The sequence below is a fragment of the Notolepis coatsorum genome (genome assembly GCF_963971535.1).
Source record: "Notolepis coatsorum genome assembly, chromosome: 13".
Lineage (NCBI taxonomy): Eukaryota > Metazoa > Chordata > Actinopteri > Aulopiformes > Paralepididae > Notolepis > Notolepis coatsorum.
This window is the reverse complement of record NC_140177.1, coordinates 128,491,217-128,635,395: the sequence shown is the minus strand read 5'-3', so window position 1 is coordinate 128,635,395 and position 144,179 is coordinate 128,491,217. Positions and strand designations below refer to the sequence as shown.

General features: G+C 43.3%; 2 protein-coding genes across 2 annotated transcripts in view; one reads left to right on the top strand and one right to left on the bottom strand.

The window, feature by feature from the left end:
- The window catches only part of larp4b (La ribonucleoprotein 4B), a 196,304-nt gene extending 157,583 nt beyond the window's left edge, over positions 1-38,721 (bottom strand). The window contains exon 1 of the mRNA XM_084327427.1: positions 38,598-38,721. Coding sequence (XP_084183553.1) covers positions 38,598-38,678 — 81 coding nt within the window. The 5' untranslated portion in view covers positions 38,679-38,721. The remainder of the gene's footprint in view (positions 1-38,597) is intronic.
- Positions 38,722-67,734: 29,013 nt separating this feature from the next.
- Positions 67,735-136,530, top strand: gtpbp4 (GTP binding protein 4). The gene is made up of 17 exons (XM_084326787.1): positions 67,735-67,826; positions 68,958-69,128; positions 69,677-69,780; positions 70,371-70,507; positions 77,185-77,285; positions 79,773-79,865; positions 104,634-104,825; positions 111,241-111,306; positions 112,106-112,195; positions 118,204-118,314; positions 118,807-118,884; positions 119,025-119,076; positions 121,385-121,485; positions 122,900-123,097; positions 126,326-126,391; positions 132,783-132,926; positions 136,012-136,530. Exons 1-17 carry the CDS (start codon positions 67,779-67,781, stop codon positions 136,162-136,164), a joined length of 1,905 nt encoding a protein of 634 aa, XP_084182913.1. The 5' UTR covers positions 67,735-67,778; the 3' UTR covers positions 136,165-136,530.
- The last annotated feature ends 7,649 nt before the right edge of the window (positions 136,531-144,179 follow it).

Sequence of the window (144,179 nt, the reverse complement as noted above, 5' to 3'; positions counted from 1 at the left end):
GAGAGAGAGAGAGAGAGAGAGAGAGAGAGAGAGAGAGAGAGAGAGAGAGAGAGAGAGAGAGAGAGAGAGAAGAGAGAGAGAGGAGAGAGAGAGAGAGAGAGAGAGAGAGAGAAGAGAGAGAGAGAGAGAGAGAGAGAGAGAGAGAGAGAGAGAGAGAGAGAGAGAGAGAGGAGAGAGAGAGAGAGAGAGAGAGAGAGAGAGGGAGAGAGAGAGAGAGAGAGAGAGAGAGAGAGAGAGAGAGAGGAGAGAGAGAGAGAGAGAGAGAGAGAGAGAGAGAGAGAGAGAGAGAGAGAGAGAGAGAGAGAGAGAGAGAGAGAGAGAGAGAGAGAGAGAGAGAGAGAGAGAGAGAGAAGAGATTTTTCGATATCACATTTAATGCCGATATCGGCCGATAATATCGGACATCCCTACTTCTATGGATCAAAACCTCAATATTATTATGGTGTAGTTAATACTTCATGTATCCTTAATCCCTAGGCTAATGATCTCGAGGCACTAAGATGTTAGTAAAAAAAACATATGCCAATGACGGGAAGTAACGGTATATGTATGTGTGTGTCTGTGTGTGCACTGTGCATGAGTGCACATCTAGTGGCGGTTGTTGAGATTTGGTCTCCCTGATGTTGACTCCTTAGCCACAGCCTTGGGTTGTTTAATACTGGACAAGTGTTTCATAACGCCCGTTGTGTGGGCCGGTTTCGGGGCCGGTGCGTGGGCAGGTGCATGGGCCGGTGTGTGGGCTGGTGCGTCTGAATGTCCCGGCTGAATTTGTGTCCCAGTCCGCCACTGTCTATGAGCCATATCGGCCGATACCGAACGTTTTTGGTTTTATAAAAAAATATATATATAAAAAATATATATATATATATATATATACTTGTAGTTGTATTATCTGTGAGACATCGCCACCACGCAACAAGTCAAATGCTTGCTATCTGCAAACAGCTCCACTGTCTGTGTGTATACTAGGGATGCACCGATATGAAAATGTGCCACCGATACAGATTGTTCAACTAACACAATCGGCCGATACCGATTCCGATATTTGTGGCAAAAATTTTTTTTTAATATTTTTAAAAATACTTTTTTTTGCGTGTAATATATATATTTATTTTTATGAAAGTACTTACAAATTGTGCTCACCGATATGAACATAGGCCTCTTTACTTACTTAAAAAAGGAAACATCAAGAAATAGCACTATCTCTCTACCAGTATGTTCTGCAGGGCTGCATCTAGATACTAGTTCTCCCAGCATGGTCTACCCTGCTGGGCTGCAGCGAGATACTATTGTCTCAACCAATGAAATTTTGATTGACAGTCGATTCTGCCAATTACATCACACACCGCTTGCACCCGCCTCTGCTGTTACCACCAATCGGCAAGCCGTATACATTTTTTACTTCGGCTTTTGTCCGCCATTGATTTTGAGTTGGCGTCTTGACGAGAGCTTTTCTACAATGACAACAATGGCGGCGCGGCTGACGTTTAGCTTTTAGCTCCGCAGCATGACTTAAATGAGGCATAATGATTTTACTGCAACTAATGTTAAAATAAAACAAAGCCTTTCTATACATGTGTCTGATTGAAAACGTTAACAGATTGCAGAATGGGTAAAACTCAGGGCTCTGTGAGCAACGGAAGGAACTGAGCTAGTATGAACGCTTGCTACGTTCGGGTAAATAATATGCTGATATTATTGAACGTGTAACACTAACTATATAACGTTAATGCCACAAAACTAATGTTTGTGTCATTTTAACAGCAGATACTTTCTTAAATGCCATCTTCCCGAGAGAGGGGTGTTGACGGGTGTGATGGGTTCGCTTGATTGTGTTATTAATAGCATTGAACAGCTAACCGAAAGCTAGCGTTAACTAACGTTAAAGGTTTAGCCATAACGTTACGTTGGCTAAAGTTGGGGCTATTCATAATCCAGCAATAATGGCTGCAGACCTGCAAGCAAAGTACAGCAAGTTGGCAAAGGAGTATTCCAACGTAAATCACATTTTCACCAGTAACGTTAGTCTTCTGCCTCCCGGTAGCTCATGCTAGCTAACCTAGCTCATGTTAGCGTAGTCACTGAGCGACCACCTCGCGTACACAATTAATGACATGTTGCAGACAGCCATATCGGTGACAATGTTTAGCTTTTAGTGCCAAATGATAAGAGTCTGAAGCAGAGTCTCAAAAGAGAATGTTGAATATTTAGTAGTAACTTTGATGCAGTAGCTTGTGTGTGTGTGGGGGACAGTGGACTGGAGGCGGAGCCGTTGGCAGGACGGGACTGAATTTATCGGCTACTGCCATCGGCACATTCGAGCTTATCGGCCGATAGGCCGATTGCAGTCAACAAGGCACTTATCGGCCGATACCGATACCCGACCGATACATCGGTGCACCCCTAGTGTATACTCTGCTTTGGTCAAATCACATTCAGCATGCCCTCAGCTAGCCCCTTTCGTGACTGCGAGGCAAGCCAGGGGCTCGAATACGCATCGAATCAATGTTATAAGACATTGATATCAGGAGCTATCTGTAGCTACTGCTAGCCGGCTAGATAACGTTAAGACAACGTCTCAGTGAACTATTTAGTTTATTGGGACATTTCATATAAACAGTTAGCTAACGTGAACTAACGTTAGCCAATAGCTACCTAGCTAACGGAGGTATCATGCACTACTAGACTATTGCTGGAGCATTTGTTGATATCAGGAGCTATCAGTAGCTAGCCAGCTAGATACCGTTAGACAATGCCTCATGTATTAAACTAAAAGTAAATAGTTGACTGGGTCTTTTTGTTTAAACCAGGGGTGGGCAATTATTTTTCCCAGGGGGCCGAATGAGCAACTGAAAATATGTTGGGGGGCCGGGCCAAAATTCCAAACTCAATTATGCATAATATACATTTTATTTCTATATAAAAAGCAGTAAATGGCGGGAGGGGCGGAGCTAGGCGATTATGGAGTAGACGTGTTTCACGTGAGCTCCCTTCTACCGTGCGGAATATACGTTTCTCCCCATTAGTCTTTATTTTATTTTTATTTGTTTTTTGTCTGCTTGTTAAGTCGTCGAGTTTCAACTACTGTCGTCGACTTTTTTCGACTTTCTGCGATGTCGGTGGTGGAAACCAGATCCATGAGCGCTCCAGCCAGCAAACTGCCACCGGGCCTGGTCGCGCCATCGCCCGGTGTCGGTGAGATAAGCGAAGCTGTGCTCTCGGTCATGACCAAGCTCCATGCAGAATCTGAGACACGCTTCGCTGAAACAAAGAAAAGTGCTGGCGGATTTTTGTGATAACCTTCATCGAGAGATATCAGAGGAAATAAGGTTGGTGGTCGTCCCGTTGAAAGACAAGATGGAGTCGCTGCACGTTATCTCCTCGGCTAATGCTAACGAACTAGCCGCGCTAACGACGGAGGTCTCTTTACAGGGCGAGAAGATGGTGGATCTGGAGTCCTCCCTGCTGGCTAGGCAGGCTGAAGTTGCCAAACTACAGTCGGTAATTGTGGAAATACAGTCCCGGGAGAGACGCTACAACATCAGGATTGTTGGAGTACCGGAGGGCAACGGGGAAGGCCGTCTCTCCGAGACCATGCCGGAATTGCTGCAAGAAATACTGGGGAATGATGTCCTCCCCACCCCTCCCGTATCCGAGTCGGCCTACAGAGCGGGCAGGACCACTCCTGGAGTGAACAAGGAGCCGAGGCCCATCATTGTCAAGCTGAACAGGCTTCAGCAGAGGCAACTCATCATGCGGTCGGCTCGTGCCAGAAGGGGTAATCTAAGGCTTGGCGATCACAAAGTGGCCATTTTCGAAGACTTTACGCCGGAGGTTCAAGCACAGAGAGGCGAATACAAAGTGGTCTTGTCCAGGCTATGGAAACTAGGCCTGAGGCCCACGCTATTCGCTCCCGCGAAATTATCTGTGTTGGATAAGGACGATGGTCGGCGTTCATTTTGGTCGTTGGCTAAAGCGAAGGAATATCTCGAGGGGATACCCGAGACTGTAGCTTGATATCTATGTCGGGTGAGTGACTTGGCGATGTGGGCCTGAATACATTGATAGGGCCGACTATTCACAAATACTTGCCGTCATGCCCAGACATGCTAACTGTCCACTGCCCATCCAACTAGCGGGGCTTCCCAATGACTTCTGTTACTTGCTAATGCTGACCTCATGGTCGTACTTGTGTATCGCCTCTATGAAAGCTAGCGAGCTAGCTGAACAATGTACATAGACTCTAACGTGCTATCCGGATTCATCACTAGCTTACGCGCTAGCCTCGGGCTAGCTAGCGGGCTGCGTATATCGTCTGCGCCGAGACATTCGAGACCCGTTAATATTTACGTACTTTGGTTGTTGTTGCTGTTTAAGTGTCATCGGTTCACACAATTCAACGGTGATCGGGTCCTTAACTAACTTCTTGTATGCTTCTATTTTTATATCCAGGCTGTTTTGAGCTTTGGGCTCCGGTAGAAGAAGATCGGTTGAATATATATATATATACAATATATGATAACAGGTTGTGTCAGGTATTGCTCATTACCATCCCCGGGTTAATGAATGTGTTTAATTCTATTCTTACATAGGTTATGTCATTCCAGCCGTTGTGCCTGATCAGAGGGGCTGTTACAGGTGTGCACTTTGACCATAACCCCCTTTTTTCCCTTTCTTATTATTGTCGTTGTTTAAATGACATCTGTTTGCGCAATTTACCTGTGATCCGATCCTGCCTTAGACTATCTGCTGGTATGCTTTAATTTAATTTTGTTTTGAATTTTCCTTTATCCATTTGTGCTATAACATTGCGCCATTGATGCGCAGACTCGGAAGTAGATGGTTGCAGGGTTGATGTTGAGTTATTATATAATAATGGCTATTTTTTCCATTATAGTTATCTCATGTTAGGGCCAAGGCTCAGGGTGGTTTTCGACCGATATCTTTATTGAATTTAATTTGTATTATTATTTGTGTTTATTGGACTAGTGGGGGTTTAATCAGGGGTTTATCTAGAGGGGGGTCGGAGTGGAGAGCGTCTTATTGGATCCATGACTCCAGTGGGAAATGATAGGAAGATGACCATCCTTAGTGGATGGGGCATAGGGAGGGGATTGGAGAGTGGGTCTAGGAGGGTTTATAATAGGACGGGTGGGTTAGGGCAGGGGTCGGCAATTAGTTTTTGCCGCGGGCCAGATTTTCCCCAAGCCGTTGCTTGGCGGGCCAGGATCAAAAACAATGGCTAATTTAATATACTGATATTGAAAAAAGACAAACGTTTTTCTCTGGTCTGCATCCCCCCAACAACCGTGTGCACTGCGCCGCACTGCACTGCACCCACTCTGCAATCCGCCAAACAAAGTTCTCACTCATCCATTCATTCATGAACAGCTCTCAGCTGTTGCAGATCAGCTTAACAATTGTGTGTATTGCGCCGTACTGTATTGTACCCATTCTGCAATCTGTTAAATAAAGTTTTCATTCATTCATTCATGAACAGCAGATCAGCTGTTGCAGATCACAGCGGCGGGTGATGAACAGATCAGAAGACAGAATGCATGAAAACACGACTCACCATACCTTGTTTGTTGTTCAGTCCTCCAAAATCCCTGCTAATGTTTGAAACATGTCACATATCCACTCGCCGCCCTCCAATTCCAGATTGGCGTTGAATGCAGCTACTTTATCTGCCAACTTGAACACAGTTGTAATAACAACCATTTCCTCGTTGTTGTTGTCGCCACATATTATGCAGAGAGGACGTCGGCTCGGCACGCAAGAATCACCGACCTGTTGCAATAAACCTGTATTTTAAGTATGGCTCCTGTTTATTAAAAGAAGCGTTATATTTCCCTGTTGCATTTCCCTATCCAAAGATGTTCGTTTTGTTTTTTAACACATTTTGTTACTCGCTCCATCTCGAACGCGGAAGTGAAAGTTCGTTAGGGACTATTCCATTGGTTCTCCCAGTCCACGTGACCATTTCTAGCATTTCAATTGGCTATAGTGCTATTGATGACTACCGGTAGATAGATACAGCTTCACAATAAAAGACACCCTGGCGTCCCGAGTGAATATTTCCTGCGCGTAAAATAAATATCATATTCTCAAAATAATCTGACGGGCCAGAAATGATTGCTGGCGGGCCAATGTCGGCCCGCGGGCCGCCTATTGCCGATCCCTGGGTTAGGGTTTAGAGTAGAAGGAGGGGGGGTTGTAACTGGGGTGGTATTTTTATGTGTTTTATGTACTGTTGTCTTAGATGTGTGTAATTGTTCCTCCTCTGAACTCCTGGGATTGACCGTCTGGGCCCGCCTGGATCAGCGCCTCTGTACTCAGCCTGGCTGCACTGGTATGTTCTCTACGCATTTAGACAAACTCGACCATGGCTAAATTGAATATTTTAATTTGGAACGCGGGGGGTCTTAACACCCCACACAAGCGTGCCAGTGTCCTTTGGTTATTGAAGAGAAGAAATATTGACATTGCTCTCCTTAGTGAGACGCATTTATTGGTGGGTGATGTGTCAAGGCTAGCAAATCGACAATATCACGTTATCTCCTCATCCTCAGCCGATAAGACGAAAGGAGTCGTCATAGTTACAAGACGTAACCTTGATATCAAAGTCCTGGATGTGTGGTCGGACACGGAGGGAAGGATTACTATAGCAAAAGTTTGAGTTCTCTCATAGGAAGATGGCAATAATAGCATTGTATGCCCCTAACACATTTGATTCAGCGTTCTATAATACAATCACGAAGAATATGTTGGAACTTACTGGATACGCTCTCATTGTGGGTGGCGATTTTAATGCGTGCTGGGATGCGGAGATGGATAGGTCCGGGTCCTCTGAAACAAGCGACCAAAAACGGTCCTCTAAGGCCCTCAGGATGTGGGCCCAGGACACTGGGCTCGCAGACCTATGGCGCTTATCCAATCCCACCCTCAAGGATTACTCTCACCTGTCTGCCAGACACAAAACCTTCTCTTGAATAGACTATGCATTCGCATCCCCTAATTTGTTTGATAGTTTCGACGTCTCATTGGTTCCCCTGGCTCTCTCGGACAACAAGGGGATTTTCCTTGTGGCAACCTTTGGCAGGCTCTCCACGAGAGCTCCCAGGTGGCGTTTTAACTCAACCTCATTAAAGAACGATGATTTCTGCTCTGAGTTCAGGAGTAAACTAGCTGAATTCTTGCAGATCAATGTTGGCACGGTCGATGACCCCAGGGTCCTATGGAACGCATTGAAAGGATTTATCAGGGGTCATGTCACACTTTTCGCCTCCAACTTACGTAAATCCTGGTAAAAAAAAACTAGAAGGACTGGAAACATTATATGCGGATCTATACGCATCTTTGCAAACTAACTATAGTGAACGACTAAACACACAACGTAAGATAGTCAAGAAGGAAATAAACTCTATACTTAAACAACAGTCTGAGTTCTTGATACATAGGACAAGGCAAAATTACTACTTTCACGGCTCCAGGCCTAGCCATCTATTGGCAATGAAAATACGCTCGAATGATCATTTCTCGGATATCCCCTCGATCAAGACGCGACAGGGTACAATCACTACTACTGATTGGAAAAAGATCAACGACACTTTTAAAGAGTTTTACTCACAGTTATATAGCTCAGAGGTTAATCTCGACGACTCTAAATTTGAATCGTTCATTGGCAGGCTTGATACCCCACATTTCTGAGGAAGAGGCTAAGGAACTGGGGAAACCGATCACCCTTATGGAACTAAGGGAGACGATTGCTGAAATGCAGAGGGGTAAGGCACCAGGCTGGGATGGTATTCCACCCGAGGTGTATTTAGCTTTCTGGGACCAACTGGGCGCTGATTTCTTTACTTCTCAAGAAGGACAAAGATCCCAATGATTGTGGTAGCTATAGGCCCTTGAGTATTCTCGGGGCCGATTTAAAAGTGTTTGCCAAGGTGCTGGCCCGCCGCCTGCAGAGATTTATGACGGTATTGGTACACTGCGATCAAACTGGTTTTATCCCGGGGCGCCTGGCTGCAGATAATCTTAGGAGGCTGTTGCATGTAGTCGATAACAGTAAAGACAATACAGCTCCGTCCACTGTTCTGTCTTTGGAATCCAAAATTGCTCTCTATGCGGATGACCTACTGATTTTTATGGATGACCCTTCCCGGTCGGCCACAAAATTATTGGGAATAATCGAAGACTTTGGTAAATTGTCAGGCTTTAAGATTAACTGGAACAAATCAGCCTGCCTACCTCTTAATGAGCTGGCCAAGGCGGTGCGACTACCAGCTGATATCCCCATAGTGGAACATTTTAAATACTTAGGTATAGAGATATTCCCCACGCTGAGTCAAACTACTAAGTACAACTTCACGGGTACTTATGATAAAATACGCCAGGATCTAGACAGGTGGTCGTCCCTTCCTAACTCCTTACAAGCCCGAGCTTCCATAATCAAAATGAACGTTCTGCCTAGGATACATTTTGTTAGCTCAATGCTCCCCCTGCCCCCTCCAATAGACCACTGGCGCAAGGTACAATCGATGGTATCTAAGTTTATCTGGAATAACAAACGCCCGAGAATCAAAAGAGCTACTACTCAATGTAGGAAACAAGATGGGGGCCTCGCAATCCCTGATTTTTAAGCTTTATTTCTGGTCCTTCTCACTGAGACCTCTGATGTGCTGGCTAGACCCTGTAGATGCTGTATCTTGGCGCTCCTTAGAAGCGGCGGCGGTCTCACCGCTAAGATTGCAGGATGTGGTGTACTCCACTGTCTCTATTTCGAAATGCCGGCTGAGGTATGGACCGATCATAACTCACGTGATCCAAACGTGGCGTAATGTACAGAGGTCGTGTGGGGTTAAATGCCCATGGCACCTGGACTCTCCAATTTTTAATAACCAGCAATTACTTGTTGGGCACAAGCCGGTTAATATTCCTCAATGGCAAAGGAGGGGAGTTCATACTCTGGAGGATATTTATGATAAGAATGGCCTCCGTGCGTTTCAGGACTTAAGAGAATTTTATGATCTTCCCGGCAAGTCCTTCTTTCTTTACCTTCAACTAAGGTCAGCGCTGAGGGCGCATGGCGTGCCGTGGGCTCAAGCTTTGCACCCACACCCCTTCCTCAGGCTCATAGTGGACAGGACGACCTCCAGAGGTTGTGTCTCAGACTTTTATACGCTCTTAATTCAATCCACATATAAAAATGTATCATTGGATACAATCTGGCATGTGGATATCCCGGAGTTGGACCCCGAGTTTGAATGGGATGATGTTTGGGCAAATGTGGCATTATCTTCCCGCAACCCCAATCACCAGCAAATTAATTTTAATTATATTCATAAGACCTATCTTACACCTAGGAAGCCATTTGCTATGGGACTGATAACCGACTCTCGGTGCACTTTGTGCTCTCAAAAGGCCACTGGCACTTATATGCATATGTATTGGGATTGCCCACCAGTGGCCCGCTTCTGGAGGTCAATAGCGGACAAACTTTCTGATCTGTGTGGCTTAACTATCCCATTCACATACGCTACTCCTGAACGATATGACAACACTACCCGCGTCCGTACAACTGAAAAGGGTTGTCCTAGCGGGCGTCACAGCGGCAAAGAAGCTAATAGCAATGAGATGGAAGGAGCCGGAGAAGCTCACAGTGATTAACTGGTCCCTAACACTGTTGGATGTGATTTATCTTGAGATATTCACGGCGCGGGTGATTGGGGTAGGGCAGGCTGGGATTGACCTGTGGTTCGCAGCAGCTGAGAAGGTCAGGACTGCCGTGTGCGGCTGAGCGGGGTTGGGTGCTTGTTCGGGGGAGTCCGGCGGTCTCATGGGAGGGGGAGGAGGAAATGTCTCGTCTGTCTTGTCTTTTGTTATGTCCTGAATTTAACTGGGGATTTATTGGGGGGCAGCTATTTAGCTATTTCTTCACTATTTGGTCATTTATTAGATAGCCCCCCTTGAAACCTTGAAGTTTTGAAATTTTGAAATTTAAAAAGGTTGAACTCTATTTTCTTTTCTTTTCGTCTTTATAATTTATAAATTGTTATTCTGTATTATTGTTTGTTATTTTCCTGTGAAGTTCTGTGTATTGTGATTGTGGGTCTTGTTTCATGTGATTAACAATAAAAAGAAAAATATCAAAAAAAAAAATCAGTAAATGGCATTGTTTTGACCCCTGGTAAGAGTGTGTGTTATTATTTTGCAATTAAAAGGTGAGGTTAGCTTTCAAAAATATCATTTATTCAAATAGAATTTATTTCCAAAATGATAAACAAAATGTGAAACATTAATAACAAAGGGCATTTTGAGTTTCATATACTATTGAAACAATGATTTTCTTAGCTTTCTAAAGACATCACATCATCTTATAGCAAAAATAAACAAGACATGTCACTGAACTGTGTAAAGAAAAGTGTCCCAGTTTTGTAGCCTTTTTTACTTTACATGCCTATATTAAGGCGAGACACTACAGGTGAATAGGGTAAAACATTTAACTAATAGATATCACAATGAAACTTCCCCAGTTGATTACTTATATTAAGACAAGACTTTTTTGTATTACAAGTTTTCTGAAATTGTATGTTTAAATATGCAAATGAGGCATGATCTACTTAAATATGCAATAATTTGCATATAATTCCAGGACAGAAATCTGAACATTGGATAAAGCCATTTTCAAAATTATAGTTTCATTTTGTTGACATATTAGAGCCAAAGGTTATTACAGAGGGGATTTTGGATATCTCTTTTTATCACTCCATAAATCAGAAAATACTCCATTCAGTCAATTTTTATGGTAAAATTCCATATTTCGCCATGTTTTTAGGAATAAAATGTGATATAAATCAGGGTATGAATGCGATATCAACAAACCCTTCTGTAAATACCTTCAGAACATAGATATGAATAGAACTGGAAGGTTTGGTGTATGCGAGTGTTACTGAAGTGGAGATTTCTGGCTCATAGTATGAGGAAAAACTCTTAAAACTCATTTTTGGGAAAACGCCTTCAAAGTTCTGTATTGTAAAATGCCATTTTTTTTTTTGAAACAGATATTTACAAACACAATACCTAATCAAACCATTAGTAATAGACAACCTAAACACATGCCTGATAACTGAATAATAATAATAATGTTATTGAACTGAACAGAACTACACACAGGCGACAAACAGTGTAGTACAGTGTAGTACCCCCTAATAGGCAAAAAATATTTGAATAGATATCACTATGAAACTTTCCCAGTTTGTTATGTACATATAAACTAAGAAAAAATATATTGCAAGTTTTCAGAATTGTATGTTTATATATGCAAATGAGGCACTTCCCCATTAAATATGTGCACATTTATGGATGCAATAAGGCAAAATTAAGTAAAATAAACAACTAAATGTGTGTTATTGACATTTTATTGTCACTAGTTTCATAGAAGACATGTTTAGGAAGCAAAATATAACAAAATCTCAAAAAACTAAAAAAGTATATTTGCCTATTCACCTGCAGTGTCTCCCCTTAAACATTTAATGTTTTCAGAACTGTGCAAAAAAAAGAGAAATCCAGTCTCTGTTGAGCTTTAACAAGTCCATCAAAGTCAGGTTGCATGTCTGAGGTGGAGATGCGAAGCACAGCTGCCAGATGTTTATCAGTGAGAGGGGATCTGTACCTGGACTTGGTAAACGTCATGACTGAGAATGTCTGTTCACATATGTAGGTGGATCCAAAGAGAACCAACATCTTCTGAGCATGTCTCCTAAGCGTATATTGTGCGTGTGAACGTTGACATGAAAAGAAAAAAGTAAAAAAAAAAAAAAAAAAAAAAAAAAAAAAATTATTATGTAATCTTTCGCGGGCCGGTCAGAATCATCCCGCGGGCCGTACAATGCCCAGGTCTGGTTTAAACAGTATTAGCTAGGTAGCTAACGTTAGCTCACAGAGGTCGCATGCACTAGACTAGAGCAGACTATTGCCGGAGGCAATAGGAGCCTCTGTTGACACGGGTCTGGGAGGAGGAGGAGGAGGCAGTGCGCTGCAGCTCTGTGTGCCTGAGAGAGAAGTCAGCGAGTGACTTCTCGGTTTTCACGATCGGCGAAAATAAAGCATTATCAGAATTAGTATTGAAACTGTTTTAAATATTCAGAATCGATATGTATCGAAAAATCGATATTTTTGACAACACTAGTTAAAAGTGAGAAATTATTTCATGATGTGCAACGTTGAAGCATTGTGGGTACAAGTTAATTTACCACACCTAAAACCCATCTTAATTGGTTGTTGTTAGAGGCCGTCTGGAGTTAATGGGTGAATGTGAGGAACAAAATTGTAAAGCGCTTTGGATAAAACTAAAAGAGCTATATAAATGGACCATTTACCATTTAAGAACAAGGAACACTAATAATGTATTAGGCAGGGTTTCCGTTAGAAAAAATTGTTGCCGGTCTCCGTGACCTGCAAGATTTCAATCTACCGGACAAATGAGATTAATTCCGGTCATAGTTTATTGAGCTTTAAAACAATTGAATAAAGAATGTCATCCTCAAGGCATGTAGATTTATAATATTATTACTTAAAACTATAGGCTACTTTTGCGTATACAGTCATTAATATATTCCAAATAAAATAAGTCCCTCGATACTCCGTGCTGCTGCTGACTTGAAATAAAATAGACCGCGTATGTGGGCAGTCGGTCCGACACTAAACAGCAGTCTGTTATAATCACATTTTTATGAGCTAACGAATTCCGTTATATTGGACATTTGTATTAATTATATCAAGCGAAGAACTGAGAAATTTTGCAGAGAGACTGCAACATTATCGTGGGTTTGCGTGATGTATATCTCCACCTCCGAGTCCCAACGACTTGGTGCTGGTCATAATGTCCGGTGAAAACAACTCCCTCCAAGCACAACTTGACCACCCGAACCGTACCAAAACAGGCCAAAATTAAATAGCCCATGCGACGAACGATTCATTACATTCGTTTCATCGTTGCTCCAAGCAGCCGGTCCAACAATGAAAGCTGTTATCAGCGCGAGCCGGTCGCAGTTAGTTTGCAAGAAGCATCCAGCTGCAGACCCGCAGAGCAGCTTTCCAGGTCTGGGGACCGCACTGTGCCAGCAAAGCTGGTGGGTTCTGTGGGTCTGCAGCTGCATACCTTCCGCAAATCCAGCAGCAAGCTCTCGCTGAGCGAAGCAACGACAACAAACGCAATGATTGTTTCGTTCATCGCATAGGCCACCCAACTCCAGCCCATCCAAATACAATTCAAATAATCAAACTGTGCCCAGAGGGAACTATTTTCACCGGACACTATGACCGGAGAGATTAAATATGTCGGACTTCAACAGATTTTGCCGGTCAAAAACCGGTAATTACCGGCTAACGGAAACGCTGGTATTAGGAGCAGGTAGCACATAGTTTAAGGGCTTATCTGTACTTGGAGGTTAATTCTATGTTTATTTAGAACAACAGGAGTCTAATGAGAATTACATAGTTATTCTAGCTTGTTTAGGGGGAGGGGTGATCCTCCACTAAGCCGATTTAACCATCCTACCCTTTATTGGAAAACAAAGTCACTAGCTGGAATTAGCCGCTGAGTCACACTTACGCTTACCCTAATCACTTACCCTTTTTTCCATCAATGTCATCTTAAGCCCAATTGGCCCAGTACCAGATTTATTTCACATCACAAATAGATCAATATAACGCGCGTTATAGGCCCCAACGCGTGTATCCTTTCGGCAACTAACGTTTCCTTCCGCGTTGCTCTGATTGGCCAGCGATCTACGCTCGTTTCGCCCCAACGCCGATAGCGCGGCAATGCGCATTTTGTTTTTACGCTCACACATGCAGGTTTTAATAATAATAATGCAGGTTTTGCCGCCACGCCGGTAGATAATAATAATAATACTTAGAATAATAATACTTACACAAACGCATGCAATTGGCACAAGTGTAAATTATGCATTCGTCACTCAGCTTGCTGTGGAGCCTATGGTCACATGTTCGAATCACTTAGTTCAATTTTTTTTTTTTACGTTTAATTAAAGGGGAACTATTTTACTATTTCTTTCACTATTTGGGCACTTTTACACAATTCCTGTGAGTCTATGGAACACCTCTGTAATATTTTTTTATTTTTTTATTTTTTTATTCATTGTTTTGTATTTCTAATCAAGTCCTCAAAAACAGCATTTTTCTACCTCAAGATCTCGAGCCGTTTTGAGCCTGGGCTCCAACCACTGTGTGCAGCTCATCATGTACCTCGCCATTATCATGCAGCGGTGTCTCTCTGACATCACAAATCATCACATTTTCAGATGACTCAGTTCAGTGAGGGTGAATATTGTGAGAGGAGAATTGGAAGAATGCGCCAATGGCCTTTTTGAGTGTTTAGCATTGTTTCCTAGCTATGTGAACTTATATTAATATGATCTATGTCTCTAATTCTCATATTGGCGCATTCTTCCAATTCTCCTCTCACAATATTCACCCTCACTGAACTGAGTAATTTGAAAATGTGATGATTTGTGATGTCAGAAAGACACCGCTGCATGATAATGTGGCTGTGTGGCATCAGGTACAAGATGAGCTGCACACAGTGGCTGGAGCCCAGGCTCAAAACGGCTTAAGATCTTGAGGTAGAAAAATGCTGTTTTTGAGGACTTGATTAGAAATACAAAAAAATATATATATTACAGAGGTGTTCCATAGACTCACAGGAATTGTGTAAAAGTGCCCAAATAGTGTAAGAAATAGTAAAATAGTTCCCCTTTAAAGAAAAAATATCCTTGAATAGGTTGTCATTTTATAGCGCCGTGAATATAAGCTTTATCGCAGATTTCATCTCATATTTTCTGGAAAGCTACTTATAGAGCTAAAGGCTACTAACGTTATATTTAACAGCATTTCTGTTGTATATATGCTAATGAAATAACACAAACTGCTTATGATCCGGACTATCCCATAGCATCTATGGATGAAAGGGGGGCGGCAGGGAACGTCGATTAGTATTATTGATTACCAATAGAGTGTCCGTGTAAGTAGCCACATTCACTGATCGAATGCTTGCGTCTCACAACAATGTCTAATCCGGCTGTAATTTAGGTGAATAAGGTCTTACCGTCAGCCCGTGGGATACCCTACAGCAGCGGTTCTCAACAGGGGTTCCGCGGCACTGCCAGGGGTGCCGCGAGATGCCTGGGAATGTTCTTTAAAAATATAGAATGACAACAGTCTTATTTTGAAAATCCTGTAGCGGGTCTCCTTTCTGCCCTAGCGCAGCTCCAGCTATAATAACTAGGCTCCGAAAGCTAGCAACATTCAGGTCATTATGATACTCTTATTTTGAAAATCTGTGGTGTCGTGACTCATATCCGCTCTACAGCACACAGCCGGATGCATCTCCACACAGCAGTACTAGTAGCGTCTCAGGCAGCAGTAGAGTCTTGAGGGATTTGGGGTGCTTTTTCAATGTATGTGATGTATAGATTGGGGAAAGATGGTAGAATCTAACGGTGCCAGGTCAGAGAGGGCAGAAATGTGTTTGGGTTAGCAGAGGTTGGTTCAGAACGGTGACCAGTGGATTGAATACACTGCCAGAAAGGGTGTTTGTTGACATTCCTTGGAAGAACATCTGAGATAAGACGGAGTGTCTCCCAGAGCGAGGGAGAGCGGTTCACAGTAGAGAAACGTTTTGAAGTGTGTGTAAAGGTTAAACGCGGTTGTCATGACAGCGCGTCGCCTGACAACCGGAAGAGGGGCGGGGCTATCGTTTCCATGACGAAGATCCTATAAAGCTGACAGTGGTTCCGGGTAGGGCAGACCAAAATCTGGCTGAGACTAAGAGGGAAGAAACCAGGAGAGACTCTCTCTCTCCTCTTATGAACAGAGGGGGGGGGGGGGGGGGGGGGAATGCCACATCATCAGTAGCTTCGGCTACCATGAGGTTGGTCTTGGCTAACGAACAGGCCTGACCACTGTTGGACTGAGAGACAGAGGGACAATAGACTGGACTGAAAGGTCATTAGATAGACGAACACACCGAAAGATCATTAGAATAGACTCTTCAAGGACGATACAATTTGATAACATTTGATAACATCTGATTATGAGGTTCTGTTTATAGCAATAAAACAACGCTTTTCCTCAGAAGGTATTTCACGGTGTCGAAGTGTCGAATTCTTACGGAGGTGGAGAATTATTATGGTTTATGGATTGCACTAACGGGGGAGATAAGGATCTTATCTGCCAGTATCGGAGACGTCAGGACCATTAAAATGACACAACGCAGAGGAATTGGATGGAGGGCCAAACAGACGAAGACGTGATACTGGCCAGTTTGATCAGGATCTTACAGTTGGTGCCGTGACCCGGATTATTGCTTGCTTTGAAGTTGCTTGAAAGGAAGAGACTGTGTGCAGTGCCGAGGCGTGAAGGGGTAGCCATGGACGCGAGCCAACCCAGCGAGCGAGCCAAGCAAGGCCGGAGAGATAAACAGCGCCATGGACCCAGCCATGGACCAGAACAACTGACGGTGAAAAGATAAAGTGAGTCTCAACAACTTCACAAGCCAATAAGAAAACGAACAATAGTGTATCCGTAAACGTAATTAGTTTGACACAGAGAATGCCAGCTGTAATAGTGTGGTTGAATAACAGCAGAGCGGCACCGGTTTTTGTTTTGAAAATCGAGAGTCTTATCTACAGAGCACAGAAGCCACTGTATAGGAGATGGGAAGGGAGGCAAAGGGGAGATGTTCATTCAGTTAAAGGGGCAACATCGTATTTAGTTTGATTACTGTTCAAAACGCAGAAAGCGGGAAGCGGGACTGTGACGTGAAGGGAGCAGTGAACAACCGTTACGGGTGTGGTCGGTAGCGAGAGAATGTTTGAGACATTAAAGGGAGGGTGGGAAAAAAATAAAATAAAATTGAGCAGACAAAAATGGCCGCAGCCACGAGGGGTTTAGAATCAGGAAGTGACACGTCACCTACAATCCTCTAGACTGAGTTTTGGCCGCCATCTAGGGGGGCAGTGGGATAATACAGGCAAATGGAGGAGGAGTAGGTCGCCACCTAGTGGCGGAGGGGGGGGGGGGTAGTGCTGGGTAGTTTCCATTACCCATAGGGGAATATTTAGAGTTTAAGTTAATTAAGGAGTTACATTTTTTTCAAGATTACCAACTGCTTGTGTGTATACACGGTGGTGTATGTGAGAACTTTGTAAAGGAACTCAAAGTGTGGTATAGAGCGACGTGACAGCTCCAGGGCAACGGTAGACAGCCCCGTAGGGTATAGAGCGACGGGACAGCTCCAGGGCGACGGTAGACAGCCCCGTAGGGTATATAGAGCGACGTGACAGCTCCAGGGCGACGGTAGACAGCCCCGTAGGGCAGGGCTATTCAACTAAATTGTTCAGGGGGCCACATTGTCAGAAACCCAAGGGGCCAGGGGCCGGACTGCCACGGCGCCTCCCTGTGCTATGAATATATGTACACTTGACACAACACGCAACCACATTTTCACAACTTTTATTTAACTACATTGCAAAAGTAGTATACTTTTCAAAAAAAGTGCTTCATTTATGTGCCACATCTGCAACATCTCCTGCAGAAAGTGCTTCATTTATGACTGTGCAACAACTGCAACATCTCCTCTTCAACATTTCAATATAAAAATAAAATAAAAAACAAACAAGTGCATGATGTGCATCTGAACATTCTAACATCAACACTTGAACAAAAAAACACATTTATAGTGCAGCTGAGCTTATGAAAAAGTGCTTCATGTCTGTGCAACAACAGCAAATCACAGCATCTTATTAGCACTTATTGTCCACTCTTAACTCTCAAACATCAGGGGGGTGGGGGGCAGACAGGCCTAGCCTACATACACGCATCTAATGAGAGCGATTGCACTTCTTTGACTGGGCAATGGCAGATAAAGAGGGTTCATAGGAAGTGAGGGCTACCCGCAAACAGTGATGCAAATGCTCATTTGTCAAGGAGGCACGTTGCTTGTTTTAATGGCATTCATGTGAGAGAAACTGGATTCACAGGTGTATGTTGAGCCAAACATTGTTAGCACAGATATTGCCAGCGTTTTTATTTTGGGGAATGTCTTGACATGAATACACTTTATCCAAAATGTTGTGGTGCCTGCTTCAGAGCAGATGATGCTTGCATGTCAATTATTTCAAGTTGCAGGAGACCTTCATCAATGTGAAGTGATGCAAGGAACTCTTGTCCTTTTGTGGAAATAGCAGCTACATTGGCAAATGGGTTGCTCACAAAATGCATCAATTCTCTGGACATGTCAAATTCATCAAATCGACTTGCAAAGTTTTCCCTCAATTTATCAATGAAATCTGTCATTAATTGAGTGACTTTTGGCTCAATTGTGCGTGTTAACGTTGACATGAAAAGAAAAAAGTTAAAAAAAAAATTATTATCATCATGTAATCTTTGGCGGGCCGGTCAGAATCATCCCGCGGGCCGGATCTGGCCCGCGGGCCGCCAGTTGAATAGCCCTGCCGTAGGGTATAGAGCGACGGGACAGCTCCAGGGCGACGGTAGACAGCCCCGTAGGGTATAGAGCGACGGGACAGCTCCAGGGCGACGGTAGACAGCACCGTAGGGTATAGAGCGACGTGACAGCTCCAGGGCGACGGTAGACAGCCCCGTAGGGTATAGAGCGACGGACAGCTCTGTTGTATGTTAGATGATAGTACGAGTACGTATGTGAGTTAGGAGCAGGGAACCAACCTGCTCTGTTGTATGTTAGAGCGATGCTCGGTTGTATGTTATTATCATAATAATAAGATCGATATACAGGTTAATTAAATAAGTTTAATTATGAAATAAGAGGGAGTTCGATCTCCAGTGGGGCCTTCTCACACCTAATAAATAGGCAGAGTCTTGAGGGGACACGTCACCAGAAAGAACTGGCGCGCGCTGGGGGTCACCCGTGGGACAAACGTAGAGCGCCGAGTGGGTATCGTTTAGCTGCTGGTGTCACGCCGGAAGACAACAAAACAGGGAACAGCCCTGTAGGATTAGATATGGGTGTTGAGAAGGTGGGGGACTAATGGAGAACAAATAGCGCCATGGGCTGTAGGACACTCACACCGTCCAACAGTCTGAAAGGGCGTGGCCATGGCAGGGGCTTGCAGAGGAAAAAATATATAGAGAACAAGCTGCAGGCCCAACGCCACGGTAGACTAATAGAAAACACAGGGTCGAGTGTACAGAAAAACTGCCGGCGTGGTGTTTCTGCTTTCAGAGTCTGGAGAGGGCCGACGGCGGTGGAGATGAGCCTCAACCAAGATGACCGACAGGGCGGAGATGACTGACGGGGCGGAGACGGCCAACGGGGCGGAGACGGCCGACGAGGCGGAGTCCAGCGGTCGCAGGCGTTGTTTGCCCAGGGGAGAACGAGGCGGACATCGGAGGGGGTTTCCCCGCGGAGATGCTGTTTAGAGAGCGTTTTGAAACAACAGAGCACGGGCGGTGAATCATGGACAAACAGGGACTTCCTTTCAGAGTCAATCAGGAGATCGAGAGACGAGACAAGAGCGAGAAGTCCGGTGTTCATTGATTAGGAGTATGAGATATAAATGGAGGATTCATATAGAAGATATATGTACAGAAGGATATATATATATATAGAAGGTTGATAAGAGGGAAAACAGTAAAACAACAGGATAGAATTATTGGGAGCAGACAGAGGAGCTCCAATTGTGATGAGTCGTTGGATGTTGTTGGTTTTGGTGGTCGGTTTCGGTTCCCTTTGTGCACGAAGGGGGGCGCAAACAGACATCAGGCAGCAAGATCACTGGGTTGACCGTGGGACATCTTCGTTTCTTGTGCACGAGAGATGGGGTTGGTTTGCACAGGCTATTTTTGGCATAATTAATTAAAAAACCCAAATAATGATTTATGATTCTGAAGGTTGATTAAGAATCAAAGGGGGGAATGAGGGATTTGGGGTGCTTTTTCAATGTATGTGATGTATAGATTGGGGAAAGATGGTAGCATCTAACGGTGCCAGGTCAGAGAGGGCAGAAATGTGTTTGGCTTAGCAGAGGTTGGTTCAGAACGGTGACCAGTGGATTGAATACACTGCCAGCAAGAGTGTTTGTTGACATTCCTTGGAAGAACATCTGAGATAAGACGGAGTGTCTCCCAGAGCGAGGGAGAGCGGTTCACAGTAGAGAAACGTTTTTAAGTGTGTGTAAAGGTTAAACGCGGTTGTCATGACAGCGCGTCGCCTGACAACCGGAAGAGGGGCGGGGCTATCGTTTCTATGACGAAGATCCTATAAAGCTGACAGTGGTTCCGGGTAGGGCAGACCAAAATCTGGCTGAGACTAAGAGGGAAGAAACCAGGAGAGACTCTCTCTCTCCTCTTATGAACAGAGGGGGGGGGGGGGGGGGGGGGGGGATGCCACATCATCAGTAGCTTCGGCTACCACGAGGTTGGTCTTGGCTAACGAACAGGCCTGACCACTGTTGGACTGAGAGACAATAGACTGGACTGAAAGGTCATTAGATAGACGAACACACCGAAAGATCATTAGAATAGACTCTTCAAGGACGATACAATTTGATAACATTTGATAACATCTGATTATGAGGTTCTGTTTATAGCAATAAAACAACGCTTTTTCACGGTGTCGAAGTGTCGAATTCTTACGGAGGTGGAGAATTATTATGGTTTATGGATTGCACTAACGGGGGAGATAAGGATCTTATCTGCCAGTATCGGAGACGTCAGGACCATTAAAATGACACAACGCAGAGGAATTGGATGGAGGGCCAAACAGACGAAGACGTGATACTGGCCAGTTTGATCAGGATCTTACAGTCTGGAACAGTGAACACGCACATTGCAACAACAAGGATAGTGTTTTCGCGAACCAAAACAAATCCCTGCCGTTTTATTCTGCAACGGGTCAAATGCATACAACATGCTTTGCAATCCTTGACATTCCTTTATGACCGGAATTAACGCGACGTTAGCATAAGCTAACAACAAGCTAAAGCCCTGTTCAGAGCGACAGAACAGCAGAGTGGGGACTTGGAAGGAGGACTGGGGAGAAGGGGGGGCATTCTCCCTCTGTGTGTGTGCGTTTGAAAAGATCAGATGAAGTCAGACGAGAATATTATATTGATAGTAAATGTACTGAGGGTGAACAGACAGATGATGTTGATATTTAAACATAAAAAATACAATACATAATAAATGTATCCATGATCATCATGCAACATAAAACAATTGCAGGAACGGTTTGGGAGAGGAAGGGGTTGCGTGTTCCAAAAAATTTACTTAAAGTTTAAAGCTCAATATATCAAAACGTGGCACTTTATAGTGAACAGGAGGTCTATTTGTATTAAAAACAATAAATAGTTTTTCATTTAAATGTCTGGAAGAGCTAAACATTTTTTGTAATGTTTGTAATGTAATTCCTTACACGTAACGTGTCTGGCTGTGTGACGTCAACTCGTCAGCATGAAAATGACAGCCAAACATGGCACTGCAACTAAATAACACAAATACAATAGGCACATTTGTGACCGTTACAAATATAACACGTTTTATACTTGTGCTACAAGATTTTGGCCTGTGCTACAAAACTATCAACCTCTGTAGCACCAGTGCTATGTGCAAAAAAAGTTTACGTACAGCCCTGCAACTATTTAACTAAACAAATAGTCTATCTAGTGCTTCATGTGTATACAATAATTGCCTAATCTAATAACATGAACTAAAAAAGAAATCGATCACACGTTTCGTAAAGTTATTATAGAAACTTCACCAACTTAACGTCCGCGGCAGGCATCATTACTTTTACCAACAGATTTTCCAACGCATTTCCAGAGCAGTCCTATGTCCGTTATCAAGGAAATGCAAAGCGGCTATCGCAATCGTCGTTGTGATAATAAGCACTAAATGCATTCAGTGCTGGATCTAATCAAATGGATTTATCGAGACACGTTATGGAAAGTTCAAGACCGGACCACACAGCTTCTGAAAAGTGCCAATTACACGCTTCCGACGGCGATGGTCTACTCGCAGAACGAGTGTATCAGCCGCTGTGTTATGATTATTATCAGGGAGCGAAATTAACTTTTTGACTCACCGGCCAGTGGCGGGTAGATGGGAAGAGTCTACCCGCCAAGCATATTTCTTACCTGCCAAAATGTTTTTGATTAAAAAAATATATATATATATTTTATATAAAAAAATTATTTTTAAATAAAATATATATTATATAATCATACTTGTAGTTGTATTATCTGCGAGACATCGCCACCACGCAATAAGTCAAAATGCTTGCTATCTGCAAACAGCTCCACTGTCTGTGTGTATACTTGAGTAGCCTCCAGCTCCAGCAAGGATTCTCCGGCCCTGCAGCTAGACCCTATATTCAGCTAGACCCTACATTCAGCATGCAAGGATTCTCCGGCGATGCAGCTGGACCTATTTATAACGTTACCGTTCTTTTGTCAAATCACATTCAACATGCCCTCAGCTAGAATACGCATTCAATCAATGTTATAAGACATTGATATCAGGAGCTATCTGTAGCTACTGCTAGCCCGGTAGATAACGTTAAGACAATTTAGTTTACTGGGACAGATGGATCAACGTAAGCTAGCTAAGCTAGCTAACGAGGGACCGGAGGTATTATGCACTCGAGTAGACTATTGCTGGAGCATTTGTTGATATCAGCAGCTATCAGTAGCTAGCCAGCTAGATACCGTTAGACAATGCCTCGTCATGTATTAAACTAAAAGTGAATAGTTGACTGGGTCATTGTTTAAACAGTAACGTTAGATGGAGGTCCGATATAGACTAGAGCAGATGGAAGTAAACAAGCCAAATGATAGCTTCCGATTGGTCATTTGCTTTTTTTCCTCATGAAACCAGTCACGTCACTCTACTGTGATTGGACCTAGTGCGATGTGGGACTTGTAGTTTTTTAACGATCTCGCGGCGGAGAAAAAAAAGACGAGCGGCTATAATCTGTACTCGCACAAGAGTATCGTTATGAAGTTATGAACTACACGTCTACACGCCACACGGCGGGCAGCCCTCTAAGTGTCATGCGCCAAAGGTAAAAACAGCCCGCCCCTGGCGGGCGGCGGGCTTTAGTTTCGGTCCCTGATTATTATGATACAAAATGTAAATGAATGAATGAATGAATGAAAACTGTATTTAACAGATAAACAGTAAAAGGCACTCTGCAGGGATGTGATGTCATAATCAATCGTCACCTCACTAGAATAATATTTCCAACGTGAACCGCAAAGCTGAATTTTCACACAAAATGGACACGTTTATAACTCGTCCATCGAAACAGGTTACAGTTACCAATACCAATTCAGTACCTTCCAGTACCAATTCGACCGCTGAGATTGCCCCAGTAAAACAGTGCAGCTGCAATGTTGTGTTCTCATGCTAAACCAGACTGGTATCATGTTGTGTGATCCTTTTCTGTATTTAAAAAAAAAATACATGATTTTCTGTTTGAGAAATGGTCACACTATTGCTATATTTATTTATACATTTAGACCTGAAACGCCTGCTAATAATGCATTATATAGCCTGCATATACACACAAATGTGTTTCCCGGTTTCAATGGGTTAAATAAACGTTATTTTGAAAGCAAGCACTTTTGTCATCATTGTAGAAAAAAAGACAGGACCGGAAAAGTCTTTATCGTATGTATCGTATGTAGGGCTGCAACTAATGACTAATTTGGTAGTCGACTAATCTGCCGATTATTTTTTCGATTAGTCGACTAATCGAAAACCAATGTAAACAACAACAACAACAACAAAAAACCAAAAAAAAAGGTTTTTTTTTTTTTTTTTTTAATTACCTATCTTTGTGAAAGTGGCTTCTCAGCTCTGGTCCAGCTGAAGACAGAGCAGAGGAACAGATTGGACATTGAGCATGACCTCAGAGTTGCTTGTCTACCATCACCCCAGACTTTGAGACTCTTGTCAGGACCAAACAACAACATCATAACATGATGATCCCATAGCAAATTAAAATAATGACTCATGAAACATTTGAATTTGGATCTTTAAGCCACTTTAAATGAAAATGTATTTGAAGAACAATACAGCAATCACTCATAACAAGATAAATAAATTAAATAATACAAATTAAAGTGGAAGTGTACTTTAAATAACTTTTGTTTGCTGTGTGTGAGAGGAGTCCGTGTGTGTGTATGTGTGTGTGTCTTACTCTGATCGCTGTGTGAGTGAGAGGAGTGTGTGTACTGTGTAATTTGTGTGTGTCTTACTCTGATCGCTGTGTGAGTGAGAGGTGTGTACTGTGTAATTTGTGTATGTGTGTGTGTCTTACTCTGATCGCTGTGTGTGAGTGAGAGGAGTGTGAATGTGTGTGTGTCTTACTCTGATCGCTGTGTGTGAGAGAGAGGAGTGTGAATGTGTGTGTGTCTTACTCTGATCGCTGTGTGTGAGTGAGAGGAGTGTGTATGTGTGTGTGTCTTACTCTGATCGCTGTGTGTGAGTGAGAGGAGTGTGTATGTGTGTGTCTTACTCTGATCGCTGTGTGTGAGTGAGAGGAGTGCGTGTGTAATGTATTGTGTGTCTAGTCTGATCATCATCTCCTGCAGGGGAACAATGTTTTCAATGTCCAAAATTTGCTATGGGATCATCATGTTATGATGTTGTCTGGAACCCTGAGAAGCCACTCTCACAAAGATAGGTAGTGCACAAAAAAAAAGAAAAAAAAAAAAAGAGAGTGAACAGTTTCAAGTACCTCAGAGCCCACATATCCGAGGACTTGACATGGACCACACACATTGACAGTGTTGTGAAGAAGGCACGACAACGCCTCTACTTCCTCAGGCGCCTAAGGAAGTTCCAAGTCAGTCAGAAGATCCTTAGGAACTTCTACTCATGTAAAATAGAGAGCATCCTGACCGGCAACATCACCTCCTGGTTTGGGAATAGCACTGCACAAGACCGTAGCAGACTACAAATGTGACACGTTCAGCCGAACGCACAATTGGAGGGGGGCTTCCCACCCTCCAGAACATTTACAACAAGCGGTGCAAGGGGAAGGCTAAGAGAATTATTAAGGACTCGAGCCACCCGAACAACTGCCTCTTTGAACTACTGCGGTCAGGCAAGCGATACCGGAGTCTTAAGGCGAGCACAGAAAGACTCAGAAGAAGCTTCTATCCCCAGGCCATCAGGCTGCTAAACGAACAATAAACACTATGCAACAACCATCAAATGCACACAGCACACACCCACACGCACACACTCACTCAAACAAACAACACACTGCAGCACCCACTCTCCACACTTTAGATCACACAAACACACTTTACACTTTATATTTATTGATAAAGGATTTGCACTACAACTCGTACACCTACTGTAAATTGTACCTAAATTGCACCTCATCCCATTTCTGCCTTGCACTATATAGTATTGTATATTAGTACACTGCACAGTATTGTATATTATATGGTAACTCAGTTACGTCTATGCTGCATCGAACATTGTACATATGTCTAAACTGAACACTGTGACCTCATTTTTTTTACTTCTACTTTACATGCTATACTATGTTATTTTATTTCATACTTATCTTGTCTTGCACAGTCTCTGGAGCGTAACAGTAAGAAGCATTTTGTATAAAAGTATTCTGTACTTCTGTATGACAACTATTAAAGAAACTTAGGGGTGCCCTGGAATGTTTTATTGGACACAGGGGTGCCTTGGCAGCAGAAAGGTTGAGAACCCCTGCCCTACAGCATTTCCCCGTTATCGATCGCCATCTGGTAGATCGATATGTCCATTGGTTGATGATAAATCCCCTTATTCCATGGTGAGATCTCCATTGGAGGCAAACAATTATAATAATTCCATTCGCCCACAATGATACTGCAGTGGAGCGATGGAGTTTCGCTTTTCCAGGTCGCAACGTAGTGGCAGCCGAGTTAGACATTCGTTTTGCAACCTGAGCACAGTGATGTAGTACAATTAGGGCTGGGCGATATGGAAAAAAATCATATCGCGATAACGATATAATTTTATTTTATTTCTCGATATCGATAATTATCGAATTGTTATAAGTATAAAAGAAAATTAAATTTTTTTTTTTTTTTTTAAACAGATGTATGTTTATTTTGCAGCAATTCTTTGTCATTGCCGCCATCTTTAGTGTTACATCCCCTCACACTCCAGTTCTCAGGCTGCAGCTGGTTTAAAAGCTAAAGTAAACCGGCTTCTCTGCTGGCTGTGGCTCCAGAGGAGTTGAACAGTTCTGGCTCTGCTAGTTTATTTTCGATCTTTTGGCGCTTTTTTGGTGGACAAACCACCGCACATGTGCACTGTGACTCGTGACTGGAGTCTAGTTCTGCTAGCACACATAGCCTACTGTGTACAGACGGTTTCAAAATGTATTTTAAACAGTGGTGCAGTGCTGGTATAACTCGGTATAACGGCGTTATACCTCGGTCACTGAGGCTGAAGTACGCGCAATCGCTTTTTACATGGCATTATCCAACCGGACTCCCGGAGAAGCATGCAGCTGCAGAGCCGCAGAGCCAGCGGCGCTCTCTGGGCCGCGCGCTGACGGCCGCGCTGTGAGGCAATAGTATCCAGCTGCAGGACGAGAGCAGCCAAAAAAAACTGTGCATGCGCGCGCACGCGCGTGGAGCGTTTGACCTACTGTCAATTTGCCACTGCACCACTGATTTTAAATTAGAAAGCAAACAAAATAAATGGACAAGAGAAAAAGAAATCTGAATTTGGTCAGTATTGTCATTTGGACAAGCAAAGCCATTACTTTAAGTTGCAGGCAATAAAGACAAGTCTGTCCACTGTCTCTGGTTTTAAAACTGCCCTGTTGCAGGTACAAAAATTAAAAATAAAATAAAATAAAAAAATTTAAAATTAAAAAAAACGATTTTTCGATTTTTTTTTTATTTCGATATTCGATATCGATTATTAAAATATATCGCGATATTTATCGTTATCGTTATATCGCCCAGCCCTAAGTACAATGGCAAAGCAGTAGGTGGCAGTAGGTGGCGAACATGAAGGCAATTTTCAACCAATCAGAACTTTAATGAGGACACTCCACATCCTGTTCAAAATCTCAAAAGCCTCTTTAAAATGCCTCCACGAGCCACTTTAGCCAATGAAGCATTATTTTTCAGCAAGAAATAAAGTGCAATAAACAAAAACAGATACATTCACTGTGTTCTGCCTCATTTGTTGATGATTTGTTGATGAAACAAAACTAACATCAACACAAGTGACCACCAAGAGCGGATAGTTTAGTCTCAAAAAAGATTGCAGATGTTGTTAGCTACATGCTAACGTGAATGGAATATGCCATTATAACAGTATAGCATTGTGGCTAGCAGCTAACGTTAGCTCACATCAGTTAGCCAGCCAGCACCAAACTGATATCAGGAGCTAGATAACATTAGAGACAACGCCTCGTGTATTAAACAAAGGTGAATAGATGACTGGGCCATTTTGTTTAATGCTTGTTAAGATTGAAAGAGGAGCTCTGAGCTAACAGGGTCTGATAGCTAACGTTAGCCAGCTGCTCATGCAATCGTTAATGCTAGCAGAATGAATGGATGTAAACTTTATTTAACATATTGCAGAATGGGTACAATACAAACAATTGTTAAGGGAATGCAGACTGTTGTAGCTTGGACTGGGGTCCTTATAACAATAACTTGACAACACATGGTAGCTGCAGCTATAGCTCTGTTGTCACCGGACGTTGGTGAGGGCACACAGATGTGGGTATCTACTGCGCATGGGCGTTGAGCAACAACGGCTCCGTGCAGATTACACGACACTTTGTCTGCGAGTTTTGGCGAGTATCCAAAACGGAGACACAATTTCAGCGTTTTCAGTAGGGCCAAAACGTTTCCTGCCAAAACGGCATTTCTAACTAACAGGGACAGCAAACTTATTCAAAACGTATTCAAAACAAAAACAAAAACAGTCTGTGTAACCATGGCCTTAGGTACCGGCTCCCAACTGGAACCGGTTTTCGATTCCCATCCCTAGTCAAATTGTTATTTAAAAATGTGCCCATAAAAAATATTCTGTGCCCCTAAATTTCTCATTTTGAGGCAACGGTGCCCCTAGTGGAAAAAGCTTAGCATACAGCCCTGAAACTTTGTTATTTTGCTACCTTTACGATTAATTGCGAATATTTTTATGTTGAGCTATAGATTGTGGATAAATACGCACAGAAATGTACACCATGCCAACGTTAATGCTTTATTTATCTAAAACGAGCCGATTTAGAAATGGTCAATGGGGAAATACATTAAGTGGAACAGAGGGTGGAACAGGAAAAAAGAAAATGACGTAAGCACTACACCTCCCTATTCGGAACATATATCAAAGTGAGAAGATATTACATCAGGTTTGGAGATCATTCTTCTGAGAAACATGACACCTACTTCGGAGTTCCACAGGGGAGCTGTCTTGGTCGATTATTATTCTCACTAGTATACATGCTGCCACTTGCAGACATCATTGGAAAACACAATATATGGGGCCGTCAGGTGGCGTAGCGGAGATTGCGTTCGTCACCAACGCCGGAGACGCTGGATTCGCCTGTTCGAATCCAGCTTGCGCCGTTGTCACCAGCTTGGCTGGCCGTTCACACTAATACAATTAGCAGTATTAGAGGGTGGGAAAGCTGGAGGGGTGGGTCCGGGTCGTTGTAAACAGCGACTCGTACAGTTCGGTCAGGGCGCCTGCTCAGCGCGGATAGGATCTAAGGGGGGTAGTGTGATCCTTCCACACGTTACACCCTCTCAGTGAGAGTCCGCGCTGCCAGGTGAAAAGAAGCGGTTGATTGGCTAGACGTGTGTCGGAGGAAGCATGCGATAGCCTCCACTCTCCCAGACCGACTCTGTGGGGGATAAGTGCGCAGCGACCAGGAAGGGGATTGGGAATTGGCATAACGACTAACATTGGGATGGGAGAAAATCGGAGGGGAAAAAAACCACAATATATGTTTCCATAGTTACGCAGATGACACAATTGTACATATCCGCTGAACCAAATTATCACACCGCTATTAACTCCATTTCCAGTCTCTTAGCAATAAACAAATGGATGACAAACAACTTCCTAAAATGTTATGAGGACAACTGAAATCCTACTAGTCGGTCCTATAACAAAAAGATAAATGTTAGAACTTACTCCTTGGATCAAACCCGAAGTTACACGTCTCTGTGTTATAATAGACTCAGACCTAAGCTTTAAAGGCCAACTTGCAGGTTGTATTTTTGTTCAATAAACAATGTGGACTAGGCCAACAGTGACGGTATATTGAAATTGACCCAGTTTTAACATTTTTATCAAACATTTTGTCTGCCCAACACAATCACCACGCACGTGGATATTTTAATCAATGGTTCATAACGTGCACGTGTAATCCAAATGATGTCGTCACAGCAGGTGCAGGCACCAGGGGGCTGAGTCACACACAGCTAGTGGCAGGCAGAGAGCCTTGCTACTACTAGCCGAGGAGTAATGAATGAAAATGTATCTGTTTCTAGAGCTGCCGCGGTATTGATGTTTTCCTTACCGCACAAATGTGGAAAATATTTCCTACCGCCGCGGTTATTACCGCACGCACACAAAATTAAAAAGAAATTTGAATGCATTTTTTGTTTTTAGTAGTAGTCTACTCTTTATAGCATATAGCCTGCCTCGAGTCTAAATGTCTATCTTTAGAGGATGACTTTGCAGCATGAATATTGTTTGGGATTCGGCAAGCACACATTAGTTATTGAAAGTGAAACACGGATTCGAAGTTTCCCCTCTGGTCGTGCGCCGTTCACTCGGTGTCGCGGGCAGGGGTGGTTACCCCCCCGACCCTTTCTTATTATTATTACTATAAAGTTACTACTTTATAATAAAGGCATTCGTTTTGTGGCATTAACATTATATAGTTATACGTTCAATAACATCAGCGTATTTACCGGACCATCTCAGTTCCTTTCTTTGCTCAGAGCGTGCCGAGTTGTCCCATTCTGCGGTCTGTTAATAAAGTTTTCAATCAGACAAGTGTATAGAACGAAGGGCTTTTATTATAACATTCGTTGCAGACAGTAAAATCATATCTGCAGAGCCGCAAGCCCAACGAGAGGAGGGTACTTTATTATTATTATTATAAAAAAACAGCGGTGATGCGGTATTCAGCCTACTCTGCGGTGGCCGTGATGTAACAGCGATACCGCGGTAATGCGGTAATCGCGGCAGCTCTACCTGTTTCACCTAACAACACTATTGCTCCGTGATCATAGCCATCCATCTCTAAAGCTAACCACTATTTGTAAAAGCCACAACCATGTTACCATATTTGTACTAATGAAAATCATTGTGTCGTTGTACATATTGTGTATACACTGCAGGGTTCGAAATTAACGGGGGCTTGGGGCAAAATGCCCTTGAAAATTGACCAAATGCCCTCGAATTTCAGTTATGGGGGGCAATAAAAGCCCCTGACAGTTTACTAATTATATATATAATTATATATATGCTCTACAATGCGAGCATTTCCCTCGTATTTGGCCCTAATAATATGTGTGTGTGCGAACCGGAAAAATCATTTACTTGCAGAGTGAAGATTACAAAACAGCTCCGCTGTTAATAGTTAAGAAACTGGACTGAAATTCAGTTTTTGGGTGGAATGCAAGGAGGGAGGGAGGCGGGGCCCGCTGCGTGTTACAGGGTGCTTGAGAGGTGCGAACACAGACAGACAGACCGAGAGCTCTGCTTTTCAGCAAGCATGCATAGTGCTGTGTAACATTAAGTTACACTGCTATCTTAACGTTAGCAAGCTAAGCATCTGCATAGCGCGACCTGTGTAACGTTAAGTAACTTGTGTTCGGCGGGGAAAGACCGTTCCATTTGTAACACAACTCCAAAGAATAACATCCAAATGATCCTGATGCGCATTTCCTTCATTCCACAGCGCTGAGCGCGCAACATATTTCATTGATCGATCTGACAACACCACAACTGGCCCTCAGGGACAATCATATTTAATCTACCGTACTTTTCGGACTATAAGCCGCGCTTTTTCCCCCATTTTTCGACCCTGCGGCTTATATAACGGTGCGGCTTATATGTGACTCGACGTGACCAAACCCGAAAATGTAAAAATCAAAATATTGCTTTTTTGACTGCATTGAAATGTTATTTATCTGTTCCCTTATTTGCTAAACTTAATACAACATGTAAATGAGTTAATTCTTGTTATTTGTCCGACAGTATTGTGTCCCAATGCTAATTACATATGGTAGTTAAACATTAAAACACCTGCGGCTTATAGTCCAGTGCGGCTTATATATGTACACATCATTCAATTTAGCTGCTGCGGCTTATATTCAGGTGCGGCTTATAGTGCGAGTATGTATGTATTATTGTATGTATGTATTATTTACAGATAATTGAAGGTACCTCAAAACATGAAACCAAGCCATGTCACACATCGTGTGTGTGTGTGTGTGTTACTTGAACAATTGTCACTCTGCTCCTAAATTTCTGTGTGCTCCTAAATTTGTATTTAAATTTTATTTATTAACATTTTATTTAGGAGCACATGTGCTCCTTGGGAAAAAGGTTAGCGTAGAGCCCTATATATGGAGACATTAACATTACGTTATCAAACATTCTCGAAGACACTCTGATGTCACGAGACCGCCGCCATCTTGGTATAGGGGGACCATACGGATTTCTACCATCAAATCCATGCATTGAGCTCCGTTCTTACCGTATTACATGTTTTATCACATTCTTGTTCATTTCATAACATTTTCATGCGATTTGTTTTGAAAATATTGAGGCCAACATGGCATTTCACTATTTCGAAAGCCTTTCTGGTGATTCTAAGGCGAGATATGAGTCAAAGAAACTCCCCCTAATTACCACGACCACAACAGCAGAGCGAGTTAGCCGAACGTTAGCCACCAGCCACTTTTTCCTCTGTGATGGTATAAAACTTCCGATTTGGATTTCTGTTTGTCATTAGTATAACGCGTAACAGCAGCTCTTTGGCATTGTGAAGGACTGAAGAAAAGTCTGCTTGTTTGTCTTTAATTTGCCGCTTTAACTATCCGTTTCTCCACTAAATAGTGTACACAATGTACCAGGCGGGGCAGTTTCCCCCCCACACTGCAGTTGCGTAGCAATAACAGACAGGAAGTTGACTTCGAGAATTGGGACGAAGACTGTAAAAAAAAGTGTCAACAATGTTTTATAATCTTTGTTAATTTTCATTATAAAAATGTTGTGCCCGCGAAATACAAAAAAAAGCCCTTGAAAAAAAAATTATTTCTAACCCTGGTATACACCGTTAGAAGCTAGCTAAGTTAGCTAACGTAGCTTAGCTTGGTAGCCGAAACTCATAACATCACCCGATTTAAAATGGTTCTCTCCTCTTTGTATACCTTTGTCATCACAAGTATTCTGCCAAGGAACTTATGGACACGACAATAGTAGTAGTTATAAGGTGTTTGAGCTTGTAGCGTTAGTTAGCTCATAGCTATCGTCACTGATGCACCGAGTGCAGCTCAAGTTTCAAGTTTCTTTAGTTTCAAGTTTCTTTAATATTTGTCATACAGAAGTACAGAATACTTTTATACAAAATGCTTCTTACTGTTACGCTCCAGAGACTGTGCAAGACAAGATAAGTATGAAATAAAATAACATAGTAAAATTAGAAGTAAAAAAATGAGGTCACAGTGTTCAGTTTAGACATATGTACAATGTTCGATGCAGAATAGACGTAGTTACCATACAATATACAATACTGTGCAGTGTACTAATATACAATACTATATAGTGCAAGGCAGAAATGGGACGAGGTGCAATTTAGGTACAATTCACAGTAGGTGTACGAGTTGTAGTGCAAATCCTTTATCAATAAATATAAAGTGTAAAGTGTGTTTGTGTGATCTAAAGTGTGGAGAGTGGGTGCTGCAGTGTGTTGTTTGTTTGAGTGAGTGTGCAATGTGGTTCTGTGTCGTTTGGACCTCAGTCTGTTCCGGACTCCGGCTCTCTTCCCTCTTCGTCGTGGCGTCTCCTGGCTTTGGCCATGGCCACAACAAAGGATCTCAGCTGGCCATTGTTGTTGTTCGGCAATCCGATCCAGAGAGCAATCCAATCGGTAAGTTTTCTTTAATCCAATGTCAATGATTGACTGACGGTCATACACGTATAATGCACCAACAGTAGGTGCAAATAAAACTCTTAATACTATAAAAATTAACAAAAGAAAGCACAGTCTCGACGGAGCGATCAGAGAGGCAGCCGTTCGTTGCAGCGCCATGATCATTCACGATAGTAGCTAAAGGGGCTACTATCGTATCAACATGCCGGGGCGCATAGCTTGCTAGCCGGCAGGTTGTGTGTGCAGCAGTGCTTTGCCTCACAGGTCTGAGAAGAGGACCTACACATTTGACTCGTTCCCAAAACTTTTACATGCACGACAGTAGACATAATTAGTGATGCACCGATGTGAAAATTGTGGCCGATACCGATAACCGATATTAATATTGCTGTTCTGGCCGATACCGATATTTACCGATGTCGATATCTCTGTATAGAAAACACTTTATGATAATCAAATAAAGAGCTATTTTCCAAAACGCATACATTTTTTACTTTTGTAACTTATTTTCAGAAATGACTGATATTTTGAAACTATTTAAGGCCAAAACATGTAAAAAAAAAAAAATTAAATATCGGCCCTATCTTGATATCGGTCCGATACCGATGTGTAAAAAAACGGCCATATCGGCCGATATTATATCGTGCATCACTAGACATAATGCTAACGTTAGCGGGGTAACGTTAGCCAGAGCCATATAGCCAGCTTGATACCATGACCCGGGGATCAGGTGACAGCCCACAGACCAGTAGCGCTGCTGTACTGAACAACAGGCTGCCTAGTGGTAAATGTAGTTCTTTTTTTACGACATTAAAAACATTATAACTACCTTGTTTCAACCAGTTGTAGCTGGTCCATCAAAGTCTCCCGACGATTAAACCCATTTGCGTCTTGTTAAGGGGTCCATTTGGATCAAGGAAATAGCTTTCTGCACTCGTCAAAACTCCTTGTAGTGGATCAGAAGTAGGGGAAAGATAGCCGACGTGACGTCATGGCCCTGATAAGCTTTTTTGATTCGCGTGTGCATGTTATTCGTGCATGGACCTTTTTACCCCTTTCGGAGTGGCATTTCCGGCGTCAAATGGAAAAAAAATATAATTAAATTAGATACCAATGATGTAAACTACCCATAATTGAAGAGTAGGGTTTAACCTGCAAGTTGGGCTTTAAATCACACATCAACAAGGTGACAAAAACATAATTCTTCCACCTTAGAAACATAGCTATGGGGTGCTCCAGTAGCACACCATGTACCGCGCTGCGTCGCGGAATACCGTGCTGCGTCACGGACCTGGTTGACTCAGAGTTCGATTCCCGGACTCGCCGTCATTTGCCGAATGTCTTCCCCTGCTCTCTCTCCCGTTTCACCCTACATCTGTCGGTCATACTTGACCAGAAAAGCGATAAACGCAAAAAAAATAAAAAGAAGTTAAAAAAAAAACATAGCTTATGGTATGGCCATTTATAAATCAAAATGATGCTGAAAAACGGATCCATGCCTTTATCTCAAGCCGACTTGGCTACTGTAATGCACTCTCACCGGCCTCCCAAAAAAGAAAACGCAGAACGACTCCAACTCATTCAAAATTCGGCAGCTAGACTACCAACTAGAACCAAGAGGAGAGACCACATCAGTCCAGTATTAGCTAACGTGCATTGGCTTCCGGTAACATTTCGATTTAAGGTCGTCCTCCTTATATACAAAGCAGTAAATGGAACAGGACCAAGCTACATTGCAAATTCTCTAGTCAACAATGTGCCTTCTAGAATATTATTATCATCTACTACCGGTCTATTGAAGGTTCCCAACCACAGCCTAAAGAAAATCGGGGATGCAGCCTTCGCAAACTATGCACCAAAGCTATGGAACACCCTACCTATGGACACTAGGGAATCTAGATCTCTAAATATTTTCAAAATTAAGCTAAAAACATACCTCTTCACATTAGCCTTTTAATTACACTCTGCTGCTGATTGTACTGTAGATTGCACTATTTCACTCTGTCCATTCTATTTTACACTTTTATTACAGGTTCTAAACGGTCAGGTATTGAACTGTGTGGGTATCAAGCAGGAAGAAAGACTCAGGTTTTAAAACGGTGTGGGGGACCCAGGCCTAGAACTGCTCCCCGAGAGGGAACTGCGCCCTGAAAGGGAGGTTTGCCCTGAGAGGGAGGTTTGAAGGGTCAAAAAGGAAGGTAAAGATAGTTTTAAACTGTTAAACAGTCATTCTGATTTAATTGATCAGATTCAGAACTATTTTATTGCACTATTGCATCATTTTACTCTGTCTATTCTATTCTACTATTTTATTGCACTATTTTACTGTTTATTCTATTTTACTCTTTATTATTGTCTATTTAAAAAATGTCATAGAATCAAACCATAAATAAGGTGGCCTTTTTATGTCTGCACTTTATGTGCTTGTTTCTTTTTTCTGCTGTGAAGCACTTTAAGCTGCAATTCTTGTATGAAAGGTGCTATACAATGATGTCAGCAGCTTAGGATTGTTGGGCACTGTTGTGGTAGTCAGAGGGAACCTTTAACCCGACACACCCACATAAACAACATGGCCAACTGAAGCCTTTTAAAAACCATGGACACCTCCACAGTAGGGCTGGGCAGTATGGGAAATGAACATATTGAAAACATAAATTACTGTATATATAGTCATCTTTATTTTAGTCATCTTATTTTATTCTATGCTAAATGCATTGTATTGCACTGCACACTTTTTAGAACTGTATATAGTAGGGCTGTCTTAAATACTTCGAAGCTTCGTTCGATGGGCATGGGATTCGAATATGAAAATAAAATCCGATTATGTAAAAAAAGCAATGCTGTTTTTTATTTAACCCTTTTCTCGCCAAGAACGTGTTACCACGTCATTGCTCGCCATGCGTAATCTGCCAATGACGCCGTAAGGCGTCTTTGAGATCAATATTTCAAAAATCTGTGATGGCAATCATATTTCACCCACGGAGACTTGAGACTTGCTGTTGATCTCCTCTCAACTCTCCAACGGTTCAAGACCGCCATCTGGTGGCCGATCGGTGAATCGCCAAAACCGGAAGTGACGCGCGGGAAGTGGTGCTCAACCATATTTCGTCCGGGCACTCGCTATCGTTAGCGGGACTCCATCTTGATACACTGGACAGCGATCGGTTGCAAATAACTCTATAAACATGATTTGGACGCATATAGTATTATACAACCTGGAAATGGATCGCATATATCAACATCTCATAATAGAGATATTTCTGCTCCACGCTGATCACCCAACGGTCAGAGGAAGCCGCGGTGAGTTTCAGCGTGTTTGATTATTATTAAACGTATAATCTGCTCTGATATATAAATCGCCCATACTACATGAATCATTTAACGCCGGCCACGGACTTATAACCCCCCCCCCGGTCACCAGCAGATGATGAGGCATGACGTGTAGGACCTTGTACAATTGAAATTTTTTATCTGACGGCAATCGGTATCAAACTACATTTGATGATCTAATATATGTATTTATGCCTATAACTCGCGTTCTGCAGAATGCTGCAGAAAACGATAAAAACATATTTATACTTTAGACCGTATTTTAGTATGAATATGTGAATGAAAAAGTAGAACGTTGCTACATCCTAAACGATAGATACTTGACGTTGAATGGGCCATAGTAATGTCAATTTAGCAATACAATTTAAAAAGTTATAGCCATGCAAATAAGGGGAACATCTCCATAGACTTATAGTGGTGGCAGAGAGTGGATTAAGATCACTGTGGCAGATAAAGGGTTAAGATAAGGTCGGACTCGGCACTGACAGATTTGTGTTCATTTTTTTTTATATAAAGCCTCAAATGACGACTTACAATATTTCATGGAAGCAAAGTGTTTAGTTTGTCTAAGATTTAAAAAGGTTGACAAAGTTGAACAAAGTGCTGTATAAGTCCCACAACATAACGTAAAAAATATATATATACATTTTTTTTTCAAAGCTTCGAATTAAAATCGAATCTCAGAGGGCGGCTAGGTGGCGTAGCAGAGATTGCGCTTGTCACCAACGCAGGAGATGCTGGGTTCGAACCCAGCTCTCTGCGTTGCTACCAGCTTGGCTGGTCATTCATACTAATACAATTGGCAGTATTAGGGGGTGGGAAGCTGGTGGGTGGGAATCTGGCGTTGTGGACAGCGACGCCTACAGGTCAGGTCTCGGTGCTTGCTCAGCGGGGGCAGGATTTGGTGGAGATAGCGTGCCCTCCCACACGTTACACTTCACCAAATGAGAGTCCTCGCTGCCATGTGAAAATACGTCACTGGCTGTCGCCGCACGTATCGGAGGAAGCGTGCGATCGACTCGGACGCCCTTGTACCGACTCGTAGGAGAACATGCAAACAACAACCAGGTAGGGGAGGGGGGGAATTGGCACAACGACTAAATTGGGACGGGGAGAAAAACAGAGAAATTAGAAGAAAGAAGAAAAAAAATCTAATCTCGGCCCGAAGCTTCGAATTCCAAAAAAATAATCAGCCCTAGTATATAGTAATCTTTATTTTAGTCATCTTATTTTATTCCATGCTAAATTTATTGTATTTTATTATTGGAAGCTGCTATGGTCGAGGGACCACAATAAATAGAATTCCACTCTTCTTGCTGTAAAGTACTGAAATAAGTGACAATAAAGGAATCTGAATAAATACGTTTTTTTCCTCAATATCTGCTTAGGTATGGAAAACCACATGTTAAATATTGCAATCTGTGTTCATCTCGTGGGAATTGTGATATCAGTTTGTATATCAGGACACCCAATATAAAATAATGATAGATAAATAAATAAACACAAATGATGCGATCACGCCGACAGCCAGGTGTACCAGGATTAGGATCTCTGGGTAACAGTACTGTATATTTGCATATCGTATGTCACAAATGTAACAGTACTATATACCTGTATGTCCCATTGTCATAAATGTCATGATGTCATGTATGTTGTAAGGCTGTCCCCGAACCCTGTTTTTAGGGTTCGAACGTTCGCCAGGGTTTATCGAACGAACGTTCGTTTTTTTTAAATTTTTTAATACATTTTTTTTTAATAAAATTATTTTTCTCATTTTCGAACATATTAATTAAAGTCCGAATGTCAGCGTAACGAACGAACGTTCGAACGTTCGGGCTCAGCCTTAGTATGTTGTGTATGTCATAAATGTCACTATGAATTGAAAATGGGGGACCCTGATGTAAACAAGACAAACGTCTTTCTCTGTCTGCATCCCCTTAACAATTGTGTGTATTGAGCCGTACAGTATTGTACCCATTCTGCAATCTGTTAAATAAAGTTTTCATTCATTCACCACATCATGTGGGCGTGGACCTACCAAGTGGGAGTTCTCCTTTGCCTCTTGTACTTGCTGCACCTGCGGTTCAGCTACAACTTTCGTGTCCTGGTCAGAAGTCATGAGCCGTCTGCTTCTTGGCTCCTCAGGGAGAAGTCTCTTTGTCACCAAGTAAGCTAGAGAAGGACGAGAGGACAAACACAGGTCACATCAACCCTTTCACTGCCACACTACCAAAGGGTTAACCCCTTTCACTGCAACAATACAGAAGGTTAACCCTTTCACTGCCACGCGACAAAGGGTTAACCGTTTTACAACCACAATACTGGCCGCTAACTGAGCTAAGGATAAGTGGTTGTTTGTGGTATTGATATTCATCAAACTGTGTCGAACTTCAGTGCTACACTCTTGAGTGCATAGTAGGTACTCTGAATTTCCCCATTAATAAAGGAATATCTTAGGTAGGTATTAGTATAGGCATACTAGTACATATTAGATAGTAGTATATACAAAGTAGATAGGTTATTTTTTTATTCAGATTATATTTCTTTTAGTGGTAGGTAGGTACAAAATGACATTATTATACTGTGTCGCTGGGCCCCAGTCTGTGATGCCAGTGAGTTCTGCCCCCAGTCCCACCTTCACAATAATAACGCTACAGTTCAAAAGCAGTAAGCATCACGTTTGATCTCAACATAACATCAGCGCTGAGAGAGAGGGTCTTAAACACCGTTGGAAATGTCCCCCCTTTTTCTGTCCCCGTTGGGAGCCATTTGTAAAGAAATGATAATCCCCCCCAACAATCGCATGCCTGTCTCTGACATGGGCCCTCGTTGTGTTTGCATACAAAGCAGAAAAAGAATGGCATGGCTGGAAAGCCGGCGACCTTTGATCCATATACTCATTCCCATACAAGTGTGTGAGCGTGAGTCTGCGTGTGTCTGGCAATTGTCATGAATTGGGCTAAACAGATGCCATCAAAACAGTCATAACAAGTGACAAAGTGTGTGCTCTTTACACCAGAGGGCCTAACAGTAGTAGCTTTTTGAGATGTTTGCCAATAACAGCTCAGTCTTATTCAGCATCCGCAATATAATTAGGCTATCTGACAGACCCAACATATATTCTCAAATCCCCAAAATTACTAAACGAAACGAAACTCTTGCCTGCATCAGCCTGCCACCATCACAAATAACCAAAGGATCTGTGGGGAACAGTATGTAAACTTTGCATCTGGTTTATCATCATCTTATGAACTCTCAGTGCCACATGTGGCCTAGCAGAAGATATGTGAACCTAGGCTTAATGATAAATAAATGCACCGCCACAATTATTAAGCTAAAGCTAACTGGTCTGCTTTAGCAATACTATAAAAGATAAGATGTGTTTATTAATGACTCATGAGGTAGTTGGCCTATAATGTCATAAGCAAATACAGTAGGCTACATCCTGCTAGTCAGTCAAGTGTTAAAATGCCTGAACAAAAAGTATAAATGTTACTGTGTCAAGTATTCCTAATTATGGGGGAAGGTTTTACACCAGGTTTCCCATGGCCATCGACTTGTTTCCACACATCACATAATCAAAATGGTGTTTTGTTTCCCCAAAATAACACACAAAGTCCAATCCCGCCAGTGTCAAGAATACAACAGCGGGCCAGTGGCAGCTTGTGTGCAGCAGCCAGCATCTCTACCACCGTTGTCCGAAATTAAGTGTTGTACCACTGCTACTACCTTTATTGCTGCAGTCTTGCAGTCTAATAATAATATACCCAACACCGTTCAAACGGGGTTCGCTATGTTTGCTAGGTCAACTATCTAGTTAATGGGTGTAACTTCCGAGACTGAAGAGACGCAATGCAGGCCTATTTAGCTGACACAGCCAAGAAGAGGACTCCTGTTCCCATGCCATGCCCAGACAGAGAGGGCCATGCACTGGTTAGCTAACGTGTCTAAGCACGATGGTCAAATGGTGAATATCAAGTTAAATTAACATAAAAAAGTAACAATTGATGAAGCCACTGCTATGGGTACAGAATGACATCACGGTGCCATGCAAACGGAACCACTAAAGTTGCCTGCCACTGGAAAGCAGCTGCCCAGGTTCTCTCCAGCTCGCTGGCTCGCAGCAGCATCCGAGGAAAGATGGCGACCTCCGGCGTGATTTCGCGGATCCCCCCCTCCTCCTCATCGTTTTGAATTGAGCTGCCGTTAGCTTAGCCAACGAACCAGCTTGTTTACCAAAACACAAGGCACACTTCCACACGTGCATTTGATGCAACGACGTGTATTTTAACCGCGTCGTGCTATATTTTAATAATAATAATAATAGGGCGCTTTACTCACCGGTCAACTCTCACCGCACGGCAATGCAAACACTGTGGTGGTGGTGGTGGAGGTAGTTAGGCCTTGACTTGGCTTCCAGGCGAAATACGCAAAGTATTAACTACCAAGCTATATCTAGCACGCTAGCTCTCAACAACCAGTTTTATCGCACTACTGGGCGATACTAATGTTTTCAAATGCAACGGACGAAGAACCAGAACCAAGTTTGAGAATGCAATGGCAAAATAATGACGCCCTAAAACGCAGGCTTTTCAAACTGGGGCTTCCCTAACTTAGCCGTGTGAGCTAGTTAGCAAGTAGGCTAGCTTAACGTTAGCTAGCGAGCTAGCTTGTCGATCAACTTTATGCAGGTCAGGACTCAAATCAATCCGGTTCTACGAATTTTACCAAGGAATGTCCTCGCGACAAGGAGAGATATGTGGAACATTAACTGGGAGGTATCTGAAAATGGCAGAGAAAAAAAACGTTCTTCTTCGACTTGAAGCGTTCGACCGAGTTGCGTTGGATCACTCGCGGTACCAGAATAGAGAAATCGCTGTTTCCTTTCCCTTTCGTGCACAGTGACCATCCGACCCAGAGCTGTCACACTGGCCTGTATGTCCCGCCCACCTGATACACGGCGGGAACTGCGGTTGGTCACACTGGCCTGTATGTCCCGCCCACCTGATACACGGCGGGAACCGCGGTTGGTCACACTGGCCCGTATACCCCGCCCACTTGACATACAGCGGGCACTGCATTTGGTCACACTGGTCTGTATGTCCCGCCCACCTGACACACAGCGGGTATTGTGGTTGGTCACACTGGTCTGTATGTCCCGCCCACCTGACACACAGCGGGTATTGTGGTTGGTCACACCGACCTGTATGTCACTCTACCTCACGGTGATTTGTCTCGCAGCGGGGCACGCGGCTCCACTCGTGATGATCGGCAGTTCATTTATGATCGCAAAGTGGTCGCAAAGTTTTCTTACATTTGTCTCTCATGAACTATAACCCACAATGACGGTTTAAAACGTACACGGACCTATTGCTTATATACTTTACGCATGCACTCGTAAAACAGCTAAATAACAACATTAACGTTCATACGACGTAAGGGGCCATGTTGAAATTACGTGAAATTACGCTGAGGTTTGCATCAGGCTTGTTCAAGATGGGATAGGCGGACGCAGATCTGCGCAGGTTTTACTACGGCCTCGCCAAGCGCGTTGCATGACGGTTAGAATGTTGTCCGATTTGCTCTGAAAATCTGACGAGGCGAGGCGCGGAACTCCCGCGGGAGCGAGCCGCGCGCAGCATTCAGAGCGAGGCTCCACAGTACCTCTCAGCCGGCTGCTCCCGGCTGCGTATAGCTTATCCGCAACAGTAAGTGACTTCCGGGGTAGGCCTGATTGGCCCCGACAGGCACGTGACGCGCAACTTTCTCTGCCGCGCGGCATGCTCCGCGGAGCGGCAGAGCTTGCGGAATGATGTAACCGTCCAAATCCGCTATGACTTTCATTCGGCGCTTCAGCTCACCTCGCAGAGCAGCGGTCCTGCGATCCTGCGGTCCGTTGTTGACGAGTGTTCGAATCCCATCAATTTTTTTTTTTTTAACGTGATTTTTTTTTTAACATGTATTCTTTCGCCGGTTAAGGTTAGGCATGGTTAAGGTTAAGGTTAGGCATTGTTTCGGAGTTGGTTAAGGTTAGAACGGTTAAGTTTAGGCGCTGTTAAGGAGCTGGTTAAGGTTAGAGTTTGTGTTAGAGAATGGCAATATTCTTTCTATGGTTAAGGTTAGGCATGGTTAAGGTTAAGGTTAGGCATTGTTTCGGAGTTGGTTAAGGTTAGAACGGTTAAGTTTAGGCGCTGTTAAGGAGCTGGTTAAGGTTAGAGTTTGTGTTAGAGAATGGCAATAGACAGCCTATTTCCGCGCGACAGCTCTCAGCAGCCTCGTTGCGCGTCCTGAGTTTGCCGCGTCACGTGCCTGTCGGGGCCAATCAGGCCTACCCCGGAAGTCACTTACTGTTGCGGAACAGTTACACGCCTCCCGGCTGGGAAGCGACTTGCTACGGTCGCGCAAAGCGCCTATTGGCTCAGAAAAGTTGTCAGTCACCAGTGACCAGCCATGTGACAGCCAGGGAGTTATGAGACGTTTGATTGATTGAAAACTTTATTATGTTATGCGTTATCAACTTATCATCATATCATCATGATAAACTTCAAGCTGTCAGACACACACACACACACACACAGCAGTGTGTTGTGTGTGCGTGCGGCCAGGAGCGCGCAACAAGATGGTATACATTATGGTATATGAATAGTATATTCCACTGTAGCAGTATATGGTGTGCTGTACATTTGAATCTGATCTAATTTTGCACACGGCCATCGCATTGTAATGAGCTGGACAGGTGTGTAATGTGTGTGTGGTGACGTGAAAGCGTATCTGCCGCGCGAGACTAGGCGAGAGGCTCTCGTGAAATCGGCAGTGTCCGCCCTCTTAACTCCTCCCCCGGCTTCACTCAGCTACTCTCGTCTACTAGTCGAGGCAAACCGAAATCCATCTTGAACAAGCCTATCGAGCGGTTGAGAATTCATACCCGAGGTTGGACTAGGACTCAGGGGCAGGAAGGAAGGGCCCTCAGATTTTTTGATGTAACAACACCAGTTTTATTTGTACCCCAATCCATGAAAAAGTGCCAATATAAACCAATCCGATTATGGGGAAAGTGACAAAAAAGGCCACCCCTTGTGAATGCTTACTCTTTTCGTCCTAGGGTTTGCTGAGGTATGAACCAGGTAGCTGCCCCACATCACCAAACAATTATTTACCTACAAAAAATGTAATTATAGTCCCGTAAAGATAGCTTTAGTTTAGACAGACATGTTCTAGGGTGCTATTGAACAATAACCAGTGGTTGTATGGAGATATCTGACCAGTACAGTTCTTATTAAATTAGATTTCTTTTTAGACTGTGAAGCAAACTGGAGACAGTGGAACTTTCCATTGCCACTTGGCATTGTATGGAGAATGTCAAAATGTGTCCCCAAATGTGTCTGAGGGATCGGACATTTGACATTCTAGTATCTATATACTTGATCTCTCACAGAAACACATCTTATGTACGTGTAGGCATAGCAACAATGAAAGATCCAAATAAGAAGGTTACAACATGAATGAAAACTTTATTTAACAGATTGTAGAATGGGTACAATACAGTACGGCTCAATACACACAATTGTTAAGGGGATGCAGACCAGAGAAAGACTTTCGTCTTGTTTACATCAGGGTCTCCCATTTTCAATTCATCATAACATATATGACATATGTGACGGATCATACTGGGTCTGCGTTGTGTTTGATGTTAAATGAGAATGTCCCGAGGGGGAGTCGAACAGGGGGCTCCCGCGTCCGCGGGCGACGACACAGGCCGCTGCACTAAGAAGTGAATTCACTCCTAACTACCGTACCTGACTTACTTTTGACTTAAACCCTTTTGATCTTTAGGGAGCATAGGTCATTCATGAAATCTCTCCAGCTGGTTCGGTGTTGGGCGATTTTCTCTGCTTCCTTCCATGATGTTCTTTCTTCCTTGAGATCCGCCTCGACATACCTTCTCCAGCTGTTTCTGGGTCTTCCTGGCTTTCTCTTCCCCTGTGGGTTCCAGGTTAAGGCCTGCCTGGTTGTGTTGGAGGATGGTTTTCTCAGGGTGTGTCCAATCCAGCCCCATTTCCTGCGTTTGATTAGGGTTTCAAGTGGTTCTTGTTGAGTGGTTTGCCAGAGCTGTTCGTTTGTTTGGCCAGTAGATTCCCAGGATGTGTCGTAAACATCTGTTTATGAAGGTTTGCAGTTTGTTTGAGGTTGCTTTTGTTGTTCTCCATGTTTCTGCTCCGTATAATAGAACTGATTTGACATTGGTGTTGAAGATGCGGAGTTTGGTCTTTGTGGAGATGTGGTTTGAATTCCATGTTTGCTTCAGTATTAAAAATGCTGTTCTTGCCTTCCCTATTCTTGCTTTGATGTCTTTGTCGCTACCTCCGTCCTTCCCCACGATGCTTCCCAGGTATGTGAAGGTGTCCACCTCGTCCAGTGCTTCTCCGTCCAGTTGTACGGCCTCTTCTAAATTGTGGTTCATCTTCATCGCCTTTGTTTTTGCTTTATTGATGTGTAGTCCTGTGGTAGCTGCAATTGTGGCAAGTTTTGTGAGTTTGGTCTGCATTTGTGTTTGTGTGTGTGAGAGGAGGACTATGTCGTCGGCAAAGTCTAAATCCTCTAATTGAGACCACATTGTCCACTGAATGCCCAGATTTTGTACGGCTGTGGTTTGTTTCATGATCCAGTCGACTGCCAGAAGAAAGAGGAAAGGGGACAGTAGGCAGCCCTGTCTGACTCCTGTCTCTACTGTAAAGCTGTCTGTGAGCTGGCCGTTGTGTATTACTCTGCAGGATGATTGTAGGTACAGCTGTTGGATGATGGTTATGAACTTTGTTGGGATACCGTTGTTCTGAAGGGCCAGATTAACACTGAGAATATACGTTTTATTATTTTATATAACTTGTATATTATTTATATATATAAGCTATATACCTTTAAGCCTCCGTTTGAATCATAGCATTATTCGCTTTCCTCATTGGACAACGCCCTTGGCATTGACGGCGCCAACAGTCGCGCCCCCCAGACAAGTTCAAAGACGAGTCCGGACAAGTTGAGACATGCCCTTGGCCAGCGCATTGATTCCGGACAAGAGATTCGGTTGCGCTCTAGAAATCACTCTGAGTATATATTGTAGAAGGCGCAAGCAGCAGCAGTGCGAAGTGAACAAGTGAAAGTGTGAATCTAACGTAGTGTGCAGCAGTAACGAGAAGCGCGTGAACCTTAGCAAGTGTGTGTGCACTTAACGTAATTAGTATCAGAACACAAGGTGAACCTAACAGCAGAACGATTGGACATGTGATCAGTGGAATCTACCGGCGGTGTATCGGTACGGATAGCTAGTAGCTCCTTAGATACGACCTTGATATTGTAGAACCATTGTTGGTGTATTATAGTGAATTGTGTAAACGTAGTACCGTGGAGAAGAGCATCGTTAATACCATTGGCGTTTGGATTTAACTACACCTGAAGATCTGCATCGGGCTAGCTTCGAGGACGAAGCTAGCTAGCTATCATCACTGCCGTCGGGCATTGGATTAAGAGCTATTACCCTGCTATCGAGCACTTGGATTACAAGGACTGGATCCGTATGAGACCCCTTTTCTTCAGTGACCAGCAGGAGTATCCGACTATTCTTCAATTCCTCTGGAGCTTACCACTCTGTGGGGGAAATCACCAGTCTCCAGCTATACCCCTCGTTTGCCCTGTATCGCCATCTCACTCCATGCAGCGTTCCGGTCGAGTATTATTAACCTAGGAATTATTCATTCCCACTGACTTTGATACTCTGACATTCTACTATCATTCGCCATAAAAGAGCAACGTACTAATTCTCAGTTGTACATTTGATATTGCTAATAAAATACTGTAAACGTTATCTCTTTGTCACCGTGCCGTCTATTGAGTGTCTGCCATATTTAACTGTACTGTCTGGCAAGTAATAATAATATTTAGTAGTGGTTTAATCTATCACAATCTTTAATACAGTCAGGGTTTTGTAACCCCTCAGTTACAACCGTAATGTGCCATGAGTTTCCATATAGTGTCTCTGTCTAGACTGTCGAATGCTTTGTGGAAGTTGATGAATGTGAGGTGGAGAGATGTGTTCCATTCCAGGGTCTGTTCTATGATAATGCGGAGGGTGGCAATGTGATCTGTACATGATCTGTCCTGTCGGAAACCTGCTTGTTCTTCTCTGAATTCTTTGTCCACTTCTTTGGACAGTCTTTCCAGGATGATCCTGCTCAAAATCTTCCCTGGCACAGATGTGAGCATGATGCCCCTGTAGTTGTTACAGTCCTTCAGGTTGCCTTTTTTTGGGGAGCTTCACCAGGTATCCCTCTGCCCAGTCGCTTGGCACCTTTTCTTCATCCCAGATCTGTCCAAAGAGTTTGTGGAGTAGTGTTGTTGCCATTTCTGGGTCTGCTTTTATGGCCTCTGGGGGTATTCCGTCAGGTCCTGGTGCTTTATTGTTTTTCAGTTTTTGAATGGCCTTTTTTATTTCTTGTTTATTGGGCTTGTTGGTATTGACCGGTAGGGAGTGTACCGCTGGATGGATGTTGGCTAGGGCTGTCGGTTTGGGTCTGTTCAGTATGTCTCTGAAATGTTCTGCCCATCTCTTCAGCTGAGCCTCTTGCTTTGTGAGTGTTTTTCCTTCTTTGTCTAATATTGGTCTGTCCGGAGTTTTGCGTTTATTAGCCAGTTTCCTTGTGATGTCGTAGAGTTCCTTCATGTTGTGTTGAGCTGCTGCTTCTTCTGCTTGAGTTGCCAGGTTGTTGATGAATTGTTTTTTGTCGTTCTTGATGCTCCTTTTTACCCGCTTGTCTGCCGTGGTGTAGTCTTGTTGTGCTTTTACTTTTGCAGCTCTTGTGCGACTATTGTTGAGAGTGTCTTTGGCTTGTTTGCGAGTCTGAATTTTCTGTAGTGTTTCTCCTGTCATCCACTCCATTGTCTTCCTCACTCTCCTGGAACCATCACCTTATCGCGGTGGAGAGGTTTGCGTGTCTTTATGATCCTGAGAGCTATGTTGTCTGGAGCCTAGTGCTCCTGGTAGGGTCACCCATCCATAACAAACTGGTCTCGGGTGAGGGAACAGACGAAGAATGGTTCAACCACTGCCCGGTGGGCCTGAGAGGGCAAAGGGCTAAGGGAGCAATACCCTGACAAAAAAGCACCTCTAGGTGGGCCAATCACCCGCTTAGCGGAACAAAATGATTACAGAAACATTCATGGAAAATACACAGCGAAGTTTGGACGTGGAAGGTGTCTCTCCCCAGACAAGTATGGTGCTGGACAACTCAAGCCGAAAGGACGTTGCCCAGCTGATCCCCCTTCTCACAACTAAACACATTACAAAGATCGGCTCCTGGAACATTCGAACAATGTACCAAGCCGGTAAAGCCGCCCAGATAGTGTCGGAAATGAAACAGTACAACCTTTCTTTAATAGGACTCAGTGAAACAAGATGGACTCAATCAGGAAAAGCACAACTTTCAAGTGGAGAAACAATAATATACTCAGGTCATGAGCAAGACAATGCCCCACACACAGAGGGAGTAGGACTCATGCTCTCAAGAGAAGCAGCTAGGTCCCTCATGGAGTGGGAGGCAATAAATGCACGCATCATCACAGCTAGATTTTTCACCAAAAGCAAAAAAAATCACAATCATACAATGCTACGCACCCACTAACGAGGCAGAACAGCAAGCAAAAGGTAATTTCTACGATATACTACAGCAAGTCATCAACCGGCAGAAAAAGAAAGACATCATCATCCTGACAGGAGACTTCAACGCAAAAATAGGACAAGACAACACAGGAAAAGAGCAAATAATGGGCAAACATGGTCTAGGGGAAATGAACAACAATGGTGAACAATTCACAGACTTCTGCGCATTTCATAACCTGGTCATAGGAGGCAGCGTCTTTCCGCACAAAAGAGTTCATAAAGCCACATGGATTTCACCGGACCACAAAACAGAGAACCAGATTGACCATATATGCATCAGACAGAAATTCAGGAGATCCCTCCAAGACGTCAGAGTGAAAAGAGGAGCCGATGCAGCTACAGATCACCACCTCCTGATAGGAACTCTCCGGTTAAAACTCAAGAAATTCACCAACACTGCAAAAAAAGTCAGTACAAGGTACAATGTCAGCCTCCTCCAAGATCAGAACACCAGAGAGAAATTTAAAATCAGTCTCTCAAACCGGTTCCACCCCCTGAGCCAACTGGAAGAACATCAATCCATCGATCAACGTTGGCAGAACATGAAGAGGGCATGGACGGAGACATGTGAGGACACATGTGGGAGGAAAACTACCGTACCTATGCGTCTGTTAACCCTGTTATGGGGAAGTGAGTTTAATTTACCAGCCCGCACTGCCACAGTCACTCGTCAACACACCTGTTTCCGTGACTGTGGACATACCCACGGGCTTCCCCGTTACACTCACCTCCCTAAACTCACGCCCCTCAGGACATCCGGGTCACTGGGCACCACTGTGATGGATCATACTGGTCTGCGTTGTGTTTGATGTTAAATGAGAATGTCCCGAGGGGGAGTCAAACAGGGGGCTCCCGCGTCCGCGGGCGACGACACAGGCCGCTGCACTAAGAAGTGAATTCACTCCTAACTACCGTACCTATGCGTCTGTTAACCCTGTTATGGGGAAGTGAGTTTAATTTACCAGCCCGCACTGCCACAGTCACTCGTCAACACACCTGTTTCCGTGACTGTGGACATACCCACGGGCTTCCCCGTTACACATACATGACATACAGATAGACAGTACTGCTACATCTATACATTTATGACATACCAGATTTACAAATACAGTACTGTTTGTGATACAAAAAGAGTCTAAAAAAGAGAGTATATACATTTGACGAAGAAACTGTACATTGGAGGAGGTTGGGTAGGTGGGGTGGAGGGGGGGTTGGGTAGGTGGGGTGGGGGGGGGGGGAGAAGAGAGCGGTGCTCTTTGAGAGCGGTTTTGAATGTGGGTAGGGATTCACATATTTTTACGGCTGTGGGTAGGGCGTTCCACATTGTTGTGGCATAATTGCGAAATGTGTTTAATCCCTTGTTTGTGCCGAATCTGGGTTGCACATGATTTGTGGAACTCCCTCTGGTGTTGTGGGCATGGTATTCACTGACCTTTGGGAAGTATTTCGACATGTACATGGGTACCTGTGTGGTGTAGTGTATCTTGTAGACCAGGCCCATTGCAAGTTGCTGTACTCTGTCGTCTACTCTAAGCCATCCTAGGTAGTCAAGGTGGGCAGGGGTGAGGTGGGTTCTAGGAGTAAGGTCAAGTAGTAGTCTGACCAGTTTGTTTTGTGATGTTTGTAATCTTGTTTTTAGCGCCTTTGAGGTGCTTTGGTATCATGAGGTGCAAGCATAGTCGTAGTACCCTTGGATGAGTGCTCCTGTCAGAGTCTTCAGGGTATTCTTGTTTACCAGAGAGGAGATCCGGTACAAGAATCTAGTTCATTGGTTGACTTTTTTTTATTACATTGGATGCCATTTTGTCACAGGAAATGATACACAGAAGAGGAAAAATGTACCTTAATCTGACAAAATTAATGGACATTGACACTATTAAACACGGTCGTCTGCAGATAGACCTCTGGTGTGATTTCGCGGATTAGCCTGGAAGCAGATAGATAATACACTTTATTATTAGGTTATTGATTTATATACCGTTGTTTGGATTAATCTTCCAGTTTCAATAAAACCTTTGTTTTAGAGGCTTGTAATTTAGATGAACCAGATAGACCACTTCTGCATAACCAGCAAGTTCAGGAGATCACTACAGGACCTGTGAGTAAGGCGCGGAGCAGACATAGCATCAGACCACCACCTACTAATCGCTACGCTCAAGTTGAAACTGAAGAAACACTGGATGGAAACAACATCAAAGAAACAGATATTCAATGTCCACCTCTTACACACAGATAAGAGAAGTGTTCACACTGAAGCTGAAGAATAGATATCAAGCCTTGCAAGATCTAAGCAGTGACGAAGGAGACCAGCAAGACCAATGGGAAAGGATAAGGGAAACTCTCACAACAACATGTAAGGAAGTGATTGGAATAAAGAAGAGACACCATAAAGAGTGGATATCAGCAGAAACACTACGCAACATAGAAGAAAGGAGACAGAAAAAGGCAGAAGTTAACAACAGCAGAACAAGGGCAACCAAGGCAAAAGCCCAAATAGAGTACACTCAGGCAAACAGAAAGGTCAAAAGAAATGCCAAGAAGGACAAGCGAGACTACATCGACAACCTGGCTAAAGAAGCAGAAGAGGCAGCAGCAAAAGGAAACATGAAGGAACTGTATGACACCACCAAGAAACTGTCCGGAAAGTTCAGCAGACCAGAACGACCAATCAAAGACAAGGAAGGAAAGACCATCACAAACTGGACCAACAGCAAGAGGGATGGGCAGAGTATTTTGAAGAACTCCTGAATAGACCGACACCACCTAACCCCCCGTACATTCAACCTGCGGAGACTGACATAGTCATCAACTGTGGAAAGCCCAGCAAGCAGGAAATCCAACAGGCCATTGCACAACTAAAGAATAGTAAGGCAGCAGGACCAGACAACATCCCTGCGGAGGCACTGAAGGCAGACATAGACACCGCGGTAGAGATGCTACACCCTCTGTTTGAGAAGATCTGGGAGAAAGAGGAAGGGCCAACAGATTGGAAAGAAGGCTACTTGGTCAAAATACCTAAGAAAGGAGACCTCAGCCAATGCCACAACTACAGAGGTATCATGCTTTTATCAGTGCCAGGAAAAATCTTCAACAGAATCCTCCTTGAACGAATAAAGAAAGCAGTGGATCCGCAGCTAAGAGACCAGCAGGCAGGCTTCCGGCCCAATAGATCATGTGTGGACCAGATTGCAACCCTCCGAATCATAGTCGAGCAATCATTGGAATGGAACTCGTAGACTACGAGAAGGCATTTGACAGCATCCACAGAAACACCCTCTGGAAACTGCTTCGACACTACGGCATACCAGAAAAGCTTGTCAACATCATGAGGAACTCCTATGAAGGAATGACCTGCAGAGTCATACACAGCGGACAGCTCACACGAAGCTTCCAAGTGAAGACTGGAGTAAGACAAGGCGGTATACTGTCCCCATTCCTCTTCTTCCTGGCCATCGACTGGATATTGAAGACCACAACAGCACATAGGAGAAACGGGATCCAGTGGACACTCACAACACAACTGGACGACCTAGACTTTGCAGACGACCTTTCCCTACTATCCCACAGTTGACAACAGATGCAGGAGAAAACTAACATACTGGCAGACACCTCAACACAACTAGGCCTCAACATCCACCAAGGAAAGACCAAAATACTCAATATCAACACAAACAACAAAGACCCAGTAAACCTGGAGGGAACAGCACTTGAGGAAGTAGAATCCTTCACCTACCTATAGGTAGCATCATAGATAAGAAGGGTGGCACAGAGGCAGATGTCAGAGCAAGAATCAGCAAGGCAAGGGCCTCATACATCCAACTAAAGAACATCTGGAGCTCCAAGGTAATCAGTCAGCAGACAAAGATAAGGCTATTCAAATCCAACATCAAGCCAGTACTCCTATACGGATCAGAAACGTGGAGGACAACCAAGATCACAATGACTAGAGTGCAGTCATTCACCAACAGATGCCTGAGGCGGATCCTGAACGTCCACTGGCCAGATACCATCACTAACAACGATCTCTGGCAGAGAACGGGCGAACAACCAGTGGAAGAACAAATCAAGAGAAGAAAGTGGGGATGGATCGGCCACACACTACGCAAACCAAACACCAGCACCACCAGACAGGCCCTTAGATGGAACCCCCAAGGCAAAAGGAAGAGAGGCCGGCCCAAGAACACCTGGCGCAGGGACTTGGAGACAGACATCACACAGAGCGGACTGACATGGGAACAGCTGGAAAGCAAAGCACAGGACAGAGGACCCTGCGAACTGTTGTTGACGGCCTATGCTCCCCCAAAAGGAGCGATAGGCGTAAGTAAGTAAGTAAAACACTTTTCTGACTATTTTGTAATGTAGGACAGCTACCTGGTTCATACCTCAGCAAACTTTATGAGGAAAATAATGAGCATTCACAAGCTTTTTTGTAATTTTCCCCCTAATCAGACTTAATTTGACCCTTTTTCAGGGATTGGGGTAGTTCTAAAGAATAGCCAAAAAGACAAAAAGATATCTGACAACAATCCATTTCATTAATGGGAGACCCTGAAAGGCGGTCAGGTGGCGTAGCGAAGATTGCGTTCGTCACCAACCCCGGAGACGCTAGGATTCGCCTGTTCGAATCCAGCTCACAGCTCCGGGGTTGTCACCAGCTTGGCTGGCCGTTCACACTAATACAATTGGCAGTATTAGAGGGTGGGAAAGCTGGAGGGGTGGGTCCGGGTCGTTGTAAACAGCGACTCCTACAGTTCGGTCGAGGCGCCTGCTAAGCGCGGATAGGATCTAAGGGGGATAGTGTGATCCTTCCACACGCTACGCCCTCTCAGTGAAAGTCCGCGCTGCCAGGTGAAAAGAAGCGGTTGATTGGCTAGACTTGTGTCGGAGGAAGCACGTGATAGCCTCCACTCTCCCAGACCGACTGTGGGGGGTAAGTGCGCAGCGACCAGGAAGGGGATTGGGAATTGGCATAACGACTAACATTGGAATGGGAGAAAATCAGAGGAAAAAGGAGGGGGAAAAAGATAAAAAAAAATAAATAAAATGGGAGACCCTGAAGATACAAACAAACATTGTTGTGTTTTGTTCTACCCCGAGTAGGGTATCTCAGAAGATTTATCCAGCAATCAAACATTTTATCCGTATGCTCTTTTTTAAACATACTTATTTGCCACAAGAGACCCTCCCTCAAGTCATTTCACTTCATTTTAGAATCAGGAGTCACACACAAACACAAAGACATATATTACTGTATAGTAGATAATCCATGACTGCAAGCTCTTAAAAGGCATCTAAAATGTAAACATGCCTGTCTGCTCACATTGTAATTACTGTCTCAACAAAAGGGATAATGACCGCAGGTCCGACGTTCCAACTGCTCTATTATACAATGTGAAAATATGTAGTGTACAAAAAACAATCTTTCAAGAGAAAAATCAAATTCAGATATGAACGGTGGAGCAATACCATGGTTTTACGCAAGCATAGATGCACAACTCTGTATGATAGTACAATTATACTGTATTTACCGTATATGTATATTTATATTTACCGTATATATATCTATCCACACCTGTCTGAATATATTCCTGTTTACATACCTGTATACTATATCTATATCTGTGGGAAATGGCCTATGTCACCATCTTGAACCACACGGTCAGAGACCCTTCCCCCAAACCAGGCCACTGGGGAAGGTGCTTGAGGGCATGTACCTGGCTAATGACCTGCTCACACGCTGGAACACATGAACAGGTGGCCTAATTGCCTAACAGGTGAGATGCATCATCAATTAATGGTTGGGCTTTTAAGTAGAGGCAAAAGGGAAGGACAAGGGAGGTTTGAAGCAGAGCGGAGAGAAGTTTTGACAGATGATTGTTGTTGTTCAAGAAATATTCCGTATAGAGGGCGGCTAAGTGGCGCAGTGAGCAAGGCACTCGCCACTAATGCAGGAGATGCTGGGTTCGAGCCCAGCTCTCGTCGTTGCTTCCGGCTTGGCTGGTCGTTCATACTAATACAATTGGCAGTATTAGGCGGTGGGAAAGCCGGTGGGTGGGGATCGGACGTTGTGGACGGCGACTCCTACAGGTCGGTTGGTGCGCCTGTACGCGTGAATATTAAAGGCAACCAACTTGTGTTCGGCTTTTCTCTGATTGGCCGCGCCCCCCCGCCCCCACGCGCAGGCAAGCGCAGTCGTCCCACGTCCCAAATTAAATCCAAGGAGTGCGCGCGAGCGGCAGCGCGGGCAACCAACTTGTGGCTGCTGTTCCAACGCACTTGTGTTGGGCTGCGGTAGAAGTGGAGCGCTATGAAATGCGCTGAGCTAGAAAGCGTAACGTTATTATGTTTCGCGTTTTTAACAACCAACTACCAGATTCACTCGTGTATAAACAAAGCCCATACAGTTATGAAATGCGCTGAACTAGAAAGCGTAACGTTATTATGTTTCGCGTTCCATTGATTAACGCCATTACCTGCTGTGCTGTAGGAAGCAGAGGTACAGTAAGTTACAGTAGGTGTAGGTTACATGTTTAATCAAAGCCCATACAATTTTTTAGATGAATGATTGTGGATATAATATAGAAAACACATCATTATGATATTGTCAGAGGGAGAGGCATGACTTCGCGACAGCCATATTAGACACTCACTGTACATCAGTGTGGAACTGTAACGTTATATGTTATTTCGCCCGTGGAGGCTGCTGAGCCTGAAGCGCCAGCGGGGCGACGCGGTGGTTTATCCCCGGCTTTCGTGCGCCGCCGCCGGCTTGATACAGCTTCAGCAGCAGCAGCGGCGGTGCTCTGTTGTAGGAAGCCCTTCAATGACAGCGGCGCGCTCTCATATTTTGCGAATGCATAAACTATATCTTAAATTATGGCTATGTGTCTAATATGGCTGTCGCTTATCAATGACTTCGCGACAGCCATATTAGACACTCACTGTACATCAGTGTGGAACTGTAACGTTATATGTTATTTCGCCCGCGGAGGCTGCTGAGCCTGAAGCGCCAGCGGGGCGACGCGGTGGTTTATCCCCGGCTTTCGTGCGCCGCCGCCGGCTTGATACAGCTTCAGCAGCAGCAGCGGCGGTGCTCTGTTGTAGGAAGCCCTTCAATGACAGCGGCGCTCTCTCATATTTTGCGAATGCATAAACTATATCTTAAATTATGGCTATGTGTCTAATATGGCTGTCGCTTATCAATGACTTCGCGACAGCCATATTAGACACTCACTGTACATCAGTGTGGAACTGTAACGTTATATGTTATTTCGCCCGCGGAGGCTGCTGAGCCTGAAGCGCCAGCGGGGCGACGCGGTGGTTTATCCCCGGCTTTCGTGCGCCGCCGCCGGCTTGATACAGCTTCAGCAGCAGCAGCGGCGGTGCTCTGTTGTAGGAAGCCCTTCAATGACAGCGGCGCGCTCTCATATTTTGCGAATGCATAAACTATATCTTAAATTATGGCTATGTGTCTAATATGGCTGTCGCTTATCAATGACTTCGCGACAGCCATATTAGACACTCACTGTACATCAGTGTGGAACTGTAACGTTATATGTTATTTTGCCCGCGGAGGCTGCTGAGCCTGAAGCGCCAGCGGGGCGACGCGGTGGTTTATCCCCGGCTTTCGTGCGCCGCCGCCGGCTTGATACAGCTTCAGCAGCAGCAGCGGCGGTGCTCTGTTGTAGGAAGCCCTTCAATGACAGCGGCGCTCTCTCATATTTTGCGAATGCATAAACTATATCTTAAATTATGGCTATGTGTCTAATATGGCTGTCGCTTATCAATGACTTCGCGACAGCCATATTAGACACTCACTGTACATCAGTGTGGAACTGTAACGTTATATGTTATTTCGCCCGTGGAGGCTGCTGAGCCTGAAGCGCCAGCGGGGCGACGCGGTGGTTTATCCCCGGCTTTCGTGCGCCGCCGCCGGCTTGATACAGCTTCAGCAGCAGCAGCGGCGGTGCTCTGTTGTAGGAAGCCCTTCAATGACAGCGGCGCTCTCTCATATTTTGCGAATGCATAAACTATATCTTAAATTATGGCTATGTGTCTAATATGGCTGTCGCTTATCAATGACTTCGCGACAGCCATATTAGACACTCACTGTACATCAGTGTGGAACTGTAACGTTATATGTTATTTCGCCCGCGGAGGCTGCTGAGCCTGAAGCGCCAGCGGGGCGACGCGGTGGTTTATCCCCGACTTTCGTGCGCCGCCGCCGGCTTGATACAGCTTCAGCAGCAGCAGCGGCGGTGCTCTGTTGTAGGAAGCCCTTCAATGACAGCGGCGCGCTCTCATATTTTGCGAATGCATAAACTATATCTTAAATTATGGCTATGTGTCTAATATGGCTGTCGCTTATCAATGACTTCGCGACAGCCATATTAGACACTCACTGTACATCAGTGTGGAACTGTAACGTTATATGTTATTTCGCCCGCGGAGGCTGCTGAGCCTGAAGCGCCAGCGGGGCGACGCGGTGGTTTATCCCCGGCTTTCGTGCGCCGCCGCCGGCTTGATACAGCTTCAGCAGCAGCAGCGGCGGTGCTCTGTTGTAGGAAGCCCTTCAATGACAGCGGCGCTCTCTCATATTTTGCGAATGCATAAACTATATCTTAAATTATGGCTATGTGTCTAATATGGCTGTCGCTTATCAATGACTTCGCGACAGCCATATTAGACACTCACTGTACATCAGTGTGGAACTGTAACGTTATATGTTATTTCGCCCGTGGAGGCTGCTGAGCCTGAAGCGCCAGCGGGGCGACGCGGTGGTTTATCCCCGGCTTTCGTGCGCCGCCGCCGGCTTGATACAGCTTCAGCAGCAGCAGCGGCGGTGCTCTGTTGTAGGAAGCCCTTCAATGACAGCAGCGCGCTCTCATATTTTGCGAATGCATAAACTATATCTTAAATTATGGCTATGTGTCTAATATGGCTGTCGCTTATCAATGACTTCGCGACAGCCATATTAGACACTCACTGTACATCAGTGTGGAACTGTAACGTTATATGTTATTTCGCCCGCGGAGGCTGCTGAGCCTGAAGCGCCAGCGGGGCGACGCGGTGGTTTATCCCCGGCTTTCGTGCGCCGCCGCCGGCTTGATACAGCTTCAGCAGCAGCAGCGGCGGTGCTCTGTTGTAGGAAGCCCTTCAATGACAGCGGCGCTCTCTCATATTTTGCGAATGCATAAACTATATCTTAAATTATGGCTATGTGTCTAATATGGCTGTCGCTTATCAATGACTTCTGTCATTGAAGTGGGTGGTGGCAGCATTACTAACAGTAGCGATTTTTATTGTTTTGTCATGACCAAACATAATCCCAACATAGATAGGAGGTGTACTGTATGTCAAATGTCGGTCATGTGGTGGAAGAGTTTAGTACAGTCACACAACAGAACACTGCTGTAGTACAGTCACACAACAGAACACCGCTGGTTCGACCAGCGCTTCTGCCGCGCCGCAAGGGCGTGTGCTAGTGGATTGATTGATTGGCCGTGTGGCCAATCAGAGAAACGCTGAACGAAAAGCTGAACACAAGTTGGTTGCCTTTAATATTCACGCCGCCTGTACAGCAGAATCAGGAAGTATCGGGGGCAGCGTGAGCCTCCCACGCGTTACCAGTGGTGCAGTCGTAATATGGGCCAAGGCCAAACGCCACGTGCACGCGCGCTCCCGCGCGCACGCGCATACATGTATCTCTCCTCTTTCATGAGTCGGAGCTGGGGACGAGACGGGCGGTCTTTTGTCACATAACACACGCCCAACACTCCACGCACACTCTAGGTGATAAGTGCCGGCGGCACTTATCACCTAGACTTTGCATAATAATAGGATGCGCGCAATTCTGCCTCAGTGACGAAGCCCAAACGTCATTTGACCGCGTATGCCCAGCACTGCACCCCTGCGCGTTACTCCTAATGTTACGCCACTGAGAGATCGCGCTGTGCAGGTGAAAAGATGCGACGGCTGCCTCCTCGTGTACCGGAGGGTACACGTGATGCAAGGCTTCGTCCACATTGCAGCCGACCAGTGGGAGGCATGTGTAGCCACCTGAATATGTCTGACTATTATTCAGGATGTCTGACGCTGGTCTTTTGCATTCCCTGTGTTCACGAGGACATTGTAACCAGTTGACCGCTCTTGATCATCCCTCCCGGACATGGACACTTAACGTGCGGTTCTCTTTGATCATTCCTACCCCGACATTGACTGTTAACTTGCTGTTGACTTGACATTGACTTGTCAACAGGCTTCTGGCAGATGAAGCTGGATGAGGCAAGCTCAAAACTGTGCACGTTCAATACACCAGAAGGAAGGTTTCGCTTTCTGCGTTTACCTTACGGTATTCTGTCTGCGCCCGAAGTTTACCACAAGACAATCCATATGATCTATGAGCACATAGAGGGAGTGGAGACCATGATGGATGACATCATCGTGTGGGGATCCACAAGAGAAGAACATGATGCACGGCTGAGGGAAGTACTGGATCTGACACGCAAGTCCAATCTGAAATTAAACCGAGACAAGTGTGAGTTTGCAGTGAAAAGCCTTACCTTTGTGGGAGATGTGATTTCAGAGCAAGGTGTCAAGCCGGATCCAAGGAAGACCTCAGCCATAGTGAACATGGAACGTCCACAGAGCAAAGAAGATGTGAGGAGATTTCTGGGAATGGTCACATACTTGGCTAAGTTTATCCCCCAGTTGTCTGCCCAGTCAGCACCACTCAGAGGGCTTCTAGAGCAGAAGAACGAGTGGGAATGGTCTCATGAGCAGGAAGAATGCTTCAAAATGCTGAAAGAGATCTTAACCAAGGAACCAGTGCTCAAGTTTTATGACCCAGAACGGAGCACTAGGATATCGGCAGATGCTTCTCAGTACGGCCTAGGAGCAGTACTGCTACAGATGTATGACAACAGCTGGCAGCCCGTAGCCTACGCATCTCATGCATTGACATGTGCTGAAGTTAGATATGCACAAATAGAAAAGGAACTTTTAGCCAGCACATATGCATGTGAACGTTTCCATCAGTACATATACGGAAAGGCTTTTGAAGTGGAAACAGACCACAAGCCCCTAGTATCAATAATGGCCAAGCCCCTCAATGATTGTCCTCTGAGGATTCAGCGACTGTCAATCAGACTGCAGAAATATGATGTGAACATGGTCTATACACCAGGAAAATTCATGTTTACTGCTGACACGCTCTCACGCGCAGTCAACAAAATGGAAAGTCCAAATGAACAGAAAAGCATAGAAATACAAGCCTATGTTGACATGATTGTCACATCACTTCCTGTGTCTGCTGAGCGAACAGAGAAGATCAGGAAAGCAACTGAACTAGATGACACAATGAAAGAGCTCAAGAAGACCATACTGAAAGGGTGGCCTGAGCAAAAGCGTGAATGCCCGGGTCAGATCCAAGATTACTGGGCATGCAGATCAGAGCTCTCAGTTGCTAATGAAATTGTTTTCAAAGGAAGCAAGTTTGTCATCCCGGCATCCATGCGCAAGGAAATGCTGCAGAAAGTGCATGAGGGACATTTTGGTGAGGACTCAACCAAGACATCAGCCACACCACAGCTGCATGTGAAATATGTCTCACCTACAGGTCTAAACAACAAGCAGAGCCGCTCATGCCCCACCCTGTACCTGATCGCCCGTACCAGAAGGTCGGAGTCGATTTGTTTGACTGTAACGGTAAAAGCAACATTGTAGTCACAGATTACTACTCCAACTACCCGGAAGTTGTAACACTGCAGTCAACATCCAGCAAAACAGTCATAGCCTACCTGAAAACAGTCTTCGCGAGACATGGAGTTCCCTGTGAGCTGTTTTCAGATAATGGGCCACAGTTTTCCAGCAGCGAGTTTGCTTCGTTTGCAGAGGACTGGGGTTTTCACCACGCCACCTCAAGCCCGAACTACCCAAGATCCAATGGGCTCGCAGAGAGTTCAGTCAAGATCGTCAAGGCCCTCATGAAGAAGGCTCAAGATGGACAGGAGGAGTTCCAGAGGAGTCTGATGATATACAGGAGTGGCCCATTGGAAAATGGTTTGTCCCCAGCCCAGATGCTGATGGGAAGGCGCTTACGCACTAACCTTCCTATCCATGAGAACCTGTTGACACCAGAAGGAGCGCACAAAATCAGCTCAAGGAAACAAGAACAAAAAGAGAAACACAAATTGCAACATGACAAGAAGGCAAAACACTTACCAAGCCTCAAGCCAGGCGATACAGTCCGTATCCTGGATCACACAACAGGCACATGGAGACAAGGAGGACGCGTGCAAAGAGAAGTTTCACCACGCTCATACCAGAACCATAATAATATTGTTAATAACAATAACAATAACAATAATGATGTAATAATGTAAAAATTATCATTAAAAATACCTGATTATGAGAAAAAAAGATTACGATGCATGGAATATTGTTGAGGCACACTAGTTACAACTATATTTCAAACAGGCACTCCATGTCAAAAAGGTTGCTGACCCCTGCTTTAGGTCCTCCTCCAGACAATCCCGGGGCGTGTCCTCCTCTTGGGATCCCGCAGGTACATCAACACCCCCATACAGACACACACATACCCCCATATGTGTATGTGCATACCCAGTAGAGGTGAGCATGATTATGGGAAATGTGGAGAGGGAGTGGAGCCAAAGTGCTGTAATTGTGGAAAGGAGCATAATGTTGCGTATTGGGGTTGTGAGGTGATGAAAAGAGAGGTAGTGGTTCAACAGGTGAGAATGAAAGGCAAAATCTCATATGCAGAGGCAGCTAGGATGGCAGGGCAGAGAAAGCAAGATAAGGAACAGGGGTTTAAAAAAGGGCAATTGTCAGTAAATGTAGTACAGGAGGATAAAGAGAGGGTGTGGGAGGAGAAGATGAATGTGGTGGCCTTTGTGGCAGGAGTGATTAATGCAACAGCTATGGTTAAGAGTAAAACTGAAAGGATCAAGTTCACATGGGTATGAAGGGTCTGACATGGGAGGAAGTAGTAAGCGAGTTGATTAAGGGGATTGTGAGTAATCAAGAAGTCCAGAGTCAGGCCACAGGAGGCGAGCGTGTCTCACAGTCAGTCAGGAGGAAGCAGCATTAGCTGCACTCCATGATGGTGAACGCAGAATGGACATTGTAGGAGGTAAAGGGTACCAGAAGATGGTGGTAATGCAACGTTAAGAAAGACCACATCAAGCTAGAGAAGGTGGCGGTAATGCACCAAGAAGGTTGTGCCAACTGCCAATAAAAACCAAAAGAAGAAGAAGAAGGACAAGGGAGAGACTCAGGACGGCATCCTGATGAAGGAGCTCCCCCTCACCCCTGGAGGAACAGCGAGCCAACCTCCGGGTCATGAGTAAACCCCTGAAGATATTGTATTCGTCAGAGCATCGTGGAACAGTAAGGACTGAACTGTCCTCCTTGTTTGCTGTTCACATGGTCAGTCGTTCACTGATCGTTACCGTGAGTACACTTGCCAGAAGAAGCACTTATCGCACCTGTCTTGGAGGATACATTTCTTACCGCTGTTAGATATTTAGTATCACTTCATTTAAGAACGACTCAGTATTTAAACAATAGTCTTTATTTGCATTATCTGTTCTAGTGCTCCCGCACTCGACTTACTCTCAGCCTGCATTCTCTGGAGTGAACGCACAGCGTCAGCTCCTATGACGTAACCACGTAACAGCGTGGTACGTCCGTACACAACAACCGCGGTTATCGTTATCGTGTTTTGCATTGTTGTATGCGTAATTATCTTTGAGTGTATGTACTTTGATGTGTGCGTCTCTGCAGCCTCATCAAGTGCCGCGTTATCCTTAGCTCATCCCGTTTTGGAGACTGGCTTTCTCCCATTTGTTTTTCCCTGTTTAAGTGTTTTGTTTTACGTATAGTGTTTTGCGGACACTGAGTTGTCTCGTCTTTTCTTTTCTACGTTATATAGGGTTTTGTGGAGACTGTGTGTGTCTCACCCTTTTTGTTTGCTTAATGCTACTAAGTGATCCGCTATTCACAATAAAGACATTGTTATATTGTGAAGATCAACCATTGCATTCCGCCTCCTCTGTTCTACACTGCGCATGGGTCCAACACACCTACCCCAACTGTAACAGAAACATCACAATAAATCAAGAACAAAACAAAAAACACCATGAAATCCAAAATAAAATGTAAAATAAATGAATCTAACACTCCCAGACATACCCCACACGAAGGTAAGGAAAAACTCACAAAAAACCTAGCAATAGGAAAAAAGCACCACACCACAGGCAATGTGGAGGGGAGAAACCTTAGAAGGGCCGTTCAAGGAGGGGGATCTCCCTTCTTAGATGTCGGTGATAGTAGTGTTGCTATAAAACAGGCGAAACAGTTGGTAAGCATGTACATATACGTGTAATAAAACACAAATATGTACATGCAATAGCAACTGGGGTACATAAGAACATTTTGAAAGATTGAAAATAGAATAGAGCTGATAACGGATCCATTTAGTTTGGTTTAGTTTACTCAGTTTATTTGATCAGGGACAGTATATCAATCAACAGTTATACATTTATAAGCTCATTTGAGGTCTGTCCATCATGTCCGTTTAAATTAAAGAGATGTCTAAGCATCTGAAGGTAAAACAGTTGAGGACCTCCGTCTACCAGCCCCAGACGGATTGCCTCGTAGAAAGGTTCAACTGTACCCTGAAGCAGATGTTGCGCAAGGTCATCGATGTGGATGGGAAACATTGGGACCAGTTGTTACCGTATGTACTCCTTGCCGTTCGAGAGGTTCCTCAGAGCTCGACAGGGTTCTCACCTTTCGAGCTGCTGTATGGTCGGAGGCTACAAGGGTTACTGGATCTGGCTAAGGAGACCTGGGAGCAGCAACCATCCCCCCACCACTTTGTCATCGAACATGTGGAAAAGATGCAACCGGTCCCAGGTCTGGCCCCTGGTTCGAGAACACATGCAGCAGGCCCAGCTGGCCCAGTCCAGAGTGTACAACCGAGGTGCCCAGGGCAGAGAGTTCCAACAAGGAGACAAGGTAATGGTGTTAATACCTACCAACGAGTGACATTTTTTGGCTAAGTGGCACGGACCCTATGAGGTGGTCGAGCGCATCGGCCCTGTCAACTAAAAGGAGCGTCTATCCCCAGGCCATCAGGATGCTCAATGACAATGATACTATGTAACAACCCATCATCTACATACACTGCACACACTCACTTTAAACAAACACTCACCTTACCACTCACTTTAACACACTTTATATTTATCTATTATTAAAGAGATTTGCACCACATTCATACCTCATTTGCACCCTACCCCAAGTTTTGTACCTCTGCATTCTACCTCACTGTTACTCATTTGACTCTGTATTGTATATTGTATATATGTATATTGATGTATATTGACTTTACCTACTTTTTACTTACTTTATTTTTTACTGTATGTAGCACACTCTCAGGGGCTCATACAGAAACACGCATTTCATTATAAAGTATTCTGTATTTTGTTCTGACAAATAATAAACAAACTTGAACAAACTTGAAACTTGAAAGGTCCGACAGCCAGGCAGAAGAAAGACCCAGCAGAATTACCATGTCAACTTATTGAAGCAGTGGTTTGAACCCCAGGCCCCAGGGTCCTTCGATTCATGCCCTTTCTGCCCAGGCGGAGGTCCTTGCTGAGCCGGAGGTAAAAAGAGGAGATCATCATCTCTCCTCCCACCAGAATAAAGATGTAACAGTTACTCGGCTAGGCTACAGTGTTCTCTGACCTGCCAGGGCGGATGTCAGTTATCGCCCATGACATTGTGACGGAGCCAGGCAAGAAGGTGAGGCTACGGCCATACCGTATTACCGAAGCTCGACGGGAAGCCGTCAAGATGGAGGTGAGACAAATGTTGGAGTGGGGGGGGAGCCCCATTGTGCTTGTCCCCAGGCCGGATACCTCCATAAGATTTTGTAATGATTTTCGTTAACTGAACGAAATTTCACTATGCAGCGGCCTACCTGGATGATGTGGTGATCCACAGCAGCAACTGGAAGGACCACGGAGACCACCTGACCCGGTTGGATAGTGTACTGGGAGCCCTCTGGGCCTGTTGACCCGGTTGGATAGTGTACTGGGAGCCCTCTGGGCCTGTTGACCCGGTTGGATAGTGTACTGGGAGCCCTCGGGGAGGCGGGCCTGAAGGCCAATGGCTGCCAAGTGTCAGTTGGCATTTGAAGAAGCGAGGGAACATCACAGTATGTATATTTCTCTCCCACCCACCCACCCCCTCCTAAGGTACAGTCTCCTCCCCATCATATGTATATATTCTCTGTTAGGATCTATGGGTAACAGTACTGTATATTTGCATATTGTATATGTCACAAATGTAACAGTACTATGTATGTCATGTATGTCCCTATGCCATAAATTTCATGATGTCATGTATGTTGTGTATGTCATAAATGTCACTATGAATTGAACATGGGGGACCTGGATGTAAACAAGACAAACGTCTTTCTCTGGTCTGCATCCCCTTAACAATTGTGTGTATTGAGCCGTACTGTATTGTACCCATTCTGCAATCTGTTAAATAAAGTTCTCATTCATTCATTCAAACCTCAGGCAAGAAAGGTGGATACCATCGCTACCTGGCCTAACATTTTTATTTTATATATTATTTTTTATTTATGTTTATTTTGTTTGTTATTTTAGGTTTGTAAGATATTGTGAGGAAGGGGCAGGACTAGATAAGCATTTGCTTCCTTCTGCTCCTTCTCGAACTCATTTGTTTATCATTTAATGAAGAATGTAAGATTTCATTTTTTTTTTTATCCTTTTATTGTGTTTTTTATATTGTTGATTGTTCGAGATAAAATAAACTCAACATAACTCAACTCTACCTGGCCCCAACCACAAACAAAAAAAACAACCGACAGTTCATTCCTAACTTTGCCACTCTTCATTGATTGATTGATTGATTGAAAACTTTATTAACAGATTGCAGAATGGGTACATTACAGTACAGCTCAATACACACAATTGTTAAGGGGATGCAGACCAGAGAAAGACTTTCGTCTTGTTTACATCAGGGTCCCCCATTTTCAATTCATCAGGACATATATGACATACATGACATACAGATAGTCAGTACTGCTACATCTATACATTTATGACATACCAGATTTGCAAATACAGTACTGTTTGTGATACAGAAGGAGTCAGGAAAAGGGAGTATATACATTTGACGTAGAAACTGTACATTGGAGGAGGTTGGGTGGGGGGGGGGGTTGGGTACACTGGGATATTGACAACCATACTGGGTAATCTACATTGGAGGTGGTTGGGGGGGGGGGGACACACACTGTATAAACAAGCAAAACTGTACATTGAGGGGGGGGGGGGGGGGAGACACTGTACAAACAAACAAAATTGTACATTGGACTATTGACAAAACCATACTAGGTAAATGACTGTACATTGGAGGGGGTTGGGTTAGGATATTTACAGGGGCCAGTGTTGAATTGCAGTCTCCCGTAGGTGTCCCTTGAGAGAGGTTTTGAAAGTGGGTAGTGATCCACATTCCTTTACAGCTTTGGGTAGGGCGTTCCACATTGATGTGGCATAATTGCGAAACGTGTTTAGTCCCTTATTTGAGCCGAATCTGGGTTTAACATGATTTGTGGAGCTCCCTCTGGTGTTGTGATCGTGGTATTCACTGACCTTTGGGAAGTATTTTGACATGTACATGGGTACCTTGGTCGTGTAGTGTATCTTGTAGACCAGGCCCATTGCAAGTTGCTGTACTCTGTCGTCTACTCTAAGCCATCCTAGGTTGTCAAAGTGGGCAGGGGTGAGGTGGGTTCTAGGAGTAAGGTCAAGCAGTAGTCTGACCAGTTTGTTTTGAGATGTTTGTAATTTTGTTTTTAGCGCCTTTGAGGTGCTTTGGTACCATGAGGTGCAAGCATAGTCGTAGTACCCCTGAATGAGTGCTCCTGCCAGAGTCTTCAGGGTATTCTTGTTTACCAGAGAGGAGATCCGGTACAAGAATCGAGTTCGTTGGTTGACTTTTTTTATTACATTGGATGCCATTTTGTCACAGGAGAGATTAGCCTCTAGGATGGAACCCAGGTAGGTAATTTCATCTTTCCTTGTGACAATATTGTCACCCACTGTAACTGAGAAGCCGTCGGTCTTGCTGAGTTTGTTATTTGAACCGAAGAGAATGGACTCTGTTTTGCCCATGTGTAATGATAGTTTGTTATCAGCGAGCCATATGCAGATTCTGCCTAGTTCCGAGCTGAGGGTTTTTTCAACCTGTAACTTGTTCTTGTCAGAGACCAGCAGGGCTGAGTCGTCCGCAAACAGGAACAAGTTGCAGTCACAAGCTGACGACATGTCATTTGCATAAATTAGGAACAGTAGCGGTCCTAGTATGCTTCCTTAGTATGCTTCCTAGGCCAGGTTCCCCCACACTGTATATATATCCCTTATCTACTCTAGTTATACCACTGGCCAGAACAGCTTACTACCATAGTGTATATTTATACCTGTATCACTGTACATAATAATACTGTACATGTTACGATTCGGCATGAAGAAGGACCCAATATGCGGTTAGACAGTATAAAGGAGACGGTGGTTGCTCTTCTCAACAGTGTTCTTTAATATAGAACTCAAGGCAGGAGCAAGGCAGGAATATAAACAATACAAAACAAAAGGCACAGCGGCGCTAACTACAAACACGGACTGTGATACGAAAACAAAGATGACAAAAACAGTATACAATATCACTTACTACTGACTCTAAAAAGTACAACAGCAGGGCAAGGCAGACGACAGCAAGGTACAAACGAACGGGTAACACGGAGGTATGACGCCACAACAGGAAGTGGGAACAGGACAACCTAATAATATTATATTATACTCAACCTAATAATATTATATTATACTCAACCTAATTAACAATGATTACCAACGATCAACAGCTGGGGGAAGACACACTAGAACTGATACAATACAAAATACAATACAACCATCAAAGAACACACACAGGCTAAATACCAAAACACAGAATAAGAATACTAAGACAGAACAAACCTAAACAGACAACATTTGTAATAATGACGCTAATTGCCACATTAGGACATTATTGATTTGAACCAACATGTTCAGGGCTGAGTGCATTGTCTGCAGGTGGCCGCTGGTGGCTCTCTGCCTGGGACATTCTCTCTCCCAGGCATGAGTTGATCTTGGACTCATTTGTATATTCCAGTTTGTATATTGCACTTTACTTTTTTTTTATTGTAAAAATTATATTATGTATTATTATTACTATTATTATTAGTGATAGTTACAAAAGCATTTTAACGCCCATAAATATTGTATTTATGCTATTACCCAGTATGAACACCAGGGGGGGGTGTGGTGAAAATGCCTCCGAGTTTCTCAGGCTCTCTTCCGGTAACAACGACTCGTTCTTTTCCTATAGTCGTCCGCGGACCCAACGTGTCCTGCGAAAATGGCACTTTATAATTTCAAGAAGATTATGGTGGTTCCCACCTCAAAGGTATGTTTGATTTAATATACAGACACCCTGAACTCTTGTAGTCAACGTCGCGTTTTTTAATTGTTTAATTTGGCCTCGAACAACAACTCTAACAAACGAACATGGTGTGAATCCGACTGGAAGGTCTGTGCGCTGCTGGGAAGGAAGACACGTGTTATATAGCTGCCGTGTATTAAAGGGACTGAGAGCAAGTGGACACGTCAAGAGTCTAAATAGCAGTTTCGACAAAACATTTGAGTTTGGTTGCCTATAATCTAGGTTCTGTGGGAGCATGTCTATGTTCCCCGGGTCATATGTTCCCCGGGTTCTATGTTCCCCGCTTTGATTGATTGATAGATTGAAAATGTTAGACCACCAGCCCTGATTCCAAACTCTAACCTTAACCAGTTCGAACGAGGGCCTAAGCTTAACCGTTCGAAACAAGGCGGACATTAATAATTAATAAAATAATAAAAATGTATAAAATTTTCAATCTATTAATCAATCAACGCGGGGAACATAGAACCCGGGGAACATGGGACCCGGGGAACATGGGGATGATCCCGGTTCTGTTACCTTTGGCTTTACTGTACGAACTCTGAACTCTGTTGTCTATATTATAGGCTTTGATTGATTGATTGAAAACTTTATTAACAGATTGCAGAATGGGTACAGTACAGTACAGCTCAATACATACAATTGTTAAGGGGATGCAGACCAGAGAAAGACTTTCGTCTTGTTTACATCAGGGTCCCCCATTTTAAATTCATAACATATATGACACACATGACATACAGATAGACTCTGATAATACTGTACGAACTCTTGATTTCCCCAAGGGGATCAACAAAGAAATATCTTATCTGAACTATACTCAATGCATACCTATCTACTAGGGATGCAACACTACAGTTGGCTAATAATAAGTGATGTGTGTGTGTGTGTGTGCTTGCATGTGTTTTCATGTTCAACGTTAAACTAATGTGCAACCTTATACACTGTACTTAAATAAATAACTTATTTGGAACTTAACTTATTTGAAAGTTACCATTGTGTTTGCTATTTTATTGAATTTGTGTTTTTAAGTTACAGCAAATTGCTTTCTGTATACAATTATTGATTGTACACGTTCACCTTTCCCCTCTCCTACAGGACTTCATCGACATCACTCTCTCCAAAACACAAAGGAAGACTCCCACGGTCGTACACAAGCATTATCAGATCCACCGCATCCGCCACTTTTACATGCGCAAAGTCAAGTTCACACAGCAGAACTATCATGACCGGCTCACTCAGATCCTCACTGACTTCCCCAAGCTAGATGTAAGTTACCATTCTCTTCTTATTGCTCATAACTATGCTTTCAATCCTCAGGTCACTTTGTGCGACATCTGTCTTTTCTTGTATGACTGAATCCTAGTTGTATATATATCTATTGTTGTTATTGGATACATTTTTTCATCTTATTTCTATAATAATTCAATAAGATTCAGGTGGCTGGATCCAGGCACGCCCAGTACAACCAGTCTGGTCCTGTAGTTGGCCACTGAGCAGCTCCACTGGTGCAATTGGGCTGCTAAGTGCCTTGCTTAAAGGAAAACTCCAACATTTTGGGAAATTAGCTTATTTAACATCTTCCCTGGGGTTAGACAAGAAGATACATACCTTTTTTGTCTCTGTGCATGCATTAGCCTTAGGGAACAGTCGCTCCGTTAGCGTAGCTTAGCTTCATCACTGGAAGTGGGGCGGAGTTAGAGCCTGACGTTCCCTACAGTGCCCTACAGTCACGAAATACACTCCAAAACGTTCCTGTAAACATGTGATATGCCATGTTGTCATATGATATATTTGGTCTGTGTTGTTGTCCTTAGGATATCCATCCATTCTACGCTGATTTGATGAACGTGTTGTACGACAAAGACCATTACAAGCTGGCTCTGGGTCAGATCAACATCGCCAAGAATTTGATTGACAAGTACGTTTATTGAAAACTCACTAATTGTATCCATGGTCATCTATAGGTTGAACTTTGTCAACAAGTGAGAACACGCAACACCACACCAAAGACTCCAGGGTTGTCATACACACTAAAACACTTACTGAGACACACACATACACACACACACACACACACACACACACACACACACACACACACACACACACACACACACAAGGACTATGTACACACACCTTCTCAACACTCAGACTGTACCTATGGTGATGGTATATATTGCATATTTGCACTTTTTATTTTTATATCACACCTTGCTACCTGTTTACTGTGTAAATGTGTCTATCTATGTCTGTGCACATATGCAAGTTTGTGACTCAGAGCCCCAGCTTATGGGAGCGCCTTGGTCTTATGCCCCTTTTATTTATTTGTACTGCTCTTATTTCTTGAACAGCTATTTTCTTTAGCTGCTACTGCTTCCTTGGTACCGTTTCTCAGGTACTGTTTAAAAAAAAGAATGTGCTTGTTTTTATTGAGACAAATCATGCAACATTATGTTGTACCTGAAAAGTATAATAACAAATAAAGATCATTCATTATCTCCTCCCCAGTGTTGCTAAAGACTACGTTCGCCTCATGAAATATGGAGATTCTCTGTACCGGTGTAAACAACTGAAGAGAGCAGCCCTTGGTCGCATGTGCACCATCGTGAAACGACAGAAGCAGAGCTTGGAATACCTGGAACAAGGTAACGACACAGCTGCTTTTGTAAACATGTTCCCACAAACTAGAGGTCCTGCGAGTCCAACCTCAACTGACGTTGAATATTATGTGCTGGGGAAGGAATCTCTTGATTTGGTGACCCCATGACCTTTCCTCTGCACTATTATGGGCAGATTACCTTACAATTAGCTGAGAACATTCATGACCCCCTAGAGCAGTGGTTCCCAACCTTTTTCCCCCCAGGGACCCCCAAACATCTCTGATGAAATTCGCGGACCCCCTCCTAATAAGATACCATAAAATACTTTTTTTTTTAATAACAAACTGCTTATACACAGGCATATGCATCACAATTAGACCCACTATGCTTCTTTGACTTGTGCCTTCAATCAACAAATCTCATCTTGCACCATATGCATTTCAAAATGCTTGGCGAATATTCAAATGCTGTATTCATCCTCTCAAATCAGGCCCTAATGGTGAACGGTTTGCATTTATGGAACAAATCAATGCAACAAATTAAACTAAATATGAGACAGGAAATTCCAATCAGTAGCAGAGAGAATCTGTCCTAGCTGGGTTTAATACTTTTTTTTGTCATTTTAATAACAAACTGCTTATACACAGGCATATGCATCATAATTAGACCCACTATGCTTCTTTGACTTGTGCCTTCAATCAACAAATCTAATCTTGCACCATATGTATTTCAAAATTTTGGCCAATATTCAAATCCTGTATTCATCCTCTCAAATCAGGCCCTAATGGTGAACGGTTTGCATTTATGTTGAATGAAGTAAGAATCCACTGCAGTAAAAATATCCTCACCTCGAGTGGTGGTAGTAAGGTTGACTGACATGAGAATGTCCTGCTTCAGATCCTCATTTTCGATATATTGCACATAAACGATGAGCACAGCCTCGTCTGCGACAGTTGTAGTTTCATCAAGTTGTATGGCAAATGGACCCTTTCTAAGCTTTTCTGACAGCTGCTGCTCGCAATCACTTGACATCTTATCAATTCGGTCTTTCACTACATTGTTCGAGAGTGGTACTGATTTTAGTTTATCCGCCACCTGTGGGCCGCACAGTTTCTAAACCATTTTGATGCAGGCTGGTTTGATGAGCTGCTCGCCAATATTGTGCGGTTTCTTTGCTTTTGCAATTAAAAGCGAACACTCAAAGGAGGCTTCGGTAGCCTTCTGTAAATCACTGCCACCCCTGCTCCACGCTACTCTAACATCAACAGGCTTGTTCGCCTTGAGAGACTGTTCTTTCCTCCGAAAAAAGTCCGGATCCTTCCCAACGGTTTCTGGGTGCTTAGACACCTGATGTCTCTTCAGCTTGCTGGGCTTCAGGCTCGAGTTTGCCAACTTTTCTCCACAAATCACACACTCAGGTCGTTTGTCTGGTCCCTCAGTGAAGCCCATGGTGATGTAATTTTCGCGATTGCTGTAGGTCCTAACTTTTTTTGCAGATGAGCTGCCGTCATCTCCTTTTCGTTTGTCACACATTTTCGCCTCTGGCGGCTGACTGCAGACGAGCCGAGAAAGTTAACTAGCGTGCTAGGCTAGCTACAGAAAGTGATAGCAGTTGTGATGATAGTCAACTGATTCGCGTTTTAGCGGCTACCCGGTAGCCTACTGTTAACGTTCAAAAATCATGTCTAGATGTTTATTTATTTATCTTTATTTTTTATTGTAGTGGAGAGACTATTCATGCTTCTGATGATAAAAATATGCTAATTAAATATTTCTCTGAAAAAAAAAAAAAAAAAAAAGACCTCAAATCATCTGTGGTCTGGCGGACCCCCTGCGCCCCCTGGCGGACCCCCAGGGGGTCCGCGGACCCCAGGTTGGGAATCACTGCCCTAGAGCAGGGGTGGCCAACCCGCGGCTCACGAGCCGCATGCAGCTCTTTGCCCGTCAATGTGCGGCTCTTCAATCCATAAAAAAATAAATGTAATATTTTTTTTAACTTTTTTTTTATGTCACTCATTCCACAATGACGTAGAATAATAATTTTTTTTTTTTTAATTGTCCATTTGCATGTTCTTGGTATCTGAATCTAGGGACATATATGGATCAGTGTCAGAAATAGTGTCTGTTACTGGGCTTGAGTAAATTGTAATGAACCAAAGGAGAATATCAATTCTATTTAAAAAAATGTTTATCTTTGACTGTGAATAACACCATGCTAAAATTGACCAGACCTGAAAAATCTAAGCAAATGAATAAAGGGAAGATGATTAAACAGAAGGTTTTGTAGATACAGTACTGAATTCTGCCATATTTTTTATAATGTAAATTTTTCCACCATTTTTCATCATATTGCAACACCGTTTTTTGCAAGACGTTCACAGAAAGGTAGAGAAACTAACTGCGTTCTGTTTTATGGCAATAACGTTCAGGTTTGTGGGAGATAATCCCAAAAAATAAGAGAAATAAAAAAGTAAATCCAGAAGTCAGATGATTGACAGGGGCTGGTGTGAGCTGGGTAGGGTAGTTTTTGAAAGCCCTGAGTCTCTTCCTTCAAAAGACTGGATGTGCCACTTCCTCCTGTCAATATGCGCCGGTTTCCGACTCAATGCCCTGAGATTTCTATAATCGTATATTTCACTAATAACAGTTAAAATAATTGGTAAACAAACGTAATGCTGAAAATATACACTTTTACTGTATATCTCGGGCTTAAGAGGTTAACCCTGTGAGGCCCAAATTAAAAAGACATTACAGAGGCCAGAGGGTGGGACATATAAACACATTTACTATCAAATAGCATTGTGAGGCTGAACAACAGGACCAATTGACTATACATGTGCTTAAAGGGGAACTATCTTATAAATGGCCTTTTTCAGTGTTTACCATCGTTTTTTAGCTATGTGGACTTATATTAATAGGATTCTCATATTGGCGCATTCTTCCAATTCTCCTTCAATATTCACCCTCACTGAACTGAGTCATCTGAAAATGTGCATATCTGTGATGTCAGAGATTTCTCAGCTGCATAATAATGTGGCAGTTGATGTGGCAGTTGGCACCAGGCCACACAGTGGTTGGAGCCCAGCCTCAAAACGGCTTAAGATCTTGAGGTAGAAAAATGCGGTTTTTGAGTACTTGATTAAAAATACAAAACAATGCATTTTTTTTTTTTTTTTTTTTATAAACCTAGGTGTTCCATAGACTCACAGGAATTGTGTAAAAGTGCCCAAATAGTGAAAGAAATAGTAAAATAGTTCCCCTTTAACATTTTTTAAATAAACATTCTTTTTTTAAATGGCTAAAAGTGATTTTGTAATTTTGCAACCGTGGGTCTCACAGGGTACTTTTAACCCTGTGAGGCCCAAATAAAAAAGACATTAGCAACTTCAGAGGGTGAGACACCTATAAACACATGAAGGGTGCCGTGACTGAAAAAAAAAGTTGAGAAACGCTGGTATATGGTGTGGCTCTTTGTGGTACCACAGTAATTTTTGTGGCTCTTAGTCTCTGACTCGTTGGCCACCCCTGCACTAGAGGAAGAAACGTATTGATTTTGATGACCTTGTGGCCTTTCCTGTAGCTCTGTCATCAGTCCAAAATGAACTTATCTCCTGACCTGTTAGTCGAGCAAAGGGCCAAAAGAAGGATGTTTAAACTGAGGTACCACAGGAAGTAACTAGGGGTTGGAATCACCAGAGACCCACGCCGGTACAATATTATCACCAGAGACCCACTGTACAATATTATCACCATACTAGAGTCACAATTTTGTAATATTGCGAGTTATTACCGGTTTCCAACTGCAAATTATGTCTCCAATGGAAAACATCAACAGCTGCAATAAAATATTTGATCTAATAAGATTTCAAATCTTGGCACCAATATCAATATATTATCGGCACGCAAAATATCGCAATATATTGCTGTATTGATTCTCCCCTAGAGGTAAACAAAACACAGTGACATTAAACATTTCAAATCAATCACAAAAGTTAATTAAATGCATTCAATTTATTTTTGATCTACTTTTTCTCCCCATTTTCTATTTTTCTCCCATCCCAATTTCGTATTTTCCAAATCTTCCCTCCCCTGTCTCGAACGTCGCTAGACCATGCCTCCCACTGGTCGGCTGCAATGTGGACGAAGCCTTGCATCACGTGTCCCCTCCGGTACACGAGGAGGCAGCCGGCGCATCTTTTCACCTGCACAGCGTGATCTCTGTGGCGAAGAGTAACGCGTGGGAGGCTCACGCTGCCCCCGATACTTCCTGATTCTGCTGTACAGGCCCACCAACCGACCTGTAGGAGTCGCTGTCCACAACGTCCGATCCCCACCCACCGGCTTTCCCACCCCCTAATACTGCCAATTGTATTAGTATGAACGACCAGCCAAGCCGGAAGAAAAATGCATTGATAATATTGCAGTGACTCAGGAAATGGGACACTGTTTTATTTGGATGACATCCTGTAATTTGCCTGGGGGTTGTCATACATGGGACCTAGAGATGTCGAGATTAACTGGCAGTGCGTGGAAGTAAGGCCAATAATCTTTATTTATAAGGCCTAGAAGATTTATTTTATTTATTTCAAGTCACAAATTGATCAATACAGTCCATATTAACCCTTTAATCGCCGTTGACGCTGAAACACGTCATTCCCCGCCATGCTCATTCTGCCGATGACGCTGGACAGCGTCTTTGATATCAATATTTCAAAAATCTGTGATCGAAATCATATTTCTCCCCCGGAGACATTATATGTACTGGTGAGCCCCTGTCAACTCTAACGGTTCAAGAGCGCCATCTGGTGGCCGATCGGCCTGATCGCCCAGGTAAGAAACAGGAAGTGGAAGCTGGTGCTCATTTCAATTTGGTCCGATCACTCGCTATAGGTCCCGGGACTCTAGCTCGACACAATGGATAGCGATCCGTTGCCAATAACTCTATAAACAACATGATTTGGACGTATATACTATTATACAACCTGGAAATGGATCGGATATTTCGACATCCCATAATAGAAAAAAATCTGTTCTACGCTCATCTCCCAACGGCGAGAGGAAGCTACGGTGAGTTTCAGCGTTATTTTTTAATGTCTTCTATACTAACTGCTCTAATGATCATATCACCCACACTAGATGAATGATATAACGTTGCCCACGGAATTATAAACGACCCCCCGCCCATCCGGTCAACATCAGATCATACGTAGTAACTTCTAGAAGTACGTGCAGTTGACATTTTTTATCTCGCGCCGATTGCTATCAAACTGTATACAATCATCAATATAATGCATTTAGGGCTATAAATCACGTTCTGGAGAAAGCTGCAGAAAACGATAAAAACATACTTATACTTTAGACCGTATTTTAGTATGAATATGTGAATGAAAAAGTATAACGTTGCTACACCCTGAACAATAGATATAGGACTTTGAATGGGCCATGGTAATGTCAATTTAGCAATACAATTTAAAAAGTTATAGCCCTGCAAAGAAGGGGAACTTCTCCATGTTAAATAGGGCTGGCGAGGGATGGTAAATTATGAATTTAACCCCGGCGATCAAAGGGTTAAAGGCCAACCTTCACGTTGTATTTTTGTTCAATAAACAATGTGGACTAGGCCAACGGTGACTTTCATGAAGGAGGGGAAAAAAAGTATTGAAATTGACCCAGTTTTAGCGTTTTTATCAAACATTTTGTCTGCCCAACACAATCACCACGCACGTGGATATTTTAATCAATGGTTCATAACGTGCGTGTGTAAATCGAAATGATCTCGTCACAACAGGTGCAGGGCACCAGGGGGCTCACCAGGGGGCGCTGAGAGTCACACACAGCTAGTGGCAGGCACTGCAGGCAGAGAGCCTTGCTACCATAGATATATGCTTGCTACTACTAGCCAAATGAAAATGTATCTGTTTCACCTAACACTATTGCTCCGTGATTATAGCCATCCATCTCTAAAGCTAACCACTATTTGTAAAAGCCACAACCACGTTACCATATTTGTAATAATGTAAATCATTGTGTCGTTGTACACATATTGTGTTTATAACGTTAGTAGCTAACATAGCTTAGCTTGGTAGCTATTGTGCTAACAACATATCCCGACATCCTTCTCGCTGGCCGGCATGAACGGCCGACCCAAAATGGTTCTCTCCTCTCTGTACACCCCGTCCCCACGCGAGAACCACCCGCAGGGACGGCGGAGCTGTAGTGGTCCCGACTGTAGCAGGGACGGCGGAGCTATAGGCTAACTGTGATGCACCGAGTGGGCCACCATTGATCTAGTACTATGACCCGGACGGGCAAGGCATACGTTTCCTGAAGTGACGTCACGGCCGTGCTAGCGTCTGATAAGCTTTTAGATTCGGCTCATTAATATGCACCTGTAGTGACGTCGGCGTTTGATAAGCTTTTTTGATTCGCGCGTGCAGGTTATTCGTGCATGGACCTTTTTAACTCTTTCGAAGTGGCATTTCCGGTGTCAAATGGAAAAAAATAAATAATGAAATTATATACCAATGATGTAAACTACCCATAATTGATCAGTAGGGTTTAACCTGGATGTTGGGCTTTAAGTGATGTTTCTTTTTCAAATGTAGCCAAGAGTAAAGACCCTAACCCATCAAAACAGCAGTCAACGGGTATATTTTCAGCAATACGTTTGTTTAGCAATGATTTGAATGATTCTATCCTGTTCTCTCACGTGTCATTCACAGTGCGTCAGCATCTTTCCCGTTTGCCAAGCATCGACCCAAACACCAGGACCCTGCTGCTGTGTGGTTACCCCAACGTCGGCAAGTCCAGCTTCATCAACAAGGTACACAGCCTTGTCATAACAACATATCCTATTGGATTTTTCAGAGTAACGTTAAAGTCCTGAGTATATGGGCACATTTTCTGTCTACCGGTCAAATGAGAGAAATTCCGGTCAGAGTTTATTGAGCCTAACACTTTGATTGCCTAAGGCTAAATTCATGATATACCATCCCTTGCCAGCTCTATTTGTCTATGGAGAAGTTCCCCTTCTTTGCAGGGCTATAACTTTTTAAATACTATTGCTAGATTGCCATTATTAGGGCCCATTCAATGTCCTATATGTATTGTTCAGGGTGTATGAGCGTTAAACTTTTTCATTCACATATTCATACTAAAATATGATCTAAAGTATAAGTATGTTTTCATCTCTTTCTGCAGCTTTCTCCAGAACGTGATTTATAGCCCCAAATGCATTATATTGATGATCAAATACAGTTTGGTAGCGATCGGTGCCAGATGAAAAATTTCAAATGGACGTGCTTCTAGAAGTTTCTACGTATCATCTGATGATGACCGGATGGGCGGGGGATCATTTATAATTCCGTGGGCAACGTTATACCATTCATCTAATGTGGGTCAAATGTTCATCATAGCAGTTAGTGTCGAACACGGTAATACTACACGCTAAAACTCACCCCAGTCTCCGCGGGCCGGTGGGCGATCAGCGCGGGGTAGACAGTTTTCCATTATGGGATGTCGAAATACCCGGTCCATTTCCAGGTTGTATAATAGTATATACGTCCAAATCATGTTGTTTATCGAGTTATTGGCAACGGATCGCTATGTATTGTGTTGAGCTCGAGTCCCGGGAACTATAGCGAGTGCCCGGAAGTAATATGGGTGATCACCACTTCATCCACATGACTTCCTGTTTGGCGCTTCTGCCGATCAGCCACCAGATGGCGCTCTTGAACCGCTAGAGGATTGAGAGGAGCTCAGAACTGTGTGTGAAGGCTGCAGAGGGGAAATATGATTCCGATCACATATTTTTGAAATATTGATATTAAAGACGAGTTAGGGCGTCCTCGGCAACTTTAGCATGGCTAGGAAAGACGCCTAAACACGTTTTCGGCACTTAAAGTGTTAAAAACAATTGATAGGCAAAAGAATGACAACAAAACAAAAGAATGACATCCTCAAGGCATGTAGATTTATAATATTTTAACTTAAAACTAGGCTACTTTTGCGTATACAGTCATTATATTCCAAATAAAATAAGTCCCGAGACTCTGTGCTGCTGCCGACTTTAAATCAAATAGGTGTCTGTGGGCAGTCGTCCGACATTAATAAACAGCAGTCTGTTATAATCACATTTCTATGAGCTAACGAATTCTGTTATATTGGACATTTGTATTAATTATATCAAGCGAAGAACTGAGAAATTTGGCAGAGAGAGACGGCAACATTATCGTGGGTTTGCGTGATGACTCCCTCCACCTCCCAACGACTTATTTGCAAGAGTATGTCGCAGCAGATTCAGCTGTTTTCAGGCTCTATCTGGGGACCGCTCAGCAGCGCCCCCCACCCAACAGCTGAATTGCCAATGGCTGAATTGGAGTACTGCACTGTGCCGGCACTGCTGGTGTGCAGCTCCGGCTCTGCAGCTGCACATGCACTCGCAAACCCAGCACTAAGCTCTCGCTGACAACGTCGTTGTCATTATTAGAAGCAACGATGAAACAAATGTAATGATTGTTTCGTTCATCGCATAGGCTATTTAACTTTAGCCTATTTTAATACAATTAAAATAATCAAATTGTGCTTAGAGGGAATTATTTTCACCGGACATTATGACCGGAGAGATTAAATATGTCGGACTTCAACAGATTTTGCCGGTCAAATACCGGTAATTACCGGCTAACGGAAACGCTGCCCTGTGGATGCTCTGTCATATTTACAATCTTTCCCAAGTATTTGTCTATGGAGCAGCTCCTTACTTAATGCCTGATGACATCATAAGTTTGTGTTTGTGATTTAACATGTATGAATTCTTAATGGGGGTGTTCCCCTTTAAAACTTCTCAGACTTCTCTTCTGCATCCTAATAATGATGACCCTAGGAGAGATAAGAAATTATATAATTAATTAAAGTAGAAAGCATTGCATTCATCATAACTTAAAATGACTAGAACAGCTAGCTAAGTTAAAATATATGCTCAAGTCACCAACCGTGTTTATGAGCTTTTGAAAGCAGTTGCCTGGCTTGCCTGTTCAGACACTTTGCCTCTGTCCCCAGGTCACCAGAACAGACGTGGATGTCTAGGTTGTTGAAATAGTTTTTAACCAGGTGTGTTTTTAACCCTGTTCTCCCCAGGTCACCAGAGCAGACTTGGATGTCTAGGTTGTTGAAATAGTTTTTAACCAGGTGTGTTTTTAACCCTGTTCTCCCCAGGTCACCAGAGCAGACTTGGATGTCTAGGTTGTTGAAATAGTTTTTAACCAGGTGTGTTTTTAACAAGGTGTTTTATTTTAAACACGGTCCTCCCCAGGTCACCAGAGCAGACGTGGATGTACAGCCCTATGCCTTCACCACCAAGTCCCTGTTTGTGGGCCACATGGACTACAAGTATCTCCGTTGGCAGGTGAGCTGCTTCCTTCAGGACAGTAATCCACTACACATGCGCCCGTCCCATTTATCCTCACTAAGCTAAGTACACTTAGGTACTCAACCACTTTGGTGATGTATTGTGATGTGGGACATAGTCAGGTCAGGTCAGTCATAAATATTTGGACATTAACATAATTTTCTAAATGTTGGCTCCATACACCAACACAATGGACTTGAAATGAACAGTTTCCATATGTCCCCCCCCCCCCCCCTTTTATTTATTTTTTTAAACTTAAATTTTTTTTATTAAACATTTATAGACAAACAACACGACATATACAATAACCTCAACAACACTATTAAACAGACATAAATAATAAAGAAAAAATGTAATACCCAAAAGACGAAAAATAAAAAATACTGACTTAAGCAAATAAAAAACATAAAACAGTTGTCATACCTTAAACAAAAATAAAATTAGAAAACATTAAGTGTGTGACATGGGTTCAGAGACCCTCTTTGAACCTCTTTCCTCCTTTACCCTTCGCCCTCTTGTGGCGTATTTGGTTCTTCCTCTGTGATGTCGTTTTCGTTCCCCTTGTAATCCTCCCACTTTCCCCATCTTTCTCCAAATTTCTCTTCCTGTAACCTCAGCATGTGTGTTATCCTCTCCATATCCTGTATCTCTTCCACTATTCCTACCCATTGTGCTATTGTCGGTGGGTCTTCCTTGTACCACAGTCTCGTTATTGCTTTTCTGGCCGCTATCAACATTATCTTTATTAAATATTTGTCCCCCCCTTGTATTCCCTCGTGTGTCAGGTCTCCTAAGTAAAGCACCAGTCCTGTTTGTGGTAACCCGTATCCTAATATTCTGATCATTGCCTCCCCTATCTCCTCCCAATACCCCTTCAGCTTCTGACATCCCCAGAATATGTGCGTGTGATTTGCCCCCTCCTTCCCACACATCCTCCAGCATGCTCTTTGTGTTGGTGCATATTTTCCCTTCAGCTCTGGGGTTATAAAGAATCTGATTATGTTTTTCCATCCAAACTCTTTCCATATCCTCGATCCTGTTGTTGAATGTTGCACCTCGCATATGTTCCCCCATTCCTTCCCTGTTATTTCTATCTCTAGCTCTCTCTCCCATTTCTCCCTTATGTAATCGGTCGTGTGTCCCTTGCTGTTCATTATAGCCCGGTATATTGCTGATATTACTCTTCCTTGCCCCCCTTCGTATGCCCATACTATCATCTTTATTATTCCATTCTGTTCTTCGTCTTTGGCCCCCCTTATTTCTTTGTTGTAGTAGTCTCTAACCTGTAGATATCTGAAGTGGTCCCTGTTTTCTAGTCCAAATTTCTCCTTTAATTTTTGTAGTGTCTGCATTTCCCCCTTTATCATTTTGCATATCGCTGTTGCCCCCCCCCCCCCCCCCTCTCCCACATTCTGAATCCATGGTCTAACCTCCCTGGTTTGAATCTCTTGTCATGTGCTACCCATCTCAGAACCCCTGACTGCTTCTCCAATTTGTGTGTTTTTATTACTCTGTTCCATATGGTCAAGGTGCATTTGGTGATTGGATCTAATAGTCCCTCTTTTTCTTTAAATAGTTCCCTATCTCCCACCAGAGCTTGTACCTTGTATCCCTCCCCTTCTTTTTCAATGTCTTTCCATCTTGCCTCATATCTGTCGTTACACCAGCACGTCACTGCTCTCAGTTGTGCTGCATAGTAATAATCTTGTAGGCTGGGTACTGCCATCCCTCCCTCTTCCTTTGGTAGTTGTAGTGTTTTATATCTGACCCGTGGTCTTCTCCCCGCCCATATGAACCTCGATATCAGTCTGTCCCACTCCCTGAATTGATTATGTGGTATTTGTATCGGTAGTGACTGGAATAGGTACAGTAACCTTGATAGTATGTTCATTTTAATGACCTCTATTCTTGAATTGAAGTCCAAGGGCATTACTGTCCATCTCTCTAAGTCTCTCTTGATGTTCTGATTTATCTGTGTATAGTTCGCCTCAAACAGTTTCTCCACCCCTCTCGTGATGTTCACCCCTAAGGATTTAATCTTGTCCATGTCCCATCTTATCCCGTACTGTTCCCTAATTTCCGTCGTTGGGGTATAGTTCCATGCTAAGGTCTGTGTCTTTGTCACGTTTAGTTTGTATCCTGAGTAGTGGCCATATTCCTTCAGTAGATCCATCAGTGCCGGGAAGCTCTTGTCTGGTTGCCTCATGTATACTATCACGTCGTCCGCAAATAGGCCTAGTTTATATTCCGTTCCCTTTATCCTTACTCCCTTAATGTCCTCGGTCTGTCTGATCAGTTGTGCCAGTGGTTCTATGAAAACGGCGAAGAGCGTCTGTGAGAGACAACATCCCTGTCTGGTAGCCCTCTCTAATCTGATTCTATCCGTCAAGCTGCCATTCACCTTAACCCTCGCTGTCGGTTCTTGATATAGCGCCTTGATCATCTTCATCGCCCTCCCGTTCAGTCCGAACCTCATCAATGTTTTATATAAAAATGTCCAGCTCACACTGTCGAATGCTTTTTCTGCATCTAGGCTAATCAGTACCGCGCTACCACCTTGTTTTTGTATCTCCTCTACTATGTCTAATGTCTTTCTCACGTTGTCCTGTGTCTGTCTCCCTTTAATAAATCCAGTTTGATCTTCATCTATAATGTCTGGCATAAACGTCTCAAATCTCTTTGATATTATCGATGTATACATCTTGTAATCCACGTTGAGTATGGACACAGGTCTGAAACTACTACATAATTCTCTATCCTTCCCTTCCTTCGGTATCGTGGTGATTATGGCTTCCTTCCACGAGGGGGGCATTTTTCCCTCTTCCATCGTGTGTCTGAACGCCGCCCCTAACATGGGTGCTAATTCCGTTCTAAATGTCTTGTAGAATTCCGATGGGAATCCGTCGCTCCCCGGAGACTTGTTGTTTTTAGCTCTACTAATTGCCTCTTCCAGTTCTCGTTCCGTAATTATTTTATTTAATTCTTCATTCTGTTCTTTCCCTATCGATGGTAACTCTAGCTTCTCCAGATATGCTTCTATTTCCTCTTCTCCCGCTGCTTTTGGCTGTGTGTATAGTTTCTCATGGTATTCTCTAAATGTCCTCTATTTCAGCTGGGTCTCTCAATATGTCATTAGTCTTTATATCCCTTATTGTGTGTATCGTGTTCAACTTCTGTTGCGTCCTAATTCTCCTAGCCAACAATCTGGTCGCTTTTGGTCCCCCTTCATAGTACGTTTGTTTCATGAACCTCGCTTTCTTTTCTATTTCCGTCAATAATTCCCTATTTATCCTGGCCTTTACTACTTTGATTTCTCCGAGCGTTTCCTGTTCTTTTGATATCTGGTGTCTCCCCTCTAGCTTCTTCAGCTTCCCTATCAGATTGTGATATGTCTCCGTTCTGGCCTTCTTCAGCATTGCTGTCTTCTCCATCAATTTCCCCCTTATCACCACCTTCAGTGTGTCCCATAGAATGTTCGGATCTACCGCCCCGTTGTCATTTTCTTCCTTATACCTGGCTATCTCCTCCTTGATCTGACTCACCACCCCCTTGTTATTTAATATTCCTACATTTAGTCTCCAGATCGTGTTCCTCCGTCTCCCTTCTAGATCTACTGTCAGATATATGGCACTGTGATCCGATATGTCCGCTACTCCTATTCTGCTCTCCCGTACCCTGTAACTGTCCCCCGTCGTCATCAAAAAGTAGTCTATTCTCGCATATGTCACGTGCGGGTGTGAGTAGGCCTGCCACGATAACACATTTTGCTGGGCGATTAATTGCCCCCGAAAATATCGCGATGAGCGATATTATTGCGACCGGTTAGAGATTTTTTATTTTTTATTTTTTTTTGGAGAAATTTATTTCCCAAAACGTATTTTGAAGCCCACCGCTCCGTCTTTTCCGGTGTTTTAGACTTTTATTTTGAAGCCCACCGACCGGACCGGAAGTATTGTTGTGATTATCAGGTACTTTTTGGGTACTTTTTTAGTCCCTGCTCTGTCGTGGTTCCAAGCGAGTAGAAGTGGTACCAGAAAAGTCACGTGAAACACTGCAGACCACTGATTGGTCAGAATAGAGACGCGTCACTCGTTGGAGAGTCTGAGGGAGTCTGAACGAAAACAGAAAGCCGCCATCTTTAATGTCTCGCATAGGATTTCATAATCATTATGTTTGCAGCAGGCACAAGTGCAATAAACAAAGGATACAGTCAGTGTATTCTGCCTCATTTATTGATTAAACAAAACCGACATCAACACAATTTGCCACCGAGCGGAGAGTTTAGTCTCGCAAAAAGATCGCTGACTTGTTAAGGCTTGTTGTTAGGTTAGGTGCTAATGTTGTGCTAGCGTTTTAGCATGGCTATCGTACATAGCGTGATCAATATAACTTGCTATTGATTGTTTGTATGAGTAACGTTAATGCTAGTAGAATAGACACAATGAGGGGTAACGTTAGCCCCACGGAGCTCCTGTGCTGTGCTCTGTAGTAAAGCCAGCGGCCCGCCTCCCAACACGGACAGTGACTGACTAGGGGCACTGGTTCCGCCTCATTAAAACAAACGCGCAAATAGCAATTAATCGCACCCGTCAAAATCATTGCATTCATTTTAATTATCGCGGCAATTAATCGATTTATTGCTTATCGCGGCAGGCCTAGGTGTGAGTAATGTGTGTGTTTCCTGTCCATGGCGTGCATCCCCCTCCAAACATCTGTAATTCCCATTTCCGTCATCTGAATATTCATATATCTACTGATTGGTGCCCGTCCTTTTCTAGTACTCGTGGTGTCTAGGTCGTGATTCAGTTAAAATTAAAATCTCCCGCGCATATCAATATCCCTTCTAGTTCCATCACTATCATATCAAAAATGGTCTCATATAAATCCCTCTCACTCTCTGGGGGTGCATAAACATTCACTAACGTAATCATTTGACCCTCCATTTTTCCCTTCACCAGAACAAACCTTCCCTCCTTGTCTCTTACTTCCTTGATCAATTCAAATTTGACTGTTTTTGATTAACGTGATTACTCCTCTCCTCAGGTTCCGTTTAAAGGAACTATAGTATGCATTTTCATATCCAAATCTCTTCAGTTTCTCATGATCCTGTGCTACCAAATGCGTCTCCTGCAGAAAAATCACTTCCATCTCACTTTTTTTACACTTCAACATCACTTTGCCCCTCTTTATCTTATTATTCATTCCATTAACGTTTAACGACATCATTTTTATACCTTTAACCATTGTCATCTTTCTTATTCTTTCGTCTGTCAGTCCCCCCCATGTCACATTCATTCCCCCCTCCGGTTGTAGCCTCCGCTCTCTTCACCGAATACATATAATGATTAACATAAATAAAAAACATAAACTTTACATAAAGTGCTCCCAAGGCGTTCGGGGGGTCCCTGTGTCCCCCCCTGTCCCCTGCTGGTGGGTGAGGAGTAATTGCTCTCCTAGTGAGAGGCCTCCTCCTGACGGCTTGGGGTTTTGAAACCTGTACCCCCAACCGCTCGTCATATTTGTCCAGCATTCTTACTGTTTTTATTGCTGTCGAGCTCCTGGTCAAAAGCGCTATGTCCTTCATTCTGATCAAAGACCCCCATTTCCTAGGTCCCTCTCAATGTGGCTCATATGTTCCAATGTCCCTCCTTCCTCCCAAATCCGTGTGGTGTCTTCTGTGTACCCCTTCTTACTTTCTTTTCCTCCCCTCTATTTTCTATGTGATGTCCATTTATCCCCTTAATCCCTTCCAACTGTGTTACTCGCAGCGTGTGTCTATGTATTTGTTTCAATATATTCTGTGTTCCGTCTATCATACCTAATTTTATTTCCATTTATTTCCTCCATCATCATGTGTATTATGTGTCCATGTACACGTTATGTTCGTTCCTATATCCTGCCTCTACCTGGGAATGTGTGTTTATGTATGTTATTTCAGTTTCTATATTTTGTCTCTATTTGGATAGTTTTTTCAATCTCTTGTGCGTGTACTCATCCGTTCGTCTCCTCCCGCCTCCTCTCCTCCGTCTCTGGCCTCCTCGTCCGTCTCCGCCTTCGGTCTGTCACGTCTCACCTCGGCTCTCTCCCTCCTCTCCCGGGTTTCGATCTCCTACTCTGGTCCATCTGCGCGCTTTCTCCAATCTCTGCTGCAGGCTCCGCGTCTGGCCCTCCTGTCCCCTTCCTTCTCCGTCCTCCGCCATCTGCATCCCCCGTCGCCTCATCTCCGCCGCCTCCCGCGCCGTCGCGTACGTCACCGTCCCTTCCTTCCAGTGAATCCTTAGCGAGGTCATGGGTGATTGGAATTTCATTCCGTTTTCTTTCAGAATTCTCTTCAGTCCCGCGTAGGACCTGCGTGTTATTGCTACCGCTGTCGAGTAATCGTGATCAAACGACAGTCTTTTCCCCTCGATTTCTATCTTCTTGGTCCACGCGGTTCTGAGTATCAATTCCTTAATCTCAAATCTCAGAAAGTTAATAATCACCGCCCTCGGAGGTCTGTCCGGTTGCGGTCTCGGAGCCAACGCCCTGTGGGCCCTCTGTATCTCCATTTTTTCCAGTCCCGTCTCCTTCAGTTGCTCTTTGATAAGCTTTTCCACATATTGGATCACCGATTCCCCTTCGACTCCTTCTTTCAATCCCCATATTCTGATGTTATTTCTCCGTGACCTCCCCTCCATGTCCGATATCTTTGTCTCCATCTGTTCTTGTTTTTGAATCGCACACGTTAACACCTCGTGTATCTCTGTGTTCCATTCCTCCATTTGCGCCGTTCTAGTCTGTACCTCTGTTACGTTTCTGTCCTCTTCCGCCATCTTCTCATCCACCCTTTTGAGTTCTGTATTCATTTCTCCTCTGAAGTCCTCCTGTTCCTTCCTCAATTCCTCCCGTAACTTCCCAATATCATTTCTTATCGTGTCCGAGTTCAGTTTTATGGTCGCCTGCATCGTGTCCGAGTTCAATTTTATGGTCGCCAATATCCCGGCCTGCATGAGCACGGCCCATCCTGGCATTTCCTTGTCCGTCTCAGCCGAGACTCCCCCTTCCTCCGCCTGCTCCTTCTCGGTCTCGCCTCGGGGGTTCTGCTCATATTTGTTTTCTCCTCCTTCCTTCTCGTTTGCATCTTGATTTTTGATCTCTTTTCGTCACTTTTCGGGTCTTTATTTCTCCGTTTTTCGCTCTTTTGACAAGGAGCCTCACCGCATGCGTGCTACTCTTCCGCTCTCATACCGGAAGTCCTGTCCCCCCCCCCCCCCTTTTAAACCTCGTAACATTCCGACTTGCCTGATTGACACCCTACTCTGCCTATTATGTGCTTCCAATTTCGGGTTATAAGACAAAACAACGAGCGTCCGTTTAGAAAAAGTGACTGCCTCCCGATGACCGGACCAATCACCTCTGGCGGTGAAAATTATTGACTTTTTGTAGCCAATGAAATTCTGGAAACAACGGTATATGACTTGAGGGATGTTTACCAGGAAGTATATGGTTTTCTCTCGCCGCAAAGTTCCAGACTCGTTCCACTTCTGCTGCGTGCGTTACTTCATTGGTGCCAATGGCCATTTTGGATGAACATACCTATACATACTAGGGCTGACCCCGATTAGTCGAATAGTCGACTAATCGATTGAAAGGAGCCGTAGTCGACTGCCAACTTCTTATTCTAATGCAAAAATGTATATACACTACCGTTAAGTTTGGGGTCACTTAGAAATGTCCTTATTCTTTAAAGAAAAGCACTGTTTTTTTCAATGAAGATAACATTAAATTAATCTGAAATACACTCTTTACATTGTTAACACTTTGATTACCGGCGATGCGGTGCGCCTTACCGCCGTTGAATGCCAGCACCCACTTCAATGATAGCGTTGTGAACACATAATCTCTGTCTTAAATTATGGCTATGTGTCTAATCTGCCCGTCGTTTATCAATGACTTGGTTGCAGTCAACATTGTCGAGACGGATTGTTTTTTAATCGGTTCATTTCCGTTTTATAGTATTTTGAAAAGCCCTAGTTTTTCAGGAAAATATAAAGATTCCGTGATAAACGGCATTTACTGGAATATTCTGGCATACAAAAACGTCATTTTTCGGTCTATTTATGAATCGTTTTCAAATAAACGCTAGATTATCGATAGTATATGTGTACTTATGCACGCTAGAGAAGCGATCTGAAAAATATATTCTCATTTCCTGATCAGCGTGCACACACAGACACACACACACACACATAGGGCACACGTTGATATATAGGTCAAAATAGATCCGATTACCCCAAGACTGGTAAAATAAATTGTTTACCTCATATCAGATGTTCTCCAAAAAGATTATTCCAATTCCTGATCGCCATTCCAAATATCGATCGCGTTTATTGATTCAGCGTTGGGTACTGGAAATACATAATCCACGCTGTTCTGAGGGTCGCGAAGACTTGGATCTCTTCAGATACCTCGCCGGGAAAGTAACATGAGGAGGCTGGACCCCCCCCCCCCCCCCCCCCCCTCAGTCTAAACCAATGTAAATGTAAATGTAAACCAGGGGTCAGCAACCTTTTTGACACGGAGTGCCTGTTTGAAATATAGTTGTAACTAGTGTGCCTCAACAATATTCCATGCATCGTAATTTTTTTTCTCATAATCAGGTCTTTTCAATGATAATTTTTACATTATCACTTTAAGTGCCGAAAACGTGTTTAGGCGTCCTTCCCCGCCATGCTCAAGTTGCTGAGGACGCCGTAACTCGTCTTTAATATCAATATTTCAAAAATCTGTGATCGGAATCATATTTTCCATCCGCAGCCTTCACACACAGTTCTGAGCTCCTCTCAATCCTCTAGCGGTTCAAGAGCGCCATCTGGTGGCCGATCGGCAGAAGCGCCAAACAGGAAGTTATGTCGATGAAGTGCTGATCACCCATATTACTTCCGGGCACTCGCTATAGGTCCCGGGACTCCATCTTGATACACTGGACATCGATCGGTTGCAAATAACTCGATAAACAACATGATTTGGACGTATATAGTATTATACAACCTGGAAATGGACCCGGTATTTCGACATCCCATAATGGAAAACTGTCTACCCCACGCTGATCGCCCAACGGCCCGCGGAGACTGGGGTGAGTTTTAGCGTGTAATATTACCGTGTTCGACACTAACTGCTATGATGAACATTTGACCCACATTAGATGAATGGTATAACGCTGCCCACGGAATTATAAACGCCCCCTCGCCCATCCGGTCAACATCAGATGACGTGTAGTAACTTCCAGAAGTCCGTCCAGTTGGATTTTTTTATATTGCGCCGATTGCTATCAAACTATTTGATCATCAATATAATGCATTTGGGGCTATAAATCACGTTCTGGAGAAAGCTGCAGAAAGAGATGAAAACATACTTATACTTTAGATCATATTTTAGTATGAATATGTGAATGAAAAAGTTTAACGTTCATACACCCTGAACAATACATATAGGACATTGAATGGGCCCTAATAATGGCAATTTAGCAATAGAATTAAAAAAGTTATAGCCCTGCAAAGAAGGGGAACTTCTCCATAGACAAATAGAGCTGGCAAGGGATGGTATATCATGAATTTAGCCTTAGACAATCAAAGTGTTATTACAAAATGATTGTTATTATTAACAATATTATTATGATGGTTGTATCAACCCTAAATCTGAGTTGGGGGGGGGGGGGGGGGGATGCAATGCAGACAAACAGCTGCATACAGTGCAACCATTTCACTCACATTTGCCCATTCATTTTTGGACACATCACACACCATCGGTGTGTGTACTGTACGTGTGCTGTCATAGCTCCACCTACAGGCCTAATGGAGAACACCAGGATGTGAATGAAGGGTGAATGTGAGGTATATCGTGTAAATAAGGGATTGATCGCAAGACTACACTGTAAAAAAAAATAAAAATAATAAGTTACCAGAACTTAAAAATATTGAGTTCAGTTACTGTGCATTAAGGTTTTCAGTTTTCAATCCATAATAAGTTAACAGAAAAATAAGTACACAACCACATTATTTCAACCTAATAAAACTATGTTTATTGTCATTGTTTTAAGAACACAAGTTGACTTGTAATACTCACATTAATATTAAAAAAAAAAAGGCTTTTAAAGGGGAACTCCAACATTTTGGGAAATTAGCTTATTTAACATCTTCCCTGGAGTTAGACAAGAAGATACATACCTTTTTTGTCTCTGTGTGTGCATTTTAGCTTTGGGAATAGACGCTCCGTTAGCATAGCTTAGCTTCATCACTGGAAGTGAGGCAGGACAGTAGCCTTACAGTGCCGTACAGTGTATTGCAAGGTCTGACATTGACCAAACTTGATATGCATGACCTTGGTGGGCTCTAGGTCAACTCCTGAAAAGGGGGTCAATGTCAGACTTTGCAATCAAAAGTTAGGGGGCTAATAACCCTTGCCATAATTTCAGTGCGCCCCCTAACTTTTGATTGCAAGGTCTGACATTGACCCCCTTTTCAGGAGTTGGCCTAGAGCCCACCAAGGTCATGCATATCAAGTTTGGTCAATGTCAGACCTTGCAATACACTGTAAGGCACTGTAAGGCTACTGTCCTGCCTCACTTCCAGTGATGAAGCTAAGCTATGCTAACTGAGCGTCTATTCCCAAAGCTAAAATGCACGCACAGAGACAAAAAAGGTATGTATCTTCTTGTCTAACTTCAGGGAAGATGTTAAATAAGCTAATTTCCCAAAATGTTGGAGTTCCCCTTTAACATGTGCAATGTTCAATGAAATAGAAAAATAAATAATAAAATGTGTTGATTGACACTTTAGTTGCCAAAGGATGAGGTTAGGCGTCCTTCCCCGCCATGCTCAAGTTGCCGAAGACGCCGTAACTCGTCTTTGATATCAATATTTCAAAAATCTGTGATCGGAATCATATTTCCTTTCCGGGGCCCTGAGACACAAGTGTGATCTCCTCTCAATCCTCTAGCGGTTCAAGACCGCCATCTGGTGGCCGATCGGCAGATCGAAAAAACGGATGTTACCTTTAACCCGGCAGGACTCACTCCATATGTGGTCCGGGCACTCGCTAATGTTAGAGAGACTCAGTCTTCACACAGTGAACATCGATCGCTGCAAATAACTCGAAAAAACAACATGATTTGGACGTATATATTATTATACAACCTGGAAATGGACCGGGTATTTCAACATCCCATAATGGAAAACTGTCTACCCCACGCTGATCGGCCCGCGGAGACTGGGGTGAGTTTTAGCGTGTAATATTACCGTGTTCGACACTAACTGCTATGATGAACATTTGACCCACATTAGATGAATGGTAAAACGTTGCCCACGGAATTATAAACACGATCCCCCGCCCATCCGGTCAATATCAGATGATACGTAGAAACTTCTAGAAGTACGTCCAATTGAAATTTTTGATCTCGCACAGATTCCTACCAAACTGTATTTCATCATCAATATAATGTATTTGGGGCTATAAATCACGTTCTGGAGAAAGCTGCAGAAAGAGATGAAAACATACTTATACTTTAGATCATATTTTAGTATGAATATGTGAATGAAAAAGTCTAACGTTGCTACACCATGAACAATACATATAGGACCTTGAATGGGCCCTAATAATGGCAATCTAGCAATAGAATTTAAAAAGTTATAGCCCTGCAAAGAAGGGGAACTTCTCCATGTTAAATAGAGCTGGCAACGGATGGTATATCATGAATTTAACCTTAGGCAATCAAAGTGTTAATCCCACTGGTCACAATGGTGACCATAATAATGTTTTTGTTATAAGGCTCTGCAAATGTTACTGAATGATGTAGCAATGTATTTCCAGCTAAATTGAAATAATAAACAAATAAAGGGTCTCAATTAAATATGTGGTAGTAAAAATAACCTGTGGGAGGATTTCAACAAGATAAATGCGACAACAGTGCAAAATATTTCACTATAATATTTCAAAGCAAAAAAAAAAAAAAAAAGTATATATATATATATTTTTTTTTTATATTACTGCTGCCCCCTGTGCCTATGAAAATGCCCCCGCGTGCCTATGCAGGCACGCGTGCCTAGGGTTGCCTACCCCTGGTCTAAACCAATGGGGTGCAGTTACACAGGGAGAGACGATAGGGGGCGGTATTTTCCCAATTGAGCTCAGAGAGAGTCTGCAACACTAGCGTGAGGCTCGATTGATGAAATATGAATTAAAATCGTGAATAAAAAAAAATACGACAAACAAACGCTATATGTCGTTGGTGGCACTCAACTGGCGGCATGAACTAACGACAAATCGCGTCCCTGGCACTCAAAGTGTTAATGTGGTAAATGACTATTCTAGCTGCAAACATCTGGTTTTTAATGGAATATCTACATGGGTGTATAGAGGCCCATTTCCAGCAACCATCACTCCAGTGTTCTAATGGTACATTGTGTTTGCTAATCGTGTTAGAAAACTAATGGATGATTCGAAAAACCTTAAACGCTTGTGCAATTACGTTAGCACAGCTGAAAACGGGTTTGCTGGTTAGAGAAGCTATAAAACTGGCCTTCCTTTGAGCTAGTTGAGTATCTGGAGCATCCTATTTGTGGGTTCGATTATACTCTCAAAATGGCCAGAAAAAGAGAACTTTCATATGAAACTCAACAGTCTATTCTTGTTCTTAGAAATTAAGGCTATTCCATGTGAGAAATTGCCAAGAAACTGAACATTTCCTACAACAGTGTGTACTACTCCCTTCAGAGAACAGCACAAACAGGCTCTAATCAGAGTAGAAAGAGAAGTGGCAGGCCCCAGTGCACAACTGAGCAAGAAGACAAGTACATTAGAGTTTCTAGTTTGAGAAATAGACGCCTCACAGGTCCTGAACTGGCAGCTTCATTAAATGGTACCCGCAAAACGCCAGTGTCAACGTCTACAGTGAAGAGGCGACTCTGGGATGCTGGCCTTCTAGGCAGAGTGGCAAAGAAAAAGCCATATCGGAGACTGGCCAATAAAAGGAAAATATTAATATGGGCAAAAGAATATTGGACGGAGGAAGATTGGAAAAAAGGCTTATGGACAGACACATCGAAGTTTGAGGTGTTTGGATCACACAGAGGAACATTTGTGAGACTCAGAACAAGTGAAAAGATGCTGTAAGAGTGCCTGACATCATCTGTCAAGCATGGTGGAGGTAATGTGATGGTCTGGGGTAGGGCTGAGCGATATGGCCAAAAATGATATCGCGATAACGATATCGATAACTATCATATCACGCGATATCGATAATTATCTATATTGTTATAAGTATATATATATATTTTTTTTTTAAACAACAGATGTATGTTTATTTTGCAGCAATTCTTTGTCGTTGCAGCCATCTTTAGGCGTCGGTTACACACAGGGTGTTTTCGTTTCGTTTTCAAGATGAGTTTCGCTTTCCAGAGCGCAACGTAGTGACAGCCGAGTTAGACATTTGTTTCGCGATCTGAGCACTTTCGTTTTGTCAGAACGAGGCGTGGTCGGACCGCAACGGATCGTGTCTCGAATTCAGCACTGAGCATGCGCGGAGGTAGTTACCTTGGATGTGCCAATACACTTCCTGCAAAAAAATCAACAAGCCACCATCTTTAACACTTTGATCGCCAGGGTTAAATTCATAATTTACCATCCCTCGCCAGCCCTATTTAACATGGAGAAGTTCCCCTTCTTTGCAGGGCTTTAACTTTTTAAATTGTATTGCTAAATTGACATTACTATGGCCCATTCAACGTCCTATATCTATTGTTCAGGGTGTAGCAACGTTATACTTTTTCATTCACATATTCATACTAAAATACGGTCTAAAGTATAAGTATGTTTTTATCGTTTTCTGCAGCTTTCTCCAGAACTTGATTTATAGCCCCAAATGCATTATATTGATGATGAAATACAGTTAGATAGGAATCTGTGCGAGATAAAAAAAAATTGGACGTGCTTCTAGGAGTTACTAAGTATGAGCTGATGTTGACCGGATGGGCGGGGGGTCGTTTATAATTCCGTGGCCAACGTTATATCATTCATCTAGTGTGGGTGATATGATCATCAGAGCAGTTTATATCGAACACGTTAAAAAATAACGCTGAATCTTACCGTATCTTCCTCGCGCCGTTGAACGATGAGCGTGGAACTGAAATATTCCTATTATGGGATGTAGAAATATCCGATCCATTTCCAGGTTGTATAATAGTATATACGTCCAAATCATGTTGTTTATCGAGTTATTTGCAACGGATCGATATCCAGTGTGTCAAGATTGAGTCCCGCTAACGATAGCGAGTGCCCGGACGAAATATGGGTGAGCACCACTTCATCCGCATCACTTCCTGTTTGGGCGATCTGCCGATCGGCCACCAGATGGCGCTCTTGAACCGTTGGAGAGTTGAGAGGGGCTCAACAGTACATATCATGTCTCCGGGAGAGAAATATGATTTCGATCACAGATTTTTAAATATTGATATCAAAGACGCTGCCCAGCGTCTTCGGCAGAATAAGCATGGCGGGGAAAGACGCTGCCCAGCGGCGTGAATATTAAAGGCAACCAACTTGTGTTCAGCTTTTCGTTCAGCGTTTCTCTGATTGGCCACACGGCCAATCAATCAATCCACTAGCACGCGGCCTTGCGGCAAGAGAGACAAGAGAGACGCTGCAGTCGCGGCAGAGAGCCGCGCATGCGCATGAGGCTCCCCCAGGTGCTCTTGAGAGGAGGAGGTCCTTGTGTTTGAGACAGCCATATTAGACACATAGCCATAATTTAAGATATAGTTTATGCATTCGCAAAATATGAGAGCGCTTGTCATTGAAGGGCTTCCTACAACGGAGGAACGGCCGCTGCTGCTGCTGGAGCTGAACCGAGTCAAGCCGCGGGCGGCACACGGAAGCCGGGGAAAAAACAACCGCGTCGCCCCGTTGGCTCTTCAGCAAGGAGCCTCCACAGCTCCAGTTAACCTAATTTATACCGTAATGAATCATTAAAAAATATACCGTTAACTGGAATATGTTGTTTCTTTACACATATGTTGGATTATGTAATTGGGTTGTCATGACAAAACAATAAAAATCGCTACTTTACATCAGGGTGAACGTTGTTACACTGCCACCACCCACTTCAATGACAGAGCTCTCATATTTGCGAATCCATAAACTATATCTTAAATTATGGCTATGTGTCTAATATGGCTGTCGCGAAGTCATTGATAAGCGACAGCCATATTAGACACATAGCCATAATTTAAGACATAGTTTATGCATTCGCAAAATATGAGAGCTCTGTCATTGAAGGGCTTCGTTCTACAACGGAGGAACGGCCGCTGCTGCTGGAGCTGGACCGAGTAGAGCCGGCGGCGGTGCACGGAAGCCGGCGACAAACCACCGCATCGCCCCGCTGACGTTAAAAACGCGAAATAACGTTACTGATGTACAGTGACACCCAGAGTTTCTAGTTACAGTAGTGACGCGTGACTCGAGATAGTCCTAACACTGTAACAGTGTTTATTATTAAGAGTCAGATAGTCCTAACAGTGTTTATAGTCCTAACACAGTGTTTATTAGTAAGAGTCAGATAGTCCTAACACTAGTGTTTATTATTAAGAGTCAGATAGTCGTAACAGTGTTTATTATTGCGAGTCCTAACAGTGTTTATTATTTCATAACTGTATGGGCTTTGTTTATACATGTACAGTGACGAGTGAATCTACCGTTGGTTGTTAAAAACGCGAAACATAATAATCAGTCAGCAGCGCTCCACTGCTACCGCAGCCCAACACAACAGTGTTTATTATTTCATAACTGTATGGGCTTTGTTTATACATGTACAGTGACGAGTGAATCTACCGTTGGTTGTTAAAAACGCGAAACATAATAATCAGTCAGCAGCGCTCCACTGCTACCGCAGCCCAACACAAGTGCGTTGGAACAGCAGCCCAACACTACACAAGTTGGTTGCCCGCGCTGCCGCGCTTGCTCTTTGGATTTCATTTGGGACGTGGGACGGCTGCGCTTGCCTGCGCCAATCAGAGAAAAGCCGAACACAAGTTTGTTGCCTTTAATATTCACGCTGCCCAGCGTCTTCTGCGATTAAAGTGTTAAATGCCTCCGTGAGCTATTTAGCCAATGTAGCACTTATTTTTCAGCAAAGAAAATGCAATAAAAGTGCAATAAACAAAACGGATACATTCACTGTGTTCTGCCTCTTATTTGTTGATGAAACAAAACGAACATCAACACAATTGACCACCAACAGCAGATAGTTTAGTCTCACAAAAAGATCTCCGATGTTGTTAGCTACATGCTAACGTGAATGGAATATGCCAGTACAGTATAGCATTGTGGCTAGCAGCTAACGTTAGCTCACGTTAGCCAGCCAGCACCAAACTGATGATATCAGGAGCTATCAGTAGCTAGATAACATTAGACAACGCCTCATGTATTAAACAAAGGTGAATAGATGACTGGGCCATTTTGTTTAATGCTTGTTAAGATTGAAAGAGGAGCTCTGAGCTAACGGGGTCTGATAGCTAATGTTAGCTCACGTTAGCCAGCTGCTCATGCAATCGTTAATGCTAGCAGAATGAATGGATGTAAACTTTATTTAACATATTGCAGAATGGGTACAATACAATACGGCTCAATTAGAGCTGCCGCGATTACCGCATTACCGCGGTATCGCTGTTACATCACGCCCACCGCAAGAGTAGGCTGAATACCGCGTCACCGCTGTTTTTTTTTTTATAATAATAAAGCACCCTTCTCTCGTTGGGCTTGCGGCTCTGCAGATATACCCTACTCCTCTATCGAGGTTCCAAGCGACCCTATTGGGTACCAGAAAAGTCATGTGAAACATTGCAGACCACTGATTGGTCAGAAGAGAGACGCGTCACACGATGGATCGTCTTGCAGTGCTTTTACTTCCTGAATCTCAGCCATTGATCAGAGCTCAGTCACAACACGGCTAATATACGTTGGCTCCCACCGGAGACCGGAGTGGATTACCGACGTACCGTCGCTCCTCAGGGAACGAGGCATAATGATTTTACTGCAACGAAATGTTATAATAAAAGCCCTTCGTTCTATACACTTGTCTGATTGAAAACTTTATTAACAGACCGCAGAATGGGTACAACTCTGCACGCTCTGAGCAAAGAAAGTAACTGAGATATGAATTGAGTAACGCTTGCCTTGCTATGGTCCGGTAAATACGAACGTGTAACTATATAATAGTGATGCACCGATGTGGAAATTTTGGCCGATACCGATAACCGATATTAATATTGCTGTTTTGGCCGATACCGATATTTACCGATGTCGATATCTCTGTATAGAAAAAACTTTTTTATGATAATCAAATAAAGAACTATTTTCCAAACGTTTTTTTTCTTTTACTTTTGTAATTTATTTTCAGAAATGACTGATATTTTTAAACAATATAAGACCAAAACATGTTGAATGAAAATAAATATTTAAATAAAAATACATTGTACAACAGTTCAAAACTTGAGGACAGTAGTAGGCCTTAAATGGCCAAACCCAACAGTATTGGTATGTATAAGCATTTATAAGATAAAATGTGAAAATGGAGCCAGAACAAACTGAACAGACACTGGCCTTTGCAGTCTTCTGAATTGTAAGTACAGTAACTGCCCAGTACTTTAGGGTTAGGCCAAAACATGTTAAATGAAAATAAATATTTAAATAAAAATAAGTTGTACAACAGTTCAAAACTTGAGGACAGTAGTAGGCCTTAAATGGCCAAAGCCAACAGTATTGGTATTTATAAGATAAAATGTGAAAATGGAGCCAGAACAAACTGAACAGACACTGGCTTTTGCAGTCTTCTGAATTGTAAGTACAGTAACTGCCCAGTACTTTAGGGTTAGGCCTAACCCGTGGCCTTCCCAGGCTTTGGAAGCAGACAAATGTTGTGCTTAACAAACAGGAGCATTTCTGCTCTCTCTGTACCGATCCTATTTCTCTTTTCACTGACAACATTTGAAGCGGCAGAGAAGAGACGTTCACTATCCACGCTAGTGCAAGGAGCGGACAGGTACTTGCGTGCCACTGAGGCGAGGGCAGGGAAGCGGGTCATGTTGCTTTGCCAGTACTGCAGCGGGCTCACGTTTCTGGGGATGGTGGGCTCACTCAGGTAACCATGCACCTAAAAGAAATATAGACAAGTCAAGTGTAAATATACATCTCTGGCAAATCATCAGGAAATTATTATTAAACATTTGCATTCATGACACCAAATTAAATAAAATAACTGTTCATTCAATTATCTATTTTTCTGTGTTAGCCGTCTATTTTTATCTAGCACACTCTCAGGAGCAAAACAGAAAGAAGAAGCATTTCATATTTCATACAACAGATGGGATCACGTCAGCAGCTGTAGCTGTATGAGAGCTAATCTCTCTTGTCAATTCTTCAAAGGGTGCCAGGAGTGTAGTAATTTTGTCAATGAGACTCCACTGGTTTGCGTTGAGAAATACAGGCAGTCCGTGGTCAGCCTCGTACACAACCAGTGCGCGCTTCTGTTCCAGGATAGTTCTCATCATCAAGAATGTGCTATTCCATCGTGTCGGGACGTCCTGTTGTAGCATCTTGATCTTCATCCCCATGTCTTTCTGGATGTCTCTCAGCCGAGAGATACTAAGGGGGGAGCTTTTAAAATGTCCAACTATTTTTCTCGCTATAGCCAAAGAGTCAATGACGCTTCGCTGGCTTAGTACTGCATCGTGCACTGCTAACTGCCCCGAATGAGCCATACAGCCCAGGCTTTTAACACCACACTCCTCCATTGCCTTCACCATGTTGCGTGCGTTGTCTCGAAGCACGACGTGCACATTTTCTTTCCGGATTCTCCATTGAGTAAACATGCCGTCAAACGCACTGGCTATGGCGATACCTGGAATAAAATTAAAAAAAAAAGTTTAATCAAAGACACGTTAGCTATAGCTGGCACTCACCACCTCCTAATAGACAGTATCCTCCCCACCGCATGTATATTTCTCTCCCACCCACCCACCCCCTCCAAATGTACAGTCTCCCCCCCACCGTATGTATATTTCTCTCCCACCCACCCACCACCTCCTAATGTACAGTCCCCTCCCCATCATATGTATATACTCCGTCAGGATCTATGGGTAACAGTACTGTATAATTGAATACCGTTTGTCACAAATGTATCAGTACTAAATATGTCCCTATGCCATAAATGTCATGTATGTTGTGTATGTCAAATGTCGATATGAATTGAAAATGGGGGACCCTGATGTAAACAAGACAAACGTCTTTCTCTGGTCTGCATCCCCTTAACAATTGTGTGTATTGAGCCGTACTGTATTGTACCCATTCTGTAATCTGTTAAATAAAGTTTTCATTCATTCATTCATTAATCATGATATAATACATTATACATGGGTTTCTGGCAACGTCACAATAGGATGCGCGCGAGTCTCAGGGCAGAAAGCAACGGAGACCCCATAGAGAGAGTGTATATATATATATTTATATTTATAGGGCAAATATAACATAGGGCATATATACCGTCATCTTGCACCATGATGACCTTTTTACACTGCCAGGCACCAGGGCAAAGTATATACTTGAACTACTGTGGCGTTGTCTGTGTTTTTAGCGTGTCGGGTATTTTAAGTTTCTAGCAATAATAACTATTACATTATTTTCTGTGGAAAAAAAAATAGACCAGTCTATATTGGATATCGATTTCCCCAAAATAACGCTACCTGCCTCGACCGAATCCGTGCATTGGTTATATACTTATCCAGATATGAATTATCACCTCAATGAATAATGCGTGGCGTTGTATGTGTTTTTAGCTTATCTTTTACAGTGTATTTTACGTTTGGGCAATCTGTTATTAGAGGCTACATTTTCGTGGAAGAAAAAATACACCAGTCTTACAGTCTAATATAAATAATTAAATGTATTCGAACAAGAAACCCATGTATAGACATAGCAGGCTAAATGGCTAAACAATTGCCAGGCCTACCTGTATGCGAGCCAGGGAAGTCTTGGGCATGTAACACAGCTCTCTTCATCTCAAAGTTTCCGTCTATCCACTGAGCAGTGAGGCTCAACATGCTGGCTTGGTTGAGATCTGAACTCCAGATATCCGTTGTAAAACTGATGTCATTGACATTGCTGTCGAGTAACTTGTGGACGTTGGTGGCTACGATATCGTAGGGCTGGGCGATATAACGATAACGATAAATATCGCGATATATTTTAATAATCGATATCGAATATCGAAATAAAAAAAAAATCGAAAAATCGTTTTTTTTTTTTTTTTTTTTTACCTGCAACAGGGCAGTTTTAAAACCAGACAGTGGACAGACTTGTCTTTCTTGCCTGCAACTTAAAGTAATGGCTTTGCTTGTCCAAATGACAATACTGACCAAATTCAGATTTCTTTTTCTCTTGTCCATTTATTTTGTTTGCTTTCTAATTTAAAATCGGTGGTGCAGTGGCAAATTGACAGTAGGTCAAACGCTCCACGCGCGTGCGCGCGCATGCACAGTTTTTTTTGGCTGCTCTCGTCCTGCAGCTGGATACTATTGCCTCACAGCGCGGCCGTCAGCGCGCGGCCCAGAGAGCGCCGCTGGCTCTGCGGCTCTGCAGCTGCATGCTTCTCCGGGAGTCCGGTTGGATAATGCCATGTAAAAAGCGATTGCGCGTACTTCAGCCTCAGTGACCGAGGTATAACGCCGTTATACCGAGTTATACCAGCACTGCACCACTGTTTAAAATACATTTTGAAACCGTCTGTACACAGTAGGCTATGTGTGCTAGCAGAACTAGACTCTAGTCACGAGTCACAGTGCACATGTGCGGTGGTTTGTCCACCAAAAAAGCGCCAAAAGATCGAAAATAAACTAGCAAAGCCAGAACTGTTCAACTCCTCTGGAGCCACAGCCAGCAGAGAAGCCGGTTTACTTTAGCTTTTAAACCAGCTGCAGCCTGAGAACTGGAGTGTGAGGGGATGTAACACTAAAGATGGCGGCAATGACAAAGAATTGCTGCAAAATAAACATACATCTGTTTAAAAAAAAAAAAAAAAAAAAAATTAATTTTCTTTTATACTTATAACAATTCGATAATTATCGATATCGAGAAATAAAATAAAATTATCATATCGTTATCGCGATATGATTTTTTTCCATATCGCCCAGCCCTACGATATCGTGTAAGGCAGGCAGGGAGACATTCGCAAAATAACGACGACTTGGCATGTCGTAGCGGGGCTCAGCGACCTCAAGCACCTCGCTGAATCCTTCGTCTTCCACGACTGAAAACGGCTGGTCATCACAATCACAATCATTGCATATAGCATAGCGAGGATCCTCTTTATACACTGTGAAGAATGACCAAACGGACGACATGCTGCTCTCTCGCCAAAGTTTTTTTTCTTCCGCCTCCAGCAGTACTTCGGCCCCGCCCCCACACGCATCTAAGCATACACACACGTAAACACAGGAATGGTCACATCGGCCTGTTCACATCGGAGCTATTTTGACATCGGACCGATACCGATGTGTAAAAAAATTACCATATCGGCCGATATTATATCGGCGGCCGATATATCGTGCATCACTACTATATAACGTAATGCCACAAAACGAATGCCTTTGTAATCATAAGTAGTAACGTTATAATAATAAGAAGAAGAAGAAAGGGTCGCGACACAGAGGGGATACTTCGAATCCGTGTTTCACTTTTAACGAATGCGTGCTTGCCGAATCCCAAACAATATTCATGCTGCAAAGTCATCCTCTAAAGATAGACATTTAGACTAGAGGCAGGCTATATGCTATAAAGAGTAGACTACAAAAAAAAATGCATTCAAACTTTTTTTGTGTGTGTGTGCGGTAATAACCGCAGCGGTAGGAAATATTTCGCAAATGTGTGCGGTAAGGAAAACATCAATACCGCGGCAGCTCTAGGCTCAATACAAACAATTGTTAAGGGAATGCAGACTGTTGTAGCTTGGACTGGGGTCCTTATAACAATAACTTGACAACACATGGTAGCTGCAGCTATTTGGGACAGCTCTGTCGTCACCGGAAGGGCACGCAGATGGTATCTACTGCGCATGGGCGTTGAGCAACAACGGCTCCGCGCAGATTACACAACATGTTGTCGGCGAGTTTTGGCGCTACTCCAAAACGGGAAACACAATTTAGCGTTTTCAGTAGGGCCACAACGTATCCGGCAAAAACGGCATTTCTATGTAATAGGGACAGCAAACTTATTCAAAAACGTATAAAAGCGAGCACAAAAACACTGTAACAAGGGCCTTAGTGTTACATCCCCTCACACACTCCAGTTCTCAGGCTGCAGCTGGTTTGAAAGCGAAAGTAAACGGGCTTCTCTGCTGGCTGTGGCTCCAGGGGAGTTGAACAGTTCTGGCTCTGCTAGTTTCTTTTCTATCTTTTGGCGCTTTTTTGGTGGACAAACCACCGCACATGTGTACCGTGACTCGTGACTGGACACTAGCTCTGCTAGCACACATAGCCTACTGTATACAGACGGTTTCAAACTGTATTTTACATTAGAAAGCAAACAAAATAAATAGACAAGAGAAAAATACATCTCAATTTGGTCAGTATTGTCATTTGGACAAGCAAAGCCATTAATTTAAGTTGCAAGAAAGACAAGTCTGTCCACTGTCTCTGGGTTTAACAAAAAAATATATATATATATATAAAAAATTTAATATTTTTTCTTTCGATATTTTTTTCTCTTCGATATCGATTATTAAAATATATCGCGATAATTATCGTTATATCGCCCAGCCCTAGTCTGGGGCTGCTTTGGTGCTGGTGAAGTGGTAGATTTGTACAAGATAAAAGGGATTTTGAATAAGGATGGCTATCACTTAATGTTGCAACACCATGCTATACCCTGTGGACAGTGCTTGATTGGAGCCAATTTCCTCCTACAACAGGACAATGACCCAAAGCACACCTCCAAATTATGCAAGAACTATTTAGGGAAGAAGCAGGCAGCTGGTATTCTGTCTAATGGAGTGGCCAGCGCAGTCACCAGATCTCAACCCCATTGAGCTGTTGTGGGAGCAGCTTGACCGTATGGTACGCAAGAAGGCACTTCAATCCAACTCGTGGGAGGTGCTTCAGGAAGCGCAGGGTGAATTTTGAATTTTTTTGTATCCACTTTTTCTCCCATCCCAATTCCGCTGTGCCAATTCTCCCCTCCCCTGTCTTGAACGTTGCTCGCATATGCCCCCCACTGGCCGGTTGTAGGGAGGATAGAAGCCTTGCATCACATGTCCCCTCCGATACATGTGGAGGCAGCCTGTCACATCTTTTCACCTGCCAGCGTGGACTCATTGGCGAGGTGTAACGTGTGGGAGGCTCACACTACCCCCGCCATTTCCTGTCTCTGCTGTGCAGGCGTCCCCAACCGACCTGTAGGAGTCGCTGTCCACAACGTCCAGATTACCACCCATCGACCCGCTAACTCTGCCAATTGAGATAGTATGACGGCTGGCCCAAGCCGGAGACATGAGTCGAACCCGGTGTCTCTTGCGTTGGTGATGAGCGCAATGTCCGCTGCGCCACCCAGCCGCCCCGGGGTGACATTTCTTCAGATTCCCTCAACAAATTAACAGCTAGAATGCCAAAAGGTTTGCATTGCTGTAATTGCTGCAAAGGGAGCATTCTTTAACGAAAGCAAAGTTTGAAGGACAAAATCATTTTCAAAATAAAAATCATTATTTCTAACCTTGTCAATGTCTTGGACTATATTTTCTATTAATTTTGCAACTCATTTGATAAATAAAAGCGTGAGTTTTCATGGAAAACACAAAATTGTCTGGGTGACTCCAAACTTTTCAACGGTAGTGTATATATTTTTTTTATCATTCTTTCCAAAAGCAAAGAGGTCTAGAAGCGTGGCTAACGCTAATGGCGTGCATACCAGCGAGGCTAACTGCCTAAGAAACGGGCACAGAGGCACTGAAAGAGGATTTCACCCGTCTAATGAACACACTAGACAAATATCAAGATTTATCCATCAGTGGACCAATTGCATGCTTTCGCAGAGGACAAGAAGCCTTCAGTCGACTCCTTCAGACATTAAGCACCCCCACAGCCCAAATGGAACGATACTTTTTTTTTTTTTTTTTTTTTTTTTAATATATATATAAACCAATAGGGTCTGTTTAAACCAATGGGGTTTTTCATCACAGTTGCAGATAAAGATTAGGCTACACTAATATAGTATTATATTATATGACTCGTCATATTTTTTTTTATAAATGATGTAGCCTATCCTGTCTGCATCCGCTTGGCGCTCGGCGCTCCATCAAGACGTCACCATCACTTTCTTACCAACCGTGCCCTTATTGGATTATTTATGTTGATGAAACTGATGAGTATATTCATTAAATAAAGTTGATATAATAATAAAAAAAATACTAATTTAATCGGATTAATCACTATTAATTTTATTTTATTAAAATATAAAATATGACGACAGACATTCGAAGTTTCATAAAAAAACTTCAATTGAAGCTTCGAATGTAAAAAAATGTCATTCGTTACAGCCCTAACAGCAGGCCAAGGAACCGAATTGGGGAATATTGTTTTTTGGTCAACAAGTATTTTAGGCGGGGTAAGTCTAAATTGCAGTGACCACTCGTCATTCAGTTGTTAATTGTTCAGGTTTTAACACACTTTGTAATGATAATGTGCACTGTAGGTGGTGGACACCCCTGGTATCCTGGACCACCCGCTGGAGGAGAGGAACACCATCGAGATGCAGGCCATCACGGCCCTCGCCCACCTGCGCTCGGCCATCCTCTATGTTATGGACGTGTCGGAGCAGTGCGGCCACACCCTGAGCGAGCAGCTGGAGCTCTTCAGCAACATCCGGCCTCTCTTCGCCAACAAGGTCAGGGAGCTATTCAGCCGAACGCCTCCAAACAACCCGTTTTGATGTTTGTTTTTATTCCAACTTCAACTTCAAACTACTTTATTTTCCTTTCGGAACTTCATTTGTGCAGTGGTTAAAAGACAAACAGTCACATATACATAGACACTCGCCACTATAAAAAAACACCAACTACATTAAAACTACAGTTAAAAAAAAACACCACTATAAAAAACAACTACAGTAAAAAACACTGCTATAAAAAACACCAACTACAGTAAAAAAAACACCACTATAAAAAACAACATTAAAACTACAGTACTTAAAAGCATGATATATAAATAAGAAAAAATCCATATGCAGCAATTCTATATGTATATAAATAATAATACAGATATGTGTCCATCAGGTGGAAGGGGATATTATTGTTATGCATTCATTAAAAATATTCCTAAAGGTAGAATCTGTAATGCTGTCAAATGGCAACCTCTAGGCAAAAGAGCACCGCTTGGTATGTTTTGTTTTGGGCGGATGTGTGGGTTGGAGTTGATTGGGGATAGAGGGAGGGGTTATCATCACTGGCCACCCCTCAGGTTCTGCCAAGAGAGGTCTGGAGAAAGTACAAGTATCCAGTGTTTGTCTTCATGCAAGGGATTTCCTACCTCATATAACCTTTGCAAAGTTCATTTTCACCATTTCCGTTACTCTCACAAGTTTATATTCCATCTGTGTTAAGTTTCACTTTCCGTTTTGACAGTCGGCTTGTTAGATTTCAAGGAAGATTGTATAGACGTCCAGTCAGGGCTCTTAACTAATCTTAGTTTTCCTACATTATCATCATTGTTCAGATTAAATAAGAACAGCACAACTAATGACAATAATGATAAGCTAATGCATGATATGAATAATGATCAATAATATCAATCGGATCAATCAGATATTGTACAGTAGTTTTTATATACAAATAAAGAGGAAGAGAGGCTAAGTGAGTATTCCCTGGGAAGGTCTGTCATCAATCACTGAGCTATTAGAATCACAAGGCCACCAGTGCTCTCATCAGTCTGCGCTACAATGAAGAATATCTTCCCTCTCCCAATCTGCCAGATTTGGGTTGTTCACACTGAACCTAGCATAATGCCGTCATCGCGTGTGCAGTCAAATAGATGGGTAGATGCAGCACTGATGGGATAGATGCAGCACATTCTGAAATGGGTCTCCAAAGGCACATGCATGCAATGAAATTTCTTTTCAATTTGACATGCATAACTCATGATGATTAGTTAAGACGAGCCTTCTCTAGGCTTTTGGAAATGTAGGGGAGACCTGGCTGGTAACATGTTTAATTAGACATAAAATAGCTTATTATTATTATTATTATTATTATTATTATAATTATTATTATTATTATTATTATTATTATTATTATTATTATTATTATTATTATTATTATTATTATTATTATATCATGTGGTCAGCCTTTGTTCTATCCCACCTTACATACCACAACTGATAGTTAGACAGAGCAATATTCCTGCACAGGGGAGGAAATTAGGCCATTTGACTCGCCAAATGCGAGTATTATTTATGTTTGGCGAGTGATTCATGAAGAGCACTCACAGGCAACTACGTGGCGCAGTGGGCAAGGCGCTCGCCACAAATACTGGAGACTCGGCTCGAACAGGAATGCCTCCCTGTTCGAGCCCAGCTCTCCACATTGCTTTCAGTTTAGCTGGTCGTCCACACTAATACACATTGGCCGTATTAGGGGGAGGGAAACTGAAGGGTGGGGATCGGGCGTTGTGGACAGCGACTCCTACAGGTCGGTTGGTGCGCCTGCACAGTAGAATCAGGAAGCGACGGGGGCGGGGCCCCTCCAAAGCCCAGACCCCCGACGCTGAAAGATCGAGCCGTGCAGGTGGAAAGATGCGACTGCTGTTACCTCGAGTATCGGAGGGGACTCGTGCTATGTTTTTTTTTGTCTACTTTTTCTCCCATTTTTCTATATTTTTCTCCCATCCCAATTTCGTATCATCCAATTCAACCCTCCCCTGTCACGGACGCTGTTTCTTGCCTCCCACAAGCCGGCTGCAATATGGACTAAGTCATACATAGCACAAGTCCCCTCCGGTACTTGAGGTAACAGCAGTCGCATCTTTTCACCTGCGCAGCTCGATCTCTCAGTGGCGAGGAGTAACGCGTGGGAGGCTCACGCTGCCCCCGACGCTTCCTGATTCTACTGCGCAGGCGCACCAACCGACCTGTAGGAGTCGCTGTCCACAACGCCCGATCCCCACCCATCAGTTTCCCACCCCCTAATACGGCCAATGTGTATTAGTACGGACGTCCAGCTAAACTGAAAGCAAATGTGGAGCGCTGGGCTCGAACTGACAAGCCCAGCGTCTCCAGCATTTCGTGGCGAGCGCCTAGCCCACTACGCCACGTAGCCGCCCACGGGGACTCGTGCTATGTATGACTTAGTCCACATTGCAGCCGGCTTGTGGGAGGCATGAAACAACGTTCAAAGACAGGGGAGGGTTGAATTGGACGATATGAAAATTGGGATGAAAGAAAAAATAGAAAATGGGAGAAAAAGTGGATCAAAAAAAATTTAGAGCACTCGCCACACTGGCGAGTAGTAAACAAAACCAAAAAAATCATTCTGCAATATGCTGATTCGCTCACTGGCACAAGCCGAACTCTGACTCCCCCCTTATGATTCCTCCCATTTGCGCCTCATAATAATCCATAACCAATGAACATCATCGTTGCGCTCTAAGCTCCTCCAATGAACACTCGTTTTCTAGAAGATGCCGCCCATCTAGGGGAAGTGGACAGATCACTGCGCGCGGCCCTACAGACTCCTGTCACCGGCATGACAACGTAGACAAAAACACATCAGTGGATGAAAATAATTGCATGCGAGTCGTTGCTTTCGGATATAAGTGCCAGGGTTAGAAATTAACATTTTTTTTCAAGGGCTTTTTTTGCCCCCCTTAATTGCTTTTCGGGGGCTTTTTTTTGTATTTCGGGGGCACAACATTTTTATAATGAAAATTAACATAAAGATTATAAAACATTTTTGACACTTTTTTTTAGTCTTCGTCCCTATGTTTGATAACGTAATGTTAATGTCTCCATATATAGGGCTCTACGCTAACCTTTTTCCCAAGGAGCACATGTGCTCCTAAATAAAATGTTAATAAATAAAATCTAAATACAAATTTAGGAGCACACAGAAATTTAGGAGCACAGTGACAATTGTTCAAGTAACACACACACGCACACGATGTGTGACATCATGGCTTGGTTTCATGTTTTGAGGTACCTTCAATTATCTGTAAATAATACATACATACTCTATCTAAATAGATTAAATATTATTGTCCCTGAGTGAGGGCAAGTTGTGTTGTTGTCTTGATATAATAACCGGTTGCCTCTGGATCAATGAATGTCTAATATTGAATAATATTATTAGATATTTTATTTTTAACATCCCTAATTCCAACAGTCAAGAGGCTTGTTTCAAATTGATGAAAAACCCCACACACGCAACGTTTGTGAGTATAGGCTCTGGCCAGATCGATCAATGAAATACGTTGCGCGCTCAGCGCTGTGGAATGAAGGAAATGCGCATCGGGATCGGATTTGGATGTTATTCTTTTGGAGTTGTGTTACAAATGGAATGATCTTTCCCCGCCGAACACAAGTTACTTAACGTTACACAGGTCGCGCTATGCAGATGCTTAGCTTGCTAACGTTAAGATAGCAGTGTAATGCTTGATGAGAGCAGAGCGCTCTGTCTGTGTTCGCACCTCTCAAGTGCCTGGAAGCATCTCCCTGTAACACGCAGCGGGCCCCGCCTCCCTCCTCCTTGGAACAAACATTCCACCCAAAAACTGAATTTCAGTCCAGTTTCAATCTGAACTATTAACAGCGGAGCTGTTTTGTAATCTTCACAATCACTCGTCTGTCTTGCACACTGCAAGTAAATGATTTTTCCGGTTTGCACACACACATATTATTAGGGGCAATACGAGGGAAATGCTCGCACTGTAGAGCATATATATAATTATATATATAATTAGTAAACTGTCGGGGGCTTTTTTTGCCCCCCTTAACTGAATTTCGAGGGCATTTGGTCAATTTTCGAGGGCATTTTGCCCCAAGCCCCCATTAATTTCGAACCCTGATAAGTGCGGTCTGTCTGACATGGGAATGAACAACAGCACGCGACGCGTCTCCTTCGAGTCGGATGAGAATGACAAGTGGGCGTGAGGCTCACTCAAGTCAACCAGCATTAGCCGGCTAGCTACCTAGCATGTAACAAGCTACCATAACGCACGTTCAACATAGTGGACTATACCGAGCGGCTTTGCTTAAATGCAGCCGAGTGACATTTTATTATTACCGGGTTTCCCCCCATATCACCACTCGCCCATATGCCCTTCACAACGGTGATGTTGTCATACTTGTCATTCAGAATACACCTACTGAACCGCTAGCGTTGACATGAGATTCGATTCCAATGTATTTTCATCATACAGCACAAGTACTGTAACTGAGGGGTACAATTCCCTGACTGTATTGAATAAGTATGGTATCATTAAACCACTACTGCGTTATGTACATTACTACTGGCCATACAGTACACATGTATATGAGATGAACACCCCCACAATAACACGGCTTAACAAGAAAGTACTGTTTATAATATTTATTAGAAGAGCACCAAGATTATCTTACATTTATTAAGAATGAGAGTTGCGCTTGTAAGGCGAAGAATGTGCATGAATAGGTCAAGAGCGTAAGTCCATGAGCATATTACGAAGGGGATAATTAATACCACCTGTAGCATAAGAATTATATATGGTACACTAGTAGGTCAGCTGGAGATACTAAGGGGGTTCCCTCCGGTTGTAAGCCAGCAGGGGAGAGGATTTGTCGGTAGCAAAAGTCTGGATCAACGAGGAATAAGGAGACTCCAGGTACAGGAGACGGTGCAATAATCCCTTGATCCGTAGACAAAGCAACAGCTATTCTCCGGTATGCAGTGCCGCATGGGTGAAAGCTAGCCAGCCTCAGAGTCCTAGAGGCGGGCTCGACGGTGCTCCTCACAGGTTAAATCCCACACGGTAGTGGGGGTAGACGATTCTCTGCTCCAGCAGCCACAGGACCAAAGCATTATAATCCAGCCGAAAAGGGCTCTGTAGTCGTCGGTGTAGGTTATCCAGTGTACATATCCACACAGTTCTCGTCTAGGGCTCCTCGGATGGCGGCACAAGGTTAGGCCGCCCAGCCTGGATAAGCACACTAGCTCGGTACGGTGAAACGTTGGTAATGCTGGTCACTGTAGAACGGTAGCCGCACGATACACTATACATAATAGACTATTACTTAATAATAGAATAGGTCGAACTCGACGATACAGCGTTAAACTCTGACACTTCAGCTATCAATTCGCACGCGGTCTCAAGGCTCTATTTCGGGGCAAAACGGGCCCACTTCACAGCACGTTGTATCATGGTGAAGGCTTCAACTTATTAGGGTAACTAACTGCTGTATCCACCTGCAACGTATTTATACGTAAGGTGAATAATCTAGTACCAGCCTTATTTCTGTCTCGTATTACTGCGCAAAACTGGCATCCAACCAGAGTGCAAATGTAACAAGTCAAGTTCAAGTTTTGTTTTATTTAGCCATTACATTACAGTGAAATGCTTGGTTCTTTCACTGCCCAGCCCAACCCAGTCCAACATAGACCAGCCCAATTTTCCCTGCCCAACACAGCCCAGCCCAGCATCTTTCACTGCCCAGTTCAGCCCAACCCAGTCCAGAATAGTTCCCTCTTTCATGGTAATATGTGATATCCTAATATTTTGAAGAGTAGAGACGGTGTGATTAATATGTTTTATGCTAATATTGTGAAGAGTAGAGACACTTATTAATGTTTTATGGTAATAAATATTTTAAAGAGTAGAGACACTGTGTGATTATTACTATGATTGAAAATCAATTTAGACGAAGACATACAAAGAAGTAATTATCACAATTAGCGATTTATTTATGGCTGGTAAAAAATCTGTTTGGCTGGTTAAAAAAATCATATACTCGCCAGTTGACTGGTAAGCCAAAAAGTTAGTTTCCTCCCCTGTTCCTGCAGGTTGGTGTGCCGTGCCTGTGCTCCCTTGTGCGTGTGCCGTGCCTTGTGCGTGTGCTGAAAGAACACGTGATACACAATTCTCAGGGGACTTTAATCTCCTCTTCATCAATTAGTGGCCAAAAGCTCTATTGGAGATACCATTTAATATACTATATTGTCAGTTCGGGAAATATGTGGTAGATTCTGGTATTGTGATGCACTGTCACAATGAGGTTTTGACAGAGTTTCAAGGTGTGAATAGTTGAAGAGATGCTTTCTTCTTTTTCCCCCCTTTAGCCTCTGATTATTGTGGCCAACAAGTGTGACGTGAAGAAAATCTGCGAACTGTCTGAGGAAGACCAGGTGGGTGGTTTAAACTGTCTGAAAACCAGGTGGGTGGTTTAAACTGTCTGAGGAAGACCAGGTGGGTGGTTTAAACTGTCTGAAAACCAGGTGGGTGGTTTAAACTTTCTGAAGACCAGGTGGGTGGTTTAAACTTTCTGAAGACCAGGTGGGTGGTTTAAACTTCCATCTCAGAGTCCAAATGGGTAGGGCTGGGAGATGGGGCCAAAATATCATATCACCATTATCATTGAATTTGCCCTAATTTTAGTAATTGCAGATTGGTGAAATCCTGGTGGGTCTGCTAAATGTGTATGAGCCATTAGAAGCTCTTATAACAGACTGATACCGTGGTTCATCTCTGCCCCAACCATAGCTGTAATTATAGGAACACTGCAACATTATGGGAAATGCACTTACGGACAAGAAGATGGATACCAATTTCCTCCCTCTGTTCAACAGAAAGCTATCCAGCAGCAAGCTAGCCTAGCTTAGCACAAATGAATGGAAGTGGATACACATCAGCTTGCCTAGCTGTTGGCCAAAAACACCACTCCCGGAGTTTTAAGCTAGGCTAGTGGTCTGTATCCACTTCCATTAATTTGTGCTAAGCTAGGCTAACTTCTCTGGGGAAGACTAAGCACATTTCCCATAATGTTCGCCTGTTCCTTTTTAAGTGTGGTTGATAGTGTCTTTTATAAATATGCTTATACTGTAATGCACAATAATGATGATCATAATATCTATATCCTTATATTGTTTTGTACATTTTCAAACTACATTTTCATCTTTGTTATTATTATTTGTTGTGGTGTTGTAGAAAATCTTTGCTGACCTCACTGCTGAGGGCGTGGCTGTGGTTGAGACGAGCACGCTGACGGAGGAGGGGGTCATGCTGGTTAAGACAGAGGTGAGAGTTCAGACCCTGACCCTGGATCCGCCTCCAATCTATTTCTCAACCTAGCTTTATAGGATTTAACCAGTGATGCACCGATGTGAAAATTGTGGCCGATGGTTACCCATAACCGATATTAATATTGCTGTTCTGGCCGATACCGATATTTACCTATGTCGATATCTCTGTATAGAAAACACTTTTTTATGATAATCAAATAAAGAGCTATTTTCCAAAACGCTATTTTTTTAAACTTTTGTAACTTATTTTCAGAAATGACTGATATTTTGAAACTATTTAAAGGGGAGATGAAGCATAGCGATATATACATAGTCATAGCAAATTAGTATTTAGATAAACCACAGAAAAAAATCACATTATAAAAATAAGGCGTTTCTAAGAAAAAACGATTTGTTATGTCCATTTATGTAGCATAAATCAACATGTGCGCCGCCATTTTGTTGCTGACGTCACGGAGATTGTTTCGCCCGGAGGCGGAGCCTCCCACCTCAGAGAATTGCACGCTGTAGCAATATTATTAGGCTCCTCAAATATCGTTATTCATAAAAACACATTTATGTATAATATTTTACAGCATTGAGCAACCCCAACAGGGGGATGCTGCATATATATGCTCTGTCATCTTTGAGACGGCGAGACCTGCAGTTGGCACCTGAGATGGCGAGACCTGCAGTTGGCGAGACCTGCAGTTGGCACTGTGAGGCCACGACATTTGAGCAAATTAATAATACTGCATGTTCTGAAGGTCCAGATTAATAATTAGAATTAGTTCGACAGAAAGGTATAGATTAGCAGACAGTGTGTAAAAAAAACGCGCCGAAACAGTAAAGTGTGCCACGGGTGCGCCGTAATTCCGATTCGCGTGAAAATATTCACGGACATATATGAGAGCGTGGGCCACTTTTTTGCAATCGATTATGTGTCTCGATTTTGCTCCCACGCGCTTCGGCTGGCTGTCACGATGGAGTGCTGTCACAGCGCAGCATAGAGGACATCACACTTTTGCGCGCTGTTTAATAATAATAATAATATTAATAATACATTTAGCACTGTTTGGCCTATTAAATAGGCTAATTGTTTTTTCAGCCTGTTATTAGTATTAACTTCCTTAGTTCACGCCTCCCCGGTTTGCAACAACGCAACAACCAATGTTCTGAGACATATTTATATACCGTAATTGTTGGGCTGTTTGAATCCACCATTTGGGGCTGGTGTATTCGGGTAGCCTAACAAATAAAGTGTAATATGTCTTGGAACATTGGCCCGCAGATGCACCACTGCAAACCGGGGAGATGTGAACTCAAGAAGCCAAAACGAAGTTTAGCCTGTTTTCGCTTAGCCTATATTTTACAGTGTTTAGCCTATTAAATAGGCTAATTGTTTTTTATTCGTTTTAACTTTCAGCCTGTTAATAAATGTGTCGTTAATTCAGTATTTAACTTCTTGAATTCATATTTATTTAGGCTATGCTAATTAAAAACACAAATTTTATTGACATCTAATTTAATTATCTGCTTATTTATTCAGAAACGTAGCAGCAAACAATCCATATGTGCATTTGTTTACATAATGATAACGTACATAAATAACATAATATTATTGAGGGAGGAAAAAAGGAAACTGATGCCTACTTCACCCTGTTAGTCAAGTTGAACTATCGCTCTGACTCAGACTGGGGGGGAGGGGAGGAGAGAGATGTCTCGCAGATAATACAACTACAAGTGTAATTATATAATTTTTTTTTCTTTCTGTGGGTAACGTTACATTTGGTTGACAATTTGCTGGCTGACTTTCACGACACTCCATATTTTTACGTAGCTATCTATCCAGCACTGTGGGACCCAACCGGGACCCAGTCCAAACCATCACTGTGACGTCACCATCCAGCTAAATCTAAAACGGCGGCGCCCATGGCAAAAACCGGGAAATTACATTTGAGTTTTCAGACAAATAAGCAGGATTTCACATTTGATTATAGGACCATGTCTTACTGTTATGTGGGGGTATATGTTTGTGCCCTGATCAGGCGCTCCTAATGTGAGTCGTCATGTCTAGATGTAGTCCTCTGTCATGGTGTGTAATCCCTATTGTTTTCCCCCAGGTGTACCCAATTACCATTACCCCAGGTGTGTGTTGTCTTGTCATTCCCCTGTGTATAAGTAGTCTGTCATCCCTTCCGTCTGGTGCTGATCCTCCTGTCTGTATAGTTCTGTGTTTGTCTGTTTATTATTTGATGTTCATTTTGATTACAAAACCATGGTAATTATACATTAAATATTCTTTATTAAGTTACTTTGGCTACCGTCTCCTTATTATGTATCATTGACCAGATAACGAGCCTTCCTGTAGTCAATGGTTACGTAATACTTACCCAAGGTACACAACAAACAAACTAGGCTCATATTGTTTAACACTTCATCTCCCGTTTAACACATCCACTGCCGGAAACGCTTTACAGCGTTATTGGCCGCCATGTGTTGACCGCCAGACCTCGCTGTACAGCGTTATTGAGCTCAATATTTAATTCTTTCGCCATGGCATTCATAATTCATATATACACCCGCGACGCTCCAGCTGGACCCTATAGGTGACGGCAACGACGGCTCAATACCGCCGCCTGGTGGATGGTCGGGCGAGTTACACTCGACTACAGGATATGGCTGATGTGCGTCGATTAAATTCATCCGGCCGTCAGATATCGTTGCATGACTCCCGACAGACACAATGTACATAATGGATCGCTTTCTAAACTTAATAATAGATATGATTTCGGCGTTTATTGCGACATACAAACCGGAAATGGACCTAGGCGATCGACGACGTATACTTGGGATCTTTCACCGCCAGTCTCTGACCCGCGGTAAGAGGACACTTAACGTTATTTTCAACCCAATTGTGAGTTTCCTTGTTTGCAAATCATCTGATCAATATATCCACCCATACTACATAAAGCAGTTACTGATGTTCAAGGAATTATAAACGACCCCCCCCCCCCCTTTCCTCCACGGATGATGAAGCATAACGTATACTGATATTTTTTTTATCCACTTTTTCTCCCATTTTCTATATTTTCTCCCATCCCAATTTCGTATCATCCAATTCAACCCTCCCCTGTCACGAACGCTGTTTCTTGCCTCCCACAAGCCGGCTGCAATGTGGACTAAGTCATACATAGCACAAGTCCCCTCCGGTACTTGAGGTAACAGCAGTCGCATCTTTTCACCTGCGCAGCTCGATCTCTGTGGCGAGGAGTAACGCGTGGGAGGCTCACGCTGCCCCCGACACTTCCTGATTCTACTGCGCAGGCGCACCAACCGACCTGTAGGAGTCGCTGTCCACAATGCCAGATCCCCACCCATCAGTTTCCCACCCCCTAATACGGCCAATGTATTAGTATGAACGACCAGCTAAACTGAAAGCAAAACGTATACCGATCATATACAGTAAACATTTTTAATATAGCGTGTATAGGGGGGAAACGGCAATCGATAATCTATATATAACACGTTCTAGGAATTAATGCAGAAAATGATAAACACTTATATTCTAGAAGGTATTTTTGTATGAATGTATGAATGAAAAAGTATAACGTTCCCACATCCTGAACGATAGATAATCGATGTTGAATGGGCCATAGTAATGTCAATATAGCAATAGAATTTAAAAAGTTATAGCCCTGCAAAGAAGGTGAGCCACTCCATAGACTTATAGCGCTGGCAGACTGGGTACAATGATGGGTACAATGCCCGGCGTGCAATGTGTTAAGGCCAAAACATGTAAAAAGAAAAAATAAAGATTTAAAAAAATATCTGCCCATATCGGACCGATACCGATGTGTAAAAAACCGGCCATATCGGCCGATATTAAATCGGCGGCCGATATATCATGCATCACTAGATTTAACCCTTTCAGGCCCTTATAAAACCTATTTTTCTTTAAAAGGGCTATGTATTATAAATGTCATTTTTCAGTCTCTAGCATTGTATTATAGTAATAGGAGTTCGTATCAATGTGTTTTAGGGTCTAAATACCATATTGGCGGATTGCTCCGATTCAGCCCAGCCCCTTTCGTCCTCTAGTAAATCGGGTCATTTTGATTTGAAGGCCTGAGTCACGTCATTCGGGCTGTGGGTAGCGCACAGTGATGCGATTGGCTCTGTGGTTGGAGCTAATGCCCGCCCCGCAGCGCGCCACACACGCAAACGGGAGATTGAAAGAAAGAAGAAAAAAAAATAAAACATGTCCTCATACTCGAGAGGGAAAGGGAGAGAGATAGAGAGCACCCCCTCCCTCTCTCGCTCTCTCTCTCTCTCTCTCTCTTCCCCCCCCCTCCCTCCCTCCCTCCCTCCCTCTACCAGTGCAGACTGTGTGGCACTGTCACTCAAAGTGCTTATGGGCGGAGCCAGGCCATAACAGCCTGATTTCTTGAGGCTGAAAAATGATGGTTTTGAGTACTTGATTAGAAATATAAAACAATGCATTTTTTTGAAAAAAAAACGTACAAATGTCTTCAATAGACCAACAGGAATTGTGTAAAGTTGCCCAAATAGTGCTAGGAATAGCAATGCATAGCCCCTTTAAATATTTTTTTTTACGTTTAATCGGAATTCTAGCGAGTGCATTTTCTGGCAGTGACATCACCTTCTGGCGACATGCAAGGACACACGTGTGTGTACAAGTTCAATAACAATCACAAAGCCTTTGCCTATGATGGTAATTTTGCATTTTATCAATGATTATAGCAACCCCTTTGGTTTTATTCAAAGCTGAAGCAGAAGAAGCCACTTTGTAACGCTGATTTTCTAATTTGTGCATATCTCTTTCAAGAAAGTGCGTTTCTTGAAACATGCATATTTCAACTCGATTTCTTGATATAGTATCAAGACAGCTAGCCCTTTTAATGGAATTGTTAAGACCTTTAACGTTCCATGAAAAAATAGCTAAAGATGACATTTATAATATGAAATAAAATAATTCAAAAGTATATGAATCTGTACTAATAGATAACCCAAATTTGGTCTTTGTTGACGAGATGCCCAAAGTATGCACATACGGGGAAAAAGGCCCATATAACCCACCCCATCTTAAAAAAAAAAAGTCTGTAAGAATATTAAAAAACAGTACAAAAACTTCAAAAAAAAAACAAGAAAAAACAAAGGTGATTGGTGCCCCTCCCACGTAGAACCGGTAGTACTCATCCATATGTGGTCCGGCCACTCGCTATAGCTCCCGCGACTCCATCTTGAAACACTGGATAATAGATAGCTCGCCCTAACTCGATAAACAACGTTATTTGGACGTATATACTATTATACAACCTGGAAATGGATCGGGCATTTCTACATCCCATAATAGAAAAAAATCTGTTCCACGCTCATTTGCCAGCGGCGCGAGGAAGCCACGTTAAGATTCAGCGTTATTTTCTAACGTATTCTATACTAACTGATCTGATGAACATATGACCCACTCTGGATGAATCATCTAACGCTGCCCACGGAATTATAAACGATCCCCTGCCCATCCGGTCAACATCAGATGATGCGTAGAAACTTCCAGTTGAAACTTTTTATCTCGCACAGATTCCTACCAAACTGTATTTGATCATCAATATAATGCATTTAGGGCTATAAATCACGTTCTGAAGAAAGCTGCAGAAAACGATAAAAACATACTTATACTTTAGACCATATTTTAGTATGAATATGTGAATGAAAAAGTTTAACGTTGCTACACCCTGAACAATACATATAGGACATTGAATGGGCCATAATAATGGCAATTTAGCAATAGAATTTAAAAAGTTATAGCCCTGCAAAGAAGGGGAACTTCTCCATAGACAAATAGAGCTGGCGAGGGATGGTAAATTATGAATTTAACCATGGCGATCAAAGTGTTAATGCAAGTGGTTATATACTAAACTATAGTAAATTTAGTTTGAGGAGAATTTTAGTAATGGAAAAACAAATAATGAAACGAAAAAAACAAGTTTCTGTTCTTCCCAGGCCTGTGACAGACTCCTCACCCATCGCGTTGACACCAAGATGAAAGGCAAGAAGGTGCACGACGTGCTGAACAGACTGCACCTGGCAGTGCCCTCCAAGAGAGACGCAAAGGTAAACGCAGTGTTCGCTTGAGTGTTGGCTGCACAGGCCGCAGGACCCCTCTTTCTGCATTAGAAGCAGGGGTGTAAAGTACTTGAGTAATTGTACTTCGTTACAATCCTTACATACTGTTTTGGGGGATTTGTACTTTACTCGAGTATTATTAGGTTTGTATACTTGTACTTTTACTCAATTACATTTCAGAGAAAAAAAACATACTTTTTACTCCTTACATTTAAAATGCAGACCTACAAAGTACAAATTACTATTTGAATTAGTATATTTGTTTCTCTAGCTGAACTAACGCTATTAATCCTGCGGACGCAATTTATTTAAAAACAGCCAATCAAATCCCCATCAATGTAAAATTATCCCGCCCATACCCATGCTGATTGGTCCTTGTGCAAGACTAGTGCGGGGGATGTTTTTGTCAAGGTACTCCACCTCGACTATAAAGCTCTGACGTCAAGCAATTTGGAATGATTTCTTATTCATCAACACTAGGAGAGGCCACCGTTCATCCCAGACGGCGCTCTGAACCGTAAGAAGGCTATGGATGTGGATGCACCCAAACGCAGGACGGTATGTTTGATTCTACATTGTTTTCATGGTGGAAAAGCCAAGAGGAAAAATGCTACTAAAGATGAGGCCTTGTTGAAAGCTTGTGCTTTGTGTTTGTATGAAACGTTTATTTAAATATATTTTTTTTTCTTTACTTCTAGGAGAGGGATCTGGAGGTGGAGCAGGGAGACGATTACTATCTGGACCTACAAAGTAAGTTTACACCTTTATTGGTTAACCTCTCAACAGTCCTGCATATTTAGTTTTGGTCGATTGCATACTGAAAGTAAATTGGACGCTATTCGGGAACCATTTGTAGTAGATGCACAAGTCTGGCCTCTTTTGAAAGGAAACACTCTGAACTTTCTTCCACAACAGGAAGAATCACTGAATGCTACTGTCATAGAGTTAGGCGCCGGTTACACCTTTCGTTTCATTTTCGTTTCATTGTCAGATGAGTTTCGCCGCAACGTGGCAGCCTCGAGTCACACTTTCGTTTTTGTCACCTGAGCACACTGATGTAGTACACTGCCAAAGCAGTAGGTGGCAGTAGGTGGCAAACATGAAGGCAATTTCAACCAATCAGAACTTGAATGTGCCTGCAAAGCAAATGTCAACAAGGCGGGCGCCTATGGGCGCCACCATCTTTTGCCTATTTACCCAGTGCAGCACTTCTTTTTCAGCAAAGTCTAATAAAAGTACAATAAACAAAACGGATACATTCACTGTGTTCTGCCTGTCATTTGTTGATGAAACAAAACTAACATCAACACAAGTGACCACCAAGAGCGGATAGTTTAGTCTAAAAAAAGATCGGTAGCTACATTGTTAGCTGCATGCTAACGTCAATGGAATATGCCATTCTAACAGTATAGCATTGTGGCTAGAAGCTAACGTTGGCTCACGCTAGTTAGCCAGCACCAAACTGATGATATCGGGAGCTATCAGTAGTTAGATAACATTAGAGACAACGCTGTGTGTATTAAACAAAGGTGAATAGATGACTGGGCCATTTTGTTTAATGCTTAAGTTGAAAGAGGAGCTTTGAGCTAACGGGGTCTGATAGCTAGCCAGTGGTAATGCTAGCAGAATGAATGGATGTAAACTTTATTTAACATATTGCATAATGGGTACAATACAATACGGCTCAATACAAACAATTGTTAAGGGAATGCAGACTGTTGTAGCTTGGACTGGGGTCCTTATAACAATAACTTGACAACACATGGTAGCTGCAGCTATTTGGGACACGGAGCTATGTCCCAAACACACACACACACACCCACACACACACACACTGTTGTCACCGGAAGGGCACGCAGATGGTATCTACTGCGCATGGGCGTTTTCGCAACAACGGCTCCGTGAAGGCTACACGACTGTTGTCGGCGAGTTTTTGGCGTTGCTCAAAAACGCAAACACAATTTAGCGTTTCAGCTAGGGCCACAACGTATCCACCAAAAAACACATTTCTGTGTAAAAGGGACATGAAACGTATTCAAAAACGTATAAAAACGAGCACAAAAACACTGTAACATGCCCCTTACACTGAAATAAAAGTTCATGAGAGACGATAACACAGCGTGACGCCGACAGATGGCTGTTGCAACGGGCCCTTGGGCCCTCGGAATTTTAAGAGGTTAAAGCCCCCTTCACACCTAGAATTACCACTAAAGATAATGATTTATAATAATAAAAAAAAAACTGACTCATTCACATGAAATTACATAACAGTTGTACTGTTCATGTCCACTGTTCCCAGTCAATGGTCCATAACCAATGTCCCACCAGTCGGGACAGCCGAAACCCGCCCAATTTTCTGCTGTCGACAAAAAACGCACAAAATGAAAAAAAAATAAAAAACGATTAACCTTTGAACTAGTATGCACTCTGATACTAAGGAATCCAACTTGCTGATAGTATTATCTACTGTGCTAATATGCACTCAAGTTTGATGAACAAGTTACTGACCCTTAGCTGCCAGAGTTGTACTTTCCTGCTGTAAGTTGCTTTGGATAAAAGTGTCGGCTAAAGATAAGATATTCCTTTATTGATCCCCTTGGGAAAATTCAGGAATTTTTTTTTATTACATTTACTTATTTAATATTTTAAATAAGTAAATGTAATATAACCTATCCACATAAATCCAGATTATATTTAATTCCCAGAGATTCTAATGGTTTCTTCCATTTCTGTAGAAAAAGACGAGTCCTTCCATCCATATAATGTCCTCAGAGATTTCCCCATGGAAACAGAATATATGTATATTCATAGTTAGACTTGTCTCTTCTTGTTATAGTGCTGATTGCAGCTTTGTCCTATTTAATTGCCTCTGTATGTCTCATAACCACGTCCAAAATAAACCCAGGGCATCTTCTTTTAAATCAAGAATGGAAATAGGTTACTTTTATTTAGGTGTCATACCAACAAGGACAATTTAAAAACATCTTTGACACACGCCTAACTAGTTTGGGCTCTGTGTCTTTGGACTCTGCTGACATCCTGTTACGTGTCTTTTCAGAATACTGGGACCTGATGAACGCAGAGGAGAAGCAGGACCGGGTTCCTGAGATCTGGGAGGGTCACAACATTGCTGATTACATCGACCCCGACATCATGAAGGTCAGTGGGGGCCATGTCTCGGGGAGTAGGCATCAGCACATAGGCATCAGCACATGGGCATCAGCACATGGACATCAGCACATGGACATCAGCACATGGGCATCAGCACATCACTGTTGTCAGTGAGGCTACATTTTCAGATGTACCTGTGCATTTTATTTTATACTTTTTAAACGTACACATTGGAATTCCAGTGGAGTTCCTGGGCCAGCCACTGCGAGATCTATGTGCAGCTGGCCCACAATGTAACTGGGCGCTGGGTGACACGGACAGTGCGTAGGTATGATGATCAGAGAAAACCACCACCCACACAGAAATATATCTTGACCTTAACCCTTTTCCCGCCAATAACGGCGTACGACGTGATTCTGATCATAATTTCATATTTTCGCCATGGTATTCATATTCCACTCACGGAGCCTTGTCAGATGCTGATGGACTCAGCACAACTCTGCAACGCTTCAATACTGCCACCTGGTGGCTGATCGGCGAGTTGCCAAACCGGAAATGCCCATTGCAGCTTGGTTCGTCCCCTAATTCCGTCCGGCCACTCGTTTTAGCGTCCCGGGACTCAATACACACACCGTGGATATGGATCTTTGCCATAACTCGATAATCTACATTATTTGGGTGTGTATTAGTAATATACAAACCGGAATATAAATATATATATATAAAAGTGGTGTTTTTTTTGTTCGTAAAAATAAGTGGTCGATATGTTAATCCATAGTCTGGATGTAATGAATAGGTTTATAAGTAATGCATAGGTTTATAAATTAGGCAGAGCTAAAGCACAGGCCAGGTTGTCAACAAATAAATGAAATGGAATAACAACAGACAGAGGGTTGATTGAGTAGGACATCATGAATCAATGAGACTTTCTGATGGCAGGTGGTCATAAGAAGTTTAAAAATGTGAATAATATGGTCAGAAAAAACTAAAGTCATTGCCGTTTTATAATGATGCCGACACATATTGGTTCAGGTCCAATCATCTTTTTCAAAAAAAATTATCAGGGAGCATAATAATATGCTGTGTGGGTCTAACAACAATTTTATCTCTGCCAATCACCAGAAATAGATGTGGGTGGGTGGGTTGTGTATACGCTTTTGTAAAAACACACTCTCTCTCCCCCTCTCTCTCCGTCTCTCCCTCTCTCTCTCTCTCTCCCCCTCTGTCCCTCTCTCTCTCTCCCCCTCTGTTCTCTCTCCCCCTCTGTTCTCTCTCTCCCCCTCTCTGTCTCCCCCTCTCTCTCTCCCCCCTCTCTCTCCCCCCTCTCTCTCTCCCCCCTCTCTCTCCCCCCCCTCTCTCTCTCCCCCTCTCTGTCTCCCCTCTCTCTCCCCCCCCCTCTGTCTCCCTCTCTCGCTCTCCCCTCTATCTCTCCTTCTCTCTCTCTCTCTCTCTCCCCCCACAGAAACTGGAGGACCTGGAGAAAGAGGAAGAGCTGAAGGAGCAGGCCGGGGAGTACGCCTCGGACGAGGAGAGCGAGGACGAGGAGATGCAGGAGATCCGCGTGCTGGCCAAACAGATCCGTGAGAAGAGGCTCCTGAAGGTCGTCACCTCCAAGGACAAGGACATACATGGGCCTCGCATGCCTCGCACCGCCACCAAGGTGAGTGAGGGAGCCCCACCTGCTGGGCACAGCGCCACCTGCTGGGCACACCGCCACCTGCTGGGCACACCGCCACCTGGGCCTCGTACACACACTGCAGACGTCACATTATGCATTGTGTCAACAATTTTATTCGGCTTCCTCTAGTCTTTTTTTGCAAAGAAACAAGTCTAAATCTAATAGAATTATTTAATTTCATTCTTCCCTTGTATTGAACACGCCATTCTTGGTGGTTATAACTAGGGATGCCCCGATCGATCGGCCACCGATCGTTATCGGCCGATATTCAGTATAAATATGCGATCGGTGATCGGTGGTGATGTTTTATTTTCACCGATCGCCAAACCCGATCACTCGCTGTCGCTGAGTTCTGTCTCAGACACCGGTGGTGCGGCGTCTGCTCTCAAGTCCAGCCCCTCCTGCACGCATGTAAACACGGGTCTAGTCTAGTGAGACACGGGAGGACGGCGTGTCGGCGGCGTCTCCCTGAGCTAACATTAGCTTAGCTACCGTTACAAAATGACCCAGTCAACTATTCACTTTTAGTTTAATACATGATGAGGCATTGTCTAACCGAACGGTATCTAGCCGGCCAGCTACCGATAGCTCCTGACATCAACAAACGCTTTAGCAAGTATAGTAGGTAGGTATGATACCTGTTAGCTGTTAGCTGTTAGCTGTTAGCTCACGTTAGCGCAAGTTAGTTCACTGTTAAAAACGAAATGTCCCATTGAACTAAATAATTCACTGAGGCGTTGTATTAACGTTATATATCCGGCTAGCAGTAGCTACAGATAGCTCCTGATATCAATGTCTTATAACACTGATTCGATGCGTGTTCGAGCTGAGGGCTTGCTGAGCACAGTTAAGTAACGTTATACCAATAGGGTCCAGGTGCAGCGCCGGAGAATCCTGGCCGTAGCTCGAGGCTACTCGAGTATAGGTCCAGCTGCAGCTCCGGAGAATCCTGGCTGTAGCTGGAGGCTACTAGAGTACACACAGACAGTGGAGCTTGTTGCGTGGTGGCGATGTCTCGCAGATAATACAAGTACAAGTCTAATTATATAATATATATATTTTATATAAAAAAAAAATTATATAAAATAAATTTTAATTTCTTTTAATCAAAAACGATCGGTATCGGCCGATATGGCTCACGACGATCAGTGATCGGTATCTGTGGCAAAAAACGTGATCGGGGCATCCCTAGTTATAACTCCCCGCTACCCGACACCCAAGAGTTATAACTCCCCGCTACCCAACACCTAAGTTATAACTCACTAACTCCCCGCTACCCGACACCCAAGAGTTATAACTCACTAACTCACCGACACCTAAGTTATAACTCACTGCTACCCGACACCTAAGAGTTATAACTCCCCGCTACCCCACACCTAAGAGTTATAACTCACTAACTCCCTGCTACCCGACACCTAAGAGTTATAACTCCCCGCTACCCCACACCTAAGAGTTATAACTCCCCGCTACCCCACACCTAAGAGTTATAACTCACTAACTCCCTGCTACCCGACACCTAAGAGTTATAACTCACTAACTCACCGATACCTAAGTTATAACTCACTGCTACCCCACATCTAAGAGTTATAACTCCCTGCTAGCCGACACCTAAGAGTTATAACTCACTAACTCACCGCTACCCGACACCTAAGAGTTATAACTCACCACTACCCGACACCTAACTAGGGATGGGTATCGTTAGGATTTGATCGATACTACTACGTACTCTTATCGATACTGCTTAACGGTCGGTACTTTATCGATACTCTTATCGGTTCTTTTTTATTTAGCTAAAAATTATTAAGAACAGAATCAACATTGCTTTATTATTCTTTTATATAACTATTACTGCACATGGCTACTTTTTTATCAATTAATACAAGCGGTCAGATAAATTAACTATTTTGGGACTTTGTATTTTATTTAGAAAGTTCTTAAATCAGAATGTCCCACCCAATACCCAGCTGTTAAAAACGGTTCAATACTCCATGTTATTAGTAGAGGCTGTGACACTCTGTCATCCTTCCTCTAGCTGCTAGGGTGAAGGGACTTTGGGCTTGCTGGGACCGGTGGTGGTAGAGGGAGGAGGGGTGGGCTGGGACATGGTGGCTGCAGCCTCAGCCTGAAGATCTTTCATCTTTCTAATATATTTGTAGCTAAACAATTAGCTAAGCAATTATATTTGATTTATTAGCCTATTCATAATAATTCATTATTAGCCTAGCTAACTCCGTATCTTGGCTTACCTGCAGTGGACGTGGATGGAGATGGAACACTGCGAGCAAAGCAGTCGAAAGCGGCGCATTTCTGCAGACTAATGTTATGTTTTGACAACAGATGTTTTGACAAATTGCTTGTATTGCCACCCTTACTGGCAAATGTTTTATTGCACTTGTGGCAACGTGCGTCGTCGGCATCGACTTTCGTAAAGTGTACCCAGACTTTTGAGCGCTTTGCTCTCTCCGCCATGACGAGCGCAGAGCTCGGTCTGTGTGTGCTGCGCTTCAGCAGCACGGAGCCACTGACTGGCACCTCCCTTAAGTACCCGTGTGTGTATGTGTGAGTGTGAGTAATAATGGCTTGCTCGCTTCTCGTGCAGAGACAGAGAGGAGAGATAGTTTGCAACGTTTAAATTACCGTTAACGTCTGAGCTTATCAATACTCAGTTCTTTCTAATTTAGTACCGGTTCCTGTTTAGAACCGGGGTCCGGGGGGCATCCCTACACCTAACTCACTAACTCATTGCTACCCTACACCTAACTCACTATAACTCACCGCTACCCGACACCTAAGAGTTATAACTCACCGCTACCCGACATGTAAACGTGCAGACTTAAGAATAGGCATAAAATATGTACAATGTCACTCGAAGGCATGTGAACCCCCCCCCCCCCCCCCCCCCCCCGGAGCAGTCAGTCCCCCAAACACCCCCACACATCAATCCCTACAACATTCCCATCCAAGACACACTCATGATAAAGCAAGTATAAAAGCATTTGCACATTTTTGGTGAACGTTTTGCACTTGTCATTGCTGGTGTGTTTTCCTTCCCGGTCATTAGTTTATGAAGTTGATAAGTCAGCGGTGCTTGACATGGTTAATAACGAGGTACGGTTTGACTGCTGTGCTCTTCACCCAGACCATGGTATGAATGTGTATAACCCACATGCATGCATTAATGTTGTCATGTATATGTGACTGATGTTGCAGGTTGAGAGGAAGACCTTGGAGAGGGAGATGGGTGACCTGGGTCTAGACATGACGAATAAAGATGGCGTAAGTTGATCTTCACCAGAGTTTTTTTTTACCATTTATTTGAATATTTTTCATTATGGGTGTAAAATATGAATCGATTCATTGCTATGGATTTGGAAATCCAACTGCGTTGATCTGTAAAGTTGATAATTGAAATGAATGGGCCAAATCACATTTTAGAATTGTATTGAATATACCAATTTTGAATAATAAACAATGCTGTGAAGGTGAACTAATACTGTAGTATATGGTTTGATTGCATATGTATCCAGGGTGGCCGCGGCCCGGGTCCTTAACACTTTCACTACCACACTACCAAAGGGTTAACCCTTTCACAACCACACTACATAAGGTTAACCCTTTCACTACCACACTACAGACTACTGTGGTAGTGAAAGGTTAACCTTCTGTAGTGTGGTAATGAAAGGGTTCAATTGGGCAATATGACAATATTAAATAAATATCGGGTACAGTTCATTAACGATACACTTTTTAAACGTATCGTGGACATTGTGATGTTTTGCACAAACCCTCATCCATACATTATATATGTGTATTTTTGGCTAAAGTGGATAGAAAACACGGTACTGTGCAAAAGTCTTAGGCACCCAAGAGTTTTTATATAAATTGTCTTAGATGTTAATAAATTTTTCTGTATTAGTGTGTCAGTAGACTACTCTTTTAATATTTTAGAAACTTTTCATTTACTTATTTTTGAAAGCATCTTCATGGTTTAATGCAGACATATGTTGCAGGGACTATTATAATCATCATATTTGCGTGAACGTATCCATCAAAGGGTTAAATCAAGCCTTTTTAAGTGCTTTAGAGCAGGGGTTCCGAAACTTTTCAGGCCACAACCCAAAAATAACGGGGTCAGAGAGCCGCGACCCCCACTATTATAGGAGGTAAATAAACAAATAAAATAAACATTTAAAAATAGTTATTTTTATTTTTTATAAATGGAAATGTATGGTTGAAACATGCACACGTTCAAACGCACACACAATAAGCATTGGAGGCTTTTAACCAGGGCCGGACTGGGGAAATCATTCAGGCCAGGAAATATAGTGCGAAATATAGCCCCAGTCAGGCCACTTTTTAAGCAGGGGGTCTGAAATGTCACCAGGACATTTCTTGTTACAAAGACTTCATTTCCTGCATTCTGGTGCAGGCATTTTTTTATTTGTACCCTTTAAATGCCAGTGTTTGTGATGGCATCACAAATTATTGTTAAACAGGCTAGCATATGTATGATTAGCAACAACACTGATTTTGATGGATTTTCTGTTTTTTTGTAATGTCGGATTGAAAATAATACAATCTTTTATTCAACTTCAGCCCTAATCATAACACCACATATTCATTTTATAATTTTAACCCTTTAAATGCCAGTGTGTGTGATGGCATATATTTGCAATATATCAAATGCAAAGTAGATTTTTCTGGGGGGGATTATTACAGGCTAGCATGTGTCAATGATTAGCAACAACAGTTTTTTGTCACATGCGGCTACTTTTGTGTGTGTGTGAGAGCAAGAGAGAGAGAGAGAGAGAGAGATAGTTCTCCAACTTGTGTGAGTTGCAGTGATCTCCTGGTTGTTCCCCACCTAGGTTATCTAACTATTGCGCTGCTGCAACTAGAAACACTGTCCTGGCCTGCTTCTAAGTTCAGTGGCCGGCAAAACAAAAAAAAAAAAAAATTACCTGGAGGTAGAGTCTGGGTGAGGCTGGGCCGCATAAAATATTCCACAAAAAAAGGGTTCCAAGTATTCCAAAAAAAAGTACAACTGATCCAATCTTCTCACAAACTCACTAAAACATCACAAACACCAGCAACTGAGCATTCTCAGTGGTGTCAGTGGACTCATCCACAGCTATGGAAATGCACTGCATTTTTTTTTTATTCTATCACAAAGCTGTTTAATCAAATCATCACCCAGTATTTCAGTTATTCTGGTTGCTGTGCTATCTGAGGATTTGCTTTTGTTGGCCTTCAAACATGGTCTCCATCACTTCAGTCATACATTATTTTATTATGTATGCATCAGAGAATGGCTTCTTGTGTTTAGCCAACACCCATGCCACTGAGTGAGGACTTGCTTTTTCTCGTTGTGACATAGCTTTAACAATAATTATGCTTGCAGCTTGATATGATGATTTCATTCCATTTATTTTTGTGGTTCTTGGCACTGAATTTGGAGGAAAGGCTGCATCAAAATAACTGTTTTGTTTCGTAGTGGCGTTTCAAATTGCCACAAGAGCTACCGTTTCTTGGCATATTAGGCACATTGGTTTGGTGCTGGGAGGATGGAACGCATATTTTTCAGTCCATTCAGCATGAGCATGCCATATTTTTCTACTAACTGCCTGCTGGCGAAACTAGGCTACTAGCTACATTTATCTCACGGAGATACTGTAAAACTGGGAATGAGGTTACTAGCTACAGTACACGCAGATTAGACTACCTGTAGATGCACTGTCAACTCTCGCTCTGACTCGGCCCCGCAGAAAGAGACAACTCATTCCGTGAAGACCCGTCCTACTCTGCTCTGATTCGCAGACTGTGGGTGGGGGGGGGGGGGGGGGGGGGAACGCTGACTGGATGCTGAATGTGATTGGACCAGAGTAGACAGACAGACACAGACAGGCAGAGCACCGCTTGCAGAGGAGACAGCGGAGAATTTCGAGAATGCCTGCCATACGCACTGGATATATTTTCCTTCAACTTGGTATCACTCCGGAATCACGTTTCAACAAAGTCACTAACATAACGTTGCTGTCATGAGCCTGCGCTATGGTAGCCTACAAGTGATAAAATAAATAAAACATTCAACTCGCACAACGACTCGGCAACAAGTTGCGCGCAGGCCGCACTAACACTAAACTTTGATGTCAAGTAGGGGGCCGCAAAATATCATCCAGCGGGCCGAGAATTTGAGACCCCTGCTTTAGAGGAAATGTCCAAATATTGCGATATATATCGTGTATCGTGATGGAGCCAAAAAATTTCGTGATATCATTTAGAGCCCGTATCGCCCCCAGCCCTAGGTTCAAATGTATTGAAATAGTCGCCACTTTTAGGACCACTTTTCAATCTGAATCATATTGGACCTCATTCTCAAACGCAGTTACAAAGATATGTCTTCTTAACTCCACTTAAGAAGTTCCGGGACAATTCTGGCATTCCTGAATGGTTTCTTATCTGGGATTCTTTCTTGGCTAAGAACGGGATTTAAGAATGCGGAAAAGCAGTAGTAGATAGGCCAGATTGGCGTGCGCCTGTGTTCTTAACTGTTTCGTGGCCAACCACGTATATATACGTTATTGGGATCCGACCGTTGGAGGCGATCAATAACTGGGAAATTATTTTTGGAATCCAACCGGCCACAGGTAAGAGCGATTTGACGTCAATTTCAGCTTGATCGGGCCTTGTTCTCATAGCCATCCACCCGGTCAACGTATGATGTTGCAATAACGAATGCCGTTATTGGTAATCAATAATAAGAAACGACTTCCCCCGCCCGCCCCCCCTTTCATGCATTCATGGTGGACCATGATACCGATCATATGCATTTAGATTTTTAACTCAAGCTTGTGTAGGGCCGAAACGCCAATCGATTTAACGTTATTAGCTTAGCGCCCTATTCAGATTCCGATTCCTTTATTAAGCCATTCGTGTAAAAAGTAAAACACATTGGTAATTGTTGCAATACAGTATGCATTTTTTCCTTTCTTTTTTCACAGTAAACGACAAACACCAACACAGACACAGGACAAAAAACAGTGCAGTGGAGGATTAATCAATAAAATACATATATATATATATAAAGTGCAGAGTTCCAGTAAGGAGCAGTGCAGTCAGTGTCATTGTGCCAGTGTCACTTGGGGGCAGAGGGGGGGGGCCTGAGGCATTGATCAGCCTGGCTATAACTAGCTTTGCAGGAATTACCCTAGAACATTGCGGTATATACAGGCATTAAAGCGTTCCGTCATGAGACGGAATTCCGTCCATTTGATTCGGAGTTCCGTCCATTTGATTCGGAGTCTGACGGATTTCCCGTCAATTGGCTACCTGGTATAATATGATTTGTAGATGCATACAGATTGTAACTAAATTGAGCCAATCGGGCGTCAAATATCATGAAAAAGTGAATTTTTTTTCCTACCGCGGCCACGCCAAGCAGTCATGGCGAGCAATAATGGCAGGACGCACGCAGCGACTCGGGAGACAGGATTACGCTAATAGTCGAAAAAAGTTTCAGTCAAGCGACCTGCACAACCCTGCCCCCACACACGCTACTGCATCAAAGTTACTATGATTAACAAAGTCATTCGTTTTGTGGCATTAACGTTATAGTTACACGTTCAATAACATCAGCGTATTTACCCGACCATATAGCATTGTTGTTGGTCATTCATAGCTCAGTTCCTTCCTTTGCTCAGAGAGGGGGTTGGGTAGGCGGGGTGGGATGGGATGGGGGGGGAACTGTACATTGGATTATCGACGAAACCGAAACAAGTAGGCACCCTTAAAACGCTAACTCTATTAAAAAAAAATACAGTGGAGGTTAAAATTAGAATATGACTTGGCCTGAAAAAAAGTTCAGTCAGGAGATTTTTTTTTTGCTTTAATCCCTGGGTATATAGTTCATATTCACGACGCTATAAAATGGGAATGTATTGATGAAAAGAATATTTCTTTATGGCATATTGAAGGGAAGGTTTATACTGTCAATTGACAATGGACACATAGCAATAATATAAAATATAGATTTAGCTCTACAAACAACCTCACGCACAGTGAAACCTTGTAATGAAAAGATGGCCTCATAGAGTGGGATTAGACGGGCCCCAATGGCCATGAATGTGTTCAGGCCTTATCTTGTCATGCCACTTTTTTTAGTGGCTTCGTACCTGTATTGACACTACTAAATAAGATGTCATGCTTAGAGCAGGCCTCTACTGAACAGCAGACACTACCCCCTCAACTATTTTCAACTGTAGTAATGGGCCCAACTCAAGGAAAGTTGAAAGAAATAGTTGAGGATATTATAGTCTCTGCAGTTCAGTAGAGGTCTGCTCTGTCTGTTGGCCCAAATGGTGTTAGTAATTTTGCCTTATTGATCATTTTGAATAGACAATATATGTATTTTGACATTTGGTGTTTATTTGTATTGCAGATAGTCTTAAACCGAATTACACTGTGGGGTATTAAAAAGTCTTGCTGATACATGTAGACACCCGGAATACGTCATGGACTTTGAAAATGTCCCAAAATGTATATCTGTAAATTAAACTAAATCAAAATGAAAGACTGTATGATGCATTGATTAATTGTAGGCTAATCAAATTGTTGGATTGAATATATATATATATATTTTACTCTATCCTTGATATATTTTACAATTGTCTACCTCCCTCAAACGTCTGTTGACGGTAACAGTTTGTTAAATTAGAATTATTTATATTTATAAAAATAAATATAATGGTGGCTGGGTGGCGCAGCGGAGATTGCGCTCGTCACCAATGCAAGAGACTCCGGTCTCGAATCCGGGTGTCAGCATTTCCTCCGGCTTGGGCCAGCCGTCATACTAACTCAATTGGCAGAGTTAGCGGGTGGAAGTCGATGGGTGGGGATTTGGACGGTGTGGACAGCGACTCCTACATGTCGGTTGGGGGATGCCTGCACAGCAGAGACAGGAAGTAGCGGGGGTAGTGTGAGCCTCCCATGCGTTACACCTCGCCACAGAGTCCGCGCTGGCAGGTTAAAAGATGTGACAGGCTGCCTCCTCGTGTACCGGAGGGGACACGTGATGCAAGGCTTCTATCCTCACTACAACCGACCAGTGGGGGGCATAGTCGAGCAACGTTCAAGACAGGGGAGGGTAGAATTGGAAACACGAAATTGGGATGGGAAAAAAATAAGGAGAAAAAGTGGATAATTTTTTTTATAATTATATAATATATTTTTGTATAGATTTTGTAGCTTAAAAAAATGCATGCAAGTTCTTCCTGTAGGAGAACCAGTGTTGTTGTACTTAATTTAGGGTTCACACAAGGTCCTTGAAGTGCTTAAAAAAAAGGAGAAAAAAAAGTCAAGGCCTGGAATTCCTTGAAAACAGCCCATTTTTTAACAAGGTGCTTAAAAAGTCCTTGGAATTAAAATCAACCATTCACATTGAAAGTTGTTCATAAAAATTTTCTGAATCAAGAAATTGCATTTTGTTTATCTAAAGTGTAACTAATTGTCGGAAATTGGTTTTAAGCCATACATTTTGGATAAAAAAAATAAAGCATTTAAAAGTGAATTGAATCCTTTTAAATGCCCCTTTAAAATGAAAAATAGTGCTTGGAAAAGTACTTGAAAGTCTGTGGGAACCCTGTTAATGCCTCGTGTGCTTTCCTTCCAGAGTCACTATGCCGTGCAGGGCCGCAGATCCCGCAGTGTGGCCCTGAAACGCAAGCGCGAGGTCTCCGTCGCCCCCACCTCCAAGACCCGCAGCCAGAGCGCCTCTCGCCCACCCAGAGACAAGTCTGGCATGCGTGACGGAAAGGTATGTGATATGCTGTCTTTTTATCTAGATAGAATCCTTACAGGTGAGGCAGGCTTCCTAGAATTTATGGAAAATATCATGGCATTTTTTTTTTATGTATTCCCAGTATTCCAGACTGCTTTGGGCAGTAACAAGTTACAGTTCAAATATTACATTTCCCAGTAATGGGTAGAAGAATAGAAAAATTACTACCTCAATATCGGTAACATCAAAAAACTACTCGTTATTCGATTACTTTGATTTTGTCATCACTGTCATCATCATTGTTCTGTAATCTGTCCAAACTGCTCAAGGCATTGCAAGACATTCCAATGTCAAAAAGGGCTTTCAAACCAGAATCGCTGTGGTCGGCGCCTTGCTAGATTTCAACATGGTGCGCGCCGCGTCCGCATCCTCCATTGAAAACAATTATCTACCTCGGCGCAGTTCCCAGCTTGCACTGGCTTGAAAGTCTCTTGAGGTGTAACTGGTGTAATGATGTGATCATTCACTGAAGTGTAGCTAACTGGTCTAATAATGTGATCATTCACTGAGGTGTAGCTAACTGGTGTAATAATGTGATCATTCACTGAGGTGTAGCTAACTGGTGTAATAATGTGATCATTCACTCGAGGTGTAGCTAACTGGTGTAATAATGTGATCATTCACTGAGGTGTAGCTAACTGGTGTAATAATGTGATCATTAGTCTGAGGTGTAGCTAACTGGTGTAATAATGTGATCATTCACTGAGGTGTAGCTAACTGGTCTAATAATGTGATCATTCACTGAGGTGTAGCTAACTGGTCTAATAATGTGATCATTCACTGAGGTGTAGCTAACTGGTCTAATAATGTGATCATTCACTGAGGTGTAGCTAACTGGTGTAATAATGTGATCATTCACTGAGGTGTAGCTAACTGGTGTAATAATGTGATCATTAGTCTGAGGTGTAGCTAACTGGTGTAATAATGTGATCATTCACTGAAGTGTAGCTAACTGGTCTAATAATGTGATAATTCACTGAGGTGTAGCTAACTGGTGTAATAATGTGATCATTCACTCGAGGTGTAGCTAACTGGTGTAATAATGTGATCATTCACTGAGGTGTAGCTAACTGGTGTAATAATGTGATCATTCACTCTGAGGTGTAGCTAACTGGTGTAATAATGTGATCATTCACTGAGGTGTAGCTAACTGGTGTAATAATGTGATCATTCACTCTGAGGTGTAGCTAACTGGTGTAATAATGTGATCATTCACTCGAGGTGTAGCTAACTGGTGTAATAATGTGATCATTAGTCTGAGGTGTAGCTAACTGGTGTAATAATGTGATCATTAGTCTGAGGTGTAGCTAACTGGTGTAATAATGTGATCATTAGTCTGAGGTGTAGCTAACTGGTGTAATAATGTGATCATTCACTCTGAGGTGTAGCTAACTGGTGTAATAATGTGATCATTCACTGAGGTGTAGCTAACTGGTGTAATAATGTGATCATTCACTGAGGTGTAGCTAACTGGTGTAATAATGTGATCATTAGTCTGAGGTGTAGCTAACTGGTGTAATAATGTGATCATTCACTCGAGGTGTAGCTAACTGGTGTAATAATGTGATCATTCACTGAGGTGTAGCTAACTGGTGTAATAATGTGATCATTCACTGAGGTGTAGCTAACTGGTGTAATAATGTGATCATTCACTGAGGTGTAGCTAACTGGTGTAATAATGTGATCATTAGTCTGAGGTGTAGCTAACTGGTCTAATAATGTGATCATTCACTCGAGGTGTAGCTAACTGGTGTAATAATGTGATCATTAGTCTGAGGTGTAGCTAACTGGTGTAATAATGTGATCATTAGTCTGAGGTGTAGCTAACTGGTGTAATAATGTGATCATTAGTCTGAGGTGTAGCTAACTGGTCTAATAATGTGATCATTCACTCGAGGTGTAGCTAACTGGTGTAATAATGTGATCATTCACTCGAGGTGTAGCTAACTGGTGTAATAATGTGATCATTCACTCGAGGTGTAGCTAACTGGTGTAATAATGTGATCATTAGTCTGAGGTGTAGCTAACTGGTGTAATAATGTGATCATTCACTCGAGGTGTAGCTAACTGGTGTAATAATGTGATCATTCACTCGAGGTGTAGCTAACTGGTGTAATAATGTGATCATTCACTCGAGGTGTAGCTAACTGGTGTAATAATGTGATCATTAGTCTGAGGTGTAGCTAACTGGTGTAATAATGTGATCATTAGGGCGCCAGGGTGGCGCACCATGTAACGCATTTCAGTGCAACATGGCCGTCCCGTGTTCGACTCCCGGACCCAGCGACATTTGCTGAATATCTCCTCCCCATATCTTTTTCCCATCCTTCCTCTCTGCCTATCCAATAAAGCAATAAAAATTCCAAAAAAATAACCTTAAAAAAAATGTATGATCATTCACACGGAGGTGTGCTACCCTGATGCCCTGCCACATGCGTCGGGGGTCGGAGTTGTTTAAGTGCTCTTCAACCCTTTGCTTGTGGCTGTGCTCGGCCAAATTCGACACTGCACTTGTTTGGGTCTTCAGCAATACCACCCATTGTGAAGTCGACTGGATGAACGGTTCTGGCGATAAGCCTGAGACAGACACGCACACAGATTCCTTCCTCTATAGTTAAATTAAACCACTGCATCTATAGTTGGATTAAACCACTGAACCTATAGTTTGATTAAACCACCGCATCTATAGTTAGATTAAACCAACGCATCTATAGTTAGATTAAACCAACGCATCTATAGTTAGATTAAACCAACGCATCTATAGTTAGATTAAACCACCGCATCTATAGTTAGATTAAACCAACATGTCTATAGTTAGAATAAACCAACGCATCTATAGTTCGATTAAACCAACGCACCTATAGTTAGATTAAACCAATGCATCTATAGTTCGATTAAACCAATGCGCATCTATAGTTAGATTAAACCAACGCATCTGTAGTTAGATTAAACCAACACATCTATAGTTAGATTAAACCAACACATCTATAGTTAGATTAAACCAACGATCTAAGAAGGAGCACCTCCTAACAGCTAGTATCTTATGTTTTCTTTTCCTCAGATGATAAAGAAGGCCAAGACAATGATGAAGCACTCCCAGAAGCCCATGAACCGCGACGGCAAGAAGGGAGAGGCCGACAGACACATCTTCGACCTCAAGCCCAAACACCTCTTCTCTGGCAAGAGGAAACAAGGAACCAACGACCGCAGATAAAACCATTTCAACCAAGCTTGGCCCCATTCCTCGTGTCCTTTCACCGTGATTTCTCTCCACGTTTTGGTATTCACGTAACATGGGAGTGGCAATTTGGACAGAAAATAAAACAAGTCTTAATTTTGTGACACACTCCCTATAGCTTTTCATATTTGACTCATTAAACTATGGAGATTTCAAAAGGAAAAATGAATTGTATTCTGTGATAGTTGCTAAAAGGACACACAATGCCTAATGATTTATGTCTCAGGTCAGTCAGCCAATGCTTGGTGTATTTACATGATAAAGTGATGATGCTGGTTCCTGGCCACTGATTTTCTTATTGAAACTTTCAACATCTAAAGGAGCCAAATAAATTGTATTGAACTAAAACACCCTCTAATTGTTTTTTTTTTATGAATTCAACACATGGAATGTGTAACTTAATAATTTAGATAAAATGCTCAAAATAATTACAGTACGAGGAATGGCTGCATGGAAAACCTTGCCAGATTCAGGATTTATGCTCTCAGGTTTTGGACTTCAAAATAAAACCACTAGATAATATTTATTAAAATGTAAAGCGATGTTTTACTTATTTGTGTTAACTGTACAGTAATCTGCATAGAAGCAGTACTGTAACTGAGGGGTACAATTCCCTGACTGTATTGATAAGTATGGTATTATTAAACCACTACTGTCTATGTACTTTGAATACTGGCCACACAGTACATGATATAGATATGATGAACACTTTCGCACCTGATGAAACGAAGTCCACACAAATGTATAAATCGAATATTTTATATAGCAAAGGGTATATACAACGTTCACTTAATGACATTTATGATTTGAAATGCACTTGTAAGGCAAATGAGTATTCGTAGGTAAATCAACATTGAATGTCCAATCTCTGGTTACGCAGGGAGCAAGTATACAACCTGGTTCTTTAGGGAACTATAGCGATGGTACTTAAATGATTATAGCTGGATACACTAAAGGGGGGTCCCGCTGGTTGTAAGACAGTAGGGGGGGGGGGGGGTTAGGAGAGCCGCTGGCGGTATCCCATCTGGCCGACGATTTCTTGGGAGAATTCAGAGTGCTGAACACGGTGCCCACAGAACCTCGGTCCGCAGATGAATACAGCTGGGCCCTCTGGTGGACGGTAGCTGCCGGTCCACAACGAAGAGACGTGAGGCGACCTCACTCGGGGTAGAGCGCCGTCTCACCTGGACTCCTCTCGGGGGGGTAGTTCCAACACTCAGCAGTGTTGGCCGTTATCCATGGCATAATCAAAGCACCCAAAGCACGTAGATAATCCAAGCCGTGGAAGGCTCGCCGTCGTCCGGGTAAAGTAATCCAATGTACAGGTCCACTCGTCCTGGCCCGGAGCTCCTCGGATGCAAGCACCACACGTGGTCTGCCCAGCCTGGTTAAGACTCCAGATAACGTCAGGAACGATGGGGGTACTGCTCACTTTATAACTCTAACCGAACGATGCACCATACATAATAGACTATTATTAACTTAATAGAAATACGTCCCACTCGACGGTATAGTGCCAAACTATGACAATTCAACTATTAATCCACACGATGTCTCAATGCCTATTCTGAGGCCAAGTAGGCCATACTGCACTACACGTGCGTCGTGGGTGAGGCTTCACGTCTGTTACTAGGTTGGAGGGTAAAGGACTAATGGACTACTAAAGTTCTACTTTACTTGCGCCATATATATATGCGCTGTGAACAAATAGTACCATTCGTATTTCGCCAGACGTATTCCTACGCGGAACCGGGCTTGTAACGACATGTTCGTCGGCACGATTGAACTTGAACCAAGGGGCTTGGCTGCTGGCGCCAGGTTCTCGTCCAATGGTAGAATGAAACTATTATGGGCTGTTGTGTATATGTACAAGGAATATACAAGGGATATCAAACGATATACAAATACTATTAAATATATATCCATAAATAAATATATATATTCGGTTTAATCTGATCCTTCACAACAAGTACACTTAATGTGTAAGATGATTTTCCTGAGAAGTGTCTTTTACAAGTTGGAAATTGGATGATTAGGCCAGTGGTCCTCAACTGTTTGTCGAAGACCCCCGTGCTAGGGGCCCCCACCTGAGGAGACTCCTGAGTAGACCCCCGTGCTAGGGGCCCCAGCCACCTGAGACCCCCGTGCTAGGGGCCCCCACCTAGAAGACCCCCATGCTTGGGCCCCCACCCACCTGAGAAGACTCCCATGCTAGGGGCCCCCACCTGAAGATATTTGCTGTCTGGTTTGATTTAGTTCAAAATTCCATAACTGTCTATACTGTTAAAAAAGGCTCTCTGGCTGCATGTTAGCCTAGCTTAGCACAATGAATGGAAGCAGACAGTGCCGGTTAGCCTTCGGGAGAGGTGTTCGTTGGACAATGCCTAGGCTAACCGGCACTGTCCCGCTTCCATTCCACATGTCATTGACCCGATTTGAAAGATGAGAATTCACGCTCGTGTGAAGTTTCATTCAAATTGTATTTTTAACTGTCAGAGTTCTGGTTGATGGAACTGTGGCGTGGTTCTTTCTAGAACTCATCGGAAACTCAATGGCGTAGTCGGAAAAAATATGGTTGGTGTGACAAGCAAAAATACAATATACCTACAATATAAAATTAGTTCCACAATAACTCAATAATAAACAGAACTAACAAAACACATACGGTGCTTCACCATGTTACCTACTTAGTGACTCAGCAGGTGTGACTCCTCTGCCTGGCCGTCATGTACCTGGTAGCCTCCAATCAGGCTTCACACAGGTCGGTGCTACACATGATTAACAACCTACACATGTGCTACACATAATTAATTAACCTACACAGGTGCTACACATAATTAATTAACAACCTACACAGGTGCTACACATCATTAACAACCTACACATGTGCTACACATCAATTCATTAACTTACCCAGCAAATAGAAACACCAACAAAAACCACAACCCCGATAATATAAATAATATGTACTATGAATGTGTAAAGGAAATTAAATGATGGGGGGGGGGGGGGGGGGGTTTGACGTTCTCAGTACAATAACAAGGGAATGGTGAATGTGTGTGTGTGTGTGCGCTGCTCCGTCACAGGAACTCTTGGTGGTTCTGGCTGATAGAACTGTTTGAAGTTCTGGCTGATAGAAGATTTGGCTGAAAGAAGTTATGGCTGATAGAACTGTTTCGAGTTCTGGCTGAAAGAAGTTATGGCTGATAGAACTGTTTGGAGTTCTGGCTGATAGAACTGTTTGGAGTTCTGGCTGATAGAAGTTCTGGCTGATAGAACTGTTTGGAGTTCTGGCTGATGGAACTGTTTGAAGTTCTGGTTCTGGCTGATGTAGACACTGACACTGTGGTGGAAATTAATTCAATAATAAAAGACATGTCATTAACCGCATTTGAAAGATATTTGAGAATTCACGTTCTTGGTAGGCTACACATTGGCTACTGTGACTAGGGTTGCAAAACTTGGGAATATTCAAATGTGGCAACTTTCCATGGACATGTATGGGAATATATGGGTAAACAATAATACAACTTTTTCTTTTGCTGTATTTAATGTCATATGCAGCTAGAAACAAACATTTTACCATATCATATGCAGACACAATTACAAACCCTTCCAATAGAGAAAAAATGAAATAAAAATCAACAATTTAGTTACGAGTTGGAACTAATTAAATGGCTCGAGTCTTTACTTTGTATTCTCTAATTGAACTACAAAAAATGACCCCCCCCCTCCAAAAAAAAGAGCTTTTCAATATGAATCTTTGTTAGAACTGTTGAACGTTCCTCTCAGGCCTCCATGTCTTCTCCTTGGACTTCCTCCATGTCCACATCATGTGATGGAAGAATGCAGAGGGATGTTATTCTACTGAATTACCGCACTACCAAATGGTTAACCCTTTCACTGCGACACTACATAAGGTTAACCCTACTATCACACTACAGACGGTTAACCCCACCCTGTCTACCTAACCCCCCCCCCCCCCTGGTCTGGGTTGGAGTTTAGTAACTTATTATACTGTGAATTTCTCCAGACCTCTCTTGGCAGAGCCTGAGGTGTGGTCAAGCAATAGCGACCCCTCCCCCCACTATCCCCATGCAATACCTAGAGGTCGCTTGTTTGACAACATTACAGACTCTACCTTTAATGTCAAGTTGTCATGGCAAAGACATCCAGAAGAATGTCAACTTTTCACTCAAAGTGTCATAGTCGACAATTTAACGGTTTGTTTGAGGTAAACTAGTATACCTTTGAAGTTTGTGTTTGTTTATGTGTGTGCGTAGCATATCAGATAATGCAGCTTTAACCCTTTCACTACCACACTACCAAAGGGTTAACCCTTTCACTGCGACAATACAGAAGCCTTTCACTGTGGTAGTGAAAGGGTTAGCCTTCTGTAGTGTGGTAGGGTTAAAAAGGGACATACCAACATTATGGGAAATGTGCTTACTGTATTCTCCAGAGGCAGCAATTTCCTCTGTGCGTTCTGCAGAAGGCTATCCGGCTGCAAGCTAGCCTAGCTTAGTACAAATGAATGGAAGCAGAATAGCAGATACGGACCACTAGTCTAGCTGTTGGCCAAAAACACTCTCCTGGAGTTTTCAGCTAGGCTAGTGGTCCGTATCTGCTTCCATTCATTTGTGCTAAGCTAGTCTAGTTTGCTAATCGTTTTTTTTTTAATCTTTTTTCCCCCTCCTTTTTTTCGATTTCTCTCATCCCACTGTTAGTCGTTATGCCAATTCCCAACCCCCTTCCTGGTTGTTGCGCACTTTCCCTTACTGTTGGTCCGAGAGGCTGGAGACTGTCACATGCTTTCCTCCGACGCATGTGCAGCCAGCCGGCAGCCAGCCTGGCCGCGCAGATTCTCACTGGGAGAGTGTAACGTGTGGGAGGCCGCACTACCTCTCTCCAGATCCTACCCTTGCTGAGCAGGTGCCCCGACCGAACTGTAGGGGTCGCTGTCCACAACGCCAAGGACCCACCCGCCAGCATTCCCCACCCCCTAATACTGCCAATTGTATTAGTGTGAACGGCCAGCCAAGCTGGTGACAACGCCGGGAGCTGGATTCGAACACGCAAACCCAGCGTCTCCAGCGTTGGTGACGAACGCAATCTCCGCTACGCCACCTGACCGCCCTGCTAATCGTTTTTATCTCGATTATAAATGTTAATGGTGAACATAGGCAGCATTCATAACAGCAGTGAGGTGACAAGACAAAACGTTTTTTCTTTTCACTTAATACCTTGATAAAATGATTCCAGTTTCAGACTGAACAGCGAGGCAAAGGGAACTGCTAATTCAGGACAGGAGGGCAGGTTCAGCTTGAACAGCGAAGCAAAGGGAACTGCTAATTCAGGACAGGAGGGCAGGTTCAGCTTGAACAGCGAGGCAAAGGGAACTGCTAATTCAGGACAGGAGGGCAGGTTCAGACTGAACAGCGAGGCAAAGGGAACTGCTAATTCAGGACAGGAGGGCAGGTTCAGCTTGAACAGCGAAGCAAAGGGAACTGCTAATTCAGGACAGGAGGGCAGGTTCAGCTTGAACAGCGAAGCAAAGGGAACTGCTAATTCAGGACAGGAGGGCAGGTTCAGCTTGAACAGCGAGGCAAAGGGAACTGCTAATTCAGGACAGGAGGGCAGGTTCAGCTTGAACAGCGAGGCAAAGGGAACTGCTAATTCAGGACAGGAGGGCAGGTTCAGCTTGAACAGCGAAGCAAAGGGAACTGCTAATTCAGGACAGGAGGGCAGGTTCAGCTTGAACAGCGAAGCAAAGGGAACTGCTAATTCAGGACAGGAGGGCAGGTTCAGCTTGAACAGCGAAGCAAAGGGAACTGCTAATTCAGGACAGGAGGGCAGGTTCAGCTTGAACAGCGAAGCAAAGGGAACTGCTAATTCAGGACAGGAGGGCAGGTTCAGCTTGAACAGCGAAGCAAAGGGAACTGCTAATTCAGCACGGGTCTCGGGTAAAAAAGGCTTCTCTGCCTCCGCCGAGCACTGCCATTTATCCTGCACTGCGGATGCGCTTAACCTCTTCCCAAGTGGGTCAGGAGTAGGCTTCTCTTGTTCCAACCTCTTCCCAAGTGGGCCAGGAGTAGGCTTCTCTTGTTCCAACCTCTTCCCAAGTGGGCCAGGAGTAGGCTTCTCTTGTTCCAACCTCTTCCCAAGTGGGCCAGGAGTAGGCTTCTCTTGTTCCAACCTCTTCCCAAGTGGGCCAGGAGTAGGCTTCTCTTGTTCCAACCTCTTCCCAAGTGGGCCAGGAGTAGGCTTCTCTTGTTCCAACCTCTTCCCAAGTGGGCCAGGAGTAGGCTTCTCTTGTTCCAACCTCTTCCCAAGCGGGTCAGGAGTAGGCCTCTCTTTTATTCTTTGTGTCTCAGTGCTCTGGGGTACGATGAGACGTGTCTGTGACTTGAAACCCTCCCTCTTCTCCTCAGTGTGAAAGGACAGGTGCCTCGATAAGTGCGCTTGCAGGAAGCTCTTTCTACACACGTGGCAGTGGAAAAGCTTCTCTCCCGTGGGGGTCAAGAGGAGCAGTGCGACTTGGGAGAAGCTTTTCTCGCACTGTCCACATGGGCGGGGCTTCTGTCCACATGGGCGGGGCTTCTGTCCACATGGGCGGGGCTTCTGTCCACGTGAGTGGACTTGTGTCTCATCAGGTAGATTTCTTTCGCAAACCTCTTCCCGCACACATCGCAACGGTGGAGCACCTCTTCGGCGTGAGTGCAGAGATGTGCATGGAGATGTTCTTTAGTGGAGAAACTCTGATTGCACCAGTCGCACCAGTGAGGGTCGTCTGGCACGTGAGTGTGCTGGTGTCTCCTTAAACTACTGATCCGGGTGTAGCTCAGCTGGTGTCTCCTTAAACTACTGATCCGGGTGTAGCTCAGCCCGCAGTCTCTGCAGGAGTACGGCCGCTCGCCGGTGTGGCTCCGCCGATGCACCGTCAGGTTAGACGGGTGACTGAAGCCCTGTCCGCACACGTCGAAGGCCAAGGGCTTCTCTTTGGTGTGACTGAAGCCCTGTCCGCACACGTCGCAGGCCAAGGGCTTCTCTTTGGTGTGACTGAAGCCCTGTCCGCACACGTCGCAGGCCAAGGGCTTCTCTTTGGTGTGACTGAAGCCCTGTCCGCACACGTCGCAGGCCAAGGGCTTCTCTTTGGTGTGACTGAAGCCCTGTCCGCACACGTCGCAGGCCAAGGGCTTCTCTTTGGTGTGACTGCGCAGGTGGTTCTGGAAGTAGTACGAGTTGCTGAAGCGCTTCTCGCAATACTGACAGCAGAGCTTTGGCTCCTTCTTGACATGAGAGCGCAAGTGTTGCTTCAAGTTTCCTTTATGACCGAAACTCCTCCCACACAGGTCACAGAGGTGGAGTCTTCTGGATTCGTCTTCGTCCATCTTTTGTCCTGGTGGGGTTAAAGGGATATTTCACTTTAGTAGAACTTGTCAAGTTTCAGCAGTCTTACCTCTATCCTTTTTATTTTATTTTATTTAACCTTTATTTATCCAGGCAAGCAATTAAGAACAAATTCTTATATACAAAAGCAGCCTGTCCAAAAAGCAAAGGCCTTTTGTGGGAAGGGGGGGTGGGAGGCTGTAACAAAAACAAGGTTATGTACATGCATACAATTAAATAAAATACAAAATGACTGTAGCAATAGTATACAAGGACAACAATAAATAAGGGAGAGAGAATGAAAGGGAGAGAGGGAAAAAGAGAAAGGGAAAAAGATAAAGGAAGAGTGAGAACCAGAGAGAGAGAAAAAAGGGGGAGAGGGAGAGAGGTAGGTGAGGGGGCTTAGGGGGAGGAGAGAATAGTCTGAGGCTTATGTGTGCAATTGGGAGGCAGTCAGCAGGTGCAACAGTCGGTTAAGATCTGTTGCAGATTTAGTTTAAAAGCAGTGAGCGATGTGAGGGCAGTGAGTTTAAGGGTGTTTTGTAATGCGTTCCAGTCAGATGCAGCAGCAAATCGGAAGGCGTTGCGTCCAGAAACCGTGC

Excerpts from the sequence above, each read along its gene's own strand:
- gtpbp4 (XM_084326787.1), top strand. The coding sequence starts at position 67,779 with ATGGCACTTTATAATTTCAAGAAGATTATGGTGGTTCCCACCTCAAAG. Across the intron at positions 77,286-79,772 it reads AGTCCAGCTTCATCAACAAG|GTCACCAGAGCAGACGTGGA; the intron begins GTACACAGCCTT and ends GGTCCTCCCCAG. Across the intron at positions 79,866-104,633 it reads ACAAGTATCTCCGTTGGCAG|GTGGTGGACACCCCTGGTAT; the intron begins GTGAGCTGCTTC and ends TGTGCACTGTAG.